Here is a 144,179-nt window from a genome sequence, read left to right as displayed (position 1 = left end):
TGCACTGTATACTGCTATGCTATATCAGCTATGAACCGGAAATTCACTTATCGCGGTGATCGATGGGATACAAGTTCCCGTAGTTTGCTTTCAGATTGCCAAAATACCCACAACCTTGGAAAAATCCCCCGCAAAAGTTCTCGTAATTTCGCCAAGTACCTACTATTTAGCCGGTATTTTCTTTCGGGGATATTACGCATAGTTTGCTTTCACATTACCAAAATACCTGGTATTTTCTGATCGGGGTAAATTTCCCGATCAGAGAATACCTGGAACTGATGAACTTCAAGGCGGTCTGAAACCACCTATTTTGAACTCATAATGAGAGGCATTACACCTCATGAGAGGGATGCACAAAAACCACATGACTGGAGTGAAGGACGCACACCACTAATGGGATTCGGCAATTTCTGGAATCCCCTTTTGACCCATACCTAAAATGACGTAATGGTTGGAAAAATATTCATATAAAATTGAACAATTTTTTTCATATGGGCATAGAGAGGGATTACTATTGGATCTGTTCAGTCCCATGGGAGAGCAGTAATTTGTCAATGCTGGATTTTATGGGAACTTAATTAGTTGCCCAAGAAACCCTGTGAGCACCGTGACTGCAACCAAGTTAACATGTAGTCTTGGTTTGAGCCCCTGTGTAGCGAAAAAATGCTGAAAAACACCTTTTCATATTTTTAGCATTTGAAGGATATTGGATGAACTACCAAATGATAAAGGTGTGGATGATGTCATTATTAAAACTTATTTTTGGCGATTTTTTCCAATCTCATTTTTAACACATGAGTCTATGGGGAAATAGTTAGTGGTATGTGCCCTCCACAGTCTCATCTGAACTCCTGTCTGTACTAAAGAGGGCGCTATAACATTTCAATATATCAATATCATTGAATTCATTTATTTGTCAGTGTTCTTTCAGTAGGGTGACCAGGGGAACGTTTCATGAAAGTTGTCAGCACTGACAAGTTTTCTTTCTCTGACAGTTACCATAGTTACAGTCAGAGGACAGTTGCCTCTCAGCCAAACAAAACTAAGGATTTCACTGAAATTCTCAGCACTGACAATTTAGTCAGTGCTGACAATTTCATGAAACAACACCAGGGGAGATTTTCATCAACATGTTTGTCTGATAAGTTGTGAGATCTGACATCTCTCCTTGATTCTGATTGGCTAAGAAGCACTGTTATATGCTTTTCACACTGTACTTTTTTTCCTTAACCCCGGGAAATTGGTGGGGCTAAGGGGGGGCCTTAGCCCCACCAATTTCCCGGGGTTAAGCTTAGCCCACTTCGTTTTCACACTACGTTTTAGCAAAGTGGGCTAGCACGGTAAATAGTACGGTACTATCTGGCCCTGCAAAAAAGCAGGGTTAGCCGGCTTATTGTGGTGCTAGCACCACAATTGCGGTGCTAAGAGATGCAGTGTGAAACGAAACTGGGCTAAGGAAAAGTGGGGCTAAGCAATAGCCAATCACAGAAGTCGAAATTGCACGTTAATCACGCTCTGTATGGTAAAATCATCAATATTCATGAGCTGTGGGATAGTCAGGGGTTAAGGCGTTAACCCCGGCTAAGCAGATAGTATGGGGTTAAGAAAGACAGTGTGAATTCAAAAAAAAGATAGTATGGGGTTAAGGATAGTCAGGAGTTAAGGATAGTATGGGGTTAAGGATAGTATGGGGTTAAGGAAATGCAATGTGAAAAGCATATTAGTGTTACTATGGTAACTGTCAAATAAAACGGGATTTGCCAGATAAAACATTTGACATTCCTATCATGAAACATTCCCCAGGTACATGTAGGTGTTTCATAATTTGTTCACAAGTTACGACTGAATTAACGAAAGATTGGTGACCATTTTTTAGGAACCAAATCAACACACATGGAAATCTTGTGAATATCATTGACAACAAGATAGGATCGCCAGTCACTCTTAACTTACGAAAAGTTTTTCGAAACACCCACCAGATCAAGACAGTCAAAATCCGGGACACTTGGAGATAAGATATACATGTACAAGGCCCTATGAATTAGAAGTTAACCTTATTCCTAGGATGTTATCCCCATTTTCAAGTGATACAAACATTTATGATTGAATTAAATTGTCTATTACAATATGGTACATGTGGAGCGTTGTGGCCCAGTGGATTAGTCTTCTGACTTTGAAACAGAGAGTCGTGGGTTCCAATCCTAGCCATGGCGTAATTTCCTTCAGCAAGAAATTCATCCACATTGTGCTGCACTCAACCCAGGTGAGATAAATGGGTACCTGGCAGGAATTTATTCCTTGAAATTGCAACCGTGCTATAAAGGCTGCGGGGTTAAAGCCAGGGTAATAATATTCAAGTCCTTTGGAAGCGCATAGGGACGTTATGACATGTGATATGCGCTATACAAGAACTGCATTATTATTATTATTATTAGTTAACAAAGATGTAAACAGTAGAGACAAGCATCAGATTATTTTATTCATCATCAAAATACAATCTTCATACTAGAACTTATAATCAGTGGCATCAGTGCAGCTGGGTGATGATGGAAGACCCCTCCCCCCCATACATGTAGGTTAATTTTCAATTCGTCTTATTCCAATTCGTCTTATGCCAATTCGTCCAATTGCCAACTCGTCTACTATCATTTGGTCTACCATCAGATCGTCCACTCACCACATGGTCTACTTTCAGTTTGTCTAATGCCATTCCGTCTAATAACCAGTTGGTCTAATAGCCATATAAATGTTTGGTCTAATTGGATTTAGCATTAAATTGTGCAAGATGAATGAAAAATAAATGGATATTAGACCAATTGTACCATAAAAGGTGAGCTACGTCCGTCTTTTTTTTTTCTGTAATACATGTGCGCGTGTGCTTCCGGTAGCGGTTTTTACATACTTCACCATGTGCAATTTCTAATGCACACATTTCCAGTTGGGATATCACAATTCTGCGATATAGTAATTCTAATTGCACAGGAGATAAATCCCTGTTCACATACCTTTGTGGTATCTGTGAGAAAACAGATCCTCCGAGAATACCTTTCATAATTCATGTGAAATATACGAAAGTGGAATTCTAGGTTGATTTTGGTACGAGGTGACAGAGTATTGCAAACAGATCCTCCGAGAATACCTTTCATAATTCATGTGAAATATACGAAAGTGGAATTCTAGGTTGATTTTGGTACGAGGTGACAGAGTATTGCAAACTTGTTACGATGGAATACTGCGTGGGGCATGGGAGGCTTGCACTGCGCATGCTCACTATATTTTCATTCATAAATTGGCTTGCGGCGCAGTGGCTAGATGACGTCACCTATGGGGTCTTTCCACCAGTCATATTTTATGCGACATGATTTTCGGGTACCCGGGTACCTGGTCGAAAATTACCACAGGTACCTGAAGACAAAAATACCAGAAAGTCCCAGGCCTAATCGTAAGGTACATGTGTAATGTACTTACATATTTATTTTTGACCCAATAAATGTAATGATAACATTTCTATAACACAATAATTGCCTTTTGACTGCTTACTGAATAAACCGTGTTCTAATACATTTTTCCATTTTATAGGTAGATTTGGATTTCACTCTGTAATGATTATTGAAGTTCTTCCTCGAGTTCAACCCAAAATGCTTAACTTAATTGAACCTCCTGATCTATATTGAAAGAGGAGTCTGCTATGAATCAGTTGTTTAATAATAAACTACTTGGCTTTCACTGTGAAAAATCTGTGTAAATCTCTTAGATATATGTTAGATAATTATTGATAAACCATCTCCATATTTTTTTGGGGCAATTTTAGTGGAGGGGACATATGGAATATGTCATAAATTTTTTGAAAATGTCCGCTCTTGCTTGGAATGGCCCATGGGCATAATGACTTATCGACCTCGAAATGTGACTGAGATTTGCAAACAATTACTGATGGTGAGGTATGCTGGTAATCGGCCGGCACAAAACTGCAATAGCTCCTAGAATTTTATGCATTATATATTATTACATAACATAAAGGGTAGCTGCTAGTAATTGTATGATATCACATAGATCTAGAGTATCTTAACTTTCTTAATCTAGCTCTAGTAATAGGCCTAGTGGATTATACTCAAACCTTCACCATTATTTTCAATCAGTTTTTTTTCCAGTATTTTAATTTTACAACAAACTTTTCATCAGGGTGAACTTCCCCTTTAGTTTAAAGTGAATTAATAATAATAGAAGGCAAATCTAGAATTTCTAGTTTAGACCTCTATATCTATACTAGACCAAAAGCTTCGGTCTCTGTTATATCGGTTGTTCCGCTGAACTCCGTTGGCTCCACTCACCAATTAGAGACCAAAGTTCTAACTCTATCTGTACAGGGACTCAATGGCCATATGTTTATGTATCAAGTTTGGATAAACCAGGGAAGTGGGAGTTGTGCGACAGCCGAAGTCACTGTTTTTTGTCCTTTCAGCTGATTTTTTCCTGTTTTGGCGCGTTTCAGGCCAAACAGAATAATCCTTATTTTGGTCCAGTTCTTTTTTTATACTTTATGAATTAAAGACAAAAATCAATGAGCCCAGTCGGGGGGGGGGATATTGCATTGTTAACCCCCTCATGGCGGCTGCACGATCACTGGCCGTCGTGTACGATGAGAAATTTTTACAAAAATTAAAATGTTAAACAAGTGGAACGCCTCTGGCAGTCTCGCCTGCATTATGCGATTTAATATAGCAGCAGTGCTAACTTTGAAAACTACTATAAAATAATCATTCACAAAAACACCATTCATATAATGACATACTGGTAATATAGTTAATACCACATTCATTGACCATATATGACATTTGAACGGTGACTTAAGACTTGTCAACTACACCCATGTCCACATTTCATTCACTCTATCCATAAACTTTCAAAGTTATGATGGCAATTCAACAATTACCCCAACATGGCCTAAGTTTATTGACCTTAACTGACCTTTGACCTTGGTTTTGTGACCTGAAACTCACAGGGGATGTTCAGTGATACTTGATTACTCTTGTATCCGAAGTTTTATGAACTAGATCCATAAACTTTCATAGTTAGGATGGTAATTTAACAAATACCCCCAACACGGCCAAAAATCATTGACCTTAAATGACCATTGACCATGGTCATGTGACCTGAAACTCGCACAGGATATTCAGTGTTACTTGATTAACTGAATGTCCAAGTTTCATGAACTAGATCCATAAATTTTCAAAGTTATGATGGTAATTCAACAAATACCCCCAACTTGGCCAAAGTTCCTTGACCCTAAATGACTTTTGACCTTGGTCATGTGACCTGAAATTCAGGCAGGATGTTCACTAATACTTGATTAACCTTATGTCCAAGTTTCATGAACTAGATCCCTAAATTTTTTAAGTTATGATGTCATTTCAAAAACTTAACCTTAGGTTAAGATTTGATGTTGACGCCGCCGCCGTCGGAAAAAGCGGCACCTATAGTCTCGCTCTGCTATGCAGGCGAGACAAAAACTCCTCGAAACAGCTGCCAGCTGTCTAGATCTAGGCCTATATAGAGACAGTGATTTTCCATTTAAAAAATGGTCTTTTCCATTTCTAAAAATCTGTAATTCAGTTTCAACTTGATCTGAAAATGGAATTTGCGTTTTATCACTGAAAATGTATACAACAAAAACCTGAATTCCGTTTTGCAAAAGGTTTTGCAAAAAAAGTTGTAACTGTGAAAAATTAGAGGTTTTTTACCAGACCGATCTCAGGTAGATCCCTTGATCCTTTCGTATGAACCGCTTCAATATGACGTAGCTTCGATAAGCGATGTTACAAAATGCCGTTTTGAAAAACAATTTATAGATAAAATAAAATTATTATTGAACAAATAATAAAATTTGAAACTTGATTATAAATACTCATTATTGTAATAATCTGTCAGGTAAGAAACCTCTAATTTTTCACAGGTGTAATAACTGGTTTTTTTTGCACCTTCATACGCATTAGGCATATGAAGGTGTATAGATAAATAAAATCAAACAAATTTACGTGATTTCTAAGTTAAAAGATGGATTTCCTAGGGAAATCCATCTTGTTGACAAGTCTCGCTTATAATGCCTGTAGCGGGACAGCTTTGCGAGACGGCCGGTGGCCGCCCACCGTCTTGCGCTGCCCCTGTACAAAGATATATACCGAGTTGAAAAATGACAAGTTCGAACAAAGAGATGAAGTAAAGTTGTGCATCGAGTTTATTATGAATCAGCGTCAATCAATTTATATGTTGGTACAATCAATAATACGTCGAATCTCTGGGCTGGATGACCGACAATTAAGAAAATTAAGCCGACATGGCCCACGGCAGCAAAACAAAATCGTAAATCAAAAGAACTACCCCGCCCGACCTAGCACACACCCTTTTTATACTTCTTGGCTCAAACACCACATGGCGAGAAGACCCTTCCCTAAATCGGTCCTATCACTTTTGGTGCAATGCGCCAAATTAATCCGCCTGTAATATCAGTTAAAAAGTCAAAAAGGGGCCTAAGCTTTCGATCCTAGTAATATCAGTGTATAAAATGGAACTAATTAATGTGCGTAGTCTGATTCCAAATTCAAGTTCTTCTGCTTTCCATTATTCTTCCCTCTTACATGTCTTACATAACTCTCTCTTCACCACTGCCCCAACTGCTCTCTCGATTAACCTTTTTCCCTCTGTGACTCTCACACTTTAACGACTCCCACTACAGCTCTCTCATGCACTCTCTCACTCAAATTCTCTCGTTCTACGACTCTAGTGTCTTACAGCAACAACATCTTTCAGCTCAGTTATCTCTCTCTCTCACTAGTCGCTGGAGAATGCAAGCGAGCCGGAGAACAAGAAATCAGAAGCAGAATAGAAAAATATTTAAATTCAGCTGGACGGTCCATAAATTCTATTCAGTATTCAATTCAACTCTTCCAAATCCATCGAGTCCCAAAAAATACTATTCCTAAATCCAAGACAGCCCAAACGCCTGGCAACCATTCAGTTTGCATTCTTTTACCTTTCACTCCTACATTCCAAACGCCAGCTTGACCCAGAAAGTTGACAACTGAAATTTACACATTATGGAATGTAAACAGTGCAAGAAGGCAAACAAACTTTTTACCATCATCATCATCATCATCTGCTGTAATCTTCAAAGGGCTCTGCAGCCTATCTCGAAGATGAAATTAAACTTGGACACACGTTATGAGGAGTGAGGGATATTTTCAAGGTGATTTTGCAGCTTTTGGAAGCTGTCAAGCGAAACTGCATTAACTATTTGAAGAGGGAGTTTATTCCATTCAGGTACAGATCGTTGGGCAAAGGCAAATTTGTCAATATTGCTTCTTGGACGATATGTCTGAAAACACTTGTGATTTTTCCTAGTGACAGTGGTGCTTAAAGTTAAGGAAAAGAATTTGTTTTGGGGTATTGCAGCAAGGTCATTCACAATCCTATACACTATGCTGAGTCTGCTTACAATGCGTCAAGAAGACAGACTAGGCCACTTGAGCTTGGTGAGCATGCTGGTTATGCTGCTGGTTCTACTCACTTGTTCACTGCAACCATCCTGCCTGTGGGGAATCTACAGGTAGGACTATGGTATGCCAATGTTGGACAGAGCACACACTTTAAAAAATCATTAAACTATCACTTTTGTGACCAAAATTACTAATTTCCATAGTTGCAATTTATATTTCATTAGTAACTTGGGAATAATTTTTGTATTCACCAGAGCGCTCAAAAACTTGATTTTGGGGCATATTTTTGTGTACGCCCTCTATCGGTGGAAAGTAATATGGCAAGAAAATTTTAATTTTTTGATCTCTATTTTTAATTAAGAAAAAAATAATTTAAAGAATCAAATTTACTTAAGAGCCAAGTTGTATGACGAATAGGTGTAATGGAAACTGTCAGTGTAAAAAAAATCAAGCATTTGTCCCAAAGAAAAAGAGAAAATAAGCCAAACATTGCCACCCTTATTTTGCCACATATGGAGATATAACTGAGAACAAGGTTATATCATAACCTTGTTCATTGAATGAGTGATTCTACTGTAATCAGCTAAAAACATAGCGAGCCGCTTGCCTTTGGATTCTTTCCAAATTCTGTGTATCCATGATAGAGGATCCCAAACACTGCAGCAGTACTCTAAGTGAGGGCGTATAAGGGACTTGTAAAGTTGTATGCTGCCTCTCTTACCTTACCTTACCGCAAATACTGGAAGAATGCTGAATAAGCAGTCGAGCTTCCAGGTCTATCTTCTAATTTTGTCTCTAAATGATAGGGGAAGAAATCTTGTATTACGCCTGACAAAGCCTACCAAAACAAACAAATCTCTATTTTCCACCCCGCTATATGAAATATATATATGCCTTTGCTATGGCAAGGCCAAGGGAATTCAAGGCTTCGACTCGTGATGAATAAGTATCACAGACCTCTAATTATGTCAAAATATTAAAAAATATCATCACGAAGTCCTCAAGCCAAGGCTAGTCGACATATTATTACAACTGGGTTAGGTATGATGTAGATCTAGGCTGGTTAAAAAACAAACTCACCCGCTTGATTCTCCGGAACTTTTCAAATGCAGCCTGGAGACTGGATTTCTTCGTTTTTGTTCCTTCACCATCATCAGCTAATTTGCTAGCTCGTAAGCCGTTCAAGTCTGCTTCAAGTTCAAAACGCGAGTCTGTCTTAGTAGTAGATCTACCCTCTTCATTTTGGAGTTTGTGGCTATGACCTAACTTTACAACAGCTGCACTGCCTCCACCAGCATTAACATGATGAACCATGTGAACTTTGGACTCATCCTCAAAATCCAAGACAAATGCTTCACACTTTTTGTTTGTTTCAGTGTTTTGTTTAGACATTTCTACGGCATGCAATGCTCACAAGTTAAACTTAAACTTAAAGACAAAACTCAAAAGGCCGCTTTCATTTTCCAATCATCTCAAGTTCAAATATTATTGAAATATTATTGAATGTCCTACCCTAGGGGTAGGACCTACATATAAATCTACCTAACTTGTTCTTTTCCAGGCTTTAACGTTAATAGATTTTTTATCTACGACTACGTTACTCGTTACTCGTTAGGCCTCGTCACTCCCGGATCCTGGTCACGAAACGAAGTCACAAAGAAACGCACACGTGGGGCAAGGTAAACGTAGCTCGCACTTCGCAGTAAATGTAGATTCTCCAGAATCTTTCAGATTGTCAATCAAATCAAATTCACATCCCTCGTACATGTCGTATGTTTTATGTAATCAACAAGACATTCATAGTATGATCAAATCTGAAGAAAAATACTGAAAACCAATGTGACTCCAAAGCGAATATTTTTTTCTGAAACCGGCGCTACATGAACTTGTCTCGCCGCGCGGTGTTGTAAACGTGATGTAGCGGCAATAGTACCGTATTTCACTCTCTATGATCTGATCTGGGGGAGATGGAAGACCGTTTCATATTTTGTCTGACAATTAAGTTGTCAGATCTAACATCTTTCCTTGATTCTGATTGGCTGAGAGGCACTGTTACTATATAGTAATTGTCAGATAAAATGTCAAATTTCAGTCCTTCCTTTTATGAAACGCTCGGGAGCGTTTAATTCAGCCCCGTTTAATTCATGGCAGACGTTTTATCCGACAGTTACCATAGTAACAGTCCTTCTGAACCAATCAGAATCAAGGATTTTAGATGTCATATCTGACAACATGTCGGACAAAAATGTTGATAAAACGTCCGTCAAGTCCTTCAGTCATGAAACGCTCCTGTGGTCCCCCCCCCCCCCGGGCAGTTCCACCGGCGGATACTTGATGTTTCGTATAGTAATGTTATATGATCCGTTCATTTCAAATATTTTTTTTTTGGGGGGGGGGGGGGCTTCAGGGGGCTTGAGAAATTTTCAACGTTTGTTATTATTCATGTCATTTATTGGTTTTTGCAACATTTTTCATAACAGAATTCTGGACAAGAAAATACATATCTCAAATTTGACATCAAGATAATGAACAATAGTTTTGAATATAAATCATCAAATATCATACATAAATGAAAAATATTAAGAGGTATTTTCTGTTACACAATAAATAGGATGGTTGCAAGGGTCGTCACAAAGGCAAAGCTTGAACCCTGGAAAATAGCCAAAATAATTAATATCTACTGTCATAATAAAACGTGCAAGTGCATGAGGGACTGGGAGGGGGGTAAGGGAGATGCTTGGTCCTTAGCATGAAATTTTTAGAAAATAACACGTTTTGTTGTTTGATTTTAAATTTATACATGTTCTAGATAAAAGCCCGATAAAAGTCAATGTCCAATTGAAATAATCATAACAATGATGATGATTTTCTTTTTTTTAATATGTTAGGTATTGGTTTAATTGCAATTCTTTTATAGTTCGTTTAAAGGAATAAAATGATCTTGTCAGCTTGAGTGAATCTGGCAATGCATTCCAAATATCAAGTCCATGATGTCTTAGTATTTATGCGCAAATATTGTCCTGGGATTGTTTAAGTGAATGTTATTGCATGTTCTTGTTGGATATGAGTGTAAATTGTTATTATATGAAAATAAATCCGTGAATACTGGAGGAAGCATGTCATAACTATATCTATGTATAAACAGTGCTAGTTGTAAAGTATTAATATCATTTATCTTAAATATTTTCAGACGATAAAAAAAGAGGGTCTGTTTGTGAAAGATATGCAGATTTGAAACAAATTCTAACCGCTTTCTTTTGCAATAAAAGTATATGATCAAAAGCCTTGTCTTGCAGCTATTCCCCCAAATGAGGTTACAGTAGTGAATATATGGTAAAATCAATGTATTATATATCATAACAAGAGATTTCTCTGGTAAGATTTTTTTTATTTACATAGTATTCCAATTCCTTTAGCTACAAAGGAAGACACGTTGCTTATGTGCGGAGTCCATGATAAATGCTTAATAAATTTTACGTATTCTTTTTTTATCTAAAGGCACATTATCAATTGTCAGTTATATCTTGTGTAAAATTTTCATTTCTATGAGATGATTGAAAATGCATGATATGAGTTTTACTTATGTTAAGAGATAACATTTAAATCATGATGAAACTTTATTTAATTCTAAATTCATTATATTTATCGATTCTGGTAAATTCTTGTGAGATAACAAAATATTAGTATCATCGGCGAATAAGATGAAAGAAAGAATGGGAGATGAATTTATTATATCATTAATGTATACTAAACATATCAAAGGTCCCAGAATAGAACCTGATCCCGTAGTTACACAACTCATGAAGTAAAATACCATGGTCAATGGTATCAATAGCTTTACTTAGGTCCATAAATAAAGCAATGGTGTGATTTTTTTTTTAAGTGAGTTTACAACTTTGTCCAGCAAATCGGTTATTGCGAAATCAGTAGAGGATTTTTTTCTGAATCCAAACTGGGCTGGTGTAATAAATCTTATCAAATGACAAAAAGGAATCCAATCTTTTGTAAACAATTATTTTCTAGTAGTTTTGATGTGCATGGTAAGAGGGAAGTAGGCCGATAATTTGTAACTTGAGTAGGATCATCTTTTTATAAATCGGGATTACTTTGGCTATTTTTAATAGATCAGGAAAGCATCCAATGGAGAGTGATAAGTTATAAATATGTTCCAATGGAGAAACAGTACATGTTACAATTTGCTTTAACAATAGATAGATAGATAAATGGTTTATTTGATAAAAATCATACATCATGGCGGCCAAGCCGAATTGTGATGCATTTACATATCAATTAAAATGAATCAATACATTAAAAATGGAATACATAATTATCATTGAAATGAATAATAATTGATAAGCGCAAATATTGTGGAATAGAAATATCTAATAGTAATGATTAAAATGCAAATTCATTAATAATTGCAAAGGTAAGTATAATCATACATGCATTAATAATTGCAATTGGATAATTGTTAACTAGCAGAAATTGAATTGAATTGAAACTGAATTAAAGTGAAGTTTAAATTAAAGTGAAGTTTAAATTAAAGTGAAGTTTAAATATAAACATTGATTTTGAAATGTATACAACAAAATGTGAAATAGCGGCAATAATGAAATACTATTAACTAGGAATGATTTTAATGAGAAGTTGAGAAACTATTGCAAATTTGTCAATAACTACGATTAGCTACTAAATAATGCATCGATCAGTTAGTGAATTGAGCTGTTTAAGATTGATACAACTATTAAATAGATATATAGTACAAGAATGAGATTGCAAAAACATAATCTTAATTGTGAAGGCATTCCATTGATTTAAGTTACTTTGTCATAATGGAAAGTCATTTTTAATTTCATGACTTATCTTAGAGCCAAATTACAAAATGCAAATTAATTGAATGTTGTAGTTTAGTTTATAGTTTGTATTCTTTATTAAAAAATCACTCCCGTCAAAACCGACGGCCGGCCTAAGAAAGCCTATGAGTGATGACATCAAAATGTATAACAGTCACATACAATTACAGGAAAAATGAAATCATAAGGTATCAGGAATAAAAAAATTAAAAAATGGTGGAATTCAAATATATTATTTCTTTACGAAGAGTGAGAATTTCATTTGCATATCTGGCTATTGAACAGCAGAGTGTATCAGAAGACATAATAAAAATGAATTGTTTGTAAGTGGTTAAATCATTGAACTCAGGGTAAATGTGTGAGATAGTATTGAGTAGTGGCAATCTGTAAATTTCATAGGCAGGACAAATCATAAAACAATGGAACTCATCTTCAAAAAAATCTCATGTCACACAATTTGCATTGCAGGACAAAGTTTTACGACCATGACGACGGGCCCAAAAGTCACTTCCAAAATCTACTAACGTCGTAAATAAGCGTTCGCGTTCTTCCAACGAAAGGTCGGGATTGAATTGAATTGAATTGAATTTATTTTCATACTTCACAAGATAGCAAAATAATAACATAATACAATTGAGAAATACATTTGATTGTCTATCTTAAGACTGTCGCTGTTGCTATGTGGTTTGTTTTTGTTAATCAATTTGTTTATAACTTTCCACGTGGCACTTAAATTCCCTTCTGCATCTTTTTGATTCCTTAGAATAATAATCTTTTTTGGATGAGCGGATTACGCTGTTAAGAGTATTGCGATATTTTTTTATACTTCTTGAAACTTTGTTCAGATGGTTTAGAAATATACGATTTATAATCTTTATTGCGTTTTTTAATTGAATGTATAATTCCTCGAATGATCCATGGATTTCTTTTATCATTTTTGTGTTGTTTTCTTTGAACATGTCATCCTTAAACGTCGCAATCGTGAACAGCAATATACTGGACGGGTCTTCTTTCCTTCTTTCTTTCTCTTATGTTTTGTCTTGTCTTCCTTGTCTTGTCTATACCTGTGTGTCCATGTTCTTTGTAACGTTCTCTGTTTTCGTCCTTGTCCATTTATGTAACTTTCTCCGAGCTCAACTCTATTTTTTCTGTAACTATTTTTAGCTATCAATGATTACACATTAATTATTTGTTAAGGGCCTATCCACAACAAGCTTTTGCTTTACTTTAGGTCCATCCACTTTGAATCTGCATTTATATTGTAATTATGCATACTATTTTGGAATGAGTTATATGTTTTTGTATTTTGATTGATTTGTGGAAAATAAATGAAATGAATGAATGAATGAATTTTTTATTATAACAATGAGTTAGTTTGTCAATAAAATATTTTGTCACTACAGCAGTGTGTAGTGATGTTATATTCTTTCATACAATCTTCATCAAGAGTCTGATTATCAAGACCATAGGCGGATCCAGGGGGCCCGCCCCCCCCCCCCCCCAGGGTTGTTTGATTTAAATCACTTGATTTTTTTCAAAAAAATCACTGATTTAAATCAACTATTTTCTCTTCTTCTTAACAGATACTTTCAATGTAATCATTTTCATTTCTGTTCCACATGCTTTAGAGATACTTTAAAAGAATGATACACCCTCATGGAGTCTGATTTAACACCACTGTTTTATTTTCAAATTGTAAAACAAGCAAAACTGATGAAAACAACAAGTTTCTAACGAAGTAATGATAAATAACTCTCTGTATGTACACCAAACTGTCAAATCTTCAATAAAATAATATATAAAATCTACAAAGGTGCTCAAAGTCCACAACTTGGATACTTTTACAAAACAGCTGAACTACTTGTATGTACCTCCTTCTTGTTACTATTAATACCCATTCTTTCAATTACTTAAGTTGCAAAACCCTTTGTTTATTAGCTATTACCAGCTGTTAGTTGGGAAGTCCCCCATGTGATAGTTCTAGGAAATATTCCTAGCTAAAATCCCCCATGTGATAATTCTAGGAAATATTCCCAGCTAGAATTCCCAAGGGCAGTATAGGAACCCTAACAGGCCTTTAATAATGCCAATTTTGCTGGAAATTCCCAAGTTCTTTGAGTACTTCATGCATTGGAGTAACACTTCGGATGTTTTGAACTGACTGATATAAAAAATTCAAGAGTTTAAATGTATACATAATACATAACATTACTTGGGCTTCCATAAAATGTCCCTCTCTATAATGCAAATAAATAAAAAAAAAATTAAAAAAATTACCTGTATATAAGTGGATTATTGTGTCAAATAGTACAATACACAGTGTTCAAAAGACTACTTGACCACTATATTATTGGTGTAAAACAGTTTAAATATAGTTTAAAACTTGTTAAGTGTGACCATTATTTTTCGTTGGGAAAAAAAAAATCTGATTTAAATCATAAAAATCCGATTTAAATTTAAAAAATCCGATTTTTTTATTTAAAAAAAAAAAATTAAAAAAAATCAACAACCCTGCGCCCCCCCCCCCCTATTGGCGGAGCAAAAAAAGAAAATAAAGAAAATAAAGAAAAAAGAAGAAGGGAAAAGAGACGAGAAAAAAGAAGGGGAAACATAAAAGGAGGAAGACGAGTGAATACCCCTGTCTGATGGAAAAAAACACAGTTTATGTAAGAAAGCACTAAACTGTGATTGGTCAGAAAGAGTTTTTCTTTACTAGAGAAAGAGTTTCTCTTTACTAGTTCATTTCGAGACATATATGGTCATGATGGTACCATTGGCCAAAAGTGGTTATTCTTTGTAACTCTTTATATCCTTCTCCAGACAAGGAACAACTCAACTTATGTAAGGAACTCCTATGATGTGATTGGTCCAAAGAAGTTTCGTTATGTATTTCTTTAAATACACCTCACAACGCTTATGGAAGGTGGTCCTGCGAGATGATTGGTTCCAAGTACTATAGTAGTTTCTCTATGTATCCCTTTATATCCATCCCAAGATAAGGAATAATATAACTTATATAAGTCAGTCCTGAGCCTTGATTGGCTATATATAGTAGTTTATGTAATTTCGGACAAGGAGAAACATAGGGAAAAGAATTCTCTATATATTCCTTTATATATTTTTATGTAACAGTGGGTCATATTTATGTAACGGTACGTTATAAATAGTGAAAGGAAAGTGAATTCTAGTCATCAGATAGTATAGCTACGAAAGAGAGGGAGACATATATGTCTCGGAGCTGGTATTTTATTGCGCTTGTGTTGAAATATATACACAATGTGTTGAAGATTCATCTTGAGGTCTTGAACCTGTAATAAAATCAACTTCTTCTCGCGAGCTTTTAGTCACGGGTATTTCTTTGCGTCGAAGCGAGAATATACTTCAGCTTAGTTTCGTGACAGATATATAATACCGAACAATCTTTCTTTTTTTCAATCATATCAAACCTTTTCTTAAAATTCATCAAACTTCCACCATAAAGTAATCACAAATACCTACAAAATATTAAGATTAAAAAAATGGCTGTAATCAATATCAGTTTTTAAAAAACCATATCAGCTTCCGATCGCGCCCCTCTTCGCATGTGAAATGTTTTGTCACATATATGGTTCGTATACCAAACGAGTGTTTGAACTGCTGTCAATATAGAATTAACAAAAATCTATTATTAACTAATTTTCACCATATTCTGTTATTTTTAGAAAATAGATACTTCATAAATATTCTTTTTTTATCATCTTTTTCTTTAGAAGGATGTTGCAAAGTGCTAGATGTATAGTATATACTATGTAGACTTGTTAGGAGGTTGAACGCTGCATTTTAGTACAAATGTCCAACTTGGCACAAATGTTCCTTGAGTCAAAAGAAAAAGATTCATCCAAAGAGACACGCTGTGTCTATGCAAATAAGCAATTAATTTGCATTAATTTGCATATTATGTCGATATAGTGAAAACAAGTATTTAAGAGTATATATCTAACCAGAACTGCTCCAAAATTGGAAACAAAGACTTAGGGTAAGAAAGGGAAGAAAATTGTCATAAAATGATTGGGATATCCTTGTTTACTATTACCTAATTTACATGAATTATGCAAATTATAATTTAAAACAGAGTATTTGTTTCATGAATCCTGAAATGTTTTATGAATAACAGCAATTAATGCATAATGTCGACATTCTACATGAAAGAGAATATATTAGCGAAAACATTGATATGCTTCATGACCATATTAGTGTCTTAATTTTCTTAAAAAGAGGGAAAATATGTCAAAATGTATTAGTTTCAGTTTCAGTTTTGGTTTATTTTCATATCTCATAAAATATCAAATACAATGTAACGTCCATCTAAAGACAGTAAATCATTGATATTAAAATAATACAATACATCACCATAATTCATAATTAATCAGACAAATGACAGATATATCAATAAGATGAGAATATGAAGGGCAAACTATTTAAAAAAGCAAAGCTTGTAATTTTTAGTTTCCCTATTAATAAAATTATAAGTAATTGTCAACTTGTTTTGATATCAATATGTTTTACAAGATAAGAAAGAGTAAGAGAGAGAGAAAAAATATATATATTTCCTTAAAAAACGAGAGAAAGAAGGACAAAAAGAAAAAAACAAAACAAAGGGAAGTGGACTGACAATAGTTAAGAGGAACACTATAGGGAGCCGATGAATTGTCGTTTAGATATTTGTTTGAAATATAAATTTTCAATTTACGTTTAAAAGTATTAAAGGTATAGTGTATGATTGGTTGATCTCAGACAAGGGCAATGAATCAATTTTGAAATTATTACATTCATTAAATACCTATATTATTGCTCTATTTTATCACGGAAAAGAAACTTGCATAACTTTTATATTCTCATGATATTGAGGGGTGAAACATATATTATAACAAATCTCGGTTAAACGATAAAAGTTTGAACTTTCTTATTGACGCCCTCTCGGGTTAAAAAATAAATTGATATTAGAACACCGTTCGAATCATGCATATTCATTACGACTCATGCATATTGATGAAATACGTCATGGCGCATGCGCAGTATCAAGAAATCCCCGTATCAACAAAGTGCAGAGTAGAAAGCAATCATCGAACGGTGCGTGCAAGCTCAATGAGCCGATGCTAGGCGGCTAGCGACATGCTTGCGCTCTGCATTAGTTTCAGATATAATCCACTATTTGCGATAGCACACACAGGATAAGAATACTATATTGAGCTATATCCATAAATGTATCGTACGCGTGAAAAAGGATTCAGACACGTTGATTATCTGACGTGAATGACGAAGCAAAGGATTGCCCAATACGGCTTACTTTCGGACTCTTATGTCATGAATCTGAAAGTACTCCAAGACTAAAAGAGATACGAGAATCCCAGAGATGGGCAAGGGCCGAGTTCCGAGTTTGATCTTTATTCATGTGGATTGTAGCTCTTTTATGCACCTTTCCCTTCATGTATAGCTTGGCGTGATACATATACGGGAACTACAGCGAGGCGCTATAGCGCAGCTCACTGTATGTATACTCTGTATACTGACTCCTTGGCCCTCCCCAAAGGAAAGGGGGAGGGAGGAGAGAGAAGAAAGAAAGAAGTGGATTGGTGAAAGAGAATCAGGAGAGCCATCATAAAGGGATATGGATACAACATACCCTATTTTGATATTTTGGTGTTTTTTTATCTTTCCTGAATGTTTCAGTCAGTTTCAGATTATTTAGATCCACTCGTACAGAGGAGAAATTGGAAAAAAAAGTTAGACCAAAAATATTTAAAACTCTAAACAGACGGCCACCACCATTCTGTCTAAAGCCAAGCATGAAGGGAAAGGGCGAAGAGAAAAACGATTACTTTCAGAGCAGGTTCTACGATATAAAACAGGGTTTGTTTAATACGGGGTTAAATATAGGCCTATAGTAAAACATAACGAAGATGCAATCATATATGCCTATAGTAAAACATAACGAATATGCAACCCCAATGCGGGGTTAAATATAGGCCTAGAGTAAAACATAACGAAGATGCAACCCCAATGCGGGGTTAAATATAGGCCTGTAGTAAAACATAACGAAGATACAATCCCAATGCAACACTTGACTACTCTTCGTTTGTTTAGATTGAACTCGCGAGGTCAAAAGGTGAGCTGAGAAACCTGTTGATGCGAAGTACGTACGTGTAGTCTACATTGTGTAGACCGTGATAGCATGAATGTGACCAACGTACGCATCAAGTTGCTAATTTCTGTTATTTCTGTGCCGAGGTTTTTACCTGACTGCTAAGAAAGCACGAATGCCTGTGAGCAAGCAACCAGGGGACCAACGGCTCAAGGTCGAACAAGCAGAGTAAAGGCGTCATGAGTCAAAAAATGAGGGGGGCAGACATGACGTCAGGGACAAGATTTCTGGGAAAACTCTTATTTTTGCATCCACACAAGAAAGCTTGCATCGAGATATGGAAAAATGAGAAGTTGAGTATTGCGCGGTGCACGTGCTTCAGAGTTGTGATTTCCAGGGCCGACCAGCATGTAGAGTCTTACAATTAAGAGAACTTTACAAGGCACGCCGTGGGGCAAAGTGCAACAACGTATGTGAAAGAAGACTAAGCAAACCTGGAGAAGCAGCAAGGTGTAACATGTACAAGGGAATTGTGCATGTACATTACGTCTGCTTTGAAATGTGTACATGGGTCGCCGAGTTTTTATGTAGTATGGGGAGGGGGTGGGGGTAGCCTATAATGATATAGTAGGGCGCTTTATACTTTATACAATCATGGACCTATTAGGTCCATGCTATAATCAAACCATCAGCACGACCGGTGGATGGATGACTGAAAGAATGGATGGATAGGCATATATAAATGGATCATCCAATTGATGTATTTTCCCAAGAAATGGATGGTCAAAGAGAAATGGATACAAATGATGCAGCAATAGATAGGGGCACCCCATGGGAGATCAACTTGCTACCCCTTCATAGACAGTAAACAAGTAGAAAGAATTGATAAAAAGATGAAATTTTATAACAAATGAGAGGAAGAAAGGCCTCCGGGAAAGGCCTATACGCATACAGAGTGTGCACGAGCAGTTCAACCGTTGAAAAAATGTGAATGACTGCGACATGAGCAGGACAAAGACATTACTTGCATCCGGGACTTGCATCTTGATTGGCATAACATTTTAGACTTATTTATCAATGGAATTGTAACTCCCATTTCCTAGCTGCTATAACTATAGGAAAAACGAATGATAACTGTTGTTTTATAGACGTGGAAATTTATGCTTCATATTAGGACCAAAGAGATTCTGGCGTACGTGTCAATATTTCAAAACTCATGCGGGAAAATAATATAATCATTTTTTATGATTGAAAAAAAAGTGCCAAGTTCACACTGTCACGATTTTTTTTTTTGGTGGCGGTGCTGAGGAAAATTTGACAAAGCAAAAGAAAAACATTAAAAAAGGTTCCAATACAAAATGTTGGTAATTTTCCTACATTTATCCAATTCGACACCTATACCAGAATTCCAGGGGGAGCTGCCTACATGGAAAATAATGCACGCCGCACCCCATTGTAAAATCTTGGGCCACCCCCGGTTCCAAGGGCCTTAATTATAATCGCGGAATAATTAATCGTATCAGATCAGTCGAGGCGATCGTATTGATCGTATAAATAGTTGGAATGGTTCAACTATGTGGTGATGTGGCTTTTTTTGCAGGATTTTTTTGCATTTATTGGAATAATATACAAAACAAATTTACAATGCTTGAGACATGATCATAATACAAGTGACAATCGTATATGTAGTGACTGGAGAAATACAATATATAAAAAAATATATATATAATGAGTAAAATGCATAGGCAAACTATATACAGTAAGCAAATATGTGCTTGAAGCATATAGCAGCCAAAATAAAAATGAAATTTCGAAACGAGACAAAAATAAAATTTTTATTTTGGGACAAGCCCCATCTGGCGAGGTTTAATGGGTATACGCTTTTTCTGATCATGGACCCTGATGTACTTAATTTATGATGATGTAATTAATGCACATGTGCTGCCGATGAAAATATAATATTTTGCCTTTATGGGTTTTTTACAACTCCAGGGGGATCAATGAGAATACAGTAATAGTTCTGAATACGCACTGAGAGAAGTGAAGGCCGGGGGGGGGGGGGCACTTCCATTGACGAGTGGATACCATGCGCGACCATGGGGTCTCGAAAAGCACCCAAACACGTATTTTCCATATTCTCAAACTGCACCCCTTAACAAGTATTGGCGTCTCAAACCGACCCTTAACAAGTATTGGAAACAAAACGATACTCTTGGCAAGTATTCCCGAAATGAACCCCTAAACAAGTACAGCGATATTTTATTGTTATGTCGGGTCCGTCGGTCGTTGGTTTTACCTTTACACATCATTATTTTGGTTTAGTACGGCCCCATGCACCTTCCACAACTCGCGCAAGTCGGACTCTAAACACGTAGTGTTGGGGCAAAAAGGACATCCTTTATAAAACATTTTAATTTTGTTTCATCATCCCCGAAAATATTACCCTAAACACGTAGCTTTCCTAGCAACATAGATACCCTTTTAAAAATATTTTTGTGTTTTTGACAAAAAGACATCCTTTTTACGTGTTTTTGGGGTCGCGCATGGTATCCACTCGTCAATGTAAGTGCCCCCCCCCCCCCCGGAGTGAAGGCAAAGCGGTCATGGAGCATGCAAGCAAACGAGTAATTATAATTCCTTGAATAGTCATACCATAATAAAGTTGGAGAGGATAATATTGAAATAAATAGAAAAATAACATTAAAAAATGCGAACATAAGGAATACACACAACCCCCAACCCAAGGCTAGGAATTGTGTAAACATCGAAAAATACAGAAAGATGTTAGGAACCTTGCTTGAACTATTGGCGTAAATAATAAACGTAAAATATATGAATTAAGGGGCCAGATATATGTGTCGGGCACAAATCATTTTTTATCGGTGATAGATTTTGACATAATATTCAGATATTAGTTCCCCTTCTCGCTTTCTTTTTGTATTGGCCGTGACAAATTTGGGAATCCATATAGCCCCAATCCTTCCCCATTATTTTGAACGCCACTGATTTCAACTGGATATCGTCAAAAAATATTGATTGATTGATTTTATTTCGCAAGTCACCATAATATATATACAGTAGCATTAAAAACAACAGGCTTACACAGGATGACCCACGAAAGCTCTAAAGCTATTTTCCAGTGGGGAAATAGGCTTTACCTTGTAAATAAATATTACCTTGGAAATAAGCTTTACCTTGTAAATAAATATTTACAAGGTAGTCAAACTGACAGCAGATGCAGCGTGTAAACACAGTATGAATTTCATTACATGATAATAATAAAATGATAATTACGTAATGTCATGGGTGGTGAAACAAGGATGGGACGTTTTGTAATTCGCTACGCAGGCTTTTGATAGTAAAGCTGATGAAATACAGGGTTGAAAGTAAAATAATGTGAAAGACTGAAATGAAACGATCTATTCAAAATATAAATTCCATGAAAGAGAAGCGATTCAAACAGAGTATGATATTGCGTTTACATTCCCTTTGATTCATATTATTTTGATTCCCTTTCAACAATCTACTTCTTTCTTTATTTCTTCTCTCTCCTCCATGCCCCCCTTCCCTTTCTTGGGGCGGCGGGGATGGGGGGGGGGTATCGGATATGAGAAAGCCTGCAGTTTAGGTGTTATGGCACACTCGGACAAGTTCAATTTAGTGGCCTAGTAGGTCCATTGGTAAATTGCCAAGTCGTCGACTGCCAAGTGCCAACTTGCACTCACCACATGGTCTGATTTAATTTAGTCCATATCCATTCCGTCCATCAATATTTCGTCGAACAACTATTTGGTCCAGTATCCAATTCATTTTCATTCATTTTGCACAATAGCACGTTGTCCAATTAGACCAAATGGTATATGGACTGAATGGCTATTGGACCAACTGGTTACTAGACGATAGTGGATGAACATAATTATGGTAGACTTTAATGATAGTAGGCGAGTTGGCAATTTGACGATTTGGCATCAGACGAAATGGAAGTAAACTGATCCATGGACTTATATAGTATCACACCGGTATAGATAAAGAGGTACAAAAGTGGAAACGATGCCCGACGGACATGCGCATATCCAGGATTTTGCACCACGAGGGGGACACTATTTTTGCGCCCCTGTGAACTTTTCGGAAAATTGCACCCCGACCCGACCACTCAGGCAATCAAAGTGCCTAAATGCATTTTGAATTGTCTTATTCCACAACCACGTGAAAAAGGCAATCGAAGACCATTTTTTCAAATGTGTCCATAGTGTGTCCATGTAAAAAAAGATCAAAGTTGTATCCACTTCTTGAAAAGAATAAATGCGACCAGAAAGCATAGAATTTTAAGCGTTTTGGGGTTTCAATTTAGTTCAACTTTTCATCAGAGTGGTAGACCATACTAAAATTATGTGCGGGAGCTGTAATTTCTTAACCGGGGCTAGATCCAGCTTTCGCCAATAGGGGAGGGGGATATTTTCATCTGTTTTCCGATCAAACATTCTACGCTTTTTGCAACCGTGAACATGATATGTATATGAATTATTTAAACAATTATTATTGATACGAGCGCGAAACGTGGGCTGAATTTTTTTTTATATTCTGACCTAAAATTTGAGGGGAAAAAAATCTATGAGCACTTTTGGCAATCAAGAACAGGATGAGTATCTATCAACATTTTATGCGATCACGAAGTGCGAACTGACAATTTTTGAATTCCCAATCCAACACTGGACATCATAAGCACTTTTTATAACCATGAACAGGATGGGTATATAGCTAAATAATTAATGCGAGCGCTAAGCGCGAGTTCAAATTTTTTGATATTCTGACCTCGTAAATTTGTGCGAGTGCGAAGCGCGAGCTTAAAAAGTGATTGATATTTTGACCTAAAATGTGGACATTCTAAGCAATTTTGGTAATCATGAACAGGATTGTCATCTAACTAAACATTGATGCGTCCGCAAAGAGCGAGATGAAATTTTTTTCATATTCTTACCTAAAATTTGGACATTTGAGTAAGCATTTTCGGTTATCATGAAAAGGATGATCAGTAACAAAACATTTTATGCGATCACGAAGTGCGAACTGACAATTTTTGAATTCCCAATCCAACACTGGACATCATAAGCACTTTTTATAACCATGAACAGGATGGGTATATAGCTAAATAATTAATGCGAGCGCTAAGCGCGAGTTCAAATTTTTTGATATTCTGACCTCGTAAATTTGTGCGAGTGCGAAGTGCGAGCTTAAAAAGTGATTGATATTTTGACCTAAAATGTGGACATTCTAAGCAATTTTGGTAATCATGAACAGGATTGTCATCTAACTAAACATTGATGCGTCCGCAAAGAGCGAGATGAAATTTTTTTCATATTCTTACCTAAAATTTGGACATTTGAGTAAGCATTTTCGGTTATCATGAAAAGGATGATCAGTAACAAAACATTTTATGCGATCACGAAGTGCGAACTGACAATTTTTGAATTCCCAATCCAACACTGGACATCATAAGCACTTTTTATAACCATGAACAGGATGGGTATATAGCTAAATAATTAATGCGAGCGCTAAGCGCGAGTTCAAATTTTTTGATATTCTGACCTCGTAAATTTGTGCGAGTGCGAAGCGCGAGCTTAAAAAGTGATTGATATTTTGACCTAAAATGTGGACATTCTAAGCACTTTTGGTAATCATGAACAGGATTGTCATCTAACTAAACATTGATGCGTCCGCAAAGAGCGAGATGAAATTTTTTTCATATTCTTACCTAAAATTTGGACATTTGAGTAAGCATTTTCGGTTATCATGAAAAGGATGATCAGTAACAAAACAGTTTATGCGAGCGCGAAGCGCGAGCTGAATAAAAATCTATATATTTTGATACAAAGTCAGACATTCTAAGCACTTATCTTACCATGAACAGGATCGCCACCTTACTAAACAATTAATGCGAAGAGTAGGATGAATTTGTTTTTATATTCTGATCTAAAATTAGGACTTTCTAGGCACTTTTGGTAATCATGAACATGATTGGTAATTGATGGGAGCAAACATGAGTTTGGCACCCCCTCCCCTCCCTAGGTAAATTGAACCTGAATTTGATGCACCGAGACAAATATCAAATTGGCGTGTGGTGAATATCCATTCGGCACCCCCTAGGTTGAACATCAATTCGCGGCGCCCCTATATGTCAAACAGCAACTCGACAACCGTATATAGAAAAAAATTATTCGGCGCCCCATCCCCAAGGTTAAACATAATTTCGGTGCCCTTCGGTGCCCCTATGTCGAACATCTATACGGCGCCCCGAGGTAAAACATTAATTCGCCCCCCCCCCCTAGGATGAAGATCAATTTGGCACATCCTAGGTCGAACATCAATTCGGCGCCCCTAAGCAAAACATAAATTCGGCACCCGCTATATACATACTCTAGGTTGAACATCAATTCGGCGCATCCACCCCCCCCCCATGTCAAACAGCAATTCGTCAACCCCTTTTCTTTCCTTCCCTTTTCTCCCTATTTTGGCGCCCCCGAATACGCACATGGTAGAGCTACGGATATAGAGAAATAAGGACAAAGATGTAATGAAAATATAAAAACTCTTGAAATACTTTACGTTTTCTAGGCAAACAAGAATCCAAACTCCAAAGCGTATAATAACGTCCGGCTGAATAGACCTCCATTTGCATCATGTTTGATATGCTTTCCTGTAAGTTCCATTGTGGGCAAAATAAAGGGCAAAAGTAAGTCTGCTTTCTTTGAGAGGGTGTAAATGATGATATATTCAAATACCAGCGAGTGCCATAGGTGACGGAATCATAGGCGACGGAACGTATTTTCAATTTTTTTTTTTTTTTTTTTTTTTTTTTGGGGGGGGGGGGACAAAGCGAAAAAAGGCACTTATATGCAAAAAATTGCATTTTTTATGCAAACTTATATTTTCACCATGAGATTATCATCTGTGTTAAGTAGTTGTGCGTTTTGTAGTAATTAAATTGAGCAAATCCTTTTTAAAGTCTTTTCTGATTGATAAAATATCTATTTAGGCTTTATTTTTCCGGGAGCGAGCGTAGCAAGCAAACAGTTTGAACATTTTCAAATCTGAAGTTGTGAAACTCGCCGCTTTTTTGTCAAATCGCGCAAATTATTGTTAAAAGAGCATTCTTGCGAGGTGTTAAGAGCGCAAATCGCGAGCTATAAATTCTAGACATTGCTTGTACTAACATGACTAATAAGACATGAAAATCAAACATTCCGAGCAATTTTGTTATGAAAAAGATGTGCATCTAATTGAAGAATGGACGCGAGCGCGATATTCCAACCAGAAAACTGGACATTCTAAGCACTTTTTTAACCCAAGAACTTAATTGTGTGTCTTAATAAATAATAATTGATGCGAAGCGCGGCGAGCCGAAAATTTGTAATATTTCAACCTGAAAACTGGATATTCTAAGCAGTTTGAAACCAAGAACATAATGTGTACCTTTGATGCGAGCGGAAAGCGCGAGCTGAAGATTTGTGACATTTAAACCTGAAAATTGAACATTATAAGCACAAGTTGTAACCAAAACAAAGTGAGTACCTTCCTAAAAAATAAATGATGTGGGCGCGAAGCGCGAGCCAAAAATTTTGTGATTTCCAACCTAAAATGTATCGTTTGACTTCAAAAAGGGTATTTTATTTTGAAAAGGGACATTCATGTACATCATTTTGAAATAAGTGCACTCTCCATTTAAAAAAGGCATTTTTTCCTACTGGGATTTTTTTATGTAGGGGGTTAAGTGCCCCTGCCGCCCCCCGGTTCCGCCGCCCCTGCTGCTAATATAGCCTCGGGTTATAATTTTTATCTAAGTTCAAACTGGTATTAACAAAAATATGTTGGTATGACTGCATTTTATAACGATGGTTTTCTTTAAAATATATATTTTTTACCATTTCGATCCATCACATTTTTGCATTTTTTTGTCCGTCGATATGCCCAGCGCTGAGAGGTCATGCCAAAACGTGATTTTGCATGAAGTACATTCTCTGAACCATCATCGGAACTTCGGAATCACACAGAGATGGAAGACCCCTTCCCCCAAATAGTTCCGCCTAGCTGTATGTCCTCGAATATATATATATATATTTAATAAGACATCAGAAATGCGAAACACAAATTCACGAGTAATGCAGTTTTTGCAATAAAATTTGCAATTTTATTATATATATATCACCATGATAAGTACGTAATTTTATTATCCGAGCACATGCAGCGGACCGAGGAGGAGTGGGTGGAGGGAGAGGCACCTAGGAGACGTCATACTTGTTCTTGTTCAGTATACTACCATAACAAGTTGAAAAGAAAAATGCAAAGAGAAACTTGGAGGGGGATCGATGTTACATGGTTATAACATACAGACCTACGCACCGGTATCATAGGCGGATCCAGGAGGCCGACGTTACGCCCCCCCCCCCCCCGATATTGGCGGCGCAAAGTAATATGAACGAAAGCAGAGGGGGGGGGGGAATATAAGAGGAAGAATGAATAAAAAAAGGTGAGGGGAATTCAGACTTGGGGAGGGGTGGGAGCCAATCATGTCACTACACAAGTATAAAAACAATTTAGCCCGCGCTTTGTGTTCGCATTGCCTGTTCGATGGAACATATATTCATCTATACCAATTCATTTATTGATTTATTCATTCAGTCATGGTTAAACAGGTTCACAAGTTCAGAGTTATTAGTATATAAAATCATAGTAACAAGTACAATGACAAGGTATAATTCATATCGAAATAGTATGAGACATAAAGAAATATTAACTGATCAATGTAATACAAAACACGGAAACATTGTTGAAGGGCTTATAGTAAAACGAACAAGGGAACTAAATAGGCCTTTACTTATTCAAATTTTTGAGCACCTTATCCGTCAGTGTGCATCTTAATTGTTTAATGATCATATTGCTCAGATCAATTTTCAGGACACAATACACAGTCCGAAAATAATACCTCACGCTCGCATTTTTTATAGGGTTTAGTACTGTTACGACTATAGATTCCAACAAAAACTAGCTTTGAGCTGCCGATCGATCGGGAAAAATGTGGATGAAAATATTGTTCACCCCGGCCCCGTTATTAGTGAAAGCTGGATCCGCCCCAGAATATATTGTTTAAAAAAAAAGGCATAGGCCACGCGGTATTTGTCATTTTTTTGTGATAAATACATTGAGGCAGTATATTGACAAATAATCACTGGAAGAGAAAGAGCATCTTATAGGCCTATATAACGCACAAAGCAAAATAATGAAGAATGGCGGCAAAGCTAGTTCAATACAAAATGATTTCCTTTTCCTTTAAAAAAAATGTTACAACACGTTATAATAATGAACAAATCAAAATACAGAACCTGAAGAAATTGATAACGATTCAGTGAATCGGAATCGAAACAAAAATGCGTATGTAAATATAATTATAAAATAGAAATAAAAAACGGGAAAAAAATAAGAATAGCCCTTTCACAAGCAACCATAATTCTCCCTCCCTTCATACCCTGGACAAGTAAAGAAAAAAAAATACAGCTAGAGAAACGAAGCAAAGATGAAAAGCAAGGAAAGGGAAGGAAGCCGTCTCTCGGTACCTGGTACTCTGCCCAGATATCAAGATGTACGTAGGACCTATTCTCCGCGATTTGAAAAACAACGTGCATAACATCACAATTATTATGATGGTCATTTAAAAAAGTTCCTTGGTTGTTTCCAAGTTATTTAATTTGCCGTCGAGGGACTGCGCGAATGCACACGCTCCTACAGGATATGAATGAAAAAGTCGCAAACAGACTCCGCCGTTCAATCCGATACTGTACTGTATAGCCGGTATACAGATCGGCACGTGAGACAAGCGCAGAGGCGATGGATATGAATATTCATGAGCAGGTATTGATGTCATTTGGTCTCAAGGTGGCGCTCTTCATTTTTTATATCAATTTCAAAATCTGCATCAAAAGAAAGCTCACTTGGCAAAATTTCTCTTCTTTATATATTTTTTTGAGAATAAAAACAGTTCTTTTGGCCAATGCAATACATTTTATGGACTCAGAACTTGTTTATGAGTATTTTGAAAAGCGAAGAGTGAAATCTAAAAGAAAGTTTTGAAATAAACCAATGTCACAATTTACCTTTAAGTAAAAGTATTACGTGATATTGTAACCGAAATCACCTTTGAACTTTGCTCACCAGGTTCTTCCACAAAAATATATTGCGATTCAACACATTCTCACGTGCACTCATTCCTCAGTCTACTCACGTTTTCACAATCTCTGCTCCCGGTCATCTGACTAACTTAATTAGAAATAAAATAAGAATCAACTCAATTTGAAATTACCTTCTAGTCTTGGTCTTGGCCTTTATTAACACTAAACTGGAGCAGTGGTTACACAAATATCTGCTCCCAATCGATTATCTTCTGACTTCAGAGCTAGAGCGAAACAATACACATGATACAGGAGCCAAACTACAACCACTCCTCACAGTACGAGAGCTACACAACAACTGCACCCATCGAGGGCCAAACTTCAACTAACTAACCCCCTCCTTCAAGTGTAAGTGTAGGGGAGTCCCTAAACACATGAGTGCACAAGGCACTCTTACATAAAGATACACACATGTAGTGTACACAGAGAGACTGCACTACTGTGCATAGGGAAGATGGGGATAGTAGGAGAGAGATAGACAGAGAGAGAGAGAGAGAGAAGAATAACAGAGGTAGTCTACTACCAGACTCTAAATAGGCAGTTTTGTTACATTACCCCCTGCTTAGATTGAAACGTCCTCGTTTCCTAGTTAACAAAAATAACAAAACTGTAGATTGAAGGTATAACAAACTTTGAAAATAAAACAAAGAGGCTAACAATTGCCTAACACATGTACAACATACAATGGAATGTAGAAATCTATCAAGTCCTATCTCTGAACTTACTTCAAAACATTATTAAGCAAAACATTAGCATAGAAATCAAATAAGACTGTCATCAAGCATCATTTAAACGAACGAACTGTAAAAGCGAAGTAAAATTTGGCAAAAGAATCAATCACATAAAACAGTACTCTTAGTAAAGATCAAACTCTTCATGAAGTAACTCCTTCAGTATAACACTATCTTCTAGAAAAAACACACACAGTATAAAATACATAAATATATCTGAACATAAGTATAAACACTAGTACTGGCAGTACTGAGGTATAAGGAATACCGTTTCTTCAAGGCACTCTCTTGGAATGTAAACTCCAAGCAAAAGACATGATTTCAAATATGAGATATTGCTTAATAAATGCATTAAAAAAAATCATCACATACATATAAAAATAAAAACATATAAGATAAATGCATAACATAACGAGATATTATCATATATCAGCCAATAAATTCAAATCTTTCAAGAGGAAAATGTAAACAAATTTAAAGATAACATAACATAAAATAGTATACTTAGAGAAAACGCTAGTCGAATAGTAAAGGAAAGAGAAGTATACAGAATGAAACAAAAGAGAAAGAAGATAATTAAAAGAATGAGAGTAAGGATGAAGAAGGGCATAGGGAGAATCAGAGAGATAGGAAAATAAGAAAAAGCTGATAGAGAGACAACAATAAGCGGTGAATACATTTCATTAAATTTCAACAAACAACAATATCCTAGCACATCCAAGAATACGTTCAGTAATAATGTACCTTTATACATTTTGCTAAAATATAAACAGCATCTGAGGTTAATATTAAAAAGACATATCTTCCGCAAGATTGACTATCAGCTGGCAATGATGTATAAAACAAGGCAAAGTGAAATATAATTGCATTTTTCTTACAAAAACTAGTTAACAGTCGTACACAGATAAATGAGTTAAAATATCCAGTCCAATCGGACAAAACCAAGGCAAAGTGAATTGAGGTAACAAATACAAATGTCACATAGCAATGAATTTCGCAGAATAGAAAGAAGATAAAGAAAAAGTATCAGTTAGAGTTAAGAATAGACAAGAGCAGACTAGAAAATAGTTTAGAAAAGAGAGATAGAAGAAGGAAAGGAAGGAGAGAGAGAGAAAGGAAAGGAGAATTCCACACAAGAAATAACATATACCATATACTCAACTACAAAAACAAAATATAACTCAACAAATTAGTCTTTCTGCATTCCATAATTGCAGACAACGTCCTTATTCCATGAGGCTGGTATCGATACGGGGTAAGTGTTCGTAATATCAGTTTGTCGAATCACAATTCCATCAATATAATAACGTGTGGTCTTCTTCTCAACTACGGTGGCTAGTATAGTGTCTTCTGTTGGGGCAGTCTTGGGGGGTACTTCTGTGTCCGAGGTTGGAAACGATAGTGATGTTTGCGCTAATGGCGCAACTGGGTCCGGGGCATCTGGGATAGTGTCATCATCGGTGTCAATAGAACTGGAGCTGTTGTCCTCCATCTCCTCGTAGGATCTCTTTAGCATCGCTAAAGGCTTACCAGAGATTCTTATGGTGGGTAATACTTCTCCATCGAAGGTCGGAGAGCACGATAGGGATAGGGCAGGGCTTGACGTTAGTTGGGTGGCTGGAGCCTCGGTTATGGGCATCCGCTCTGGTAGCTTGCATTTTATTTTCGGAATAGGTGTGGCATTTGGAGATGGGGAACGGTTCCTTTTGGTGTGAACCAGTTCCATGTGTCGCTTGAGATTGTGTCCTCTTGTTGACTGGTATGAGCATCTCTGGCACTTATGTAGGTGTTTTGGATGAAAATGCTCTTCCTCCAAATGTTGGAATAATTCTTTCCTGTTCTTGCATTCTTTGTCGCATTTGCGACAGATCAAGTCCTTATGCCGCCATTGTCTTCTCTCAGCCATCTGTATAAATGACAAAAGAAAGAACATCGTTGTAATATCAGCATTTTGATATCAGTTTTCAATCAAATTGAACTTGATACTGTTCTAAGTATTTTGGCATTCGCCTATTTCGTGTTGGTCTTTTCTGATTTGACTCATTATTGGAGGGTGATTGAGAAGAATTTTGATCATTTGACTGTGTAAGTACAAAGTCATCATTTTCTGGTTCTATTTCTGGGTCATTAGCTTCCAGCACTCTTTCAGTGTCATTCATTTCTTGAGACACTTTGGGATTATTGGTCTCATTGGGCTTTCCCCAGGTCCATTTTTGCAATTCTTCTCCCTCATAGGGTTTCAGTCGGTCAGCATGGACCACTGAGGGCTTAGATCGGGGGCTTGCCTGAATTCTGAAAATCACATCAGACAACTTTGTGACGATCAGGTATGGGCCTTTCCAGCGTAGCTGGAGTTTTGGAGAGATCCCTTTTCGTTTTGAAGGATCATGTAACCACACAAATTGTCCTTCGGACAACCCATGAGTGCTAGTCCTCCTGTCATAGTTGGCTTTTTGGTGTATGGCAGCTTTGCCAGTGCAAGCCTGTGCTCTTTGGTGTGCTTTTTGGATATTTTTCCTGATTTCTTGAGCATAGTCTTCAGGATCTTGTTGTTGTTCTTCTTCAATTGTCTGAGTTGTGAGGTCTATAGGGAGCTTGGTTTCTCTACCCAGCATGAGCATATTGGGAGTTTCACCTGTTGATTCATGTGGGCTGGAACGATAGGCACTTGTGGCAAATGCCAGATGTTCATCCCATGTCTTTTGAGTAGTATCATCCTCCAGTAAGATGGCGACCATATTGATGAGGGTCCTATTGAACCGCTCAATCATGCCATCTGACTTGGGATTGTATGGTGTTGTCCTAGTCTTGTTTATTCCAAGCAGTTCGCACATTTCTGCGAATAGATTGGACTCAAAGTTTGATCCTTGGTCGGAGTGGATTTCATTTGGGACACCAAACCGACTGATAAATTCCTCGACAAGTTTCCTTGCCACGGTCTTTGCCTTAGCATCAGGCAGAGCATAGGCTTCTACCCATTTGGTGTGGTAATCCCCTACCACCAGAATCCATCGATTTCCAGAATCTGTTTTGGGCAACGGTCCCATCAAGTCAAGTGCTATTCTTTCCATTGGCACTCCCACTCTACTTTGCTGTAATGGAGCTCGCCGGTGCCGTGGAGGATTCTTCCTTCTTGCACACAAATCACACTTTCTTAGAAAAGAACGTGCATCGGCAATCATGCCACACCAGTAAAAACGTAGCTTCAACTTAGCCAGTGTTTTTCTCAGCCCTAGGTGTGCACCTAGTGGGCCATCATGCACATCACTCACAGCGTCCTTACGGAGCTTCTCCGGCATGATTATTTGCTTTCTGATAGTCTTTCCATCATCTGATTCCCATCGACGACATAATATGCCATCAGCAACTTCTAGCTGATTCCACTTAGACCAATAGGTCTTAGCCGCTCCAGACTTCTGGGCAATATCTTTCCATTCCGGCCTTGGTTGATTGTCCTCTTTTGCGAGTAATACCCATTGGATAGTCTCGTCAGATAGTTGAGCCTCTCGTATGTTTTTGCTTGACATGGAAGGTTGAGAAGCAATGCCTCTGCTGGAGTGTTCTCCATCTGGGTCAGGGGTTGAACTGTCTCTATGATCAGTTTGAATTGCATCCCCTCTTCCGCATTGTTTGCATTTCATACGAGATAAACCATCGGCATTGCCGTGATTTCGGCCTGGTCTATGTTCGATGTGTAAGTCATACTCGGCAATTTGTTGCAACCAACGTGCAAGTTGGCCTTCTGGGTCCTTGAAGTTCAGTAGCCATTTGAGCGATGCATGGTCAGTTCTGACCTTCACTTTCCTGCCGTACAGATATTGCCTGAACTGTTTCAAAGCAGTTACTAGTGCTAACAATTCTTGCCTAGTTACGCAATAATTCTTCTCGGCTTTGTGAAGTTTCCTGCTGTAGTATGCAACTACTTTTTCTTGACCACCCTGTACTTGAGAAAGTACTGCTCCAACTGCCTCTGAGCTGGCATCAGTGTCCAGTACAAATTCATCATCTGGCGTTGGAAACGTGAGGATAGGTGCAGATTGTAGTCTTAGTTTGAGTTCTTGGAATGAGCGTTCACAGCTCTCATCCCATTCAAACTTTGCTGATTTGGCCGTGAGTTTGTGCAGGGGACTTGCAATTTCTGCAAACCCTTTCACAAATCGCCTATAGTAAGATGCTATGCCAAGGAAGCTTCGAACCTCCTTTTTGCATCTTGGCTGAGGCCAGTCTACTATTGCTTGCACCTTGGCTGGATCAGTCAACACTCCCTCATCTGATACCACATGCCCTAAGTAGGTCACTGATTTGCAAAACAAATTACACTTACTTGGCTTTAACTTCAAGTTAGCATCTCTCAGTCTCGAGAATGTCAGCCTCAGTCTATGTATCTCTTCCTCCACAGAGCGTCCATAGACGATGATGTCATCAAGGTACACCAAAAGTACCTCCCACTGGAGACCTTTGAGTACCTTTTCCATTAGGCGTTCAAATGTTGCTGGAGCATTTGTTAACCCAAATGGCATCACCTTCCACTTGTAGAGACCATTTCGTACAATGAATGATGTCTTGTCCTGTGCATCTTCATCAAGACTGACTTGCCAGTAACCTGAAGAAAGATCAAGTGTTGAAAACCATTTCGCAGAGTTAAGTGCGTCAAGGGTTTCATCTATCCTTGGAATAGGATAGGCATCCTTTATTGTCACTTCATTGAGATTGCGATAATCAACACATAGTCTTTGGGTACCATCTTTCTTTTTAACAAGAACAATATTTGCCGCCCATGGGCTCTCTGATGGTTCAATCACCCCTCTGTCAAGTAGATCTTGTACCTGTCTATCTATTTCCTGTTGATTACATTGTGGATGTCTCCTAGATTTCTGCCTTATGGGCTTTGCATCCCCAGTCTTGATGCTATGTTGCACAATATTTGTGCATCCAATATCCTGGCTGTTCTTGGAAAATATGTCTGCGTAGTCTATCAGACACATTTTTATTTGCTCATGATACTGGGAATCCACATTAATTATTGCACGGTTGTACAGATCCTCTAAATGTGGTTGGAGATCATTAGGCTTTGAACCTTCATTTGCTACAGGGTTAAGTTCTGCAGTAGATATCATTCCAAGCGTTACACCTGCTTCGACATCACATGGTGAGTCACTCGAGTTAAATACTCGGACCGGAATGATATCCTCCTCTGCATTAACCAGAGTCCTAGCAACCATTAGTCCCTGTGTTGTGACCTTGCCTTCGGGTTCTAAGCCTTCAACAATCGCAGTTCCTTTCATGTTATCGCTCCTGTTGGATATTCTACCCGGAATGATAGCTTCATGTCCGGCGGGCACCATTGTAGCACATGCTACTTCAACCCGACCAACAAAAGGTTCTCCACTCTGTGTAGTACAGGTTATCTCTTCACCATGTATGTGGAGACTGCGACGCTGAAAGTTCAAGACACTATGTGTTGGGAGCAAAAAATCCATACCAAGTATCCCTTGGCATTTGATGTCTGCAAAAATGACCTTGACAGAATGAACGGTTCGACCAATACAAAGGTCCACCCATGCTGTACCTAGCACACTCAATGGACTTCCATCGACCTGTTGGATTCTCTCCATGAAAGATTCTAGGTCAGGCCTTGATTCTCTAGTCATTCTGTAGTAAGTGGTGGCACTAATGATAGTGTCAGTCGAACCTGTATCGATCAGAAACCGACAGGTTGTGGAGCGAAGTGTCCCAGTAACATATAGGCCTTGTTTGGCATTGGATAGCCTATTAGGGATCATGAAGGAATAATTTGGAGCTAGTAGTTCATTCCTGTTTGAGTTGGATGAAATTGTTGACCCTCGTCTTCCAGCCTGCCTGCGGGTCTCATGGCCGACTGTCTGTCGTTTCCCAACTGTGTATTGCTCCTTCTTGGGTGCGGGCATTGGCGACATAAATGGCCAACTTCTCCACACCTATAGCAGGCTCTATCTTCTGCCCTTTGTCGACGACCCGAATTGGCAGGGCTAGGAGGGGGAGGTGATGGGGTCTGAGAGTTGCTTGCCTCTGCTCGACTCCCTTCCATTCTCTGGAGTATTTCTGTGAGAGTCTGCATGTGCTGCATTTGATTATTTAGCATGCTTTCTACTTGTTGTAGACGGGCATCATTGTCAACACCCCTTGCATGTCGTCCTGACCTCAGCCTGTCATTTGTCCGCTGCATTTCGACTCTTTCAAAATTTTCAGTTTCAAGTGCAGCTTGAACCGCTTCATCCAATGTAGATGGTCGAGCTCGGTGAATGCCCTCTCTAATGGATTGACTTTCTACTGCGTCTATGAAGTGATTCTTTTCAAGCCTTACACGGGGCACTGATGGAATTTCAGGGTAGGCCTTTAGTGCCAGTTCGTGTATAGCTTGACCAAGCTCTTGCAAAGACTCTCTAGGTCCTTGCTTTCTGTATCTCAATTCCATGAGATAATTCTCAGCCTGTTGGCTGGAGTCAAATCTTCGTCTCAGTACCTGAGACAGCTGCTGGTAGGAGCTTCTAACAGTGCTGCTCAAACCGCTTACACACCGTAGTGCTTCATTCTGCAAGCTTGCCATCAAATAGGAGGCTGCTTCTTCATCCTCCCACCCATTCACATCTTTACATGCTTCAAAGTGGTGATGGTAGTCTCTCCATGAAGTTTTACCATTATACCTGTCGGGTACAAGGAGAGGTCTCTGTCTTTTCATTTTTGGTGATGTCAAATTATGTGACATCATGACAGGTGTCAGTCCTGATCCTGAATTTCTTGGTATTTGTTTATTTACATCACTGTGAATGTCATGGGGGCAAATGGGTGTAGACGAGAAGGGATTTGTTGTAGGCAACTTCGGAGTATGAGGAGCAAAAGCAGTATTCCTCCTAATTGGAATAGTTTCTGTCTCGGAAACATAGCCAGTTGTTTCCTCATGAAACCTATTTCTCGGTGCTTTGAATCTAACCTCTGATTCAATGTCCTGATATTGCGACCGCATCGCCTCTTCAGGTCTTCTCGGGGTTTCTGTGAATTCCCCCACATTTCTGAGGTTTTCCCTAGCACCTTCCATTTTCTCAGAGTTTTCTTTTGCCTTTGTCTTCTCCCACTCCAACAACTCTTTTTCTAGTCTACACTGACTGATTTTCTCATTTATTTGATCTAATTCTTTCTCAATATCCCTCCTTTGACTTATGTTCTTTGCCATTTCTATATGAAATGAGGTATGTATCAAATAGCAAAGTTTACTTAAGTTCACACATCCAGAATGTGCTTATGGATGATTGAATTTGGAAATGATCTCCTTTTAATAGAATTTATACTAAATTGATCAAATACAACTGAACAATATTCATTCAACAAAAGTTGAAAATCTTTATCTATTTTCAATGCATTCTATTTCCAAACTATCACGAGCATTGATTGAGCAAGCCTTATGCAACCACTACAGTGTATTTATGAGCACATACGCTCGCTATTATTCTATATATTGATCTACGGCTCGTGAGCACGATTTTATGAGCATGGTTTCATTGCTCGTGAGATTTGCTCATGTGGGCAGTGGCTCATTAATTTTGCTCACGAGTCTTGCTCACGAGTACGCTCATGTGGGTTTGGCTCATAAATTTTGCTCATGAGTCTTGCTCACGAGTACGCTCATGTGGGTTTTGCTCATGTGGGTTTGGCTCATAAATTTTGCTCATGAGTCTTGCTCACGAGTATGCTCATGTGGGTTTTGCTCATGTGGGTTTGGCTCATAAATTTTGCTCATGAGTCTTGCTCATGAGTAGGCTATTGCTCACAAGTTAATACTTGCTCATGTAGTAATATCTGCACTGCTCACTGTGTGTGACACGTCCAGCCTGCTCTATTGTTTACTTTCCTCATTCATGCAGAGCCACATAGGCATCTATTTGAATGGACATGTGTGCGGGTAGCAGGACAAATTTTGCTTCAATATCTGAGCTTATAGAAAACTGAATAAACTGACAGAATTCAATTCATGCTGGAAAATGTGTTGAAATCCCACCGCTGCCACCAATTGTAACCGAAATCACCTTTGAACTTTGCTCACCAGGTTCTTCCACAAAAATATATTGCGATTCAACACATTCTCACGTGCACTCATTCCTCAGTCTACTCACGTTTTCACAATCTCTGCTCCCGGTCATCTGACTAACTTAATTAGAAATAAAATAAGAATCAACTCAATTTGAAATTACCTTCTAGTCTTGGTCTTGGCCTTTATTAACACTAAACTGGAGCAGTGGTTACACAAATATCTGCTCCCAATCGATTATCTTCTGACTTCAGAGCTAGAGCGAAACAATACACATGATACAGGAGCCAAACTACAACCACTCCTCACAGTACGAGAGCTACACAACAACTGCACCCATCGAGGGCCAAACTTCAACTAACTAACCCCCTCCTTCAAGTGTAAGTGTAGGGGAGTCCCTAAACACATGAGTGCACAAGGCACTCTTACATAAAGATACACACATGTAGTGTACACAGAGAGACTGCACTACTGTGCATAGGGAAGATGGGGATAGTAGGAGAGAGATAGACAGAGAGAGAGAGAGAGAGAAGAATAACAGAGGTAGTCTACTACCAGACTCTAAATAGGCAGTTTTGTTACAATATTGCGCTAAAACGAGTCCAAAACAAACCTCTATGTCACAGTCACACTCACGAATCCGCTAGAAAGCGATCAATGGTATATGTCATTCGAGATAACACAATAGCTTCCATCGGCTTCTCGTATCGCTTTTGTTGGTGTGTCTGCCGCAACGTAGATACGGGCAAAATGCATTTCGGTATCGGTAAAACACCATTTGTTTCATTTGTTTCTAATTTGTTTCTCTTGGAAAATTTAGAGGAGACATTACTTTGCAGGTTACTTTAATGAAGCTCTGGCACATCAAAAATATAAACACATGAATCATGACGAATGTCATGATTCATATTGATATCTTGTTTTGATATCAATATGTTTTACAAGATAAGAAAGAGTAAGAGAGAGAGAAAAAATATATATCTTTCCTTAAAAAACGAGAGAAAGAAGGACAAAAAGAAAAAACAAAACAAAGGGAAGTGGACTGACAATAGTTAAGAGGAACACTATAGGGAGCCGATGAATTGTCGTTTAGATATTTGTTTGAAATAAAAATTTTCAATTTACGTTTAAAAGTATTAAGTAAAAGTATTACGTGATATTGCGCTAAAACGAGTCCAAAACAAACCTCTATGTCACAGTCACACTCACGAATCCGCTATAAAGCGATCAATGGTATATGTCATTCGAGATAACACAATAGCTTCCATCGGCTTCTCGTATCGCTTTTGTTGGTGTGTCTGCCGCAACGTATATACGGGCAAAATGCATTTCGGTATCGGTAAAACACCATTTGTTTCATTTGTTTCTAATTTGTTTCTCTTGGAAAATTTAGAGGAGACATTACTTTGCAGGTTACTTTAATGAAGCTCTGGCACATCAAAAATATAAACACATGAATCATGACGAATGTACCCCACCTCAATCCATATTTTAACTTTATTAAAATATATATCTTTTGGAGACCCCGAAGTGGCAAATCTGCATTCCCGCTACTTTACACAGTCAGTTTGAGATGTATTATCGACTTGGAAAAGACAGATGTATGAGACATCAGTCAACATGTTTCCTGAAGAAAGTTTTTGGTTTATTTAAGCCTACGCCCACGGGAGCCCTCCGAATATACCCCCACCCCTCTCCGTATTTCGACACCATATAAAAATATCGTGTTTTAAAGCCACCGGTAAAAAAATTGCGTTTTTGGTAAAGCAACTTTTATATTTAGGGAACCTCTTTTATTTAGAGGGGATATTCTTCTGCAGTTTGTAATAATGCTCTAGCACAGTAGAGGCTATAACCCAACAGGAGCATGCCTAGGGTACCCTTTCCCCTTTTGGTTTTATGTATTCAAAATAATTTATTGTCTTTAGAACTCCAAAAAGATTACTTTTGTTTGTATTGATATCTTGGAATAGATTGAGGAGAAAATACTCTACAAGTAACATGTAGAGGAGCTGTGGTACATTGAAGAACAGCCACACGTAAGCCCTAAACTACCCAAACCTCTTTATTGATTCCACTCTATATGTTGAAATAAAATATTGTTAGTGCCCCATCGGAAGAAAGATGCATTTCTACTACACAGTAAAGCCGCTTTACATTCTCCTCTAGTGGTAAAAAAAAACAGAGAAGGCATCACTTTATATCGCATGAAAATAAGTACTTGTACATGCATGACGGGGCCTGTCAAAGTTGCCCCACCCTTTATTTTGTTTTGACAATATATATTGAAAATATCGTCTAAATGAAGCCCTCATCTGGAAAAGGGCACTTATTAACAGCAACATCTACATTATAGGAGGCCCTGGCACTGGGAAGCGTGGGCTGAAGCACCCGCAAGATTTTCGGGGGGGGGGGGTGCTGCGTGAATTATTCTCCATAGACAGCACCCCCTGGAATTCCGGCAGATGTGACAAAACGAAAACAAAAAGTTACCAAAATAACATTCATTTTGTATTGCAATCCTTTTTGTTTCTTTGCTTGTTAAATTTCTTGGGACCAAAATGACCTTCATTTTATATTGAACCTTTTTGCTTTTCAAATTTACATCAGCAACCCCTGTAAAATCGTTCACAGTGCCCAGGTGGAGGCATTGTTCTTGTGCACAGGCTATATAAATAAGAAATCAGGTAAATTAAAGCCTACTTCTAAGGGAGCTATTTCCCCATCCCTTTCCATATTTTGACAATATTGAAATATTTCATGTGTTTGTAGCCCCCACGGTGGCAAAAAGGCGTCTTTAACACTTAGTAAAGCAAAGTTTAGTTTTATGGAACCTCTGTTTTATAGACAGAGGAGACGTTGCTCTGTCGATTTCATGTTATAAGTTCCTTAGATCCTATTCCACAAAGGATACCTTTTCCAAGTTCTTTGTATTACATTACAAGAAGATAGTGGAGAATGTATCAATACCCATCTAAATGAAAGAATACTACATGTTACGAACAATAATATATTTTGATGCGTGCTCGTGTACTAGAAATGCCATGGGGGCTCCCATTGGGAAAGGCTTTGGTGTTCCAAATGCTAATGTAACCACTGGTTACTAACCAGTAGAGTAGGGTCTTCTATTTCTTATCCAAGAGAACATTATGTATTGAAGTGGTTTTACAGTGTAGCAGAAATTGCAGAAATGTAATTAATAAGATAATTAGTCGTGCAACTTCTTATAGGTTTCGATGGGGAGAGGATTTAATTTGTCAGGATTTTTCTTCACTTAATCCTTATGCCTCCTTTATCTTTTAATTGGGAATCAGGTATATAAACTGCGAAATTTAGCCATTTTATCAGTGTTCGAATTTTCATAATGTATGATAATTTATGCATAATCTATACATAATTTATGCAAATTAGACGACAATATGGATGGATAAACGGCTCGTTGGTAAATGTTTTCTTTTCCTCCATCCATAGAACGTTAGTATACTGATAAAAATGCCTCATTTTTGTTGATTGAATTTTTTTACACTACTCATGGAATTAGTATAGGTAAACTCATTGATATGTATTTATGGTATAATAAGTGGTCATTTTGCATAGATGTAGTGAATTCTTTGTGCCCGAATACTTTATAATAACCTTATTTAACACATATATCATTATTTATTAAGTTTAGATCATTCAAACTCACACAAAAGTTTAATATACATGTAGTACTAATTTGCATAATTTATGCAAATTATGCACTGAATATCACAAACAAATGAATTTAACGCAAATATTGAAAATTACAAAGATATAGTTTCTTTTCCTTTCATCATCATTAGATTGTCACGAGTAAGACATGTTTTACTATTAAAGCGGTTTTTCTAATGTTCAGAGCATTTTGCAGGTTTATGCATAAATTATGATAATTAGGGATATTTGCATATTTTAAAAAAGTTCGTTTGTCCAATGTCTTTCCCAGACTCTAAGACACATTTCTACCATTCATTATTTACATACCACATTTATTGATACTTTTATTCAATTCAGGTTATCCAGAATCATTTGAAAAGGGGCACTTTTTATTGAAAATGTGTACAAATTTTGCAATATAGGTAAAGAAATGTATGGTTACTGCATTTTTGTTCATTAGTTTTCTTTTGCTACTTCACAAATGCTTTACATCAAATTTGACATTTCTATGAAGTAGCTTTACATTTTTACAAGTGTTTTAGTAAATTACTCATTCTAAGGGGCTAATTTACATAATTTATGCTAATTAGGGCTAATTTGCATAGATACAGAGTGTCTCTTTGGATAAAAAATTTCCAATGTTGGGTTTAAGGAATAAACGTGTGTGTGTGTGTATTTGAGTTTTTGTCAGACGTGTATCAATCAGATATGATTATTTACGTCTGGGACCGACCTTTATCGTCACCATCCGAAAGACGTGACCGGGGCTCGAACCTCGAACCACTTGGCATAAACATGCCAAGAGGCACATTTGTAGTAAAAAATGCAGCGTTCACCCCTTTTTTGCAGTTAACAAGTCTACTAGTATGCAATTATACGATGCGCTAATGATTGGTAAACATGCAAGTCCGGGCGGTAATACAATCACTCACTGTATTATTTTCTTTATCTTCTTGCCCCCCCCCCCCCTTTACGGTCATTGTGTTTTCTCTCTGTATGACTTAGAATAATAACAGTGACCCCCTCCCCGCACCATTGTGCCACCCTAGCAGAACTACAATAGCTATCGAGCAAAGTTACAACCGGGGTGGGGGGCAAAAGATGGATAATAGAACCAGAAACTGAAAATGTGGTACTTAGAAAAGATATATCATAGAGAGAGAGAGAGAGAGAGAGAGGGGATGGGCGGGGAGTGGTCATAGCAATGTAGACATACTGCTGAAACCGGAAGAGAAATATTCTGATTTTCCTCTAACTCTAAGACGTGTATGTTTGAGCAATGTATGATTATTTCAATAATTCAATTGGCTGCCTTTTAAAAATGTATTTGATTGGGCGTTTTTTTTATAATTCAGAAATTAATATATAGGGGAGTAGCGTCACACAGTCAATAAGATTAGCGGCCAAGTAAACGCTTGAATGCGCTAAATTCAAATATCTAGTACCAGCCATGATGATTGACGTAGGTCTTTACTTCATCCTTTCATCATTCGTCATCTGCTGATCAGGTTCTCGGCTCTGGCTTGGGAGCTCGAGCTGAACAAGGAATCAATCCGTCTTTAGGGATTCATCTGTCATTATGTGGGCGCGTCGTGGTCTATTAGTTCTGACTCTCGCCTTTCAAACAGAGGGTCGTGGGTTCGAATCCTAGCCATGGCGTGTTTCCTTCAGCAAGAAATTTTTCCACACTATGCTGCACTCGACCCAGGTGAGGTAAATGGGTACCGGCAGGAAGTAATTCCTCAAAAAGCTGTGCGCACCAGAATCGGTAGACTAGCTTAGCCGGGATAATATAGGAGCGCCTTGAGCACCTAGCAAGGTGGATACGTGCGCTATACAAGTCCTATATTATTTATTATATGAGGGGAGGGTGTTCTGAGAATTTCTATACATGCAAACATGAACACTTTATCGAAGTATAACCATTAATTTAAGAATACTGCTAATAATTGATATTGAGTAACATAATAGTGATGATGATGATAATTATTTATAAATGATAATAATTATGCATTTATGATGAATGATGATGACGGTGGTAATATTGATTTTATTTAGTAATTAAGGACGGCGACAGGACATTTTCATAGGGGAAAGGCTACATTTTAATTCGTTATGAGGACAAAATAATATGCTTTGTCTTCATCCAATGTTCATTAAAACAATTACGAGAATAAATTTTGACAATGACCATGTTAACCATGATATTAGTGATAATCATAGTGATGATTATTAACAGTGATTTAAGATGATGATAATGATCAATGGCGGCGAAAGCCCAAAAAATTAGGGGGGACCAGCAAATTTTGACAAGCAAAAAAAAAAAAAAAGGTTATCAACTAAAATTTTAGATGGGGGTTGTCCCCCCACCTCAAATTTAGGGGGGACATGTCCCCCCGCTTCCGCCGCCTATGATAATGATGGTGATGGTGATTATAATGATAATTCTAAGGATGAGAGGGATAGTGATGATTGTGATTATAATGATGACGGTATTATTATTATTAACGTTATAGTGATGATGATAGTGATAATTACTACAATTATGAATTTATGATGATGATGACGGTAATGTTATTTTTATTTAGTAATCATTAGGCGACAGGTTATTTTCATGAGGGGCAAGAAGAGATTTAATTCGTCATTAGGACAAATAATGTGCATTAATGTCGCCAGTTTTCATTCAATCTTCATCAAAATAATCATTAGAATAAATTTTGACCATGACAGAATTGACTATTTTTTTATGATAATAGTGATGATTTTTAATGATGATGATAATTATTATGGTGGTGCCATATGATGTTAATGATTACGATGATTATGATAGGGATGGTGATATGGCGATGATGGGGAATGATATGTTTTGTTTTCTTGAGATTAATGTAGTATTTACCAAAAGGATGCCAAAGAGAGCATTGGAATTAGAGGTAGGTCTATACCGAACGGTTTCACTGAGAGTACAAGGCGAACTACAACTTACAAGCGATCGAAGACTTCAATACAAAGGTACAAGTTGCAACCGAGTTAACTTTGCGCGAGGTTCGACCCCTAAACGTCAGATTATATATAGGCCTACTGAGTGAACAGTGAACTCCAGGTATTGTACGTCCACCATGCCAATCTCCCCTTATCTTGGTTGCCAAAATTTGATCGGTGACCCTGCATGGCCATGGTAACCCTCTTTCAATGCTGGTCTATCCTGTGCTATTTTAGCATACATATTTTTCTCTAGGATATGCCATCTCTATTAAACTTTTGGTTCCAATCCATACACTTAAACCTAACAATGTTTTAGTTAATAGATAAGGGTTTCTCAAAATACTGATATATCGATTGACCTATCCCTTCATAATCCACATCCGGCATCTGCACATTTCCTTTGAATTTGAAACCAAATTTTGAACTCGATATTGTCTTGACCACTAGAATTGTCGAAAATGGCTATTGTCCGTCTATAAAGGTCGAAGGGGGGGGGGTTGGGGGAGGGGGTGGCTATAAAATCCTTTTGTCCTACCTTCCTTTTGAAAACTTGCTCCTTCATTATTATCACAGTCATCAGTGGCCGAAACGAAACGAATTGCATCTCTTTTTTTGTGTGTGATTTCATGCATGTTCAATTTTCATCTAACAATTTTGGCTCAGCAACCCCCCCCCCCCCCAGCAAAAACCAAACAAAATGCCGTGATGTTAGCCTGGCTATCTGAGAGTAAGAGGTAGACCAACTGCCCGTATCTGAATAACAATATTAACCAAGCATTAATATAATTCAAAAATATAATCACTACTCCATTCGCAGGGGCTAAATGAAAAAAAAAATCACTGCAATGTTAAAACTTATCACATGTTGCAGATTTACACACAGTAGATCGTTTAAGGTAGTATTACGACTATATTAGTGACTGCATATATATATAAATTATGACCAAAAACTTGGACATTTTAAGCACGTTTGATTATTATGAAAAGGATGGATATCAAACTAAAAATTCATGCGAGCGCGAAGCGCGAGCTAAACATCTTTATATTCTGACATTTGGTAATCATGAAAACGATGGGTATCTAACTAAACATTTCATACGAGCGCGAAGGGCGAGCTAAAAACTTTTGATATTGTGACCTAAAATGTATACATTCTAAGCACTATTGGTAATCATAAAAAAGATAAATATCCAACTGATTATTTAATGCAAGTTTGAGGAGCGAGATGAAAATAAGTGATATAATACATTGAAAAGGGAACACTTAATTTAATTTTTTGTTTGCTATAATTAATGAAGAGAATACGTATTTTTTTTTTATTCAGTAATTTTTGGTAAGCAAGAACAAAATGCAATAAAACTCGAGTCGCAAGCAAAATGATTTGTGCATATTGACTTTAAATTGGGATATTCAAAGCTTCATGCTATCCTCGTGAACAGATTGTCTCCTTGTACAGGGAATGCGAGCCCGAAGCGCGAGCAAAATTTTCATTTTTATTGACCCGTTTTTTTTCATTTTCCGATTATTCCCCTCCCCATATTTAATTCACACTTCTTTTTTTTTTATCTTGCTCTAATTTCTCTTCTTCCTTTTTTTATATTTCGAGGTTCTTTATTCCGAAGGTTCGTAATTCCGAAGGTTCTTTATTCCGAAGGTTCGTAATTCCGAAACACGTAAATTCCCTATACCTCGATGTTCGTTAATCCGAAAACGTAAAAGGGTTCGTTAATCCGAACATTTGTGGCGTTATTCCGAAGGTTCGTTTTTCCGAAGGTTCGATAATCCGAAAACGAAATAAGGTTCGATGTTCCGAAGGTTCGTTAATCCGAAAACGAAATAAGGTTCGTTGTTCCGAAGGTTCGTTAATCCGAAAACGAAATAAGGTTCGTTGTTCCGAAGGCTCGTGAGTCCGAAAACGAAATAAGGTTCATTAATCATTTCGTTTTCGGACTAACGAACCTTCGGAATTACGAACCCCGTTTCGTTTTCGGACTAACGAACCTTCGGAATTACGAACCTTATTTCGTTTTCGGATTAACAAACCTTCGGAATTACGAACCTTTGGAATTACGAGCCTTCGGAAATACGAACCTTCGGAATAACCGAACCTTCGGAATAACGAAGCTTCGGAATTACGAATGTATGCGTATATATATATATACATATATATATATATATATATATATATATATATATATATATATATATATATATACTCACACCTCAAGAGCGTTTGGTACAAGTAAACTTGTCATCACATTATATATATATATATATATATATATATATATATATATATATATATGTAAACAGGCATCCACTCTTTAACATGACTACTGTGTCTTGTACCAAATACTTAGGCGAAAAAATGACAAGACGATTTGACGTTGCTGATAGACCACAATTTAATCCGAGCTTTCGGCCTTAGGCCTTCTTCATGGGTTCTATGTTAACAAAAACGAACGAAACATAATCAATAGTACAGAGGGAGGAACAGATGGACATATACATGTACATATAATACTGATATAATAACATATGTAACAATGACGTCGTACGTATACAATATATGCAAATACATATACATACATATACAAAATACATGCACATATATACATAAATACACATATACATATATATATATATATATACATACATAGGTGCATATACTATTGATTATGATTATGCAGGTACTATTGATTATGTTTCGTTCGTTTTTGTTAACATAGAACCCATGAAGAAGGCCTAAGGCCGAAAGCTCGGATTAAATTGTGGTCTATCAGCAACGTCAAATCGTCTTGTCATTTTTTCGCCTATACATATATTTTCGCCACTGTTAACCATAATGTTTTGTTGAATTCTCTTCAAACTCTCGGAGTAAAAGGTAGAGCCTTAGAGTGGTTCAGGTCATATTTGTCATGTCATTCACAAGCAGTCATGATCAATGGCTGTTCTTCTGAGTTTTTACCTCTGACCTGTGGTGTTCCGCAAGGCTCTGTGGGCGGGCCGGTCCTCTTCTCATTATACCTGATAGGACTGAAAAACGTTTTCCGGAATTACTCTCTGCATTATCATATTTACGCAGATGATATCCAGATTTTTGTATCCTTCAAGCCCCATTCAGCCGCTGGCGCGATTTACAATCTTGAAAGATGGGTAAGAGATGTTCATACTTGGTTAAGTTCACATTCTTTGAAGTTAAACTTTGCTAAATGTGAATTCTTATTGTTCGGTTCGAAGAGTCAGTTGTCTAAAATAACTGTTACATCTATTAACATTGCAGGTCAAAATATTGCCGTATCTCAAGCTTGTCGTAATCTTGGCGTGTTCCTCGATTCAAGCATGACTATGTCTTCTCATATTCAACATGTTTGCAAATCTGTCCGTTACCAGTTACGTAACATTGGTTTCATACGTAAATACCTGACCCGTAGTGCCACAGAGAAGATTGTACATGCTTTAATATCATCTAGACTTGATTTTGGCAATGCCCTACTGTTCAACCTTCCCAAATCTCAATTAACATGTTTACAGAAACTTCAGAATGCTGCTGCTCGTATAATATCATTGAGTATACCAAATCTAGCCACATCACCCCCGTACTTAAAGATCTGCACTGGTTGCAAATTAGTGATCGTGTAATATTCAAAATTCTTTTGCTTGTTTATCACTGTGTTCACGGCACCGCTCCACAGTACAATATCACTCTCATTAATAGATATACCCCTTCTCGATCTTTACGGTCCCAAAACTCAGGATTTCTGTTTGTTCCCAAATGTACATCAAAATGGGGGGATAGGGCTTTCATACATGCGGGTCCTTTACTCAGGAACTCTCTTCCTCGTGTTATCCGTGACACCAAGTCTGTAGAATTATTTAAAAAAAAACTGAAAACATACTTGTACAATGCTGCATACACATGATTATCCAATATTATTTTTCAGCTCTATATATGCTATTTTTTCTCACTCTTTTCACTTTTTCACCTGTGCGCCTTGAGCATTATATTTTTAATGGATTTGGCGCCTTATAAATTGCATCTATTATTATTATATATATATATATATATATATATATATGTATATATATTTATGTATGTATATATATATATATATATATATATATATATATATATATATATATGTATATATATATTAAGTATATTAAATCAACATTCTAAAATTGTCAAGTTAATCTCATTTTTTGTTTAAAGATATAAGACCAGGCAACAATCAATAACCATGTTTTTTTTTCTTTTAGATATATATAAAATTGAAATAAAAAATGTTTATCACCGATGATGTACTATATATAAACCTAAAGTGCAATAATTATTCGTGCTCTATAATGATTTTGATAGTTCCTATTCGATTATATTTTATCAATTCGCAAGTAGGCCTATCTATTCATTTCATGTATTTTCTATATTCTGTGAAATTTGTATGCAATTAACCGAATTGAATTTGAATGTGGGAATTGAGGGGGGGGGGGTTAGAAAAAGTGAGGAAATGCAAGCTTAGCTTATAGCGCAGAGAGTGAGCTTGGAAAATTGCGCGCATTTTCAAATGCAAATCTATTTCTTTGAATATTTATGTGTTATCAGTCTTTTCACTACTATTCGTTATATTTCTAATAACATTGCATTATGAAGGGTAATAATCAATTTCCGAATTATATAATGGAGGGATTTGATCTAAGCCTTCATTTTGGCGCAAAAAAATGTCAATGATAATTTTTTTTCTAAACAAAATCGTATAAGAAACGAGTTTAAAATTTGTGTATTTTTCCATTGTTAAAATTGTAAATTTGAGCTATTCTATATAATTACGTTTCAATTTTTCTTCTTTCAGATGTTAAGTAGGCCTACACTTGTTATCGTTTATCCTTTTCATTTTCTCTTCTTTTTTCTTTCTCTATTCCTTTCTTTTTCATTTCTTTCTTTCTTCCTTTCTTTCCCTTTTTTCTACCTCTATTTCTTTTTTAGGGGGGGGGGGGGACTGTCACGCACTACTGCTGTCACCCCCACCTGAAATTTATGGGGGACGTGTCCCCCCCCCCCCCGTTTCCGCCGCATATGGTTCCAGCATGGAACCTATACCAGGTTAAAGGTATATATATCTATAGGCTTTCAGAAAACACCAAGCGTTATTCCTAACATATGTCATTCGATATATTTTATTTCGATTAAAGAAAAAGTTTGATTTTGGTGGGATTTTACGATTTCCGCCCATTTCCAGGATTTGGTCGTAGATTCTAATTATTCACTATTTAAAACATCTGACGAGGTAATAATGATTCACATAGTTCCGAGAGCATATACCTGTATTTTTCATTGTTTTACAAATTTAATTAAAATGAATGCCCATCCTTTTGAATCACTGTCAATTGCCGATTCATATGGATGCATTTTGTCAATTTGGTATATTAAATCAATAAAACTGGGGGTTGGGTCGAATGAATATCCTTCGCATTCCTCTTGTAATGAGTCTTGTCTTATTCTGCCACTATGCTATTGTGCATCTGTCTTTTTTTTTTTTTACAGCTGTTAACCCAGATAGCAAAGTATCTGGGGCCCATATGGGAATTATGTGGGCCTACTGGGGCCCATATGTACCATGTAAAACCCATATGTGGCCCATATGGTCTGTCCCACCTAGAACCAAATAATAAAAACCATATGGGCCCCATGTGGTATCTATATGGGCGATGTGGTCTTATTTCAGGGTCGACTGAGCCCAGATAGAAACATATAAAACCCATATGTTGCCCATATGGGTTTTCCCACCTAGAACCCACATAATAAAACCATATGGGCCCCATGTGGTATCTATATGGGCGAAGTGGCATAATTATGGATCGACTGAGCCCATATAGAAAAATACGTATATAGAACCCACATAATAAAACCATATGGGCCCCATGTGGGTTTTTACAAATTTAATTAAAATGAATGCCCATCCTTTTGAATCACTGTCAATTGCCGATTCATATGGATGCATTTTGTCAATTTGGTATATTAAATCAATAAAACTGGGGGTTGGGTCGAATGAATATCCTTCGCATTCCTCTTGTAATGAGTCTTGTCTTATTCTGCCACTATGCTATTGTGCATCTGTCTTTTTTTTTTTTACAGCTGTTAACCCAGATAGCAAAGTATCTGGGGCCCATATGGGAATTATGTGGGCCTACTGGGGCCCATATGTACCATGTAAAACCCATATGTGGCCCATATGGTCTGTCCCACCTAGAACCAAATAATAAAAACCATATGGGCCCCATGTGGTATCTATATGGGCGATGTGGTCTTATTTCAGGGTCGACTGAGCCCAGATAGAAACATATAAAACCCATATGTTGCCCATATGGGTTTTCCCACCTAGAACCCACATAATAAAACCATATGGGCCCCATGTGGTATCTATATGGGCGAAGTGGCATAATTATGGATCGACTGAGCCCATATGGGAACATATAAAACCCATATGGGGCCCATATGGTTTTCCCACCTAGAACCCACATAATAAAACCATATGGGCCCCATGTGGTATCTATATGGGCGAAGTGGCATAATTATGGATCGACTGAGCCCAGATAGAAACATATACAACCCATATGGGGCCCATATGGGTTTTCCCACCTAGAACCCACATAATAAAACCATATGGGCCCCATGTGGTATCTATATGGGTGAAGTGGCAAAATTATGGATCGACTGAGCCCAGATAGAAACATATTAAACCCATATGGGGCCTATATGGGTTTTCCCACCTAGAACCCACATAATAAAACCATATGGGCCCCATGTGGTATCTATATGGGCGAAGTGGCATAATTATGGATCGCCTGAGCCCATATAGGAACATATAAAACCCATATGGGGCCTATATGGGTTTTCCCACCTAGAACCCACATAATAAAACCATATGGGCCCCCATGTAGTATCTATATGGGCGAAGTGGCATAATTATAGATCGCCTGAGCCCATATAGGAACATATAAAACCCATATGGGCCCATATGGGTTTTCACACCTAGAACCCACATAATAAAACCATATAGGCCCCATGTGGTATCTATATGGGCGAAGTGGCATAATTATGGATCGACTGAGCCCAGATAGAAACATATAAAACCCATATGGGCCCCAAGTGGTATCTATATGGGCGAAGTGGCATAATTATGGATCGACTGAACCCAGATAGAAACATATAAAACCCATATGGGTTTTCCCACCTAGAACCCACATAATAAAACCATATGGGCCCCATGTGGTATCTATATGGGCGAAGTGGCATAATTATGGATCGACTGAGCCCAGATAGAAACATATACAACCCATATGGGGCCCATATGGGTTTTCCCACCTAGAACCCACATAATAAAACCATATGGGCCCCATGTGGTATCTATATGGGTGAAGTGGCAAAGTTATGGATCGACTGAGCCCAGATAGAAACATATTAAACCCATATGGGGCCTATATGGCTTTTCCTACCTAGAACCCACATAATAAAACCATATGGGCCCCATGTGGTATCTATATGGGCGAAGTGGCATAATTATGGATCGCCTGAGCCCAGATAGGAACATATAAAACCCATATGGGGCATATATGGCTTTTCCCACCTAGAACCCACATAATAAAACCATATGGGCCCCATGTGGTATCTATATGGGCGAAGTGGCATAATTATGGATCGCCTGAGCCCATATAGGAACATATAAAACCCATATGGGGCCTATATGGGTTTTCCCACCTAGAACCCACATAATAAAACCATATGGGCCCCCATGTAGTATCTATATGGGCGAAGTGGCATAATTATAGATCGCCTGAGCCCATATAGGAACATATAAAACCCATATGGGGCCTATATGGGTTTTCCCACCTAGAACCCACATAATAAAACCATATGGGCCCCATGTGGTATCTATATGGGCGAAGTGGCATAATTATGGATCGCCTGAGCCCATATAGGAACATATAAAACCCATATGGGGCCTATATGGGTTTTCCCACCTAGAACCCACATAATAAAACCATATGGGCCCCCATGTAGTATCTATATGGGCGAAGTGGCATAATTATAGATCGCCTGAGCCCATATAGGAACATATAAAACCCATATGGGCCCATATGGGTTTTCACACCTAGAACCCACATAATAAAACCATATAGGCCCCATGTGGTATCTATATGGGCGAAGTGGCATAATTATGGATCGACTGAGCCCAGATAGAAACATATAAAACCCATATGGGCCCACGTGGTATGTATATGGGCGAAGTGGCATAATTATGGATCGACTGAGCCCAGATAGAAACATATAAAACCCAAATGGGTTTTCCCACCTAGAACCCACATAATAAAAACATATGGGCCCCATGTGGTATCTATATGGGCGAAGTGGCATAATTATGGATCGACTGAGCCCAGATAGAAACATATACAACCCATATGGGGCCCATATGGGTTTTCCCACCTAGAACCCACATAATAAAACCATATGGGCCCCATGTGGTATCTATATGGGTGAAGTGGCAAAATTATGGATCGACTGAGCCCAGATAGAAACATATTAAACCCATATGGGGCCCATATGGGTTTTCCCACCTAGAACCCACATAATAAAACCATATGGGCCCCATGTGGTATCTATATGGGCGAAGTGGCATAATTATGGATCGACTGAGCCCAGATAGAAACATATAAAACCCATATGGGGCCCATGTGGGTTTTCCCACCTAGAACCCACATAATAAAACCATATGGGCCCCATGTGGTATCTATATGGGCGAAGTGGCATATTTCTGGGTCGACTGAGCCCAGACAGAAAAATATAAAACCCATTTGGGGCCCATATGGGTCCTCCCACGAATCCATATAATAAATCCATATGGGCGGTGTGGCTTATCGCCTGATCCCAGATAGAGACATATCTAACCCATATGGGGCCTATATGGGTCTTCCCACCTAGAACCTACGAAGTAAAACCATATGGGCCCCACTTTGTATGTATATGGGATCGCTTGAGCCCAGAAAGAAACGCATCAAACCTATATGGGCCCTATATATTGGTCCTACCTGAAACCAAAAAATAAGTAAACCATATGGGCCCCATGCACCATCTATAGGGGCGATGTGGTTTATCGCCTGAGCCCAGATAGAGACATATATCAAACCCATATGGGGCCCATATGGGTCCTCCCACGAACCCACATTATAAAACCATATGGGCCCCATGTGGTATCTATATGGGCGATGTGTCTCATCGCCTGAGCCCAGATAGAAACATATCAAACCCATATTGGCCCCATCTGGAACCCATAAAATAAAACCATATAGGCTCCATGTGGTATCTATATGGGCGGTGTGGCTTATCGCCTAAGCCAAGATTGTGACATATTAAACCCATATGGGGCCAAATGAATCCTCCAAACTACAACCCACATAAAATAGTAGAACTAATAATTGGCCGTATTTTATCTCTGTAGGCGATGTGGTCTGATATAAATCTATTAATCTACTGATAGACACATAATAAATCCATAGGTAGCACACACATTTGGGTATCGAATGGGTCTGTATGTATACATTGGCGATACAGGGGCCGAAGGGACCGCCCCCCCCCCCCACCCCCATATTGGTGGTCTAAAAATCAGGGGGGAAAGGAAAAAGAGAGGAAAACAAAAAGGAGAGGAAATGGAAAAAAATAAGAGTGGACAGGAGAAGAGAAAAGATAAAGTGGGAGAGAGAGAGACCGGACTTTGCATGTAACCGAAAGGGAATGGCGCTTTATAAATGCCCAACTATTATTATTATTACATTAAAGAAAAAGACGAAGGGGGGGGGGGGGGGCTAGGAACAATATAGGCCGTTATATCGTGGAAAAAATCTGCTCACGCTTATTTGCACTCGCCTTTTTTAGATATTGTGCAGGGGAATGGTTAACTCATCACTTCACGGGGAATTATTTCATAAAAAGAAGAAAAACTATCAAAATGTGTGTATGTTTTTGTTTTGTTTTGTTTAATTTGTTTGTTTGTGGTTCGTTTGTTTGTTTGTTGTTGTTGTTTTTTTTTGGGGGGGGGGTAAATCACTATATTAGGAGGATTTCAAAACAAAATAACACTGTTGGTCAAAAAAATTTTTTTGAAGAACATTGAAATTTCAAATCAAATCAAATCAATTTATTCAAATAAAATCCACAGTTTAGGATTGTCATCAAATATGATAAATAATGAACGTGGCAAAACAGATATATATATATATACAAGTAAATATAAGCAATCGCCAAAATATGTGTTCATTCGAAAAGAAAATACATTATTAAACATTTTGCCAAACTCTTACTGATTTCAAGATATTACAATTAAGTCATTACAACACGTCCATGGCGTCATCTATTAACACGAGTGTATCATAGTCCGTCATTATAATTACTCATATTATTTAGTTACATAAATTTTACTTATATCGTAATCATTACTTTTATTTGCATGATGTACAAGAAGTAACCTGATTCGCTCAGTTCTCTAAATGACGGCACTATTGTATAGGCCTATTATCATAATTTTTCTCGTTGCGGGTTAAGGATGGGCGCGAGTACGTTGATTGATTTCTAGTTGTTTTTGTCGCCCTTGTTCATTCATAAATTTACTATTGCTAATTCTTATCTCCAAATAATTCCTAACTTATAGATTATCAATGTCTAGTTGTAAATATTTCTCTATGTAGGGCCTACGTTTAAGGTCTTTATATACGTTCTCAGTTTACTACAATAATTCTCTTCCGGTATCTATCTTCCTGAAACTGTACCCACTGATTTAACTTGATGTCGTTTAGAAAATGTATTTAGGTTTTCCCAAATATGAGAATAACCTATATCTTTCATAAATAATTCTAGCTTTTGACAAAATCCGTTCTTTATTTTCATGTTTGATTGATAAATGTTAATTAGTATGTTAGCCTTTGCATTTGTTACTTGACACTAAAATCCGATCATGTATTTTAAAGCTCGACATAGATAGTAATCAAGGTATATTTCACATTGTTGGTAAATCTCGAAGGGGTAAAAAAGGGGGGAAAAAGAAGAAGAAAAAAAAGATTTTCTTCATTTTCACATTTTGTGATACACTTATGATGAGAACTCAACCCCATAAAAGTTCGCTTTGGAATGCCTGCCTTTTCTAGAAATCACATGTTTAGTGTTGATTTTAGGGATTTATCGGGTACCCTATGTATACGGCTAATTCGATTGATGATAAATAGCTTACGGATAAAAAAAATGTTTGTGATCTTACAATTCACAGGTTAGGTTCTAATCGTGTTAATGCATCTTGAAATAAAGAAAAATTTTGAATTTTCAAAGGAGAACACGCCCAGATAGCAAAATATCTGGGACCCATATGGGTCCAATGTGGGTTATCTGGGACCCATATGGCCCATATGGAAACCATATGGGCTAGAAGTGGGTAGGTCCACATGGGGCCCAGATATATGGGGCCCACTTGGGGCCCATCTGGGTTATATCTGGGCCCATATGTACCAGATGAATATCATCTGGGCTGGAGATGGGCATTTCCAAGTGGGACCCAGATGGGCTAAAATATGTGGGACCCATCTGGGTTATATCTGGGCCCATATGTACCAGATAAGCCTTCTGGGACCCAGATGGGTCACATCTGAGCTCAATATCACTGGATGATCGATCTGGACTGCACTCATGAATATTCATTACAACAGTAAATGACCAAAATTTTAGCTAATACGGCTACAACAATTAATATGTTTATGTTTATGCAAGGATTCCACCATGAAAAGTTTCAGAAAAATATGTAATTTATTACCATAAAATTAAAAATCAAAACATTTAATTTCAGGAGAAAATTTTCAAGGTTAAATATTGAAAATTGTTATTAACCATAGCCTGTCAAGTCTCGCAAACTCGCTCTATATATAGAAGTCAATAACAAGATTCAGTGGTTAGGTGTAGGATAGGATTAGGATAGGATTAGGATTTAGGGTTAGAATGTAGGATTATAGGATATGATAAAATGATAAGGATTAGAGTATTGGGTTGTATATAAAGTCACCTTAATGATACAAATTAATATATTTTTTTAATTGATTAAAACATCGTGGACCCACATGGCCCACATGGGACCCATATAAAAACACAGTATTGTTTTCATATGGGGCCCATATGGGAGCAATGTGGGCCTGCCCATATTCAACCCACACTAAACCCACTTGGCCCAAATGGGCCCCACATAGGGTGTACATATGGGTCCCAGATTGGCCAAGTGGGGCCATATGGGCCCATACATAGCCCAAATGGGCCCCATATGGTTTACCTGGGTACGATGTGGGCCTGCCCATATTTACTCCACGCGAAACCCTGGCCCATATGGGCCCCAGACGGGGTATACGGTGCAAAAAACACATGGGTCCCAGATGGGCCAAGTGGGGCCATACATAGCCCACATGGGCAATCCATATGGGGCCCATATGGAAGCAATGTGGGCCTGCCATATTCAACCCACACTAAACCCACTTGGCCCAAATGGGACCCACATAGGGTGTACATATGGGTCTCAGATTGGCCAGGTGGGGCCCATATGGGCCCATACATAGCCCAAATGGGCCCCATATGGTTTACATGGGTACGATGTGGGCCTGCCCATATTTACATAGGGTGTACATATGGGTCTCAGATTGGCCAGGTGGGGCCCATATGGGCCCATACATAGCCCAAATGGGCCCCATATGGTTTACATGGGTACGATGTGGGCCTGCCCATATTTACCCCACGCGAAACCCTGGCCCATATGGGCCCCAGACGGGGTGTACGGTGCAAAAAACACAAGGGGCCCATATGGGCCCATACATAGCCCACATGGGCAACCCATATGGGGCCCACATTTTTAGCCCTGATAAGCCCACAAGTAACCCATATGGGCCCCATATATTTTGCTCACTGGGAAGATAATTGGACGTTTACATCGGGCGTTGACACTGTCATAATCGCTCTATTTTTCTTTTAATTTCCTTTATATTTTCGAATTAGAAAATAATGATGCAATGATGAAGAAATATATTTTTTTCAAAGTTTCATCCAATTCCAGTCTTTGTATTATGTTCGACGTTGAGGGGGTGGGGGTGGTGATCGAGGCCATTTAACCACATGAATAGAATTCAAATATTCACCTCTCGGGCGTGTTTTGAAACCAAAATCAGGATTCATAAGATTAGGCTAAAAATAAAATAATTATATTGAAAAACCATAGAGATGTCAATTAGTACGTAAACTAAGCATGCTCATTCTCCCCTCTCTAGCTCTCCCTCTTTGTCATGTTTAATAATTACAAAATCCTCATATGCTGTAAAAACACATTTCATTTCATAGCCTCCTCATAGTTACACATCCATAATAATTAAGATTAACTTTAATAATTCGGGGAGTTAAATAATGTTAAGAAAGTTGTGCTTTATTTCAATTCTATACCCAATTAACTTATACCATATCCTGTCCTATCCTACAATTCTACATCCTATATATCCTGAGGGAGAAATACAATTTCCCTTTTTTTTTGCACCTTTTCGGAGACGCAATACTCATTTTTCCAGTCGCTAATCCCCGCTAATATACGGTATCTCCTAAGCCTAATAGTCGACAGTTTCAACGAGCGTGTTGTGGACGATGCGAAATATGGCTGTTTATCAGAAGATAATCAAGCACGAATTCCCTTCTATTGATTTAGAGCTTCTGGATTACGTATCTGGTAAAACACATATCTTGCCATCTTTTTAATCATGTTAATAGTAACGTACATGCACTAGGTTTAACGTTAGACTTAGATCTCATTGTCACCCCTAACCCACCCAAAGGGTTCATTACATGCCGCCACGCACAGAAAAATCAAGCCACAGAAGTCGTGTGTTGTGGACCCAAGAAGTGAGATCCCAGCACGCGCGACCCACTAGGCACTAGTTAGAAATCCACTGCCAAACGCGGTTCGTGGTGCGAGGTTAGTAATAGTATACTAAGTAATACTAACCTCGCAATACGTGTGAGTGCCCCTAACCTACCTCAGGCGATGTTCGTGCAGGCTCCACTCCACTTCACTACCGCTACACTACGTCTACGCTCCACCTACCCGAACATCGGGACAGTGAACTAGATCGGATATTACGCGTCATAAAAGGTGGGATGGCAATCATGGTTATCGTAAAAATTAAAGAAAAAAAATATAAAGAGGGATATGATTGACTTAATATCTTACTTTACACCCGTATTTCACTCCGTGTCCATCCTCCGGTTATCCTCAAAATTGGTGATTTTGGGCCAGTATCTTTTTCCTCACACGTGTATATTATTCACGGCCGATTTCAAAACATCGCATGCGATCGGTCGCTGATCGATCGTTTTGAAATCGGCCGTGAATAATACGTGTGAGGAAAAAGGGCCTAGTATGATTTTTCATCACATAACATGATTTAGAACAAAAATCAATAGACGGGTCAATATATGGTTTGACCCGGAACAAATTGCAACAAATGATTTTTCAACGGTATTTTGTACTATTTGACCTCAGGAATAACATACTAAAAATCTACCAAAATCCGCATCCGGGAAAGTGGTTATTTTCAAGATGGCGTCCAAGATGGCTGTCATTCACTAAAAATGGATATAACTCACTCATTATCCACCCTAGAATCCTATTTGGATTCATATTCCATGATCCAATGGGTAAAATAATTTATTTATACAAGTTAGAGTGAATATTAGCACTCCAGGGTACCAGGAAAATCCAAGATGGCGCCCAAAATGGTTGCCGTAGTCTAAAAAATCCACAATTCATCTATTACTTACTTAAGTGTCTTTAATTTGGTTTCCATTCGATTGTTTTAATGATGAAGTAGTACGTTGGGACAAGTTACAAGGGCAGCCAGTGGTCTGGTGTGCCGGAAAATACAAGATGGCTTCCAAAAATTGAGTTTAAAATGGCTGTTAATCCTTAAAATGGACATAGCTCATAATCATATCACATCCACCTGAGAGATAAGATTTTGATGTCTAGACCATGGTTCCAATGGTCAAATAATACATTGTGACAAGTTACAAGGACAGTCAGTGGTCCGGTATGTTAAAAAATCCAAGATGGCTTCCAAAAATGGAGTAAAAAAGGCTGTTGCTACTTTAAAAAAAAACCAACATAGTTTGTTAAATATCCGGGAATATGATTTTTTGTGCCTATACCATGGTTAAATGGGTCAAATAATAAATTGGGATAGGTTACAAGGACGTTTGGTGGTCAAGTATGTCCAAAAGTCCACGGTGGCTTAAAAAATAGTATCAATTAGCCGCGATGGTATTTAAAAACGGACATAGTTATGTTTTATTCGTCAAGGGCATATGATTTTGTTGCCTATATCATGGTTTCAAAAGGCAGAAAATTAGTTACAAGGACAGTCAGTGGTCCAGTATGTCGAAAATCTAAGAAAGCTTCCAAAAATCGGAGTCTAAAATGACTGTTGTTTCTTTAAAAATGGACATAGTTCCTTTAAAATCCACCTAGGAGATATGATTTCGGTGTCCACACTATGGTTTCATGATTAAAATAATACGTTTGGACTGGTTACATTGATATGCAGTTGTCCAGTTTGCCTAAAACACAAGAGGGTTTTTAAAAAAGGAATCTAAAACGACTCATATCATTCAATAGTGGTCAGAGTTCTCCAATATTCATCTGCAAGAAATAATGTTGGTGTCCAAATTGTGGTATGAAGGGTCAAATAATACATTCGGAAAAGTAACAAGGATGGTTAGTACCCCATTTTGTCAAAGAATCCATGATGAATTCTAAAATTTCATCAAAATGGGTGCTGTTACCAACTCATGAAACAATATGATAACTTGTCCCCATGCATTTAAGTGTAGGCACCAAGATTATTTCTAACAGGTAGATATTATTTTTATGTAACAGTAGTCACTTTAGAACCCATTCTTAAGCCAACTTGGATTTCAAGGCAAAATGGATTGCTGCATATCATGGTAACCAGTCCCAAAGTATTGTTTGGCCCTTGAAACCCTAGTGTAGACACCAAAATAATATCCCCAAGGTGTATTGATAATGTTCTACATCCACTTTTAAGTAACAGCAGTCTTTAAGACCCCCCTTTTTAAAGCCATCTTTGATTTTTAGACATACCTGACACCTGACTGTCCTTTGAACTTATCCCAATGTATTGCTTGACCCTGTAAACTCTAGTATAGACAGCAAAATCATACCTCCAAGGTGTATTTATAATAAACTATGCATACTTTTAAACAGCAACAGTCAATTTACACCCCATTTTTTGAAGTAATCTTGGATTTTTTAACATACAGACAACTGACTGGTCTTGTAACTTACCCTAGTGTATTACTTGACCCTTTTAAACCATGCTTTTAACACCAAACTCATATTCCCCAGACAGATGTTAAACAAACTATGTCCTTATGTAAGTAACATCAGACATTTTCTTACTCCATTTTTGGAAGCCATCTTGTAATTTTGGACATACTAAGCCACTGACTGCCATTGTCTTGTCCTAATGTATTATTTGACCCTTGAAACCATAGTTTAGACACTGAAATCATATCTCACAGGCTGATTTAAAACGAGCTATGCCACTTTTAAGTATCAACCGCCATTTTAGAATCAAGTTTTGGAAGCAAACTTAGGTTTTTTGACCGACCAGGCCACTGACTGTCCTTGTAACTTGCCCTAATGTATTAATTGATCCTTGAAACTAGTGGTTTAGACACCAAAATCACCTTTCCAGGCCGATATGAAATGAGCTTTGTCCGTTTTAAGTATCAGCAGCATATTTTTAAGACCAATTTTTGGACACCATCTTCGATTTTTGGACATACCAGACCATTGACTGTCCTTGTAACTTATCCTAATATATTTTTTGACCCTTGAAACCAGTGGTTTAGACATCAAAATCACATATCCCAGTCCAAAATGAAATGAGCTATGTCCACTTTAAGTATAAGCAGCCATTTCAGAATCAATTTTTAGAATCCATCGAGGATTTTTGCACATACCAGCCCACTGACTTTCCTTGTAACTTGTCCCAATGTATTATTTGACCCATTGAACCATGGTATAGACAAAAAAAAAAATCATATTTCTGGATATAAAGCAAACTATGTCGGGTTTTTTAAGTAGCAACAGCAGTTTTCGACTCCATTTTTTGGAAGCCATCTTGGATTTTTGAACATACTGGACCACTGACTGTCCTTGTAACTTGTCCCAATGTCTTATTTGACCATTGAAATCGTGGTCTAGACACCAAAATCATTATGTCCCAGGCGGATATGAAATGAACTATGTCCATTTTAATTATCAACAGCCATTTTAAACTCCGTTTTTGGAAGCAATCTTGGATTTTTGGACACACCAGACCACTGGCTGTCCTTGTAACTTGTTTCAATGTACTATTTCACTCTTAAAACCATTGAATGAAAAACAAATTTAGATGAATTGTGGATTTTCAGCTTACGGCAGCCATTTTGGGCGCCATCTTGGATTTGCCTGGTACACTGGAGGGCTTATAATTCTTTCTAGCCTAAATCAACTTTTGTACCCCAGACCATGGAATATAGAACGAAATAGGATTCTAGGGTGGATAATGTGTCAGTTGTATCAATTTTCAGTGAATGGCGGCTATCTTGGACGCCATCTTGAAAATAACCACTTTCCCGGATGCGGATTTTGGTAGATTTTTAGTATGTTATTCCTGAGGTCAAATAGTACAAAATACCGTTGAAAAATCATTTGTTGCAATTTGTTCCGGGTAAGGCTATTTTTGGTCGTATATTGACCCGTCTACAAGCCATATGTGAAGTTTTGGGTTATCATTTGGGACGGAATCTACATGACGGCATTCGTCTGACGGATTTTTCTTCTTAAATCTATCTCTGCCGGCTTTTCACCTTATCATCCCCATCCCTCCCCATCATCCTCATCCCTATCATCATCCTCGTCCCTATCATCATCCCCATGGGCGGAAATCTGTCCCCAAAGGTAGGGGGGATCAGGGGCTGGAAAATTTGACAATTAAGCATTAAAAAAAAAAGGTTATTGCCCAAAATATAGCTTTATAGGGTCATTTTTTAACCCCAAAATAATTGACAAGAAAAAAAAAGGGTTTTCAAAAATATAAGGTCATTTAGTCCTAGATACATGTATTATTTCGATTGTGAATGATGTATTTGTTCTCCATTATTCAAGAAGAAAAATAGGGTGGACATTTGATATTGTCCCCCTTAATATTTTTGGTAAGGGGACACGTCCCCCCTGGGATTTCCTCCCATGATCATCCCCATCCCTCACATCCTCGTCCCTCTCACCATCTCCATGCACCCCTCTCATCAAAGATCCTCATCATCGCCATCCCTCACCTCCTCGTCCCTCTCGTCATCTCCAAAACTCAGCTCTCTACACCAGGGAAACTCAATATAAAAATGAAATTTATATAAAAATTAAATAGGCCTAAAAATAATTAGGCCTATAGTTCCATTAAAAAAGTAAGCCCCAATGAAACATGTTTTAATTGATGGCTACCCTCAGCCCGGCATGCCCACACAGCTACACCCCAAATATTTTTTCACATTTTGGGGGCAGGAGTGAATCGCCCCGAGCCCCCACCCACGTAAAAGTATTTTTTGTGCGACTCAAACATCCACACCACAGTCACACTCAGTCAAAGAAATTAAAGCATATTAAATTATTACAATCTTAAAGCTCTACACTAGGGAAAATCAATATAGAAAAATAAAAATATATATATATATATTTACACAAAAAAAGGCAGAGCCTTCAAGCTGTAGTTCACTCTCTCACTCAGTCAAGCTCAGCTCTTTGACTGTGCACGCCCACTTCCATTGGGGATTCGGGCTGAATCCCACCCCACCAGTTTAGGCGGCCGAGCTACGTAGAATTGCGATGAAGAGCAGCGGACCGTTCATCGGTTGTTCGCTTCTTACGACCAGAGAGAAAAGGTGAAAAACTTTAAGAAAATCGTGCAAATACTCCAAATTTTATCCTTTTGATGAGAAAGTGGAGTTAATGGAATACAAGAAAGTCCATCTTCTGCGATAAAAGTGGTAACTTGAGGAGAAATGATCACAAAATCAAGTCAGTTGTTGAGCGGGGCCGAGCCGAGCACCTACACAGTTAATACACGCGCGCCTATGGGAATCGCGAGCTGTCGAAAAACGCCTAAAATTACACTTTTTTATTTATTTCAGCGAAAAAAAAGTAATAGAAAGTGAAGAACATTACCATCAGACCATATCTCTAGAAAATCTTTACAAGAAATTTCGAAATGACGGAAAAATAGACGCAAATTTTTGAGAAAAAAAATCTCATAATGGGTGGGACAACTCGGCCCGCGGTCCGAGATGTCCCGTGGTCCGAGTTGTCCCGACCCCGTGTGAGTGCCCCTAACCCACCCAATAACATCGTTCGTATCGTAGCCTGACGTAGGATGAGTGCCCAAGGCCACTCACACAACATGCGAGGTTAGTATACTAACCTCGCACAACGCATGTGATTTCATAGTGCATTTTGACGTTTTCATTCATCACACGAATGTGAGGGACTAAAACACGCCAAACCTTTCAATATTTTTCCACTATGTTAATCTTGATCGTATGATTTAAGTTCATTGTAAAAAGTAATTGGAAATTATTTATAAAAGTGTTTTTATCGCTTACCTCCAAATCTCAACCACGATACACTTGACTTGTTCACTGCTACCATCCACTTGTTCACTGCAACCACCCTGCCTGTGGGGAATCTACAGGTAGGACTATGGTATGCCAATGCAGTACAGAGAACACACTTTAAAAATCATTAAAATATCACTTTTGTGACCAAAATTACTAATTTCCATACAGTTGCTATTTATTTTTCATTAGTAACTTGGGAATAATTTTTGTATTCACCAGAGTGCTCAAAAACTTGATTTTGGGCATATTTTTGTGTACACCCTCTATTGGTGGAAAGTAATATGGCAAGAAAATTTTCATTTTTTATCTCTATTTTTAATTAAGAAAAAAAAAATTTTAAGAATCAAATTTACTTAAGAGCCAAGTTGTATGACGAATAGGTGTACTGGAAACTGTCAGTGTAAAAAAATCTAGCATTTGTCCCATAGAAAAAGAGAAAATAAGCCAAACATTGCCACCCTTATTTTGCCACACATGGAGATATAACTAGCCTGGAGGCGTCTGGGGAGTAAAAATCATGGTACTATCGTACTCTTACTCTCCAAACGCCTGGGCCGGGAACGTATGCCTCGCTGTAGAGGCTAGGATTACCCATGGTGATTAAGGTCTTGTTTCACCAATTGTTATTTTTTGTAAAGCGCCCAAACTAAAGCACATGGGCAAGTTTTATGTTTACCCCCATTTTTTATAAAATTTTCTAATTTTACTAGAATAAATACTTTTCAAATCGAAGAAAATTAAGAGCAAGAGCATTCACTTACCCCGTCTGTTTACGTCGCCATTTTCCATTCTTTTGTTATCGATACCTAGATACCACACGCGTGCAGAGCTGCAACTTAGATTTTAAAAATACTTGCATTTGCCGATTAATATCACGATTCATAAAATATTTGTTTCGGTTGATAAATATCATAAAGTAATTTATATGATATTTATTGATTAAAACAAATATTTTACGATTCCTGATATCTATCGGCAGATGAAAGTAATTTTTTAATCCAAGTTGGCAGCTCTACAGTGTAGATTTAAAGGAGAAATATATTGAAAATCGTAAAAATGGAGAATCATATATCAAATCAAAGGAGAAAATAAGGAGAACACGATGGTGTACATCATTTATCATGGAGACCGATGGAACTCAGTTAATTGATAGTTTAAAGTTCTCTCTCTGAATGCTTCAAACACGCAGAATTACGTCCGCGAAATTGGGGATTTTTTATGACGTCACTTTCTGTACGAGAGGCGTGATTGGCTCTCCCACGTGAAGCTCCACTTGCATGCAAAACCTGTTGCGAGGGTACGTTTTCTCCACATTGTCACTGAATACTTCGATCACGAAATGAAAGAAAACCCAGAATTTTATCTAGATTTTGATTTTCAAATTGATGATTTTGAAGATGAAGAGAATGATGATGAAGTGAACAACAAAGTGACGTAGTTGGGGGTAAATTGGGGGAATCGATGATGAGGAGTCGGACAATTCAACTTGCAACACGATCACATGCCGATTCGCTACCAACTCATGCAGCTGCTAAGTGCTAGCTACACCGCGCGGGCCAAATCGAATTCATGAAAATGAATTACCACACTGTCCAGACAGAGTCTCTTACCTCTGTGACTATGAAGAAGGAAAATAATGATAAAACTGTACTTACAAACAAGTGAATGTAATCCGAACCTGAAGGCAAATCAACTCAACGAATAGCAGCAGACGATATGCACCGATGATAAACTTCATGTGGCTGGGATAGATTGTCACTCGTTCTGTTAGATGTAATTTTCATCTCATTAATTTGACAAAATTACGAAACTCAGGGAATTATTTATCTATATAAAAATATAGTAACATCTCGTATAATTTTTAAATTACGATAAAACGTTTTTTGAAGGAAAACATTGAGGTAAATTAAAATTAGATACAAGATCCCCAACATGCGTAGCTTGATTGAGAGCTGTGTAACACGTGCATAGATCTACTCTCTCAGCCAAGGCGAGCGAGCAATACGGCATGTTTGTGATTTTGATTACGATCACATATACGAGCTTTTAAAAGGTTTGATTGTAATTTAAAAAATAATACGAGATGTTACTATATTTTTATATAGATAAATAATTCCCTGAGTTTCGTAATTTTGTCAAATTAATGAGATAAAAATTACATCTAACAGAACGAATGACAATCTATCCCAGCCACATGAAGTTTATCGTCGGTGCTTATCGTCTGCTGCTATTCGTTGAGTTGCCTTCAGGTTCGGATTACATTCATTGTTTGTAAGTACAGTTTTATCATTATTTTCCTTAGGCCTGTCCAACGAATTACCAGTACAACTCTTCTGCATGTCTCCCCCTCTCTTGTATTTTTCTCTTGTGGAAAAAAAACACTTTACACCTTATACCAATTCTTTCTCCCTTTTCATTCCCTCTCTTTCCCTCCGTATTCTGCTCTCCTCTTATCTTAAATAGAAAGCAATAGCACTTCATCATCTTTATTTTGTTGTCTGACAATGATATCCATCAGTTGAGAAGTACTGTTACATGTAGATCTAGTTTTGAATCAACTTTATCAACACACAGCCCCACACACAAATGCATATATGGGACTGTAATGTACTACTTTAGTGCGTGTTGATGCAGACGATGTCACTGGAAACCCGATTGTTTGGGGCCAAGAAAGGAGTGATAATTTCTTTTTTTGATTACTCACAAATGACAGAGTTACACCATTTTTTAGGAAATATGGACATAATAAGAGCATTTCATTGGTGTAAAATGTGAAATTTTATAATTCTTTGGGAGAATTTACAGTCTAACCGTACTTTGTAGCTGGGGTGTGTAGAACAAAGCATGTGCTAAGCAGTGATATATGTTTCAGGCTGTATGGTGATTTTTGTGTGTGTCTGTGTGAAGGAAAATAGTGCAAAAAATATGCTACATGTACGTCTATCGGCCAAAACGGCGAGGTCAACTGGGCATTTTTGCCCAATACAAACAAAACGTGTGTCCTGCAAAATCATGCCAAGTTTCTTGTTGTCTGTATTATTAATTAAGCCGTACCATTTTCTTGTAATTTTGCACAAAACATTTGAACCCACTTTAATAGAGCATTTCCATATAGATTTGGAAACTGGTTCAGGAGGAATGTATTAATGGGAATGCTTAAGAAGCTATCTTCTAAACTGGTCTCCTGAACTGGTTTAGGGAACTTAGTTCAAGAAAGAAGATGAGAACATGGTCACCACATCACATCTTGAAGAACAAAAATTTGCTATGCATGAGAAACATTTTGATGGGAAATACAGAATGCCATTTTGCTTTTCCACAGATTAGCAGCCTCAGTGGCTGTCCTGCCAAATGTATTAGCTGAGCAGAAGATGATAAATGTGTTATTTTCTACATTTGTTTGTAGGAGTGCTTGATGGAGGAGAAGAGTTCAATAATGTAGATGATGTTTATGAGGCTATAGGAGGTGTTCTTCATGAAGTCAATCTAGACAAAGATGAAGATTGTATAAGGACCATTTGTAGGAAACTCTACAAGACTCTACAGTTGTGAGTATTAAAGCTAGAAATCTACTTCTTACAAATACAGTAGAGCAATTTTGTAAAAAGAAATGTGTTGAACCCTGAATAAATCCCAATCTATGCAACCTCTGTATGTTACTCTTCAGTGCGTATGAAAAAAATTTACACTTGGAAATAATCCTGTAAAATTATATATTTGTAATATCTTGAAGCCTTTTCTGCATTTAAACATTGGTACAGTTTTTTTTTATATTCGTACGATATAAAATCTTTCCGCTTTTGAGTACCACCTTCTTTTGAGCAGGTATTTGGGCTCAATTACTTTCTTCACTTACAATTATAATTACAATTCGTAATTGAAGAAATGTTCAATTATAATTACTTTTCAATTAAATTACATTTTTTCAATTACAATTATCAATTACTTTTGTCAATTACAATTACAATTTCAATTACTTTTTATAAAGTCATCAATGAAATAAATTTATATTTTGTATGTAGTGCCACCCATTTCAACACAATTCTAAGTTGGAGAGAAACTTACAACATGAAGGTTTATTAGTTTCAAGAGCATTGATCCTGCCTATTGCTTCATTTAATGCTATAGTCAATTGACATTCTCAATAAAATGTAGATTTGCATGCTTTCTTCCTTTGTAGAAATCATGTAAACTTGACTTCTGAGTCGTGACATTGCTCATCATGGGCGGATCCAGCTTTCACCTATAGGGGAGGGGGCAGGGAAAAAAGTATTTTCATCTACATCTTCCCTGATCACCCACTTAAAGCTGATTTTTTTTTTGAGGGGGGTATTCCAAATTTAAGAATAAAGATTTTAATAAAGATCTTACATTTATTGGTACAAACAAATGAGGCCACTGCATGAGTTTATAAGAAATGTACATTTAACTTTGCTAGTATAAAAAATTACATAGTTTGATTTCTTGTTGGAACCTACCTTTAGCAAAATTTCTCAAATACTAGTAATTCAAATGGTCAGTTTGTGCACTACTTTATAGCAATAGTGACTCCTCTTTCCTCCACATTATGGGAAAGGATAGAGTTGCATGCAAGAGATATATAACTATGGGAAAAGAGAAATAAGCAATCCATAAAGTAAGTAATAAAGTAATGTAATTGAATGTAATTAAAAGTACTTGACAGAAATTGAAGTCAATCACAATTTTTCAATTACAATTACAATTACTTTACCTTTAAAAATTTCAATAACAAATTATAATTACAATTACTCGAAAAAAATGTTATTAATTATGTAATTGATCAATTACTTTGTAATTGAGCCCAACCCTGGCGCAGAACTTGGAAATCGTTATGTGAATAAAAGTAGATGTTAATCATGAAGAACACATGAACTTTAGCTAGGTAGATTGATTTGAAGATACATGTATCTTTCAGCTTGTAAGTTTGTTCCTTGCCCAAAGACTAATTTGGATTTGAATTTAGGGCATGAAGATGGCATTTTGAAGGGCAGGTTACATGTCGCAGATGAAAAAACAACTCTTATATAATCTACAGCAATTTGTTAAAAGTCTGTAGCATGCAGAATAAGGGAGATATGAAAGAATAAAGAATGGTATGAAAATGGCTCTGAAATTGACAAAATGGCACCTGGATGGTCATGCATGAGTGATTTTGGAAAACGGAGTATCAGGTGCAAAATTAGGGATTCTGGACAATATTCCTACCAAAGTTGGAAAAATTTGGATGAGCGACATGGCCTTGGCAAGGCAAACAAAAACCATGTGTTAAATGAATGGGATTTTGGGAGAAGAAAAAGAAGATTGCTGAGTAGGAATATGGAACAAGGCATTGTCGCCATTAGGCGTCAATGCAGCTATTGACAATACCAATTACCAGTTATGCTGTTTCCTCTTTTCCCCCCATTTTGGTTGGAAGGGGGAGGGGTTGTTCTTTCAGCTGAAAATATTGCAACTTCGTTCATGGAAACCACATTTCTGTGTAACTTTGTTAAGACCATGTATGTGACCAGCCACCCCAAGACTATTAAACAATAAATTATCAGGGAAGGTTTTCTGTAAATAGCCAAAGTAACAATTTGGTCTTCAAAAGGTAAACATGAGGAAAGAATGCTTTATATCTGAAAGAGTAATTCCTTTCTTTATAGTCTTAAGATTTGAAAATGTAAAATCAAATAAATGACAACACAAAAGAGTTTCTTTGACACCATTTTGTGTACGTTTACTGGCTTGAAAGTTTCATTGAGATTGCACAGTGGGCACATCTCATTCTTGAGTGAACCCTGAACTTCAAACCTTGTTTTCTCCTTTTTTTTTTATAGCTGTCACTAAATTTCTTATATACTTAATGAAATCAAGTACTTGTGTGGTTTATTGGTGATCAATTTTGGCAAGTTATCATTTTAAAGCATAGGACATGCTTTTGCCAGCTCAAAAGAAACCAAAAAAAAAAATCAAAATTCTTTTTGAGCAACTTTCTGTAGGGTTTGGTGTGTTAAGATACAAAACCATGTTATATCTTGTATAATCTGCTTATTTTTAAGGAATGGAGGAGAAAACCAACAGAATGCTATTTTATTGGATGCTCCAGTGCAGCTGAGTGAACAAGGATTGGAAGATGGTTTGTATATAATGCTTTAATTGTAATGATAATAAAGATTGGTTTTTTATGCCCTTGTGCGTGGTTGCAGAAGGCATGGTAATCTGTCCGTCCCATTTTGTTGCAGAAGGCATGGTAGTCTGTTCATCTCATTTTGTTGCAGAAGGCATGGTAGTCTGTTCATCCCATTTTGTTGCAGAAGGCATAGTAGTCTGTTCATCCCATTTTGTTGCAGAAGGCATAGTAGTCTGGCCATCCCATTTGGTTGCAGAAGGCATAGTAGTCTGTCCATCCAATTTGGTTGCAGAAGGCATGGTAGTCTTGCAGAAGGCATGTTAGTCTGTCCATCCAATTTGGTTGCAGAAGGCATGGTAGTCTTGCAGAAGGCATGGTAGTCTGTCCATCCAATTTGGTTGCAGAAGGCATAGTAGTCTGGCCATCCCATTTGGTTGCAGAAGGCATAGTAGTCTGTCCATCCAATTTGGTTGCAGAAGGCATGGTAGTCTTGCAGAAGGCATGGTAGTCTGTCCATCCAATTTGGTTGCAGAAGGCATAGTAGTCTGGCCATCCCATTTGGTTGCAGAAGGCATATTAGTCTGTCCATCCCATTTGGTTGCAGAAGGCATAGTAGTCTGTCCATTTCATTTAGTTGCAGAAGGCATAGTAGTCTATCCATCCCATTTGGTTGCAGAAGGCATAGTAGTCTGTCCATTTCATTTTGTTGCAGAAGGCATAGTAGTCTGGCCATCTCATTTGGTTGCAGAAGGCATAGTATTCTGTCCATTTCATTTGGTTGCAGATGGCATAGTAGTCTGTCCAATTCATTTGGTTACAGAAGGCATAGTAGTCTGTCCATTTAATTTGGTTCCAGAAGGCATAGTAGTCTGGCCATCCCATTTAGTTGCAGAAGGCATAGTAGTCTGTCCATCCCATTTAGTTACAGAAGGCATGGTAGTCTGTCCATCCCATTTGGTTGCAGAAGGCATAGTAGTCTGTCCATTTCATTTGGTTACAGAAGGCATAGTATTCTGTCCATTTCATTTGGTTGCAGAAGGCATAGTAGTCTGTCCATTTCATTTGGTTACAGAAGGCATAGTATTCTGTCCATCTCATTTTGTTGTCTATCAAGGCCAAAGGTAAAAAAGTAAATTTTATATCGCATTCTTGTGATAACGAGATAGTCATTTGATGTGTTCATGATCTGATAAGTGTTGGGGTATTCCAAGGTTAAAGAGATTATTTATTGTCTTCTTATTTATTGTGTAACTTGTTCTTATTTCTTAATTTCTCCCATCAGTTTTGTTCACATTTGGTACAAATGATCCTTGGATAATACCACATGTGTGTTGTTGAGGATGATGGGGTCAAAGGTGATCTAGGGGTCAGAAGGTTAAGTTTTTGTACAAATTGCTCTTTCTTTTTATTTCTGCTTCAATTTCGATCACACTTGGTTCAAATGATCATTCTGTAATGCCACATGTGTGTTGAGGATGATGGGTCAAAGGTCATCTAAGGGTCAAAATGTCAAGTTTTGTTCAAATTGTTTTCATTTCTTTATTTCTGCATCAGTTATGTTCACACGTGGTGCAAAGATCTTTGGGTAATACCACATGTGTGTTCTTGAGGATGATAAGGCCGTAGGTCATCTAGGGGTCAAAAGATCATATTGCATCTTTTATTGATCGCGAAATCAGGTGAGACCCGTGGTTCGTGAACCACCTTGTTTAAAAGAATAGTTATAAAAACTGTTGCTTCAATTTCTTGTATTTATTCTCTTTTTTTTAAAGCAAAAAAAAAATGTTCTTGCTATTTCCATTTTCAAATGATATAAAATTAGTATTGAAAATGACAGAGTGTGGACAGAAACAGAAATTCAAAGAACAGAATATTTTTTTCAGGACTACATGTATAATAAAATACAATGTCATAGGAAACGGAGTTACCCCGATCAGAAAGTGTTGATCAGGAATGTTGAAACACGAAACAAACAACCTCCAATCAACTACTATTATACTGGTAAAATGCATATTCCAAAGAATGCGAATTGTTTGACAAAGTCCATATTTTCTTAAAAGTGGTTTAATCTGGGCAATTAATCAATTTAAAAAGATAATTTATCAGTCCATTCTTGTTCCTGAAAGATCGATGCTAAGTGACTTCAAACACATTTCCAACACTGAAATGAAGACATGGGACTGTACTCTGTATTTTAGTGTTGTGAAATCACACGTCATCGATCTTTCAGGACCAAGAAGGAACCAATAACGTATCTTTTTATTTTAAAAAATTGACCAGATTAAACCACTTTTTAGAAAATATTGACATTGGAAGAACATTTCATATTCAGAATGTAAATTTAACCAGTATAATAGCAGCTGAGAGCAGGTTGTTTGTCTCCTGTTTCAACTCTCCAGATCAACTTTCCCCCGAACACGTTCAGGGTACATGCGTTGCTTTGCTTTGAATTTTTTAATCTTTTTTGTATAGAATTTTATTTTTATCGTCATTCCTTCATTTCTGATTTTTTTCTTATAAATATTATTATTTTTCTTATAAATATTAATATTAACTTCACACACCCACACAAAGATTACAATGCATGTGCACAACAAAACATGCAAGTCTGAAAGTCTCACCCTTTAAATTAACTTTCCTGTATTGATTTCATTTTTGCAAAGTGGTAACCTATGAAGCAGTTTAATCTCCGATCACAACCTGCCATTTGTTTTTTGGTAAATTTTTTAATTTCGTAAAACGAGAAATTCCAGTGGTGTTCCGCAGAACCATTGTGGATTTCGATTCACAAAAGAATCTATGCCTGGTGGGTGGCCGTACACCGTACGAGGGCGTAAGTCTGCTCTCAATGGCATTTACTTTATTTTGTAATATTTATTTTGTTAACGTTACGTGATGATTCCTATTTTGCTTGTAGCATTTCACCGAATTGTTATCTTGATGACATGATCACATGACATGGTCACATAATCCATCACTTGAATGTACGCAAAACATGATAGCGCACCATGACATGATTATGTGACTGAACGTTGCAAACCATAAACCACAATTTAAATAATACAGTAAGATTACAGTTATCTCTTTTCACCCCTGCCCATACAGTGCTTCCCACAAAAATTGTAAAGCTTAGAATCTCCTCTTCACCTGAACTCACATTCACACATGAGTGAGCTAAAAAGAGAGGGCTCCAAAAAGTCACTTGGCAGGCGGTATCTGAGTGTCAAACAGAAAATTACCTGTCCAATATCTGCTCTAATTTAATACCTCAATCACAGAAAATGGTCAAGAAATAAATTTCATTTATTTGGATTAGGCTTGAATTGCAATAATTTCATAAAATGAATAGGTTTTACAGGCTAGATATCAGCCTTACTCAACTCTCCGTTTGTTGTCAATCAACCATGCATTAAGTCTTTTGTTAACCCTGCAAAGCAATGTTTGGAATTCCGTGAAAACACATTTGTTTAATGAAATTGAAATATAAGCATGATTTCAAAAAAACAGAACTTTGTTATTTCTCGACCAATTTCTGTGATTGAGGTATCAAATTAAAGACCAGATTTTGAACTTCTTTAATATATGATTTTCGTTTTAAAATTCGGTTAGTCCCCGCCAAGTGACTTTTTTGTAACCTTGTTTTTACTCTTGCATGAATGTGGAATCTCCTAAGTTGCCTTTGGCAATGTTTTTCTTCTCATTCATGTTATTCTGAAATCTCTCATTGCACAGAATCTACCAATGATGACAAGTCTATATGGATGGCTACTAGAGAAAATGTTTCTGTGAGTAGGATTCTCTTCAGAATTAGTACACCCAATAATTATTCAAGATATTTATTGATAATGTTGGGTATTGGAGATACTGAAATATTTTATTGTGCTAAAATGTATTACATAAGGACATAAGGGTAACCAAGTATTACTGAACATTTTAGCTGAGTTTCAGGTCACATGATCAAGGTCAAAGGTCATTTATGGTCAATGAACTTAGACCAGGTTGGGGGAATCTCTATCGAAATCTTAACCAAAGTTAAGTTTTTGAAATGTTGTCATAACTTCGAAATTACATGGACATAGTTCATAAAGCTTAGACATAAGGTTAATAGTGTATCACTGTAGATCCTGCCTGAGTTTCAGGGCACATAATTCAGGTCAAAGGTCAATAGGGTCAACGAACTTTGGCCAGGTTGGGGTTATTTGAGGAATTGTCATAACTTTAAAAGTTTATGGATCTAGTTCATGACATTTGGACATAAGAGCAACCATTGTATCCCTTAATATCATGTGCGAGTTTCAGGTCACATGACCAAGGTCAAAGGTCACTTAGGTCAGTAAACTTTGGCCATGTTGGGGATATTTGAGGAATTGTCATCATAACTTTGAAATTTTATGGATCTAGTTAAAAAAACTTGGACAGAAGAGCAATCAAGTATCCTTGAAAATCCTGTGCAGGTTTCAGGTCACATGCCCAAGGTCAAAGGTCATTTAGGGTCAACAAACTTTGGTAATGTTGGGGCTATTTGTGGAACTGTCATCATAACTTTAAAAGTTTATGGATTTAGTTCATGAAATATAAGAGCAGCAATGTATCCCTGAATACCCTGTGCGCGTTTCAGGAACATGGCCAAGACCAAAGGTCATTTAAAGGTCAATGAACTCTGGCAATGTTGGGAGTATGTGTTGAATTTGCATCATAAAAAGTTTATGGATCTAGCTCATTAAACTTCGACATAAGGGTAATCAAGTATGAATGATTGTTTTGTGCATGTCTTAGGTCACATGATCATGGTCAAAGGTCATTTTGGGTCATTGGACATATTTTATTATCATATTAGTGTTTTCTTCTGTGAATAATTTTTCATCAGCTCTTTTCAAAGGCATCACTGCTGCTATATGGAATTGCGTAATGCAGGCGAGACTGCCAGAGGCGTTCCACTTGTTCAGTCTTAAGACTATAAATTATTCGACTAAGCTTTTAACTTGGTCCAAGTATGGATATGGGAGTGACAATAATCTGATAGATCAAAGGTCACAGAGGTCATTCTTAAAATGAACAAAGGTTTGAGGTATCAAATTGATGTCCTGTATGAATATAACAGTGAACATTGTGATTGCATATTTGGGGTAACAAGTTCAAAGTTCATAGATGTCATTCTTTGAAAATTTAGTGTAAGGTGTAAAATATATTTCTGGGGAGTGTTTCATCAATATTTTTGTCCGACAAGTTTCTTGATTCGGCTTAGGAGCACTGTTACTATGGTAACTGTCAGAAAAAACGGGACTTGTTAGATAAAACGTCCGACAAGTACTTTCAAGAAACGCTCCCCTGGGAAGTGTTTCATGAAATGACTTTATCCAACAAGTCCTGTTTTATCTGACAATTACCATAGTAACAGTACCTCTCAGCCAATCAGAATCAGGGAAAGTTGTCAGATCTGACAACTTGTCGGACAAAACTGTTGATGGGAGCGTTTCATCAAGATTTTTGTCCGACAAGTCGTCAGATCTGACAACTTTCCTTGATTCTGATTGGCTGTGAGGCAGTGTTACTATGGTAACTGTCGTATAAAATAAGACTTGTCGGATAAAACGTCTGACAAGTCCTTCATGAAACACTCCCCAGGTCTAACAATGTCAAGGATGAATCCATATTTTATTTTTCATAAAATCTATCATTTATAGCAAGTCAACAAGAAGAAATTAGAAAAAGCAGAAGCTAAACTGAAAGCCAAGCAAGAAAGAAGATTATTACAACCCGATCAACCAGTTAAACAAAATGGGTAAGCAAAACCTAAATTATGCTGTACAGGATTTGATATAATTATTTATATTAATTCTATCTATAGAGTCATTATAACACTTCAACCAATGAGCAATGAAATATGCCACAATAAATATTATGTATTTAATTAATTTCAGTATTTTCATTTTTCATCTTGCACTCTGAACTCATTATACCATAAAGAATGATAAAAAATCCTGAGAAACTACTGTTTGTTTATGTACATGTATATGGCATGGCCTTTTGAACTATCCATTGAGCTTTGACTTCACAGATCCAGTAAATCATTACTTCAGTTTAATATCTTCAAGAACTATTTATAAAAATTTGCTAAAACTTCTATTGTTAAAAGTATCCTCGTTTATCCAGTATCCTCATTTATCCTCTAAAGGCACTGAAATAGTTCTATACCTGATTATAGATAGAACAATGAAAATCACTATATACAGTTGAGGTCAGAAGTTTACATACACCCAGGAAATTCAAAGAAAAGTTGACACTTGCCAAACATCATAAAATTTACTGTATCTTATAAAATATTTGTGCTATTATGACATATTTGATATCAAACAAATGAGTATGGCATGCCTCTTCATCACATTGCTTTGTCATCAGGAGCTGAAAAATATTCAGGTGTCATTTTTTTCCCCAAAAATCTTCATATTTTATACAAATTGAAAATAAAAAATATTTGTGCTACTTACTTCTCAACACAAACATTGTTTATTTCACTTTTTTGTTCAGTGGTGACATATGATAAAAAGTATAATACAAATCATAAATTTGACATTTTTATATTTCTATGAAACGATGTTTGAAAATATAATAACAAACAATAGAACACATTTTGCACGAATATTACTTTTTTATTCAAAGAAAATTCCACCTGAAATATACTATAATCCCAATGGCATCCCAATTATGTGAAAGAGCTTAAAATGCTCTTTGATTTGATACCGAATTCGTCATGGTAGTATTTATATTTTTGAAGGAAAGCGAACAAATTTCACTAAATTCCACGGGTGTATGTAAACTTTTGGCCTCAACTGAGAACATAATCAGACTACATATCAATGTCAAGAAGGTTTTTATCTGTAAACTCTTTGACATGTAGATTATTGCATAAATCCTAGAAGTCATATAACTACATTGATCAAAAATTGTATGTCTACTTCCAACATCAAGGGCTAATAATAACATCAGGTAAACATAATGTTTACCTGATACAAGCTTCTTATGGTGAGAAAAATGTATTTGAATATGAAATATACGAACAAAGTCCTATCCAATCTAAATTTTGCCAATTGAACAAAGAATAGTGATCTCACTTTTTGTCTTGCTTGCATAGCAGAAGGGAGACGTAGGCCCTGCTTTTAGGACAGTGCTGCCAACATTGAAATCATAATTAAGATTACATGTATTACTGTGAAAGTATATGGATCCACAGGGACGCCAACCGTTCCAGTCTCGCTGTATTTTCTGTGATTTTACACATATCACTCTGCAAATACGGTGTACAAACAAATAGTTCCGGTCAATGAAAATTCCAATATGTAGTAATGCTAAAAGTGTGAATATTCCCTATGCAATAGATTGGCACTTCCGCAAACTCACATGCCAATCTCCCACTCATTTACTGACGCCACGAATAGATGGTCTGCCACCACCTTGCGTCGTACAAAAACATGTGGCTGCCGTAATTGTTATTCCAACATTATACACACGGCTATGCATTTCGGGGATAGCAAGATGGCTGATAATCGTGTTCGAGATGCGCACAATATCCATTCAAGCAAGTAAGACTTAGTTGGTTAAAGTGGGCAGAATGTGAGCACTGTATAGGCCTAGGGTCCGTTCCAGTCATAGACGCTTGGCGTAGTGGCCTAGACCTTGGCTTTAGTGTGCTGGCTGCGTGTTTGTGGTTCATGTGTTTGGTGCATTTCATGGCAGTGTTTGCTTGAAAACTTGATCGTGTTATATTTTCTTTTGGATTTACAAAGGATTAATGCACAAAAAAAGGCAAGCAACAGAGGTGATTCTTATTCTAGTAAAAAATTGAGAATGTTCAGGGTTGATGACAAGTATTTTTGTAGTTTAGGAAAATGCAAGTGCCCTGGCCTAGCTAGCGGGTTGAGGATGTGCCTGGGGCCTGCATGACCACGCTGGTGGAGCTGGCTAGCTGGCTCTGTGCGGTGTTGAGCATTATAATAATTAGTCCACGCCAGTTCATTTTGTTCTGATTTAAAGAATAAACCCAAATGGGAGTGAAGATTGATGGAGCACTCTGATGATGTGAAGCCCAATTTCTATGAAGGCAGTAGGTCTACTGGGTATTTGATTGAGATCTGTGTTATCTGAACTATTTTCACAAATCTTAATTACATGTACAGTCTAGATCTCGATCTACATGTAATTCTTTGAAATGTCATCATATTCATAACTATCATGTTCATGAAAGTTCATGGATTAAGTTCATGAAACTTGGACATAAGAGTAATCAAGTATCACTGATCAACTTGCGTGAGTTTTAGGTCACATTATCAAGGTCAATTCAATCAATCATCAATCAATCATAAAAATACAGGTATATACAAATTAGATAAAAACATGGGATTGGGAGCCCCTGGAAGTTTTCATATTAAAAAAAACTTGTGGGTGGGGCACCACCATGATACATTTAAATACAAATAAAAATAAGACATACATAAAGAGTGAACAACAAATAACATTGAAATACAATTAAAAAAAAAGAGAAAAAAGAAACAATGGGCTAATATAGGGGAAATAAACAAACAAGCAAACTAGAAGTAATAATTATAAATCATAGTGACCTACAGTGTGCTATTGGCAGGAGTTTTTATACTGAGAGAAAAATTGAACTTTCAAAAGTTTTTTTAACTTATTTAGGGTTTTACTTTGTTTAATATCATTATTTAAATCATTCCAGAGCTTGATTCCTCTACAACGTAGAGAATTTTGGGTAATTTTAGTTTTTGGAAGATATTGTTGAAGATCTGCTGAATGATGCGTAAAGTATGAATGGTAAGAGGCATTTGTGTTGAAGAGATTATTAAAAATATTTGGCAAGAGATTTGAATGGTAATTGTACATAAATATATAAGTATACATAAGAGCCAAGTCACAAATTTTCAATATTTTACAATCAAGAAATAACTTGTTTGTGTGACTATTGAAGTGTGCATTACAAACTGTTCTTATTAACCTTTTTGTCTCGCCTGCATAGCAGAGCGAGACTATAGGCGCCGCTTTTCCGACGGCGGCGGCGTCAACATCAAATCTTAACCTAAGGTTAAGTTTTTTAAATGACATCATAACTTAGAAAGTTTATGGACCTAGTTCATGAAACTTAAACATAAGGTTAATCAAGTATTACTAAACATCCTGCCTGAGTTTCAGGTCACATGACTAAGGTCAAAGGTTATTTAGGGTCAATGAACTTAGACCATGTTGGGAGAATTATTTTCAAAATCTTAACCGAAGGTTAAGTTTTTGAAATGACATCATAACTTAGAAAGTATATGGACCTAGTTCATGAAACTTGGGCATAAGGTTAATCATGTATTAGTGAACATCCTGGGGAGTGTTTCATCAACATTTTCATCCGACAAGTTGTCAGATCTGACATCTTTCTCTGATGTTGATTGGCTGAGAGGTACTGTTACTATGGTAACTGTCGGATAAAATGGGACTTGTCGGATAAAACGTCCGACAAGTCCTTTCATGAAACGCCCCCCAGCTTGAGTTTCAGGTCACATGACCAAGGTCAAAGGTCATTTAGGGTCAATAAACTTTGGTCAAGTTGGGGGTATTTGTTGAATTACTATCATAACTTTGAAAATTTATGGATCTAGTTCCGTGAAACTTGGACATAAGGTTAATCAAGTATTAGTGAACACCCTTCCTGAGTTTCAGGTCACATGACTAAGGTCAAAGGTCATTTAGGGTCAATGAACTTTGGCCAAGTTGGGGGTATTTGTTGAATTACCTTCATAACTTTGAAAATTTATGGATCTAGTTCATGAAACTTGGACATTAGGTTAATCAAGTACCACTGAATATCCTGTGCGAGTTTCAGGTCACATGACCATGGTCAATGGTCATTAAGGTCAATGAACTTTTGCCGTGTTGGGGGTCTTTGTTAAATTACCATTCTAACTCTGAAGGTTTATGAATCTAGTTCATAAAACTTGGACATAAGAGTAATCGAGTATCACTGAACATCCTGTACGAGTTTCAGGTCACATGACCATGGTCAAAGGTCATTTAAGGTCAATGAACTTTGGCCGTGTTGGGGGTATTTGTTGAATTACCATCCTAACTCTGAAGTTTATGGATCTATTTCATAAAACTTGGGATATAAGAGTAATCAAGTATCTCTGAACATCCCCTGTGAGTTTCAGGTCACATAACCAAGGTCAAAGGTCAGTTAAGGTCAATAAACTTAGGCCATGTTGGGGTAATTGTTGAATTGCCATCATAACTTTGGAAGTTTATGGATAGAGTGAATGAAATGTGGACATGGGTGTAGTTCTGTTGACAAGTCTTAAGTCACCGTTCAAATGTCATCTATGGTCAATGAACGTGGTATTATGTTATTATATGAATGGTGTTTTTGTGAATGATTATCTTCTAGTAGTTTTCAAAGTTAGCACTGCTGCTATATTAAATCGCGTAATGCAGGCGAGACTGCCAGAGGCGTTCCACTTGTTTAAATAAGAAATAATCTACAGGGGGTGTATGTAAATGTTTTTTTAATCCATTCCCCCATAACATACAGCAATAAGTGAGATGGGGTAAAACCAAAGTACATGTATTATAAAGTGAAATTAATACATGTCTGGGTAAAATAAACTTCAGTTTGCGGAGGACACCAGTACTTTTTGATAAACGAGTGAATAAATCATCAATATGAGGTTTCCAGGATAGAAATTCATTTATCTTGATACCTTAAAATTGTAAAGTATGAAATTAAGAATTGAGGAACAATTTACAAGGTCATTGATATACAAAAGGAAAAGCAAGGGGCCGAGGACGGACCCTTGCGGAACGCCGTGTGATACATGACTGAAAGTTGACTTGACACCGTTGACCACAACATACTGCATGCGATTCGATAAATAATTATCAAACCAATCAAGAGGTTATTAGGGGTCAAAGGTTATTAGGGGTCAATGAACTTTGACCATATTGGGGGTATCAACCTTAATAACCAATGTTATGTCTTTGAAGTATAATTTTTCCTTCTGCAAGAAATTTATCCACACTGCGCTGCACTCAACCCAGGTGAGGTGAATGGGTACTCGGTAGGATTAATTCCTTGCATGCACTGAACGCCAGTGATGGTACATGTAGCTCGAGCTAAAGCCGGGGTAATGATAGCAAGCACTTTGTATCCTCAGGCAAAAAACACTATATAAATCCAACTATTATTTTTATTATAATCTATGGATCTATTTCTTAAAACTTGGAATTATCACTGATAATGTTGCATAAGTTTCAAGTCACCTGATTAAAGTTAAAGGCGATTTAAGGTCAATGAACTTATTATTTTCATCATATGATTTTTTTTTTTTTTTTCAGAGTCATTACTGATGCTATATTGAATCACACAATGCAGGCCATAGGTGTTCCACTTGTAATGGAGATATGTTTGAGTGTGTTTGTGTGTATTTTTGCCCATTTTCATGCGATAATTTGCTGCGTTGCTGTGTGTTACTGAGAACACCTTATTTGTTACTGACAAATGAGGTAAATGTTACTGACAACCATTCTGTAGGGTTGGCATCTCTGGAACTAATTTTTTCATTCATTATTTTAAAAAGCTAAATCAACTGGAATGATACTTCCATGTTTATGCAATGGGCATTTAGTATCACAAATATGAAATAAAAAACAAGTTTTCCAGTTAGGTATTTTGAGCGCAATGATATCAGTATTTCATTCTCATATGAATGGATTTTGTTTTCTCCCTTTGTGAAAAATTATTCATCTTTAAAGGACAAGTCTACTCCAACAAAAATTTGATTTGAATAGGAAGAGAAATATCCAACAAGCAAAATACTGAAAATTTCATGAAAATTGGATGTAAAATAAGAAAGTTACAACATTTTAAATTTTCGCTTAATTTCACAAAAACAGTTATATGCACATCCTGGTCGGTATGCAAATGGGGGGTCTGATGATATCATCCACTCACTATTTATTTTTTTATTTCATTATATGAAATATTCTAATTTTCTCATTGTCAAGTGAAATAAATGTTTATTCCTCCCTGATCATGTGGAATTACTTAAATATTTTGTGGTTCAGTCAAGTTAGTCATTTGTAAAAACCTGTATAAATTGAAATATTGTATAATTCAATGAAAAAAAAAGAAGAAATAATGAGTGAGGGACACCGCCAATTCTCATTTGCATATCACTAAGTTGTACATATAACTGTTTTATGAAATATAGGTGAAACTTCAAAATGTCATTTCTTTCTTATTGTACTTCAGATTTTGAATAATTTTTTAGCGTTAGGCTTGTTTGATTTTTCTCTATTGATTAAAATCAATATTATGGGGTGGACTTGACCTTTAACTTAATTTTTTAATTTAAGCATTACTGTTACATACGTAATACTGGCAAGGCTGCCAGAGGCATTCCACTAATCTTGATTAAATAATAATGAGAAAAAATGAAGACATTGTTGATATATTTTGTTTTTCTTTATCAGTATGGTTAGTGCATCAGCCAGTCAAGCAGTTAGCAGAAAAGATGTCAAAGCAGAGGCAGCTGGAACATCAAGAGCAACAGACATTAGGATAGAAAACTTTGACATAGCCTTTGGTGAAAAGTAAGTTCTTACTAAGTTAGTAAGTTTTCACTGTCATCTTTTTGTACAAGTACAGGTGTCTTCACTGCTTTGCAATTGACTTTTAAATGTATATTAGTAGCATTTGATTTTTGTCTCGCCTGCATAGCAGAGCGAGACTATAGTCGCTGCTTTAAATCTTATTAAACCTAAGGTTAAGTTTTTGAAATGTCATCATAACTTAAAAAGTATATAGACCTAGTTCATAAAAATTGGATATAAGGGTTATCAAGTATTAGTTAACATCTTGCCTGAATTTGGTCACATGACCAAAATCAAAGGTCATTTAGGGTCATTGAACTTAGACCAGGTTTGGAGATCAACATCAAAATCTTAACCGAAGGTTTAGTTTTGGAAATATAACTTAGAAAGTATCTAGTTAATGAAACTTGGACATAAAAGTATTCATCAGTGAAGCATCAGTGAACATCCTGTGTGAGTTTAAGGTCACATGACAAAGGTCAATGAACTTTCGTTGTGTTGGGGATATTTGTTGAATTGCCATCATAACTTTGAAAGTTTTTGGATCTAGTTCATGAAATGTGGACATAAGGGTAATCAAGTATCACTGATCGTCTTCCACAAGTCTTCTGTCACACGATCAAGGTCAAATGTCATATGAATGGTGTTTTTGTGAATAATTATTCTGTAGTCGTTTTCAAAGTCAGCACTGCTGCTTTGTTGAATTGCGTAGTGCAGGCAAGACTGCCAGAAGCACTCCACTTGTTTAAAGTTATGATAAGATATAATAAATTTCAATTAACTTCATTTTAGAAGCATTTTTAATGTGTGCTGCTTTATTGAATCGCGTAATGATGGCGAGACTGCCAGAGGCGCTCCACTTGTTTAAAGTTATGATAAGATATAATAAATTTCAATTAACTATATCTTAGAAGCATTTTTAATGTCTGTGTTCTAGCATTAAGAAAGTAAAATTGAAATGAGGAATATATTACCAAATCAAAGATAATTAAGCAGGAGATGTGACAGAAAGTTTACATTGGGATTTTCATCCAAACCCTTACTAGGCCGGGCTTTTTTTACTGTTCTGTGGCCGGGGGGGTTGATTCAACCCCCCCCCCCCCCGCCGATATCGTGAGCGCCGCAAAAATTTGCACGCTGGTAGTGTGCGATGTAATCTACAAGGCTGTATGGTAAAATTTTCCAAAATAATGAGATTTTATTTTATATGAATTAATTATGCTAATTTATGCATAAATCATACTTTTTGCTCTAATTCACTAAATAAAGATCCTAGAATGCTAATTTGTTGTAAAAATATTCTTTGTAGCATTCTTAACAATCGCAATTGAAAAAAGTTTCGGTTTGGAAATCAATTTCTTATGTATTTTATTGTTTTATGAATTTCTTATGTATTTCTTTGTTTTTCAACCTTTTGTTTTTCTTTGTTTTTTTCACCAGATTTATTGCGCAACCTTTTTGAAGCATAATTATGCTAAAATCAATTGATTTCAGCCGTTTAAAGCAAAAATAATAATATCTTTATGAATAAGATGAGAAAACTCAATTTGCATTGACTTTGTACACAAAATCACGTTTTTTAAACAATTTTTGGTCTGACATGCACTTACGAAATGTTGCGTAATTTCGTAACCGTGTACCCGGGCGTCGCAAATTTGGTCTCAAAAGATGCGCGAGACTTGAAAGTATAAACTCTGTGAGTGGCGCGGTCAAAAAATTTCGCGCAGCGGAATGATCGCAGAAAATGTTGAGGGGGGGGGTTGACACCCCCCCCCCCCCGGTTAGTTTAGGGTTAACCAGATATAACAATAGAAAAATAAATCTATCGATCTTGAGTCTAGATTTATGAAACACATAAATGTCCGATCTGGGATGCTTCAGCTCATCTGAATTGTTGGGAAATCGTTGTTGCCACTTTTCACAATTGATGTTTTTTTTGTTGAGACGATTATTTTTTTGTTGAGACGATGATTAATAGATTATTTTTCTATCTTACTTTGACTTTCTTACTGGATGAATCATAACATACATCACCTTAATAAGTACTTTTTAAACAGATATTGATTTTGAGAGTTTGTGACTGTATTTCCAATGAAGCAAAGTATCTCTTCCATGAAGGGCTGATTCTGTTTTAGTTACTGTTAGACTCACCTCCGGTTTCATGTGATTTTCAGATGGAGAAAATATTTTTCATTTTCCTTACTTTAAGTTGGTTGTGTTTTGGGATTTTTTCTGTCCATCTTTTTGTTCTCCCTTTTTTCAAGCCCATCAAACAGACAGATCAAAGGTTCCCAGCAGAAGTTAATATGCCTTTTTTAAGCCCAATATAAAGTTATTTTTAGCAAGTTTCTATGCTTGTAAACTTTGCCCCCATTTTTCCAGTTGTAGAAACATCTCATGGCCAGAGGTGTCTGATAGGGCTCAAATTTTGAGCACATTTTATTTTGGAATTTGCGTGGGTGTGTGGTCTCTATAACCAATCAGAGCGCAGTATTCTTGTTTTTGAGCTGCTAAATGTACTTGGCCTATGAAAAGCTGAACCATCTAAAATACCTCTTCTTATAAAAATTATATCATATTAAAGCTTAGATTTTCAGCTTTATCATAATCTAAAAATCATTTGGGCTCAAACAGAAATTAAGTGGAAAAACAACAACTCTTGTTGCATGAAAATAATTATTTTCTTTCATGTTTTAGATCAAAAGTTTCACCGACATGTATGTTACACAATCTTTTTAAATATCCAGACACATGACCTAAAAGAATGACTTTTCTTCTTTATAAAGATACCAAAACATGAAATTTTGTCAATATTTAGAGCAGCAATGGCCGAATAAAAAGAGGTGTTTACATCCGCACCAAGCTTATTAACAATGCAAAAACCCTCTTGTCATAGATATCACTCGGATAAAAGAAGCTTCTTTTTGAGGGCTTGCTGACTGACTGTGTATATTTTTACTATATATATACATATATATGCACACATATGTAGGCCTATATATTTTTTTATTTAAAAAAGAAATCATTCTTGATAAATCATGAGGCATCTTCATTTCTTATTTTCTCTACACACCCCCAAAATTTTGTAAATATCTTAACTTTGATTTAGTTATGATTGCAATATTTTTCCTGATTTCACTTTTCAACAGGGTACTTCTCAAAGAAGCTAGTTTCACTTTAGCTTTTGGAAGACGGTATGGACTTGTAGGACGAAATGGAGCTGGAAAAAGTACACTTCTGAAAATGATTGCCAGGTGAATTACAAGGTTGATGTTATTCTTTATAATAATAACATTCATATAGTGCTTCATACTTACTGATTCTGCTCTTACTGCTGCACACTCAAAGTGCACCTTCTCCACTCCCTAGGGAGCAGGGAGCCTGTAGTGTGCGAGTAAAAAAAGCACACCCCTTTTTTTGTCTCACCTGAACGAAGTTTGGCGGAGACCTAGTAATCACTTTTCCTTTTGGGCCGCTGGTCTGTTCATAAATGTTTTTGTAATTGTTAAAATGATCCTTAGGTAATACCCACAGGTGATATTCCTCCGATTAGAATTGAAATTCTGATTTTTTTTTTATTTTCCTAACAAGGCATACCTTTACTTTTTACCTTCATTTTTACCAAATTTTGAAAATCCATGCTTTTTCCCGATTTTTTTTCTGATTTGGTATTTTTAGCGCGACCATATATATTGCACCACGTGGCTCTCATTGTGAGCAATTTCAGCACCGCAGAGCTTCCGGCCCTGTAAAGCATGATTGTACTGGCGCTTTTACCGTATCCCTGAGCTGCCCGGGCCGGCGCAGGCGAGCTAGCATCTTGGAACGTGTGTGCGATTGTTCGTTCGCAGGTCGCGATACGAATCATCTATTCTTACCATGTGAAATTTTTTTCAAGGGGAATTTCTTGCAGGCATCAAAGTTTTTGTGGAACAACTTTGTCTAATTCGCCAAGTAATCATTATTGTGATCTTGGTCATGGATATGGACATGCAAATGAATCGTTTTCTTGTTTACAACTACTGAGCTTCGACCTTCGTGAGTTTTTTTCAGCATCGTCTTTGTATATTCACGAAACATTTAGTATTTTATTACAACGGAGGATCACGCAAACTGTTGCACGCTATGTACTATTGTGACGGAATTTACCTCATAAGACCATGTCAGTATATTACATTGTCACAAAAGCCACGAAAGGAGGCATATTGTTAGTTTAGCTTCCCTTTAATATCCTTCAATACTTGGAAGTATATCAGTTGTGGTCGCCCTGAAAAGGGCCATTGGTACATGTAGCTCCTGAAAAGGGCTGTTGGATTAAACCTTCTTGAAGAAGTCAAACATAGTTGTCTGCTTAGCCTCTTGATGTTGTTGCTGGGAGCGGCACTGGACTGTCTCTTCCATCTCTTCACAATGGCTCAGCAGGTCCGCCATGCCCTTGCTGATAGCAAAAGCCTTGATGTCTGCCACATTGTTGGCCACTTCCCGAAGATTGGAAATCCTGGGGTGTTGGGTTAGCAGACTCTCCCTCATCACTGTCTTCTCCCTCATCCTGGCTGTTTTGAAGACGACGCTGGAAGTCCTTGACTTCCAAGACTTCTTAAAGCCTGCTCAGTGTCGGCTGTAGCAAGGTTCTCGTCAACGGCCACCAACTCGTTGAGGGAAATTTGGAGCTCTTGCTGACATTCATCGTTCATACCATCAACCACCTCTTCAACTTGCTCTTCAACATCACCAGCTTGCAGACCTATACTACAGTTCCTGAAGCACTTCTGGATGGTTTCAGGGCTGGTTTCCTTCCATGAATGAACGACCCAGTTGATAGCCTGTAGAACGTCTGTCTTCAGTAATTTAGGTGCTGTCAGCCCAGGCTCTTGCTCCATATGCTGCAGGATACCTCTCAGCTGCCTATTCCTGAACTTCAGCTTCGTTGCATGTATTATGCCTTGGTCCATGGGATGGGTGATGGAAGTCGTGTTTGGCGGCAAGAAGACCAGTTTGATGTTGGAGAGCTGCAGTTGGGGATGACAGGGGGCGTTATCAAGAAGCATTAAGATGTGCCTGCACTGTCTAGACATCTTGGTGTTGAGAGACTTCATGTATAGCTCGAACAAGTTGCTAGTCATCCAAGCCTTCTTGTTAGCATGGTAGTCTACTGCAAGGCTTTTCCTGTTGTTTGGGTCTCTTTAATCAAATGATGATCAAACTGTTGAAAACTTATTCCACTTGAGTGAGCACCACTTACTTTTGAAAAGCTCATATAAAATGATGTGCGCAGAAATTGCAAAATTATATGGATAAAGTAAACTTTAATGATGAAGAGCACATGGACCTTAGCTAAGAAAAATGATTTGAAGATATCATCTATCTTTTAACTCGTTTCTGTGCCTTGAACACTTCATTGAACGCCAATGCACCCTCCATCAAACACACCAAGGCCATCGTGATGATATCTGATTTACAAAGAGCAGTGATTCACATGAAGTGGCTTAGGTTTGATTTTCTTTCTGTTAATCATTGTCATGCTTGTTAAAAGTGTGGAGAAACAAGTATTAAAATGAAATATGAAATGTAAACCCACTTTAAATGATAAAAAACTTAGTAAAAAATGCTGGAAATGTCTCAATAAACATTTGTTTACATTCAGTTGTGTCATCTGACCTAGCTGGCACAAAAAAGGTAAAGGTTGTGCTTACATAGGGTAAAAATATCAATGTGGGTGGCACATTTGTATAGCGCACGTATCCACCTTGCTAGGTGCTCAAGGCGCTCCTATATTACCCCGGCTAAGCTAGTCTACCGATTCTGGTGCGCACAGCACAGAATGTTTAAATGTATCTGATTTATTTCAATTGGCTGAAAGTGCAAAAGACAAAATATGAAAAATGAAGTGCACAGTCAGTTAGTTTTCATTTTTTTTCATTGACACACTGTGAAAAGGAGCATTTCTGCAAGCTTTACCAAAATGGACAGTACTCACTCAAGTGTAACATTATGTCAACATTTTTACTGTCATTTGATAGATGAGACCCAAACCCAAGAATATGTGTGAAAAAAATCCCAATGTTGTATCTTTTTAAATTCCAGGACATTTTCAATGTGTAAACTTTTTATTGATATGCAAGACTGCCAGAGGTGATCTACTTGTTTATCTCAATAAACCATTTTGAATGAATGGATCTTCTCCCATAGTCCCTCCATTGTTTCAGTCATAAAAACCAAGTTGTTTCAATCTTCTACTTTAATCTTGTTTTATCTTTACAGTCGGGAGCTTCAATTTCAATCTCACATTTCAATTCTTCATGTAGAGCAGGAAGTAATAGGAGATGATACATTGGCTATTGACAGTGTCTTAGAATGTGATGAACTACGGACAAAGTTACTCAAGGATGAAAAGGAACTACACATGAAAATACATGACAGGTAAAGTCATAACATTATAAAGCTGGGGATAGCAAGGAAGGGAAATGAGTAGAACAGGGAGTGGAAAAGACATTTAGAATCAAGAATTTGACCAATTCATTGGTCAGCTACCAAATGAATTTTTACTTTTTATCTCGCCTTCAGCAGAGACATATTGATCACTTTTCCTGTATGTCCGTTGGTCTGTTATAAAAATGTTTTGTTCAACTTGCTCTCATTTCTTTATTTCTGCATCAATTATGTTCACGCTTAGTACATATGATCCTTGGATAATACCACATGTGTGTCTTTGAGGATGAGGGGTTCAAAGGTCATCTAGGGGTCAAAAGGTCAAATTATATAAGGTAATTTCCTTCCTTTTTTGAAGTTTTTGTTCAACTTACTCTCATTTCTTTATCTATGCCTCAATTTTGATCACACTTGGTTCAAATGATCATTTGGTAATACCACATTTGTATTGCTTAGGATGATTGGGTCAAAGGTCATCTAGGGGTCGAAAGGTCAAGTATTTCATTCAACTTGCTCTTATTTCTTTATTTATGCCTCAATTTTGATCACACTTGGTTCATATGATCCTTCGGTAATACCACATGTGTATTGTTGAGGATGATTGGGTCAAAGGTCATCTATGCATCAATAGATTGTATTACTTATCTTTAATATTGATTAAGCGAGACTTATGGTTAACGAACCATCTTGTTTTTTTTTAAATATTATGACCAGCATCAGAATGTAAACATAATTATATTACTATTGATTATCACTGATATAATATTATGTGTTTTCCAGTAGTGGGTGTACTGACCCAAGTCTTGGTGCTAAACTCTCAGATGTATATGCCAAGTTAGCTGAGATAGAAGCAGATAAAGCCCCTTCAAGGTAAGTAATATATCAAACTTTGCTCTAAAAGATTCATCATAATATTGGTGTGCCATTATTGGTTAATTTAAAGCCAAATGCTATCGACCCTGATATGTGATAAGGTATACAAAAACCAAATCCCTGAATTTCTCCAATCTGTTTTACATGTAATAGACAATTTCTTTTTAACAAACTTCTGCCATTGGGCCTTGTCAAGTTATGACAAATTTATTTTGCGTGAAAACAACTTGTCTCAAGCGCTATCTTTATAATGCATCAATTCACACATCCAAAATGGTGAGCAAAAGCGCACAAAGATCAAAAGATCAAAACAAAGACAATCAAAAAGGGAAAGGATGCACGCATTGTTGCTATATTTACAAAATAGTGCTGAAAGTTGATGTGATATTTGCCAATAAATTATTTATTGTACTCAAAATTTTGATATCTTACATCTTTGTCAGGAGTTCATTACAGTGAGGTAACATGTCAGTCGTAATAAGAGAGTGCATGCAAAGAAAATTAAGATAGTCACAAGTGACAGGTGAAACTGAAAATCTTTTTAATTTTACATTTTATTTTATATTTCTAACAGGGCAGCAATGATCCTGAATGGCTTGGGATTCTCTTCTAATATGCAGAGTCAAACAACCAAGTAGGTTTACTTTATCAATGACAGGGTTCAAACTTTTGAAGACATTGATTAACATTTCACAGGTCCTCTTTTTTAATCCTGAATTTTGATATTTGTTGTATATATTATTTTTCAAATAGATTTTTAGAAAAAACATTGGAAGGAAAATCATTTATTTTCTCTGCCAATGATAATTCTAAAACATGAAGTTGTGATGACATTTCTGGTTGGATTTGTACATTTTTACAACATATCACAGATACAAGTAACAATTGGGATCTTACAGCTTAGATTTCTAGAAGGAATGCATAGTCTTTAAAATCCTTCTTGTGATTTTTCATATAGTCTATGGAACTTCCCCTAGTTCAATAAGTCTTTGATGCATAGTTACCAACCCTCAAGAAATTTACGATCCTCATCATCTAATCTCTTACAAATTCCAGTTGCTAAGAAATCATGCGGGAAACGGGCCTTTGCTCATGCAGGGCCTAACCTGTGTAATTCTCTTCCACAGAGTTTGAAACCCAGACTTCAGTGACCACCTTCAAGGGCAACCTGAAAACATACCTGTTTAAGAATGCTTTTTGATAGACATTGACTTATTGTTCAGACATGTATCATATGTAAATAGTTTTTTTTGTTCTGCTCTGAAGCGCCATGAGCATCTCATCAAGATGGAAAGTGCGCTATACAAATCTCATGTATTATTATTATTATTATCATAAGAGTAACCATATTTCCCTGAATATTCTGTGCGCGTTTCAGGTCACATGACCAATATCAAAGGTCATTTAAGGTCAATGAACTTTGGCCGTGTTGGGTATTAAGAATTGGCATCATGTAGATCATGAGAACATAGGCATACATGTAAGGGTAATCAATTATGTTTTGCACATGTCAAAGGTCATGTTGGGTCAATGGACATAGTATTTTATTGTCATATGAGTGTTTCTTTTGTGAATAATTTAATATTCAAAAGCTGTTTTCAAAGTGAGCACTGCTGCTATATCGAATCGCGTAATGCATGCGAGACTGCCTGAGGCGTTTCAATTGTTTTATCATATGAATGGTGCTATTTGTGAATAATCATTTATCTTTTCAAATACAGCACTATCATTGTATTAAATGGCATAATACAGACAAGACTGCCAGAGGCGTTGCACTTATCTCCTTGTTTTCTTGGTCGTGACTTTTTCATTGTTGTGGGTCTTGAGGCCAGCCTCGGCCTCGGATGCAATCTTCGGGTCAAGGCCGGTAGAATTTTAGGGTGTGCAAATGCTGAATGTTGTCAGTTTGTCTAAAATATTATGATATATTCAAAAGCAAATTGCATTAATTGAAAGATAAAATGTCATATTTTATAGCTATATGTAACAATATTTCAAAGTGATAACCCTTCCATTTTTTCATCAAACTAGAGTGAAAATTCCGACTTTGCCTCAGGTTTTTGACTTGTTTTGAAATCAAATTGTCTCCCAAACAATTTGATTTCAAGAGAATCTGAAAACCTGAGGCAAAGTAAAAAAATCTAGTAATAATATGGTTAATTGGGTAAGAGGTTATGTATGAGTGGGTGTGTATATATTGACTATATGAGTATACTATATGCAATGTATACCGGTATGTATATGAGCATCAGTGTATGTTTTTTATGGAAGTGTGGAAAAATAATACATAACCAAAGCAAAGAGCATCACTGGGCAAAGAAATGACAGGGAAACTGGGTCCCTATGAACTCTGTGGCTGTTGCACCTAATTATATCACAATATTTGGCCATGGCTGGCTTTTTCCTGGCTCTCAGGCCTCGGCCGGCCTTGTATTGGAATGTTTAGCCTTGGTCTGGCCTCGACCCTTCCGGCCTTGTCCTTGTCCACGAGTGGGTCAGCCTTGGCCTTGGTCTCGGACAAGCCGGCCTCAGCCTTGTCCTTGTCCTTGGGCGATCTGGCCTTGGCCTCTGACACAACACTGGACTTTTTTGGGGGTCCAAGGTTCCCCCTACAATGTATTCCAGTGTCAGTATGCCCTCTCATTGTAAATTTCACCTTAAGGCCCTCTCATTGTAAATTTCACTGTATGCCCTCTCTTATTGTAAATTTCACCTTAAGGCCCTCTCATTGTAAATTTCACTGTAGGCCCTCTCTTATTGTAAATTTCACCTTAAGGCCCTCTCATTGTAAATTTCACTGTAGGCCCTCTCTTATTGTAAATTTCACTGTATGCCCTTTCTTATTGTAAATTTCACTGTAGGCCCTCATTGTAAATTTCACTGTAGGCCCTCATTGTAAATTTCACTGTAGGCCCTCTCTCATTGTAAATTTCACTGTATGCCCTCTCTCATTGTAAATTTCACTTTAAGGCCCTCTCTCATTGTAAATTTCACTGTAGGCCCTCTCTCATTGTAAATTTCACTTTAAGGCCCTCTCTCATTGTAAATTTCATCTTAGGCACTCATTGTAAAATTCACTGTAGGCCCTCTCTCATTGTAAATTTCACTGTAGGCCCTCTCTCATTATAAATTTCACTGTAGGCCCTCTCTTATTGTACATTTCACTGTGTGCCCTCTCTTATTGTAAATTTCGCTGTAGGCCCTCTCTCATTGTAAATTTCACTGCAGGCCCTCTCTTATTGTAAATTTCACTGTAGGCCCTCTCTCATTGTAAATTTCACTGCAGGCCCTCTCTTATTGTAAATTTCACTGTAGGCCCTCTCTCATTGTAAATTTCACTGTAGGCCCTCTCATTGTAAATTTCACTGTAGGCCCTATCCCATGCCTGTTGCATAAAACTTTTTACCTGAGAAAACTAAGGTTAGTCTGATTTCTGCCATTGACTTTAACACAGGGCAAAAACTCTGGTAAAAACAACCTGAGTTTTCTCAGGTAAAAAGTTTTATGCAACAGGCCCAAGGTACAAACTTTTCCCCTACCCAAAGGTGCCAGTTGCGAATGAAACTGGAAAGGTGATTAATATCCCCTATCCTATGCCGTTACCATGGGAATGCAGTTTCCTTAATGTTAATAAAATGAATCTTGCATGTCTTTACCCCAAGATAAACATGTGTGCCAACTTCCATGAGCACTGGCAAAAAACTTGGGAAGTATTTTGATTCACAATGAGTTTTCCTGACTTGTTGGTCATAGAATGTGGTAACCATGGTAACACAATTTTTGACAAAATGTGAAAAGTGTGCCTTTCATCTCTAGCTCTAGACCTATGTGTGTACAAAATTATTACGAGCATAGGTGACAAAAGAAGAAGTTCAATCCACAAGATGTTTCCAGATTAATTGTTGTAATATGCTTTTACCATTGCAACGCAGTTTAAAAAATAGTTTTTTAATAGGAGATTTGAAGTTTTAAATGCTATATTGTATCATAATCATTTAATATCATTGGTATAGCCATCCTAAGTACTGGTTGCCAATGAAAATACATTTTCTAGCAAGCGTTGCTATACTAATTAGAGTCCATTTTGGCACCGACCCTTTAAATGTTTAGAATGTTATTTTGATCATGTATGCCAAGTTTCATGCTTTTATCACAATCTGAAAATTTTTCACCAATCGCCTAGACTGCATAATCTTAACTGTAAAAGCTAATTTTACTGAGAGTTTGCTGTCTGTTCGTGGGCTTCAAAACATCAACACCATTACCAAACTTGAAGTCACGATTTTCCCAATCCCTGGGGGTTGATGTCGGTGAATGGGGAAATTACATGTACATGTTGATCGTCAAATATAGATGTAATGCTGGATTCAGCGGTCGACATTCAATGCCAGCAACAACATGATCTGCCTGAAATGTGTCATATTTTTTTATATTAACCCCAACACCAGCCTGATTTTAAGTGCCGCTTGTGTTGTCATTTTCATTTATACACCAACACCAGATTTCAACACTACTTGAAATCACCCATTATTAAAGTAGAATATGATAATGATGAATATTACTTTTAGTATTATGATTGTTATTATTACTGAATAGTAAATTTTGTTTTCACCTTTTTTTTTCAGAGAATTTTCAGGCGGCTGGAGGATGAGGATAGCATTGGCAAGAGCGCTTTTCTCAAAGCCAGATCTTTTATTACTTGATGAACCAACAAACATGTTGGATATCAAAGCCATTCTTTGGCTTGAAAACTACCTTCAGGTATGCTATTTAGAAGAATTAGATAATCATATTGAACTCAGTAGATAGTTAACATGGTTCCTAGTTTTAAGCTGTTTGTTCTTAAAGGGGAAGTCCTCCCCTACAACAAGTTGATCTGAATAGAAAGAGAAAAATCTTGAATTAGCTTAACACTGAGAATTTCTTTACAGTAGGATGTAAAATAAAGTTAATGACATTTTTATAATTTTGCTTAATTTTACAAAACAATTATCTGTACAAACTGGATGGTATTTAATTGAGGGAACCAATGATAGTGAATATATTAATATCTTGCTTTATACTACATAATTGTACAGCAGCCTTTCCATCTTAATTAGATGCTGAAGGTGCTTCAGAGCAAATAACAAAAAGAATAACAAATACATTGTAGGTTTGAACTATACAACAACAGCCTTCAATACATTGAAGGTTGTTTGTTATAAAGCACCATAAAGCATGTCTTCAGGTTGTCCATGTAAGTAGTCGCTGATGTCTGGGGTTTCAAACTCAGTTGAAGAGAAATCTAAATCCTACATGAGCAAAAAACCTCTTCTATGTTTTTGAAACCAGAACTTGTACATTTCTTGAGGGTTGGTAGTTGTAAATCAAAGATTTATTGTAACTGGTGGAAGGTCCATTGACTGTGAAAGACCAAGAGAGGGTTAGGGTATTTCGAAAAAATGCATTCTGTCAGGGTCAACCAGCGAAGACTTTTCAAGATAGGGGTTATGTGACTGTGCTTGCTGAATAAAAGTTAAACTGTGCACAGCTGCATTTTGTAACTTCTGAATTTTCACATTTTGAGAGTCTTATAAGTTGTTTAGGAGGCCATTTCCAAATTGAGTCGCAAAGAAATAAGTGAATGTACCAGTGTCTCTGTTGCTGAGTGGGTAATCCAATGTTGCGCAATTGATAGCGAACTGAATTGCAAATGCTTGAAATCTGATTGAACATGGACATATCGTCAGTGATTTTACGAACCGGCTCATACCTAATTTTTGGTCAAATCTTTGAATTTATTTTTGTGCATATTCTGAAAGCCTGTGATTCACTTTATTGATTTGCCAAATTTCTGATAAAAATTTATATTATTTGAAGAATAAGAGCATATTTAAATTTCTTACGAACCTTTGATTTTACGAACTGACTCAAACCATACTTTGTGTACTGTAAAGTCTCTTGAATGGCGAGCGCAGGTCAAACATCTGACCTAGATGCTGCGCGTATGTGGTTTGAGCAAGGTTTGTGCCTCTAAAAATCATGTGTGTGGCATGAATGATTTTACGAACTGGCTCAATCCGTGGTTTGTGCCGCCAAAAAACAGTTGGCATGGTGCGCATGATTTTACAAAGTGACTCAAACCCCCTGTTTTGGGTAAAACTTTGCAGCTTCTTAAATGCATACATGAGTTTCATTTCAAATATTGAGAATACAAATAGCGGACATAATTTTGTATATTATAAAAGAATAGAATGTATGCTTTAAAGTGGTATAATGATTGATCTGGTTTTTTGCAAAGCGCGAAGTTATGAGGGTCTGAAAAACATTCAAACTTTGAATGCTATTGTCTCAAAATTATGTTATGGATACCAGCCGAGGTTTGAGCCAGTTCGTAAAATCACTGACGATATAGGCATGTGGATATAGGAGTAAAAAACACCAAGATTGCGACATGATTTAGTGCTGTATACGTGTAAATTTTTAATGCTGTTTCTAAGCACTTAAAAGATATATTGTTACCCCTTTTATTGGATCCTGGCATGCCTGCAAACAAATGTATGCAATTATGACTTCCAGCATTCCAGCAAGAGTTCTAAGACTCAGTTGCAAGGCATACCACATAAGCTTTTGCATCCTACCAGATACCAATTTAATACCTGGGTTGAGACTGTGTGGATTGATGCCTTACCAAAGGATGCTAGACCGGGTTGGAATTCGAGCATGTGACCCTCTGAATACAAGGCCAGAGTAAAAACTGCTACACCACAACGCTTCCATGTGATTTCACCCCTTTACTATTTTCTCTAAATGTTATTATATCCCTTATTTAAGATTGTTGTATTGAGAGTGTACACAAGGAGAAAAAGAATAGTTTTACTACGAAAAACGTTTGCCATGAAATAGTTCATTTTCCTTGCTGACGTCACGCATAGTCCATTTTTTCCCTAGGGAAAAAGTGAACTATACGTTTTTTTACCCCGCCCCCTACTCGATTCGCGAGCTGTGCGGCGCGATGCGAGCAGAGCGCTGCTCAGCCCAACGGTACTCTCTACTGCATGCCACGGGAAACTTTCGGCGAGCTGCACTAACCAGGTGCGCTCGCTGAACAGACGATCAATACGGCAAGGCTTATTGTTTTCTCAACGATTGTTCCATCATCGACTTATTAAAAATCGTTTTGCTGTAAAAGTCGGGTATCAACGAAGAATATCGTATGAAGAATATATATGAGTGGAAGGGATATAAAACAAATATACAATGACCCATTTTCGGAACTGGCTAAAACTATTTGCACTCAGGAACATCACGTAGTACTATTCTCCCTCGGGCCGATGGCCCTCGGGAGAATAGTACTATATGATGTTCCTTCGATGCGAATAGTTTTAGCCAGATCCTCGAGTGTCATTGTATATTTGTATACTATATCCATTTTATGATATGAAATATGAAGTACAGTAGTTTAATTTTCTATATGTTAAGTTTGATTCCTCATTGAACATGTTGAAATTGGAATTTTGTAATGGTATTGTGATTCAACCAATATTGTCCTTATTGTCAATTCTGTAAAAAAAAAATTATTCAACAATTAATACAATAGATTATGAAAGAAATAGGGATTGACTGATATCATCGACTCTCTCACTTGCAGGTCACTTTGGTATGCATATAGTGGTAGCTGTTTTGTGAAAAATAAGTAGAATTCACCTTTACTTTGGACAATATCTCTTTTATGGAAACAAAATAGATGAAACCAAAACAAATCAAACTGAACTTATGTCCCATTTTGTAACATCGTCAATTGTTGAAACAAATCAATAGGTATACATGTATATAAACTTTAAGTGTTTTTTTTTAAATTAAGTTGTTCCATTTTGATATGGAATATTGAGTATGTGATTTATGATTTTTTTAAAATAAATGTTATAATAAAGCATGTTAATCACTAATATAGTATTCAATAATCTCAATTCATGTAAAAACAAGAGTTATAAATCATTTTATTGATTTCCCTTTTCATTCCACTCACTAAGGACTGGCCTACAACATTGCTCATAGTCTCTCATGACAAGAAGTTCTTAAATGAGGTAGCCACAGATATGATACATCAGCATTCAAAGAGGTTAGATGCGTATAAGGGAAACTATGAGCAGTTCTTTAAGACTAAGACAGAAAAACACAAAAATCAGCAGAGGGAATATGAAGCTCAGATGCAATTCAGAGCCCATGTACAGGTAAGTAATCAATATACCATTTAATACTTGCAATAACTTCATTGTTTATACAGTGTTTACAGTAGCTTATACAGATCTCTCAACCATTATCATTTTGGAGGAAATTCTGTGCTCTTACTTCAATATGATTTTCCTATTTTCTTGATAACTTTGCTGTACAATCCTGTGGGAAAAACTATTTTTTTCCTATGTTTTAGCAAAATCATCCCTATATGGGTGTCGAGGTCTGCTTCTGGTCTAGTGGAGGCTGCAGCTATAGTCTTTGCCTTTTATACGCCCGTCCTAGACGAGACATATTATGGTATCACACTGGGTGTCCGTCCATCAACTTTTCCTTGTAAACGTGATGACTTCAGTTTAACTCAACCTAGGCTCATACAATTTGGTGTGTATGATACTAGCATAGATCCCAGGAAGCCTAGTGATTTTGAGGTCAAAAGGTCAAGGTCACAGTGACATCATCTTACCCTTCTGTAGTCCTTGTAAACGTGATAACTTCAGTTTAGCTTAACCTAGGCTCATATTATTTGGTGTGTATGAAATCAGCATGGATCCCAGGAAGCCTATTGATTTTGAGGTCAAAAGGTCAAAGGTCAAGGTCACAGTGACATGTTTTCATCTTACCCTTCTGTAGTCCTTGTAAACGCGATAACTTCAGTTTAACTCAACCTAGGCTCATATAATTTGGTGTGTATGATACCAGCATGGATCCCAGGAAGCCAACTGATTTTTGTTTCGCCTGCATAGCAGACTAACGGCGTCGACGGCAGCGTCGTCAACATTGAAATCTTAACCAAGGTTAAGTTTTTGAAATGTCATCCTAATTTAGAAAGTATATGGACCTTGTTCATAAAACTTAGACAAAAGGGTAATCAAGTATTACTGAACATCCTGCCTGAGTTTCAGGTCACATGATCAAGGTCAAAGGTCATTTAGGGTCAATGAACTTTCATGTTGGGGGAATCAATATCGAAATCTTAACTAAGGTTAAGTTTTTGAAATGTCATAACTTCGAAAGTATTTGGACCTAATTCATAAAACTTAGACATACGGGTAATAGTGTATCACTGAAGATTTTGCATGAGTTTCAGGTCACATGATTAAGGTCAAAGGTCACTTAGGGTCAACAAACTTTGGCCATGTTGGTTTTTTTTTAGGAATTGTCATCAGCACTTAAAAAGTTTATGGATCTAGTTCATGAAACTTGGACATAAGAGCAACCACGTATCCCTGAATACCATGTGCAAGTTTCAGGTCACATGACTGAGGTCAAAGGTCACTTAGGGTCAATGAACTTTGACCATGTTGGGGGTATTTGTTGAATTACCATCATAACTTTAAAAGTTTATGGATCTGATTCATGAAACTTGGAAATAAGAGTAATTAAGTATCACTGAACATCATGTGCGAATTTCAGGTCACATGACCAAGGTCAAAGGTCAATGAACTTGGGCCATATTGGGGGTATCTGTTGAATTACCAATTCGACTTTGACAGTTTATGGATCTGATTCATGAAACTTGGACATGAGTATTCAGGTATCACTGAACATCCTGTGCAAATTTTTGGTCACATCACCAAGGTCAAAGGTCATTGAACTTTGGCCATTTTGGAGGTACATGTAATTACTAGATTGATGTCACAGCTTTCAAAGTTTATAGATATAGTTTATAAAATGTGGATATAGGGGTAATCAAGTATTACTGACAAGTCGTAGGTCGCATGATCAAGGACAAATGTCATTTATTGTCAATGAACGTAGTATTGTATCATTATATGAATGGTGGTTTTTTTTTTAATAATTATTTTATAGTAGTTTTCAAAGTCAGCACTGCTGCTATATTGAATCGCGCAATGCAGGTGAGACTGCCAGAGGCGCTCCACTCGTCCTGTTTTGCCCCTTCTTTTCGCTCGTCACACTTTTTCTTCCTCCTATCTCTCTTCATCCAGTTCATTCTTTCTATCTCCCCTCTTATCCTCTCTCCACTTCAGTTGTAAGGGTGTGTGCTTGATCTATTACAGTTTTCTCTTCTGCAATCACCAATGTATAATCGTTTTATGTAAATTTGATTGTGATATGTTATATATTGTGTATCTGTAATTCTTTTATTAGTCCTGTACTTCGTCCTTAAAAAAACGAGTAACCTGGACTTATTTTCATTTGTAACTTCCCTTTGTTTTGTTTAGAATAAAGGTGATATTAAAAAAAATATATATATATATATTACTATACATAAAAAAGGATGCTCGCATATTTATTCCATTTTATTGAAACAATGAAAAACTGAAAATATAAGCTTTCTTAAATGGAAGACTGCAAATTTGATCTCAACGATCAAAGGTGGGAATCTTTTCTCGTTGGGATTTCAGTGTGCTATTGATGTAACATTGCGTTGGTTTAAATATAAGGTTGTGCAACGTAAAAATGATTTGCTTTTCAAATTGAAATTAGTTTCATTAAACAAATATACCTTATGTCGGGAAGAAATCTAAACAGTTTTGCATCTATACTCGGAGTTCAGGCATATTAATCACAATTGGAAAAAGGTTGAGGACTGGATTAGGACCAAAACCAGCGTGATTCTAGATTTTTCAGCTGAAAATAAAATATTCAGATTTATTTGAAAAAACGATTATGCACTTAATTGCATTTTAATTTTATTATGGTAAGAAAAATTGTAAGCCTGTATGATTGTAGAATAAAGAATACAATTCCTCTTTTCAGTATCATTAATTCCTGAATAATTATTCATTACCAAAATGAGAAATACATTGCCTAACTTAATTTCAAACAATGCAGAATTGACAAAAGATGGTTATGATTGAAACATCTCTTTATTGTTTGAGTTCTGCATGTAAAATTATTTTGTTATACTTGTCAGTTCATTGTTTTTTATCAGTGACTGTATTATTCATTGTATTCCAATCCAATGGTCATTTGATATAGTACCTTTTCCTTTCAGTTACAAAGTGCTGTGCACACACAACTCCATGTTTTGGCCACTAAAACAATAATTAAACACCTCAGAATGGTCAGCTTAGTCAATTCATTGTCCTTTTTAGCAAAATAGATGTGATCGATGTATTCTGTACCGATTGCCAATAATATCTCTGTGGAGGGGAAAAAGATTTTTTAAAAACATTTTGAAGAGACAGAACTGTGCTATTTCCTGACCATTTTCTTTGATTGAGCTATAAAATTAGAGAGCAGATACTGAACTTTTCATACAAGTTATTTTCTTTTTAAAATTTTGATATTCCCTTACTAGTGACTTTTCGTATCCTTTCCACAAATTCTTTTTATTTATGTATGAGTGAGAAATCCACTGAGTTATAACCACTGATCTCTCCCTTATCTGGATGGGAACAATAACGCTGATTGGCCTATTCCGTGTTGAAGCACTGGAAGTTGGTACCTCCGCACGCCGAGTTCCCCCCAAAAAACCAAAATCGAAGTAGAGTCTGGTTCACGGCAATAGTGTCAATTCTTAATTATACTTACCAGATCAACTCTTATTACAGCACTTTTCAATGTGAATTTATACCTGATACAGAGTTAAAGATGCCGTCCTGTGCCGCGTATGATTGCACTAATCGGGACGACCGTGGAAACAGAGAAAAGGGGATTACTTTTCACAGCTAAGACAAGCTGGTGAACTGCATAGTTGTAGACTTTATGTAGTCCCATGTGCTCAAATACGTGTGTGGTAATTCTAAATTACCAGAGCAAGTTTCCAAAACTTTAAAGGAGAAATATATTGATTATTAATGTGGTCTTATTATATATCAATGGAAAGGTAATGATGTGGGGATTATCAGTGGGTCATTCAAAAATAACGAAAATAATACATAAGGTGAAAATCGCCGATTAAAAAACGCTAAAATGCCTCTCCGAAATATACCTCGCATCGGTCTCTGAATTGACTCGAATTTGATGACGTCACTTTCTGTACGAGATGCGTGATTGGCTCTCCCACGTGAAGCTCCACTTGCATGCAAAACCTGTTGCGAGGGTACGTTTTCTCCACACTGTCACTGAATACTTCGATCACGAAATGAAAGAAAACCCAGAATTTTATCTAGATTTGGATTTTGAAATTGATGATTTTGAAGATGAAGAGAATGATGATGATATGAACAACAAAGTGACATAGTTGTAGGTAAATAGGGGGATTTACGCCGATGATGATGAGTCGGACAATTCAACTTGCAACACGATCACAATCACATGCCGATTCGCTACCAACTCATGTAGCTGCTCCAATGCTAACTACACTGCGCGGGCCAAATTGAATTCATGAAAATGAATAACCACACTGTCCAGACAGAGTCTCTTACCTCTGTGACTATGAAGAAGGAAAATAATGATATAACTGTACTTACAAACAAGTGAATATAATCCGAACCTGAAGGCAAATCAACTCAACGAATAGCAGCAGGCGATATGCACCGACGATAAACTTCATGTGGCTGGGATAGATTGTCACTCGTTCTGTTAGATGTAATTTTTATCTCATTAATTTGACAAAGTTACAAAACTCGGGGAATTATTTATCTATATAAAAATATAGTAACATCTCGTATTATTTTTTTAATTACGATAAAACCTTTTTTGAAGGAAAACGTTGAGGTAAATTAAACAGAACGAGTGACAATCTATCCCAGCCACATGAAGTCTATCGTCGGTGCATATCGTCTGCTGCTATTCGTTGAGTTGATTTGCCTTCAGGTTTGGATTATATTCACTTGTTTGTAAGTACAGTTATATCATTATTTTCCTTCTTCATAGTCACAGAGGTAAGAGACTGTCTGGACAGTGTGGTAATTCATTTTCATGAATTCAATTTGGCCCGCGCAGTGTAGCTAGCATTGGAGCAGCTACATGAGTTGGTAGCGAATCGGCATGTGATTGTGAATGTGTTGCAAGTTGAATTGTCCGACTCATCATCATCAGCGTAATTCCCCCCAATTTACCTCCAACTACATCATTTTGTTGTTCACTTCATCATCATTCTCTTCATCTTCAAAATCATCAATTTGAAAATCCAAATCTAGATAAAATTCTGGGTTTTCTTTCATTTCGTGATCGAAGTATTCAGTGACAATGTGGAGAAAACGTACCCTCGCAACAGGTTTTGCATGCAAGTGGAGCTTCACGTGGGAGAGCCAATCACGCCTCTCGTACAGAAAGTGACGTCATAAAAAATCCCCAATTTCGCGGACGTAATTCTGCGTGTTTGAAGCATTCAGAGAGAGAACTTTAAACTATTAATTAACTGAGTTTTATCGGTCTCCATGATAAATGATGTACATCATCGTGTTCTCCTTATTATTTCCTTTAATTTGATATATGATTCTCCATTTTTACGATTTTCAATATATTTCTCCTTTAAAACTCCAGGGGGGGGGGGTTATCGCCCGGGGGTTATCGATTGTTGTGATTTCTCTGGAAGCGTGATGAATTTAAACCATGATTCAAATAAATATTCAGTTTATTAATATTCATAACTGTCACCAAGTTTTATGTGTTTATCAGTCATGTTTGGACAGAAGAATATCCCGAGACACGAAAATACTGACCGTGTAGCCTGTATTCTGAAACTTGACTTAAGTTAAGTGAAGACTGGAAATCTGCCGTTTCGGAGGAGTTTAAAAAAAAAAGATTTTTTGCGAAGCACAGATCCTGACCGAAATAGACTGATTTTTCGGTCAAGGACTAGATCTACAAGGTATTCTGAAAATTATTTTATCTTTTATTTGTGTTAATTTCCTTGGAAAAGACAATAAAATTTACAAGCTAGAGGTACATGTACGGTAGGACTAGGACTTTAGGAGGCTAATGTAACTTGTGGCATGTGAATTTGTGATATTTCTCTGTCAACAATTTTTATTTAAGTACGTAAAAAAGACATTAGGCTACAGAGACGGATTTACAGACTTCAGAAATTTCACAGAACTTATTTTGAGATGATGAATGTCTTCAAAGAAAAAAAATGTCTCTGTGAAGCAAAAAAAAGGGGGGTTATCAATCAAAAATTTAGGGGGGTGACGCAAGAAAAATAATCTGACAAGCAAAAAAAAGGTTATCAACCCAAATTTAGGGAGGGATGCAAAACAAAAGAAATAATCTGCCAAGCAAAAAAAAGGTTATCAACCAGAAATTTAGGGCGGACCACAACAATTTTAGGGGGGTCCACCTGAATTTAGGGGGGATGCAGGAAACAAAATTGACAAGCAAAAAGAACAAAAAAGGTTATCAACATAAATTTTGGGGGGTCTGTCTCCCAACCTAAAATTTAGGGGGGACAGGACCCCCCCCCCCCCCCCCCCCCCGCTGCCTATATGAACAAACTGGGGAGAGGATAATTGAAGAGGGTCGATCGATGTGACGGAGGGAGAGAGAGAGAGACACTCTTAAAGGGCGAGACCACCTCATGGAAAAGATTATTTGAATAGAGAGAAAAACCACACAATATGCTGAAAATTTAATCAAAATCAGAAGTAAAATATGAAAGTTATGATATTTCAAAGTTTTACTTAAGCGATGAATTTTTCGGTGTTATGCTTGTTTGATTTTTTTTTTGGGGTGGACTTAAATAAAAGGGGGTTTCAAGCCCAGTGTTATAAGCCTGCATAACCTAGAAAGTCCTCGCCCTATCCCTAAGATGTTATTTGGCAAACCTCCAAAATACCCCTAGACAAGTCAAGGATTTCATCCATTCTTCCTTAGGTGAGAAAAACACCAACCCCTTCAAAATTATGTTTCCGAAATGTACTGGGAAAGTACCATGGTTTCAAGAAAATTGCGAATTCTGGCACCTTAAATATATGAAGTTTTGTATGCAAAGCAATGAGAGCTTCAGTGTGCAGACAGCTAGCGTATCGCTCACAATGCACATGCTAGTGGAGCGATCGCGTTCCTTTTGGGGGAACTGGTATGGCGGACAATAGAACTCGCGGGCTTCAAACAAAGGACCCTTCCCGCATATCCAGTTTATAGTGGAGAGATCAGTGGTTATAACCCAATGAAAAAGAAGATTCTAAGCTCTACAATGATAGGTAATTTGTCTATTGTATACTACACCAATCAGTGGGCTATTTTATCAGAAGAAAAAGATTGTATACAAGTGATGATAAATCATTTCTTTGTTTCCATTTTTTCTGGGACACACTGTATATATTCTAATATCATTACGCACGTATGTGTGCATGCACACATTTTTTTAATGCTTAAAATGACCAAAAAACATACTCTGATTTGTTCATTAGGATATTTTGAGCATTTTAAAATTTTGATAGGTGCAAGTAACGCTCTTATTGTGACCTTTGCATGACCTTTGATGATATGATCTGATGACCCTCAACTTGAAGTTATGTTAATATGAATGATTTCTAATGATCGGTTACGATGACATGGTCAATGATAGTATTTTACAAAATGGGCCTGGATGATGTCAGTCATTATATCCTGATGACCTAGAAAAGTTTCACTTTGCATGTGAATTCCATGTCATGGAATTCACATGCAAATGTCTGCTTTTAAGATATTGTGACATCAATGGTATTTGAAAGAAATAAGTATATGAATTATCAAGAAAACTCTGACGTGATTTATTATAGACAGGCAACATTATAATGAGTTCAGGGTTTGCAGCTCAAGAGATTGATTTATTATAGACAGGCAACATTATAATGAGTTTAATTTCAGGGTTTGCAGCTCAAGAGATTGATTATGATGTCTATGGTTGAAACTAAACTTTTATGAAACAGGCAGAACATTGTTATAAAAAAAACATTGTAAATGGGTTTTACTACATTATTTGTATCAGACTTTCATTGATAGATTCAGGTACAATGCTAACCGAGCTGCCCTTGTACAGAGCAAAATTAAACAACTGGAAAAACTGTAAGTACATAAATTCTTTCTATATGCTTGTTTGGATGTGAAGATCTAGATTGTCATACTCATAAAGTAAAAGAGAGATTTTAATATTTTGATGGTTTTGGGGTGGTAATACTCACAAAGTAAAAAAAGAGATAGTAATATTTTGATGGTTTTGGGGTGGTAATACTCACAAAGTAAAAAAGAGATTGTAATATTTTGATGGTTTTGGGTTGGTAATACTCAAAGTAAAAAAGATATTGTAATATTTTGATGGATTTGGGGTGGAAATACTCATAAAGTAAAAAAGAGATTTGTAATATTTTGATGGTTTTGGGTTGGTAATACTCAAAGTAAAAAAGAGATTGTAATATTTTGATGGTTTTGGGTTGGTAATACACAAAGTAAAAAAGAAATTGTAATATTTTGATGGTTTTGGGTTGATAATACTCATAAAATAAAAAAGAAATTGTAATATTTTGATGGTTTGTGGGTGGTATTACTCATAAAGTAAAAAAGAGATTGTAATATTTTGATGGTTTTGGGTGGCTGGTCACAGATTATCTGGTTAATCATTAATCTCAGTGTTTGATGGAAAGGAATTTCCTTAATAAAACAGCAAATTGGTCAAACCTGTAGACGTATTTAGATAAGTGCATTTATATGAAATGACAATTATCCTTGCCAGTTTGTATAAGTGAATATTGATGATAACAGTTGATAAACATAACCTTTACTTTTGTATATTAAAAAATTGTATTGTGAATGGTTTGATGATGTATTTTGCTTTATTGCCTTTTCATAACATCACCAGCAGCATTATTTTTCTTTTCTTTTTTGTCAGGCCTAAACTAATTCCAGTGGAGAAGGAAAGTGAAGTTATACTAAGGTAAGTGGCAAGAGTCATAATTCTTAAATTATGTAATTTGATGTTATGGGCTAAATTTAACCCCAAAGAAGTTAAGGGTCTGATTCAATGAAGCATTGCAGAGCTGCCAACTATTCAAAAAGTACTATAGTAATACTACTACTGAGTACTTTCCGTTTTCATGCTGAATTGCACTATTATGCTTGCAACCTGGGTTATATAATATAATATGATAGCTTGGTTATTTGGACCCATCTCACAGCCCCCCCCCCCCCCCCCCCCGAGACCGCAAGAGCGCCGCAAAAATGTTTAGAATTTTAGTGTGGGATGAAATGTTTTCATCTTACCCTTTTGAAGTCTTTGTAAATATGATAAATTCAGTTAAACTTACATGTAACCTAGGCTCATGTAATTTGGTATGTATTTTTATTTCTCTTGTATTCTTTTTAAATGTTCTGTTCATTACTTCTCACCCATTCAGTTATTTAAATGTACCTTTTATTTTTACTCCTGAAAGGTTTCCAGCAGAGTTACAGAAGCTTTCCCCACCCATCCTTCAGTTAGATGAAGTCAGTTTCAGCTATGGTCCTGACGTACCCATCTTTGGTTCTGTAGACCTCTCAGCTAACATGGAATCAAGAATATGTATCGTGAGTCTGTCAAAGAGTTATGATCATCAATCTATATTATAGAAATGCATAATGTTATAATTCTTCATCGAGGAATGTCCCTTTGGAAACAAGAGGAGCCCATTGATTGGTCAAGACAATAATGCATACATGTATCATTGTATGATGTATGATTTCTCAATGTTGGTGCTGGGTTGCATAATTTTTATTGATCAATGAAATGAAGTTGACTTCCGGTACCCATCTTACTCACTGTAGAATGCTAATTTTTGGTGAACATATAATTTTTTACATTTCTATCAAAAAATCTACAAAAAAATTGCTGAAAAATAATTAATTTTCTATGTATAGTATTGTTTGTTTAAATTCTTATGTATTTCTTCGTTTTACAAACCTTTGTTTTTTATTGTTTTTTTCAATGAACATTGTTGGGGACCCTTTTCCCAGGGGAGTCACTCTCCACATGACCTGCTACGCACCCGCGTCCAGAAAAAGCGTCGAAAAGGGTCCCATTTCAGGCACTCGGGCGGCGTCAACGTCTTTGGCAAAAAGGGTTGCATTTCAGCACCATTCGCTGGTAAATCGCCTATAAGGGTAGCCTTTTCTTTCTCTCTTCACGCCATTTAGGGTTGCTAATTTGGTTATGAAAATTTGGGCAAATTTGAGGAGACCCGGGAGCAGACCTAAAGCCAATTTAAACACCATGAAGGGCAATTTTAAGGGATACAAAATAATCCTCGCACACGCCGGCGCGGCCAGTGCAGCACTTGATTTACCCCCGTACAATCCTATTAGTCTCTTACATCTGGCTCTATACTATGCAGCACGCGTTACCCACACACCCACAGGTATAACATAGATATAGATGTTAACGCCACTTAGGGTATCAAATTAGGGGATTTCCCTGTTCACGCCACTCTCATGGGTTACGCCATTTAGGGTTGCAAATTTACTTAATGTCATTACGCCATTTAGGGTGCATTTCTGAGGTTGTCGGACACGGGTGGGTAGCAGTCCATGTGGAGAGTGACCCCGGGACCCTTTTGAGATCATAAATAACAAAATAAATCCATCTAAACCAACAGAAGTATAAATAATCATACATTTATGATTTTTGGTTGAAAAACACAATTTGCATTGACATTGTACACGTAATCACGTTTTGGAGCAATTTTGGGACCGACATGCGCTTACAAAATATTGCGTAATTTTGGAATCCCGTACCCGGGCATCGCAAATTTGGTCTTAAAAGATGCGCAAGACTTGAAAGTAAAGTCAGTTAGCGGCGCGGTCAAAAAATTTGCGCTGCGGCATAGCAGCAGAATATGTCGAGGGGGGAGCCAAATTGACCTTGCCCCCCCCCCCCCTCCTGTTGAATAAGGGTTAAAATGCTCTGTTTGCCATAGCTAAAACCTCTTTGACTGATCAACTTCATTTTCCTTTCAAGATTAACCACATGGTCAATTATAAGCAACTTCTAATTCATGACCACCATGCAAATTTGCAAAGATTCTCATTTTTTCCCCTCTTTGTTGTTTAGGTTGGTGAGAATGGTTCAGGGAAGACAACTCTTCTCAAGATCTTGTTAGGTGAATTCAATCCTGTAGCTGGTATCAGACACTGTCATAGAAACCTAAGGATAGGCTACTTCAGTCAGCATCATATAGATACCATGAAATTTGATAAGAATGCTATAGAGGTCATGGCATCTAGGTTCCCAGGTATTAATATCTCATCTGAATTTTGTTAATTACTATATATTCCAAGTCCACCACAACAAAATGTTTATTTGAATAAAGAGAGAAAGGTCAACAAACTCAACACTGAAAGTTTCACCAAAATCAAATGGAAAATAAAAGACTTTCTTATTAAAGATTGATCTAATTACACAAAACAGTTCTGTGCTTATCCCGTTTGGTATGCAAATGAGAGAGCAGATTACATCACCCACTCACTTCCATATTTCTTTCATTTACTTATATCAAATATACATGTAGAATATGCTCATTTCTCTCTGAAATTAAGAATTACCTTTGTTGTATATTATTATTGTTATTTGTTGAAAAGCTTCTTAATTGTCAAATCTTCAAAAAATCAAATGTATAATTCGTACAAAAGAAATAGTGACATCCTTGAATCTCTCATCCTCGTATCATTGTATTACGCAAAATTTTAAAATGTCTTTATTTTACTCATGATTTTGATGACATTTTCAGTGTGATGCTTGTTTGATTTTTTTATGCCCCCGCAGACAAAGTCCGGAGGGGGCATTAAGCATTGCCCCTGTCCGTCCGTCTCCCCCCCCCCCCACTTGGTTTCCACGCAATAACTAAAAAAATATTTAACAGATTTTAAAAAATTTTGGTGTGTAGGCAGATGACACCAAAATACAGGCTAAGTTGAATTCGGAGTCCGCTGGTCAAAGGTCACAGCTCATCAAACATGCGAGTTGGTTTCCGCGCAAAAACTCGAAAAATATTTAATGGATTAAAAAAATTTTGGTGTGTAGGTAGATGACACCAAAATACAGGCTAAGTTCGAATTAGAGGTCCGCAGGTCAAAGGTCACAGCTCATTATACATGCAAGTTGGTTCAAAGGTCTAAATTTGTTCATTACATTTATGCATATTGGTTTCTACACGATATTAAGTTCAATCATCAGCATAATTTAAATCAGTCAAATTAATCCCTACTTGGAGACATAAATGTAGGTTTGAATGAAATAAAATGGAACACAATCACAAAAGAGCAAAATCCATTTATAAAAGTCGTCGTGAAAAACATGTCTGTTCATAGGCATACAGATTGTGAAATTCACCTTTCAAGAAATCAGTGCGCTGAAGATGGAAATGGCGCAAAATAAAAGACGCATCTAAAAATTGTTGCCGTGACTGCAAGATGACAATGGCAAATCTCCGGCTCCAAAACGGGATGTGAAAAGGACCTTAACAGTCGAGGTTTAGCAGTAATAAAAGTACCTGTTAAAAGTCAATTCCTTATGTTCTTACAAAATCCAATGAATATCTTAAGATGTAAATTACTACGGTTACAAATAGAATGGGTGCCAAAGTATCACCCTGAAGAATTCCAGAAGTTGTCACAAACTGTTAAGTACATGTAGGTCCATCTACACTTTGAACTAAGGAAAGTGGATCTGTATACATTTAATACACCAATTCCTTGTATTATCTTGTTTGGGATACCATAATGTGATAGAATTTTATTCATATTTTAATGCTTAAAGCTATCAAGGAAGATGATAGTACATGTACCTTGTTCCGTAGATACTTGTTGTTCTTTAATGATTTGCCTTATTGAAAGAATATTGGAGGAAGTGGATCTTTCTTTTCTGAAGCCATTTTGATTGATTCTCAAAGGTCAAGTCCACCCCAGAAAAATATTGATTTGATTAAATAGAGAAAAATCAAACTAGCATAATGCTTAAAATTTCATCAAAATCTGATGTAACATAAGAAAGTTATGACATTTAAAGTTTCGCTTATTTTTCACAAAACAGTTATATGCACAACTCAGTGACATACAAACTAGACAATCGATGATGTCTCTCACTCACTATTTCTTTTGTTTTTTATTGTTTGAATTATACAATATTTCATTTTTTTACAGATTTGGCAATAAGGACCAACTTGACTGAACCATATAGTATTAAAACAATGCTAATTCCACATGTTCAGGGAGGAATTAATCTTTGTTTCACTTGACAATACAGAGAAAATTAAAAAAATATCATACAGGTATTTCACGTAATGAAATACTAAAGAAATAGTGAGTGGATGATGTCATCAGTCTCCTCATTTGCATACCGACCAGGATGTGCATAATACTGTTTTGTGAAATTAAGCGAAACTTCAAAAGGTCATAACTTTCTTGTTTTACATCCGATTTTCATGAAATTGTCAGTGTTATGTTTGATGGATTTTTCTCTTTTTATTAAAATCAACTTTTTGTTGAGATAGACTTTTCCTTTAATATTGAATCAGTGTATGGAGTCAAACAATTAAGAAGCATTGCATTATATATCTTAGCTGCAATTGGGGATAATGTTTTACCTCTATAATTTGCTGGTGGTTAAAGATCCACTTTCTTTTGAATGGGTATAATGGATGACAGAGAGAAAGCTTTGGGTGTATTACTAATAACAGTTTAATTACAGAATTTGAGAAGAGGTTTGTGATATTATAAAGGACTCTACCGTATATTAATCAGCAGGAATGTTATCTGGGCCAGATGAATTTGAAATTTTCACCTTCTCTGGAACACAAAGAAGCTCAGGCTTAGAAAGTGGCACTATTTGAATACCATTTACGTTGATGATTAGCAAAATGAATATCATACTGAAATCAAGGGCTGTCATTATGTCTGTTATGTAATAATAATAACATAGTAATGATGATACAATATCCCTAAGCTCTTCCAATGGACTTCAGTATTATTACCCTGGCTTTAGCCCTGCAGCCTTTACAGCATGGTGGCATTTCAAGGAATAAATTCCTGCCAGATATCCATTTACATGTACCTCACCTGGGTTGAGTACAGCTGCACATTTTTCATCAATTTCTTTTGGAAAGAAATAACGCCATGGCTGGGATTAGAACCCATGACCCTCTGTTACAAATCCAGAAGACTAATCCACTGGACCACAATGCTCTACCTAATCTAAACTCTTAAAGTAATTTTTTTTTAACAGTCTATTGGCCAATGAGTCAGGGTCAGGTTACAGCCAGGGCAATGATGACAATAAGCTCCTTGGGCATTCTGCATTAATACATGTAGATTAGTTGGATTATTTCTCTATCTTTGTGCCCTTCCATGATAGGAAAACAAATAGAACAATACAGACAGCAGTTAGGATCATTTGGAGTGACGGGTGACCTTGCTACCAGACCAGTGTCCAGTCTATCTGGTGGTCAGAAGAGTAGAGTTGTATTTGCTCTAATGTGTGCTGGAAAGTAAGTGGTTTATTTTTAATTAAAGAATTTGCATCACTGTCATAGAATTGATCATTGAACCTATGGTTCATGGGAATTATCTATTATGACCCCCCATCTATCTATACCCATGATGTGAAGCTGAAAAGTTTCCAATACATGCAATGCAGTATAGACTCTGGCCTAAATATAAACATGGGGTGTTTCACAAAGATTTACATGTGACTAAGCATCCTTCCATTATATTGATGTAAACATGATATTTAACACATACATGTAATCTTGTTGATATACGTGGCATCACACAACCCCTGAGTGTGAATCTGACCAATGCTGTGATGTGGGATTTACTACATGCAACTGGGAATTATGTGATTATAGTCTTGCCTTGTAGCAAAGTGAGACTATAGGCACTGCTTTTCGACTGACGGTGGGGGCGGCAACGACAGCGTTGTCAGCATTGAAATCTTAATGTTACAGTTTTGAAATGGCATTATAACCTGTTTCATGATGGTAATCAAGTATCACAGTATCATTCCGAATGGCCATTTAGGATCAATGTCATAATTCAGGAAGTTTATGGACCTATGACATGGAACCTGGACACAAGAGCAACAAGTATCACTCATTTTGCACGAGTTTCAGGTCACATGATCAAGGTCAAGGTTATTAAGGATCAATGAACTAAGTATTTTTTATATGAATAGTATTTAGGGGTTAAACAATTATTCATCGTAGTGGTTTTCCAAGTCAGCACGGCTACTACATGTATGTTAAAAGGGGTAATGCAGGTGAGACTATCAGAGGCGTTTAACTTGTAAAAAAGTCAGACGTAAAGGGGATGTTCACACTGGTTTTAAGTCGGTTTTGATAAAAGCACAAAAATATTAGAAGAATAATAAAGACATTTTGATAATATCTGTCAAAGAATTAAAGACTTATGAATTTGTAAAGTTTTTATTTTGTGATGTCACAGACTATCAGCTGCACCATACATGTATGTTGTGTGTATTATAGAAATTCCCAAAATGCCATTTTCTCACAATTTTTTCTACAAAAGTAATGATGAAAATCTAGTCATTTTGGTTGGTTTCTTATACAATCTTATCAGAAATATACTGAAACAAATCAGAATTTTACTCATTTTGGCATGCAAAAATATTATGAATTTGAGATGTACATAAATGTATAAGTAGTTGATAGTGAATGGATGAATTACCTAAGTTTTATTTAATTTGAATTTCAGTCCTAACTTCTTCATTCTTGATGAACCAACAAATCATCTGGATATTGAGACAGTAGAGGCTTTGGGTAAAGCACTATCTTCATTCAAGGTAATAAAACAGTTGAAGCTTTGGGTAAAGCACTATCTTCATTCAAGGTAATAAAACAGTTGAAGCTTTGGGTAAAGCACTATCTTCATTCAAGGTAATAAAACAGTTGAAGCTTTGGGTAAAGAACTATCTTCATTCAAGGTAATAAAACAGTTGAAGCTTTGGGTAAAGAACTATCTTCATTCAAGGTAATAAAACAGTTGAGGCTTTGGGTAAAGCACTATCTTCATTCAAGGTAATAAAACAGTTGAAGCTTTGGGTAAAGCACTATCTTCATTCAAGGTAATAAAACAGTTGAAGCTTTGGGTAAAGAACTATCTTCATTCAAGGTAATAAAACAGTTGAAGCTTTGGGTAAAGCACTATCTTCATTCAAGGTAATAAAACAGTTGAAGCTTTGGGTAAAGAACTATCTTCATTCAAGGTAATAAAACAGTTGAAGCTTTGGGTAAAGCACTATCTTCATTCAAGGTAATAAAACAGTTGAAGCTTTGGGTAAAGCACTATCTTCATTCAAGGTAATAAAACAGTTGAAGCTTTGGGTAAAGCACTATCTTCATTAAAGGTACGATTTAGTCATGATTCTCTCTTTAACATCTTCGTTGATTTCCCTCACCGCAAATGCATAAATACATCTTACTGACTGATTTTATTTCCCTCCTTTTTCTTTGCTAATTGCCATGTGCAAAGAGGAGAGTTCTACATTATTGTATCCCCCGAACAGAGTTCGGAGGATACATGTACCTATGGATTTGGCCTCGTTGCGCCGCCGCGTCCGCCGCAGAGATTTCCTTGTGAGCGCTCTATCAGCTGCGTTTCTTCTCCGATCATCTTCAAATTTGGCATGAAGGTTGAGTATGGTATAGCAAAGAAGCCTATTGATTTTGGTGTGGGCGGAGACATTGTTGCCATAGTAACAAGAGTTTTTGTCTCGCCCACCAGAGGTGAAGGCGAGACTGAGGGATCCAAACGTCGTCCGTCCGTCACAAACCTTATGACACATAGCTCCACAACCGTAAGTCACTTTTCAACCAAACTTGGTTGGTAGATGGACTTGGGGGACCTGCATGTTATGCTGCAGTTGGAGGTCACATGGTAAGGTCAAAGGTCATTTTCAGGTCAACATTAAAGTTTACATGCAAGACTCTCTTATGACACCTAAATCTGCAACCGTAAGTCACTTTTTCAACCAAAATTGGATGGTAGATGTAATTGGGGGACCTGCATGTTATGCTGCAGTAGGAGGTCACATGGTAATGTCAAAGATCATTTTCAGGTCAACGTTAAAGTTTACGGGCAAGACTCTTATGACAAGTGTTATTCCATCCCAGTCATTTCACAAAGAAGTTTCGATACAGTTCTGTTGTGTGCCGTCGCAAATCACAATATTTCTGGTTATTTTCATAAGTAGGTGAGACACAAAATTGCTTATGCTTTGTTGTATAATTTTGGAATTCTTTTCCGGGAATAGAACAAAAAGGCTTGTATTGTGTCATACCTTGGAAGTTACCTTGAATCCCATCACATATTATAATGGGGAATCTCATGATAGAATGCACTAGATAACACCATTTTGATCCCCAAATCGAAAAAATGTCCACACATGTGAGAGAGGGATGTCGGGGGATGTCCCCCCTCCCGCAAAGTCAAATTCCATTTATTAGTCTATGATATACATAGAAACATTTCCTCCATTGGCTTTTACATTAACAGACATGACTCTAAACTATACATGTATAATATATTGAATTAAACATTAATGAAAATTGCGCGCGGAAAGATATGATTGTTTTTACTCTCATCTTCTGAAATTAATTGATTTTAGCATAATTATGCTTCAAAAGTTTTTGCAATGAATCTAGCCAAAAAAATTATTTAAAAAAAATAAATTAATTCTTAAAACAAAATTCATATTTGTTAGGCATGCTGCAAGGATATTTAGGCCTAAGCCTTATTTGGTAAATTTGAGCAAAAAGTATCATGATTTATCTGTAAATTACTTTTGAAAATTAACCATCCAGCCTTGTAGATTATATCATACACTCATACATGTATTATGCCAGTTTTCGTAGCACTCACACGACTGGTACACACTGCATTTTAAAGAGGCTGTCCAAATCTGCTTGCACCTCAATATCAGTAAAAATAGTGGCATTGACATCCCTGAAGATTAGCTGCTGACCATCCGCCAACATGAGCCCCCTTCCGCTACCCTCCGCCAGTAGTCACACCACTTGGGCAACACCACTTCTGATTAAAACTCCTTAACGTCACCATTTCACACGCTAGTAGCATTGAATGTCACCAACTGGATTTTCGTGACATCGGCCCAGCGATCGCATTGTCCATGTTTTCTAATTGGTCCGTTCAACGGACCAATAGCAGCAAGGCAGTTCCAGCACCCTTAAAACACATCTTGCACTATAAAAGATGTTTGCAGCGACAATGTCCACGCTATCGGGTGAAGACTAGCAGTCAGCAGATGAAATGTTATAACTTTCCTTTGTGCCTTTGTGTGGCATCAGATTATCTGATCAGCTAAAGCTCCTTTCACTATTGGTGGTGCGACTGCTTACAACCGTTGCGATTGTGTGCAACACATATTGTGACCAAATGATCGCAATGAATGCACTATTTCTATAATAAATTTACTATTAGCTAATCAAATCAAATTATTTCAGTAGCTTTCAACTGCTATCGCAAGTTTGCTATACGAAGTTTTATGAAACGGACCCCTGATCAGGCTATTGTGAAGACATAAATTTTAACTGAGAGCAGTCAATAATCCATCTATTTTTCAGATGCTATGAGAATACCGACAAGTCTTTTTTTCTCTTTCCTTTGTTTGTACTGCTGATTTATATTTTTGATTAATTTCTATGATTCGTCAATAATTTTATATTGCACATGTTCGGCAGGTTGTCTTGCATATTAATTCATAATAAAACTTTATTCCCTCTCATACTGATACAGGGTGGAGTCATTCTTGTTTCTCATGACGAGAGCTTGATCCGAGTAGTTTGCAAGGAATTATGGGTATGTGGTGAAGGAAGTGTCAGAGCAATGGAGGGAGGACTGGATGAATACAAGAAAATGGTTGAAAAGGAATTTGAGCAGCAGAGATAAACCTGGGACTGGATGAAGACAATAACTTAAAACAGTGTAGTCAACTCTTCAACAATTCAATGGAAACAATCGTTATGAGCCATCAACATTGTTTTATCTTTTGTCAAATTGAACAAGGAATAAGAAAGTTATTGCAGTTTTTAAATTGGCAATTGGTCGGGACAAATTTTCCATAGACTGTGTACTTAATGATCATAAGTACCGATTCAATTCGGGCAGTAGTTGAAATTTATCACAGGTAGCATATTTTATTATATACTCATGAATGAAAAATATTTTTTGGAGCAAAACTTATGGCATTTTAGTCATTGTGTGCATTGGAGCAAATGGTAAAGTAGTTCCTACCCAATACATCTTAATGACATTACAATGTGGTCCCTGTATCCATACATGTGATAGTATAGTGATTATAGCTTTATACAACTTTCAACCATTTATAACTTTCTTATCCCCACTTCCTTATTAAGGATTTTATTTACAAAACTCAAAACATAAAAAAAGATGTTTATAATTACAATCATGAATTGTTGAAGACAATTAGGTATAACATTATTGACCCATTGGGCATCCTGTTGGCTTTTCTTGTTTTATGCTATTTAAGTGTATCTTTTTCTCAATCTCTCTTTTATTAAAGAAAACAAGGCTGTCATTTCTTCTTTCAAAACCAAGTAAATCTCTCTCCAAACATTTACCCCCAAAATAAAATGAAAAGTAAGTTATTTAACTTCGAGCTAAATAAGGCATGATGTAAGTCATATTCACCGTTGTAATTTAAGCATGTATTGCTTCTCCATTTATGTAGATTTTTCCAAGTGTGAAATCAATTATAAAGAAATTTGAAACTGAACTCATCGTCAAACTCAATTAGAGATGCCTGAAAACATGTGACCAATCAATATCAACACCAAAATTGTTGACATAATGGTAACCTACTGCCTAGTATAATCAATCTATAATAATTCCTATGTAAAATCACAAATTTGATGCTGTATAACTCACTTTCATTTCACATCCTCCACATAACTGTTTTACCCACCATACATGTATAAGCTAGTAATGAATAGGAATAGCATTGGGGGGGATTTATCAAAACTAAAGACAGGCTTTAAGAGCTGTATTGCTACATGTAGGTCTAAGCTTCAAGGTCAGTAGTTTGCCATATATGTCATATATCAATGAACATAGAGATCAACAACACTTTGTAGCATTAAAGTGTTGCTGACCTTCGCATTCATTGTCATATATGAACACTATGTTTGTACCATTTTCAAGTATCAGATTATTTTAAATTGTTATGTCATTTAATTAATGTAAACATATATCAGATAGGATGGTAACAGTTACATGTACGTACATGTATCTCTGAATTATTATCTGCTGCAATTTATTTTAATTTCTTCATGTTAGGATGTTCCACAGTTACATGTATGTTTGTGCTAATCATGATCTGCACATATTTTACGTTACGTGCATTGACGTCACAATGAATGAACAAATGATAGGATGAGCTTACCTCAAGATAAATGTTGATTTGAATAAAAAGAGCATCTAACAACAATTAATATGTAAACATCTTATGGATTGAACTACTGTACCATGGCATGGTAACCACATATAATGGCAATCAACTACTTCCCCAATTTATGGCCAGTGCTTATGAAAGTTGGCACAAATATTCATCTTGGAGTAAAAACATGCAAGATGAATTTACTAACTGTTTTGAAGCTGCATTGCCATGGTAACGATATAGGTTACTAATCACCTTTAGTCATATTTATAGTTAAGATACAGTGTATGTTTTTTTTCACCTTTTACACCATTTTTTCAAATTGAAGGTGCTGCTAGCCTTACAAGAGCATACAAATAGCCATATGAATGAATTCTTCATCCTACTGGTCTGAACTATACAGTAAATTTGATGAAATCTACATGGATTTTAACTGAGTAATAGAGGATTAAACTCAATGTTGTGGCGGCAGATACAGTGGTGCTCAAAAGTTAGTGAACCTCACCAGAAAATGTACATATTTCTAGTGTTTAAGTTCTGCCATATATTAGATATTTAATTGTGAAGTCAGGTGATGAAATATTACATCCAATAAAGTTTGTTTGGGTTCGCCTAACAATCGTAGTGTTGTTGTTTCCATTCAACACTCAGCATGAAGGAGTGCATTTTGTGATAGGGTTCACTAATTTTTTTGCAGAACTGTGTATGCTTATTATTATTGCATACTATTTAGATGCTGAAGTAACTGCAAAATTTGGTAAAAATGATTTGGATTTCATATTAATTGTACATTGTAGAACATCCTTAAGTTTATAGTTTAATATAGCTTTAAACTGCACAAGCAGATGATGTGCAATACTACATGTACTTCCTACAGTCATCTTCCGTAAGTCCAAGGTGATTTCCCTGAGAAGAAAAAAATAGCTTTTGTTTAAGATGATCATGTTTGGCATCACTTTAACGAATAAAGGAAATCACGATAGTGCATATTCATACAAATTTCTACAACTTTGTTTCTATAATATGGTTACATATCATGGCTATTCACTAGCGTATCCAGCATCAAATATGACAAAGAAATGCCTGGGCCCATGCACATGTATAATAAAGTCACTATTGTCCGCAGACAATTGGGTTCCTCAAATGCTTTCTAGGATCTGATGCTGGATACGTGCCTGCTATGTGTAAAGATTTATGGCTCGGTCGACACTTGCACGCATTGCGGTTTCCGCATAGTTTGCGCATGGGCACGCAACTCATGCGGGCCAATGCACGAACTATGCGTGCAAGGTTGCGGATAGGTACATGTAGGTGGCAGTGCGTGAAATGCGTGCCAAAATTGTCAACATGGCACGCATTACAAATACGTTATCTGTTCGTGAACTATGCGCAACCTAGTCATGCCACTAGTAGGCACACCCCCGGGGTAGTGGCATGCAGTTCACGACAGGGTCACGCATACTTTGCGCGTAGGCTGAGCATACTTCAAGCATAGTTCGCGAATGATATGCGCAAAAATTGTGAGTGCAGACCATGTGATTAGTGTAAGTCGTTTTAATCAACGAACGTAGAGGGTGTCAACACCAATCATTGAAATATTTAAATTTGCGCTAGATACGTCACAGAATAGGGTGTCGAGAATATTGCTAAACGCACGTCGGGACAGTGCGTAAACACTGCATGAACTATGCGCAAACTATGTGTAAACATGTCGTGAACGTGTCGGGACAATGCGTGAACTGATATAGCCAAGTTGTGCCATAAAGTGTCCCGCACTGGCACGCATCAATGCGGGCACCACAATGTGGGCAAGTGTCAACCGGGCATAAGCCTGACAGGATTTTTTTTAAACCAAAATGTGCAGTTATAACGTGATGTGCCTGCACGTTTTGGTAACAACTTCATAACCACATTTGACGGTTATAGTGGAGTAAAGATTGATGATTATGGTATTGGGCTAGAGACAATGTCAGGGGTATTTGCCCCTACATCCAATGACCATGTCTAATGCAGTTTGGTCCACTATCATTTTGTCCGATGGCCAGTTAGTCTAAGAGCCATTTTGTCCAATAGCCCCTTCTTTTAAGAGCCTCTTTGCGCAAAGCCACTTTGTCTAAGATCAATGTCGTCCAATAGCCGCTTCCTCTAAAAGCCATTTCGTCATAATGTCACTTTGTTTAAAGGGGTACTCCGGGCTGAAATTTTTTTATCTGAATATATAGAGCAAAATTCACAGAGCAAAAAGCTGAAAATTTCATCAAATTTGGATAACAAAGAAGTTATTGAATTTTAAAGATTTGCTTTATTCCTGTGAAACAGTTCTAGGCATATCTTCATGAATATTCATTAGGTGGGCTGATGATGTCACATCCCCATTTTCCTTTTTCTTATGTTATTACATGAAATCATATTTGTTTCATTTTTCATGAATGTGTTTAAAAAAAATGATGTGTCTCCATTATGATGAAATAAGTTGCAGCAATACATAACCAATGCACTTAATCAGTTGTCAGTCTAATTGTTTTAGTATTTGATTGAAAATTTTTGAATAAACCTGATTTCATATAATAAAATACAAAAGAGCAAGTGGGGATATGACCTCATCAGCCCACCTAATGAATTGCCTACTGACTGTTTCACCGGAATAATGCAAATAACTTTGTTATTTGTTATTGAGATATAAATATCTTCAGCCCGGACCATCCCTTTGATAGACGGTTATTCTTATAGCCATTTCATCCAATAGCCAGTTCGTCGAACTTCATTGCCAGTTGGTCCAATTCCCACTTGGTCTAATGACCATTACTGGGGGCAGGCGCGAGTGGATCCAATGGTGAATGGGTCCCCCCAGTAAAAAAACTGTTAATTGGACTAAGTGGGTATTGAACCAAAATGGCAATTGGTCCAACTGGCATCCTAATGAAACACAATTATTTAGACACAAATGACAATTTTGTTAGCCTGATTTTGATAACCCTCAAATTTAATCACTTTTGGTGATGTAATTTATTCTCCACATGAGTATTAAATCATGTAAAATCAAGCCTAATGCTCTTGCGACTTTGACAGTTAAATTTGAGGCTTAACTCTTGTAATTTTTTCAAACAAAACAAAATAAATTTGCATGTATATCTTTGATTTCTCCTCCTTTTACGTTTTATGTGGTTTCATCTCACCTACATAGCAGAGTGAGACTATAGGCGCCGCTTTTCCGACGGCGGCGGCGGCATCAACATCAATCTTAACCGAAGTTTAAGTTTTTGAAATTACAGCATAACTTAGAAAGTATATGGAGTTCATGATTACTGAACATCCTGCCTGAGTTTCAAGTCACATGACCAAGGTCAAAGGTCATTTAGGGTCAATGAACTTTGGCCAACTTTGGCCAAGTTGGGGGTATATGTTGAATTTTTTAATAATTATTTTATAATAGTTTTCAAAGTTAGCACTGCTGCTATATTGAATCGCGTAATGCAGGTGAGACTGGTAGAGACGCTCCACTTGTTTTTTTTTTCAGAGTTGCCCATTATTTTTATATGTAATCAAATGTTGGAGATTCCATTTGTTGTTTTGCCTTATTTGATTTCTTTTTCTAGGGTGTGTATTTTATGACTCTGACAGTGGCGTAGCTACGGGGGGGGGGGCACGTGCCCCCCCCCCCCCTGAAACAAATGGCGGAGCAAAAAAAAAAAAAAAAAGGAGAAAGAAAAGAAAAAAAAGGAGAAAGACAGAAGGAAAAGAGAATAGGAAAATAAGAGGAAGACAAGTGAATAAAATAATGTGAGGGGAAGACTTGCAAAAAAAACCCAAATCTTTCATGTTACTATAAAAATTTTCGCTTGCGAAGTCAATATACAAAACATATTTCAGCTCCGACATCGAGCTTTCATTATTTTTTTTCATTTACAAATTTAAGTGCTCTGTAAAATGTCCGTTTTATGGTCTACAAATTAACATATTAAGCTCAACCTGCGTGGTCGCATTATTTGATTTGCCAAGTCCCTATTGTCTTCGTGTATTCCATAAAGTTCTCAAAATATCAATTTTCAGATGTGGTAGTCAAACATAGGCCTATAAGTTAGCGCTGCGCGCTCGCATTTCGATTTTACATATCAATTCTATAACCAAACAAGCTCCCCTTTTCATTACATTTTATTTTTTTTTAATTCAGCACGCGATTTGCGCTCGCATTGTTAAAAATGTACTAACCATTGTAATGCGTATTCATAATTACAAAATGCTTAAAATTTCCAGTTTTCAAGCCTTAAAAACAACTTTCACGCTGTCATTACGCATATTAGATTAACAAATAATAAACTAACATTTTCATGAATTTCTAATAACTAAATTGGGTCTTTTCAAATGGAATATCGACAAGCTTAGGAATAATAGGAAGATAATCATCATTTTCATGACAAAATGTCCTTAGAATGTAGCAGTCCTTTGTTAAAATAATTTTTTTTTTTAATATCGGCTCACGCTTCGCGCTTGCATCATTAATTAAGTGCTTGAAATAGTGTTTAAATTGACCCTTTTCAGATCGGAATATCAAATGTTTTAAGCTCGCACTTGCATTATTGGGCTTCATGATTAAACAAATGTATTCAGAATGCCCAGATTCTATTATAGGTCTAAATCTGCACGATACCCTGCATATTCTTTATTTAAAATGTGCATAAATTATCCAGTTTCAGATCAGAATATCGATAATTGTCTGCTCGCACTTCACGCTCACATTATTAATGATACTTAACCATATCCTATTCATGGTTTACTAAATATGAATAGAGTGTCCCGCTTTTACATGTAGTTCTAAAATCTCAATTTCCTTCCGCTCGCATCAATTGTTTAGTTACATACCTACATGTATCCCATTTATGATTCCAAAAAGTGCCTAGAATTACCATTTTTTAGGTCGGAATATCAACAATTTTTAGCACGTGCTTCGCGCTCCCATTATTGAAATATGTACCGTATTCGTGGGTATCTGTAAACAGTCCTTAACAGGTCCCTTTCCGATAATGCTAGAACACTTATTAAAAAATTCTGCTCGTGCTTGGCATTTGCAGTAATTATCTAGTTACATACGCATCTTGTTTAGGATCACAGTGCCTAGAATGTTAAATTTTTAGGACAAAATCATGAAAGTTCAAAAAAGAAAGAAAAAATTCGCTCGCGCTTCGCGCTCGCACTTTTTATATAGGGCCTATGAGATTATTTCATATTTATGTTATTTTATAAGAATAAAGCTAAGTAACTGATCGGGGAAAATTTAGGTGAAGATAATTTTGGGCCCCATCCCCTATTGGCGAAAGTCGGATCCACCCTTGTGACACGTACACACACACAACAAAAATGTTGCCACGCCTGAAATAGCAAGGACCCCCCAGTGCCCCCCCCCCCCAGGAAAAAAATCCTAGCTACGCCACTGGACTCTGATATAAAAATAAAAACCAATGAAACTGGGCAGAGTAATTCTTGATTTGTTTTGTGTTTTTACATTTAAACAAATGGCAAGCGAGAAATGAATATTATGAAAACAATTGAATTTTCAATTTTGACATCTAAAGAGAAAATAATGTACATTGTAAATCTGACATTGAAAAAGTCGATAGTTTTCACAAATAAGGGGTGAATGTGCGCATGTGTGTGTGGGGGGGGGGTGTGAAAGGCAAGAGCCGGGGGTGTTCACACCTATTATTACCACGCAATCGCGTAAAATTATACACTGTTAGGACAGTGAATTATCTCTACTTCAAACTCACTGTCCTGTTCCGGACCTTAAGCAGAGAAAAAGTGGTTCTCCAATTTACAACTTACCTCAATCATATCAATCTGAACAGGTTTGATAAGATTTTTGATTGAAATTCATTTTCACATTCTGGATGTGTATCCCAAAACATTCAACTTCTACATTGTAATTCAGTTATAAGTGGATATGAGCTCAATATTTTTAATATAATAGTTATGTAATTAAAAAACAAAACGTTGGGGCTCAGTGAGATTGAATTCATGCTGTATTGACGTGTCGGATGTTTGTGTATCATTGTAATCCAGTTCGTAGTTTACATAGTGAGTTCATGTTTGAGTTCATCCAAGCATGTTGATGGTGTTCCTTATGCAATCCACATTAGTTTGTGAAGAGTAATGTTTGTATAAGCACCAACAGTCCATTGAAATATGTTCAGAAACCCTTCACAACGTAGCTCCATATCTCATGTGCAGAAACCCTTCTCAACGTAGCTCCATATCTCATGTGCAGAAACCCTTCTCAACGTAGTTCCATATCTCATGTTCAGAAACCCTTCTCAACGTAGCTCCATATCTCATGTTCAGAAACCCTTCTCAACGTAGCTCCATATCTCATGTTCAGAAACCCTTCTCAACGTAGCTCCATATCTCATGTTCAGAAACCCTTCTCAACGTAGCTCCATATCTCATGTTCAGAAACCCTTCTCAACGTAGCTCCATATCTCATGTGCAGAAACTCTTCTCAACGTAGCTCCATATCTCATGTTCAGAAACCCTTCTCAACGTAGCTCCATATCTCGTGTTCAGAAACCCTTCTCAACGTAGCTCCATATCTCATGTTCAGAAACCCTTCTCAACGTAGCTCCATATCTCATGTTCAGAAACCCTTCTCAACGTAGCTCCATATCTCATGTTCAGAAACCCTTCTCAACGTAGCTCCATATCTCATGTTCAGAAACCCTTCTCAACGTAGCTCCATATCTCATGTTCAGAAACCCTTCTCAACGTAGCTCCATATCTCATGTTCAGAAACCCTTCTCAACGTAGCTCCATATCTCATGTTCAGAAACCCTTCTCAACGTAGCTCCATATCTCATGTTCAGAAACCCTTCTCAACGTAGCTCCATATCTCATGTTCAGAAACCCTTCTCAACTTAGTTCCATATCTCGTGTTCAGAAACCCTTCTCAACGAAGCTCCATATCTCATGTTCAGAAGCCCTTCTCAACGTAGCTCCATATCTCATGTTCAGAAACCCTTCTCAACGTAGCTCCATATCTCATGTTCAGAAACCCTTCTCAACGTAGCTCCATATCTCATGTGCAGAAACCCTTCTCAACGTAGCTCCATATCTCATGTTCAGAAACCCTTCTCAACGTAGCTCCATATCTCATGTTCAGAAACCCTTCTCAACGTAGCTCCATATCTCATGTTCAGAAACCCTTCTCAACGTAGCTCCATATCTCATGTTCAAAAACCCTTCTCAACGTAGCTCCATATCTCATGTTCAGAAACCCTTCTCAACGTAGCTCCATATCTCATGTTCAGAAACCCTTCTCAACGTAGCTCCATATCTCATGTTCAGAAACCCTTCTCAACGTAGTTCCATATCTCATGTTCAGAAACCCTTCTCAACGTAGCTCCATATCTCATGTGCAGAAACCCTTCTCAACGTAGCTCCATATCTCATGTGCAGAAACTCTTCTCAACGTAGCTCCATATCTCATGTTCAGAAACCCTTCTCAACGTAGCTCCATATCTCATGTTCAGAAACCCTTCTCAACGTAGCTCCATATCTCATGTTCAGAAACCCTTCTCAACGTAGCTCCATATCTCATGTTCAGAAACCCTTCTCAACGTAGCTCCATATCTCATGTTCAGAAACCCTTCTCAACGTAGCTCCATATCTCATGTTCAGAAACCCTTCTCAACGTAGCTCCATATCTCATGTTCAGAAACAATTCTCAACGTAGCTCCATATCTCATGTTCAGAAACCCTTCTCAACGTAGCTCCATATCTCATGTTCAGAAACCCTTCTCAACGTAGCTCCATATCTCATGTTCAGAAACCCTTCTCAACGTAGCTCCATATCTCGTGTTCAGAAACCCTTCTCAACGTAGCTCCATATCTCGTGTTCAGAAACCCTTCTCAACGTAGCTCCATATCTCGTGTTCAGAAACCCTTCTCAACGTAGCTCCATATCTCATGTTCAGAAGCCCTTCTCAACGTAGCTCCATATCTCATGTTCAGAAACCCTTCTCAACGTAGCTCCATATCTCGTGTTCAGAAACCCTTCTCAACGTAGCTCCATATCTCGTGTTCAGAAACCCTTCTCAACGTAGCTCCATATCTCATGTTCAGAAACCCTTCTCAACGTAGCTCCACATCTCATGTTCAGAAACCCTTCTCAACGTAGCTCCATATCTCATGTTCAGAAACCCTTCTCAACGTAGCTCCATATCTCATGTTCAGAAACCCTTCTCAACGTAGCTCCATATCTCATGTTCAGAAACCCTTCTCAACGTAGCTCCATATCTCATGTTCAGAAACACTTCTCAACGTAGCTCCATATCTCATGTTCAGAAACCCTTCTCAACGTAGCTCCATATCTCATGTTCAGAAGCCCTTCTCAACGTAGCTCCATATCTCATGTTCAGAAACCCTTCTCAACGTAGCTCCATATCTCATGTTCAGAAACCCTTCTCAACGTAGCTCCATATCTCATGTTCAGAAACCCTTCTCAACGTAGCTCCATATCTCGTGTTCAGAAACCCTTCTCAACGTAGTTCCATATCTCGTGTTCAGAAACCCTTCTCAACGAAGCTCCATATCTCATGTTCAGAAACCCTTCTCAACGAAGCTCCATATCTCATGTTCAGAAGCCCTTCTCAACGTAGCTCCATATCTCATGTTCAGAAACCCTTCTCAACGTAGCTCCATATCTCATGTTCAGAAACCCTTCTCAACGTAGCTCCATATCTCATGTGCAGAAACCCTTCTCAACGTAGCTCCATATCTCATGTTCAGAAACCCTTCTCAACGTAGCTCCATATCTCATGTTCAGAAACCCTTCTCAACGTAGCTCCATATCTCATGTTCAGAAACCCTTCTCAACGTAGCTCCATATCTCATGTTCAGAAACCCTTCTCAACGTAGCTCCATATCTCATGTTCAGAAACCCTTCTCAACGTAGCTCCATATCTCATGTTCAGAAACCCTTCTCAACGTAGCTCCATATCTCATGTTCAGAAACCCTTCTCAACGTAGCTCCATATCTCATGTTCAGAAACCCTTCTCAACGTAGCTCCATATCTCATGTTCAGAAACCCTTCTCAACGTAGCTCCATATCTCGTGTTCAGAAACCCTTCTCAACGTAGCTCCATATCTCGTGTTCAGAAACCCTTCTCAACGTAGCTCCATATCTCATGTTCAGAAACCCTTCTCAACGTAGCTCCATATCTCATGTTCAGAAACCCTTCTCAACGTAGCTCCATATCTCATGTTCAGAAACCCTTCTCAACGTAGCTCCATATCTCATGTTCAGAAACCCTTCTCAACGTAGCTCCATATCTCATGTTCAGAAACCCTTCTCAACGTAGCTCCATATCTCATGTTCAGAAACCCTTCTCAACGTAGCTCCATATCTCATGTTCAGAAACCCTTCTCAACGTAGCTCCATATCTCATGTTCAGAAACCCTTCTCAACGTAGCTCCATATCTCATGTTCAGAAACCCTTCTCAACGTAGCTCCATATCTCATGTTCAGAAACCCTTCTCAACGTAGCTCCATATCTCATGTTCAGAAACCCTTCTCAACGTAGCTCCATATCTCATGTTCAGAAACCCTTCTCAACGTAGCTCCATATCTCATGTTCAGAAACCCTTCTCAACGTAGCTCCATATCTCATGTTCAGAAACCCTTCTCAACGTAGCTCCATATCTCGTGTTCAGAAACCCTTCTCAACGTAGCTCCATATCTCGTGTTCAGAAACCCTTCTCAACGTAGCTCCATATCTCATGTTCAGAAACCCTTCTCAACGTAGTTCCATATCTCATGTTCAGAAGCCCTTCTCAACGTAGCTCCATATCTCGTGTTCAGAAACCCTTCTCAACGTAGCTCCATATCTCGTGTTCAGAAACCCTTCTCAACGTAGCTCCATATCTCATGTTCAGAAACCCTTCTCAACGTAGCTCCACATCTCATGTTCAGAAACCCTTCTCAACGTAGCTCCATAGCTCATGTTCAGAAACCCTTCTCAACGTAGCTCCATATCTCATGTTCAGAAACCCTTCTCAACGTAGCTCCATATCTCATGTGCAGAAACCCTTCTCAACGTAGCTCCATATCTCATGTTCAGAAACCCTTCTCAACGTAGCTCCATATCTCATGTTCAGAAACCCTTCTCAACGTAGCTCCATATCTCATGTTCAGAAACCCTTCTCAACGTAGCTCCATATCTCATGTTCAGAAACCCTTCTCAACGTAGCTCCATATCTCATGTTCAGAAACCCTTCTCAACGTAGCTCCATATCTCATGTTCAGAAACCCTTCTCAACGTAGCTCCATATCTCATGTTCAGAAACCCTTCTCAACGTAGCTCCATATCTCATGTTCAGAAACCCTTCTCAACGTAGCTCCATATCTCATGTTCAGAAACCCTTCTCAACGTAGCTCCATATCTCATGTTCAGAAACCCTTCTCAACGTAGTTCCATATCTCATGTTCAGAAACCCTTCTCAACGTAGCTCCATATCTCATGTTCAGAAACCCTTCTCAACGTAGCTCCATATCTCATGTTCAGAAACCCTTCTCAACGTAGCTCCATATCTCATGTTCAGAAACCCTTCTCAACGTAGCTCCATATCTCATGTTCAGAAACCCTTCTCAACGTAGCTCCATATCTCATGTGCAGAAACTCTTCTCAACGTAGCTCCATATCTCATGTTCAGAAACCCTTCTCAACGTAGCTCCATATCTCGTGTTCAGAAAACCTTCTCAACGTAGCTCCATATCTCATGTTCAGAAACCCTTCTCAACGTAGCTCCATATCTCATGTTCAGAAACCCTTCTCAACGTAGCTCCATATCTCATGTTCAGAAACCCTTCTCAACGTAGCTCCATATCTCATGTTCAGAAACCCTTCTCAACGTAGCTCCATATCTCATGTTCAGAAACCCTTCTCAACGTAGTTCCATATCTCGTGTTCAGAAACCCTTCTCAACGAAGCTCCATATCTCATGTTCAGAAGCCCTTCTCAACGTAGCTCCATATCTAATGTTCAGAAACCCTTCTCAACGTAGCTCCATATCTCATGTTCAGAAACCCTTCTCAACGTAGCTCCATATCTCATGTGCAGAAACCCTTCTCAACGTAGCTCCATATCTCATGTTCAGAAACCCTTCTCAACGTAGCTCCATATCTCATGTTCAGAAACCCTTCTCAACGTAGCTCCATATCTCATGTTCAGAAACCCTTCTCAACGTAGCTCCATATCTCATGTTCAGAAACCCTTCTCAACGTAGCTCCATATCTCATGTTCAGAAACCCTTCTCAACGTAGCTCCATATCTCATGTTCAGAAACCCTTCTCAACGTAGCTCCATATCTCATGTTCAGAAACCCTTCTCAACGTAGCTCCATATCTCATGTTCAGAAACCCTTCTCAACGTAGCTCCATATCTCATGTTCAGAAACCCTTCTCAACGTAGCTCCATATCTCATGTTCAGAAACCCTTCTCAACGTAGCTCCATATCTCGTGTTCAGAAACCCTTCTCAACGTAGCTCCATATCTCATGTTCAGAAACCCTTCTCAACGTAGCTCCACATCTCATGTTCAGAAACCCTTCTCAACGTAGCTCCATATCTCATGTTCAGAAACCCTTCTCAACGTAGCTCCATATCTCATGTTCAGAAACCCTTCTCAACGTAGCTCCATATCTCATGTTCAGAAACCCTTCTCAACGTAGCTCCATATCTCATGTTCAGAAACACTTCTCAACGTAGCTCCATATCTCATGTTCAGAAACCCTTCTCAACGTAGCTCCATATCTCATGTTCAGAAGCCCTTCTCAACGTAGCTCCATATCTCATGTTCAGAAACCCTTCTCAACGTAGCTCCATATCTCATGTTCAGAAACCCTTCTCAACGTAGCTCCATATCTCATGTTCAGAAACCCTTCTCAACGTAGCTCCATATCTCGTGTTCAGAAACCCTTCTCAACGTAGTTCCATATCTCGTGTTCAGAAACCCTTCTCAACGAAGCTCCATATCTCATGTTCAGAAACCCTTCTCAACGAAGCTCCATATCTCATGTTCAGAAGCCCTTCTCAACGTAGCTCCATATCTCATGTTCAGAAACCCTTCTCAACGTAGCTCCATATCTCATGTTCAGAAACCCTTCTCAACGTAGCTCCATATCTCATGTGCAGAAACCCTTCTCAACGTAGCTCCATATCTCATGTTCAGAAACCCTTCTCAACGTAGCTCCATATCTCATGTTCAGAAACCCTTCTCAACGTAGCTCCATATCTCATGTTCAGAAACCCTTCTCAACGTAGCTCCATATCTCATGTTCAGAAACCCTTCTCAACGTAGCTCCATATCTCATGTTCAGAAACCCTTCTCAACGTAGCTCCATATCTCATGTTCAGAAACCCTTCTCAACGTAGCTCCATATCTCATGTTCAGAAACCCTTCTCAACGTAGCTCCATATCTCATGTTCAGAAACCCTTCTCAACGTAGCTCCATATCTCATGTTCAGAAACCCTTCTCAACGAAGCTCCATATCTCATGTTCAGAAACCCTTCTCAACGAAGCTCCATATCTCATGTTCAGAAGCCCTTCTCAACGTAGCTCCATATCTCATGTTCAGAAACCCTTCTCAACGTAGCTCCATATCTCATGTTCAGAAACCCTTCTCAACGTAGCTCCATATCTCATGTGCAGAAACCCTTCTCAACGTAGCTCCATATCTCATGTTCAGAAACCCTTCTCAACGTAGCTCCATATCTCATGTTCAGAAACCCTTCTCAACGTAGCTCCATATCTCATGTTCAGAAACCCTTCTCAACGTAGCTCCATATCTCATGTTCAGAAACCCTTCTCAACGTAGCTCCATATCTCATGTTCAGAAACCCTTCTCAACGTAGCTCCATATCTCATGTTCAGAAACCCTTCTCAACGTAGCTCCATATCTCATGTTCAGAAACCCTTCTCAACGTAGCTCCATATCTCATGTTCAGAAACCCTTCTCAACGTAGCTCCATATCTCATGTTCAGAAACCCTTCTCAACGTAGCTCCATATCTCGTGTTCAGAAACCCTTCTCAACGTAGCTCCATATCTCGTGTTCAGAAACCCTTCTCAACGTAGCTCCATATCTCATGTTCAGAAACCCTTCTCAACGTAGCTCCATATCTCATGTTCAGAAACCCTTCTCAACGTAGCTCCATATCTCATGTTCAGAAACCCTTCTCAACGTAGCTCCATATCTCATGTTCAGAAACCCTTCTCAACGTAGCTCCATATCTCATGTTCAGAAACCCTTCTCAACGTAGCTCCATATCTCATGTTCAGAAACCCTTCTCAACGTAGCTCCATATCTCATGTTCAGAAACCCTTCTCAACGTAGCTCCATATCTCATGTTCAGAAACCCTTCTCAACGTAGCTCCATATCTCATGTTCAGAAACCCTTCTCAACGTAGCTCCATATCTCATGTTCAGAAACCCTTCTCAACGTAGCTCCATATCTCATGTTCAGAAACCCTTCTCAACGTAGCTCCATATCTCATGTTCAGAAACCCTTCTCAACGTAGCTCCATATCTCATGTTCAGAAACCCTTCTCAACGTAGCTCCATATCTCATGTTCAGAAACCCTTCTCAACGTAGCTCCATATCTCATGTTCAGAAACCCTTCTCAACGTAGCTCCATATCTCGTGTTCAGAAACCCTTCTCAACGTAGCTCCATATCTCGTGTTCAGAAACCCTTCTCAACGTAGCTCCATATCTCATGTTCAGAAACCCTTCTCAACGTAGTTCCATATCTCATGTTCAGAAGCCCTTCTCAACGTAGCTCCATATCTCGTGTTCAGAAACCCTTCTCAACGTAGCTCCATATCTCGTGTTCAGAAACCCTTCTCAACGTAGCTCCATATCTCATGTTCAGAAACCCTTCTCAACGTAGCTCCACATCTCATGTTCAGAAACCCTTCTCAACGTAGCTCCATATCTCATGTTCAGAAACCCTTCTCAACGTAGCTCCATATCTCATGTTCAGAAACCCTTCTCAACGTAGCTCCATATCTCATGTGCAGAAACCCTTCTCAACGTAGCTCCATATCTCATGTTCAGAAACCCTTCTCAACGTAGCTCCATATCTCATGTTCAGAAACCCTTCTCAACGTAGCTCCATATCTCATGTTCAGAAACCCTTCTCAACGTAGCTCCATATCTCATGTTCAGAAACCCTTCTCAACGTAGCTCCATATCTCATGTTCAGAAACCCTTCTCAACGTAGCTCCATATCTCATGTTCAGAAACCCTTCTCAACGTAGCTCCATATCTCATGTTCAGAAACCCTTCTCAACGTAGCTCCATATCTCATGTTCAGAAACCCTTCTCAACGTAGCTCCATATCTCATGTTCAGAAACCCTTCTCAACGTAGCTCCATATCTCATGTTCAGAAACCCTTCTCAACGTAGTTCCATATCTCATGTTCAGAAACCCTTCTCAACGTAGCTCCATATCTCATGTTCAGAAACCCTTCTCAACGTAGCTCCATATCTCATGTTCAGAAACCCTTCTCAACGTAGCTCCATATCTCATGTTCAGAAACCCTTCTCAACGTAGCTCCATATCTCATGTTCAGAAACCCTTCTCAACGTAGCTCCATATCTCATGTGCAGAAACTCTTCTCAACGTAGCTCCATATCTCATGTTCAGAAACCCTTCTCAACGTAGCTCCATATCTCGTGTTCAGAAAACCTTCTCAACGTAGCTCCATATCTCATGTTCAGAAACCCTTCTCAACGTAGCTCCATATCTCATGTTCAGAAACCCTTCTCAACGTAGCTCCATATCTCATGTTCAGAAACCCTTCTCAACGTAGCTCCATATCTCATGTTCAGAAACCCTTCTCAACGTAGCTCCATATCTCATGTTCAGAAACCCTTCTCAACGTAGTTCCATATCTCGTGTTCAGAAACCCTTCTCAACGAAGCTCCATATCTCATGTTCAGAAGCCCTTCTCAACGTAGCTCCATATCTAATGTTCAGAAACCCTTCTCAACGTAGCTCCATATCTCATGTTCAGAAACCCTTCTCAACGTAGCTCCATATCTCATGTGCAGAAACCCTTCTCAACGTAGCTCCATATCTCATGTTCAGAAACCCTTCTCAACGTAGCTCCATATCTCATGTTCAGAAACCCTTCTCAACGTAGCTCCATATCTCATGTTCAGAAACCCTTCTCAACGTAGCTCCATATCTCATGTTCAGAAACCCTTCTCAACGTAGCTCCATATCTCATGTTCAGAAACCCTTCTCAACGTAGCTCCATATCTCATGTTCAGAAACCCTTCTCAACGTAGCTCCATATCTCATGTTCAGAAACCCTTCTCAACGTAGCTCCATATCTCATGTTCAGAAACCCTTCTCAACGTAGCTCCATATCTCGTGTTCAGAAACCCTTCTCAACGTAGCTCCATATCTCGTGTTCAGAAACCCTTCTCAACGTAGCTCCATATCTCATGTTCAGAAACCCTTCTCAACGTAGTTCCATATCTCATGTTCAGAAGCCCTTCTCAACGTAGCTCCATATCTCATGTTCAGAAACCCTTCTCAACGTAGCTCCATATCTCGTGTTCAGAAACCCTTCTCAACGTAGCTCCATATCTCATGTTCAGAAACCCTTCTCAACGTAGCTCCACATCTCATGTTCAGAAACCCTTCTCAACGTAGCTCCACATCTCATGTTCAGAAACCCTTCTCAACGTAGCTCCATATCTCATGTTCAGAAACCCTTCTCAACGTAGCTCCATATCTCATGTTCAGAAACCCTTCTCAACGTAGCTCCATATCTCATGTTCAGAAACCCTTCTCAACGAAGCTCCATATCTCATGTGCAGAAACTCTTCTCAACGTAGCTCCATATCTCATGTTCAGAAACCCTTCTCAACGTAGCTCCATATCTCATGTTCAGAAACCCTTCTCAACGTAGCTCCATATCTCATGTTCAGAAACCCTTCTCAACGTAGCTCCATATCTCATGTTCAGAAACCCTTCTCAACGTAGCTCCATATCTCATGTTCAGAAACCCTTCTCAACGTAGCTCCATATCTCATGTTCAGAAACCCTTCTCAACGTAGCTCCATATCTCATGTTCAGAAACCCTTCTCAACGAAGCTCCATATCTCATGTGCAGAAACTCTTCTCAACGTAGCTCCATATCTCATGTTCAGAAACCCTTCTCAACGTAGCTCCATATCTCATGTTCAGAAACCCTTCTCAACGTAGCTCCACATCTCATGTTCAGAAACCCTTCTCAACGTAGCTCCATATCTCATGTTCAGAAACCCTTCTCAACGTAGCTCCATATCTCATGTTCAGAAACCCTTCTCAACGTAGCTCCATATCTCATGTTCAGAAACCCTTCTCAACGTAGCTCCATATCTCATGTTCAGAAACCCTTCTCAACGTAGCTCCATATCTCATGTTCAGAAACCCTTCTCAACGTAGCTCCATATCTCATGTTCAGAAACCCTTCTCAACGTAGCTCCATATCTCATGTTCAGAAGCCCTTCTCAACGTAGCTCCATATCTCATGTTCAGAAGCCCTTCTCAACGTAGCTCCATATCTCATGTTCAGAAACCCTTCTCAACGTAGCTCCATATCTCATGTTCAGAAACCCTTCTCAACGTAGCTCCATATCTCATGTTCAGAAACCCTTCTCAACGTAGCTCCATATCTCATGTTTAGAAACCCTTCTCAACGTAGCTCCATATCTCATGTTCAGAAACCCTTCTCAACGTAGCTCCATATCTCATGTTCAGAAACCCTTCTCAACGTAGCTCCATATCTCATGTTCAGAAACCCTTCTCAACGTAGCTCCATATCTCATGTTCAGAAACCCTTCTCAACGTAGTTCCATATCTCATGTTCAGAAACCCTTCTCAACGAAGCTCCATATCTCATGTTCAGAAGCCCTTCTCAACGTAGCTCCATATCTAATGTTCAGAAACCCTTCTCAACGTAGCTCCATATCTAATGTTCAGAAACCCTTCTCAACGTAGCTCCATATCTCATGTTCAGAAACCCTTCTCAACGTAGCTCCATATCTCATGTGCAGAAACCCTTCTCAACGTAGCTCCATATCTCATGTTCAGAAACCCTTCTCAACGTAGCTCCATATCTCATGTTCAGAAACCCTTCTCAACGTAGCTTCATATCTCATGTTCAGAAACCCTTCTCAACGTAGCTCCATATCTCATGTTCAGAAACCCTTCTCAACGTAGCTCCATATCTCATGTTCAGAAACCCTTCTCAACGTAGCTCCATATCTCATGTTCAGAAACCCTTCTCAACGTAGCTCCATATCTCATGTTCAGAAACCCTTCTCAACGTAGCTCCATATCTCATGTTCAGAAACCCTTCTCAACGTAGCTCCATATCTCGTGTTCAGAAACCCTTCTCAACGTAGCTCCATATCTCGTGTTCAGAAACCCTTCTCAACGTAGCTCCATATCTCATGTTCAGAAACCCTTCTCAACGTAGTTCCATATCTCATGTTCAGAAGCCCTTCTCAACGTAGCTCCATATCTCATGTTCAGAAACCCTTCTCAACGTAGCTCCATATCTCGTGTTCAGAAACCCTTCTCAACGTAGCTCCATATCTCATGTTCAGAAACCCTTCTCAACGTAGCTCCACATCTCATGTTCAGAAACCCTTCTCAACGTAGCTCCATATCTCATGTTCAGAAACCCTTCTCAACGTAGCTCCATATCTCATGTTCAGAAACCCTTCTCAACGTAGCTCCATATCTCATGTTCAGAAACCCTTCTCAACGAAGCTCCATATCTCATGTGCAGAAACTCTTCTCAACGTAGCTCCATATCTCATGTTCAGAAACCCTTCTCAACGTAGCTCCATATCTCATGTTCAGAAACCCTTCTCAACGTAGCTCCATATCTCATGTTCAGAAACCCTTCTCAACGTAGCTCCATATCTCATGTTCAGAAACCCTTCTCAACGTAGCTCCATATCTCATGTTCAGAAACCCTTCTCAACGTAGCTCCATATCTCATGTTCAGAAACCCTTCTCAACGTAGCTCCATATCTCATGTTCAGAAACCCTTCTCAACGAAGCTCCATATCTCATGTGCAGAAACTCTTCTCAACGTAGCTCCATATCTCATGTTCAGAAACCCTTCTCAACGTAGCTCCATATCTCATGTTCAGAAACCCTTCTCAACGTAGCTCCACATCTCATGTTCAGAAACCCTTCTCAACGTAGCTCCACATCTCATGTTCAGAAACCCTTCTCAACGTAGCTCCATATCTCATGTTCAGAAACCCTTCTCAACGTAGCTCCATATCTCATGTTTAGAAACCCTTCTCAACGTAGCTCCATATCTCATGTTCAGAAACCCTTCTCAACGTAGCTCCATATCTCATGTTCAGAAACCCTTCTCAACGTAGCTCCATATCTCATGTTCAGAAACCCTTCTCAACGTAGCTCCATATCTCATGTTCAGAAACCCTTCTCAACGTAGCTCCATATCTCATGTTCAGAAGCCCTTCTCAACGTAGCTCCATATCTCATGTTCAGAAGCCCTTCTCAACGTAGCTCCATATCTCATGTTCAGAAACCCTTCTCAACGTAGCTCCATATCTCATGTTCAGAAACCCTTCTCAACGTAGCTCCATATCTCATGTTCAGAAACCCTTCTCAACGTAGCTCCATATCTCATGTTTAGAAACCCTTCTCAACGTAGCTCCATATCTCATGTTCAGAAACCCTTCTCAACGTAGCTCCATATCTCATGTTCAGAAACCCTTCTCAACGTAGCTCCATATCTCATGTTCAGAAACCCTTCTCAACGTAGCTCCATATCTCATGTTCAGAAACCCTTCTCAACGTAGCTCCATATCTCATGTTCAGAAACCCTTCTCAACGTAGCTCCATATCTCATGTTCAGAAACACTTCTCAACGTAGCTCCATATCTCATGTTCAGAAACACTTCTCAACGTAGCTCCATATCTCATGTTCAGAAACCCTTCTCAACGTAGCTCCATATCTCATGTTCAGAAGCCCTTCTCAACGTAGCTCCATATCTCATGTTCAGAAACCCTTCTCAACGTAGCTCCATATCTCATGTTCAGAAACCCTTCTCAACGTAGCTCCATATCTCATGTTCAGAAACCCTTCTCAACGTAGCTCCATATCTCGTGTTCAGAAACCCTTCTCAACGTAGCTCCATATCTCATGTTTAGAAACCCTTCTCAACGTAGCTCCATATCTCATGTTCAGAAACCCTTCTCAACGTAGCTCCATATCTCATGTTCAGAAACCCTTCTCAACGTAGCTCCATATCTCATGTTCAGAAACCCTTCTCAACGTAGTTCCATATCTCATGTTCAGAAACCCTTCTCAACGTAGCTCCATATCTCATGTTCAGAAACCCTTCTCAACGTAGCTCCATATCTCATGTTCAGAAACCCTTCTCAACGTAGCTCCATATCTCATGTTCAGAAACCCTTCTCAACGTAGCTCCATATCTCATGTTCAGAAACCCTTCTCAACGTAGCTCCATATCTCATGTTCAGAAACCCTTCTGAACGTAGCTCCATATCTCATGTTCAGAAACCCTTCTCAACGTAGCTCCATATCTCATGTGCAGAAACTCTTCTCAACGTAGCTCCATATCTCATGTTCAGAAACCCTTCTCAACGTAGCTCCATATCTCGTGTTCAGAAACCCTTCTCAACGTAGCTCCATATCTCATGTTCAGAAACCCTTCTCAACGTAGCTCCATATCTCATGTTCAGAAACCCTTCTCAACGTAGCTCCATATCTCATGTTCAGAAACCCTTCTCAACGTAGCTCCATATCTCATGTTCAGAAACCCTTCTCAACGTAGCTCCATATCTCATGTTCAGAAACCCTTCTCAACGTAGCTCCATATCTCATGTTCAGAAACCCTTCTCAACGTAGCTCCATATCTCATGTTCAGAAACCCTTCTCAACGTAGCTCCATATCTCATGTTCAGAAACCCTTCTCAACGTAGCTCCATATCTCGTGTTCAGAAACCCTTCTCAACGTAGCTCCATATCTCGTGTTCAGAAACCCTTCTCAACGTAGCTCCATATCTCATGTTCAGAAACCCTTCTCAACGTAGTTCCATATCTCATGTTCAGAAGCCCTTCTCAACGTAGCTCCATATCTCATGTTCAGAAACCCTTCTCAACGTAGCTCCATATCTCGTGTTCAGAAACCCTTCTCAACGTAGCTCCATATCTCATGTTCAGAAACCCTTCTCAACGTAGCTCCATATCTCATGTTCAGAAACCCTTCTCAACGTAGCTCCATATCTCATGTTCAGAAACCCTTCTCAACGTAGCTCCATATCTCATGTTCAGAAACCCTTCTCAACGTAGTTCGATATCTTATGTTCAGAAACCCTTCTCAACGTAGTTCCATATCTCATGTTCAGAAACCCTTCTCAACGTAGCTCCATATCTCATGTTCAGAAACCCTTCTCAACGAAGCTCCATATCTCATGTGCAGAAACTCTTCTCAACGTAGCTCCATATCTCATGTTCAGAAACCCTTCTCAACGTAGCTCCATATCTCATGTTCAGAAACCCTTCTCAACGTAGCTCCATATCTCATGTTCAGAAACCCTTCTCAACGTAGCTCCATATCTCATGTGCAGAAACTCTTCTCAACGTAGCTCCATATCTCATGTTCAGAAACCCTTCTCAACGTAGCTCCATATCTCGTGTTCAGAAACCCTTCTCAACGTAGCTCCATATCTCATGTTCAGAAACCCTTCTCAACGTAGCTCCATATCTCATGTTCAGAAACCCTTCTCAACGTAGCTCCATATCTCATGTTCAGAAACCCTTCTCAACGTAGCTCCATATCTCATGTTCAGAAACCCTTCTCAACGTAGCTCCATATCTCATGTTCAGAAACCCTTCTCAACGTAGCTCCATATCTCATGTTCAGAAACCCTTCTCAACGTAGCTCCATATCTCATGTTCAGAAACCCTTCTCAACGTAGCTCCATATCTCGTGTTCAGAAACCCTTCTCAACGTAGCTCCATATCTCGTGTTCAGAAACCCTTCTCAACGTAGTTCCATATCTCATGTTCAGAAACCCTTCTCAACGTAGTTCCATATCTCATGTTCAGAAGCCCTTCTCAACGTAGCTCCATATCTCATGTTCAGAAACCCTTCTCAACGTAGCTCCATATCTCGTGTTCAGAAACCCTTCTCAACGTAGCTCCATATCTCATGTTCAGAAACCCTTCTCAACGTAGCTCCACATCTCATGTTCAGAAACCCTTCTCAACGTAGCTCCATATCTCATGTTCAGAAACCCTTCTCAACGTAGCTCCATATCTCATGTTCAGAAACCCTTCTCAACGTAGTTCCATATCTCATGTTCAGAAACCCTTCTCAACGTAGCTCCATATCTCATGTTCAGAAACCCTTCTCAACGAAGCTCCATATCTCATGTGCAGAAACTCTTCTCAACGTAGCTCCATATCTCATGTTCAGAAACCCTTCTCAACGTAGCTCCATATCTCATGTTCAGAAACCCTTCTCAACGTAGCTCCATATCTCATGTTCAGAAACCCTTCTCAACGTAGCTCCATATCTCATGTTCAGAAACCCTTCTCAACGTAGCTCCATATCTCATGTTCAGAAACCCTTCTCAACGTAGCTCCATATCTCATGTTCAGAAACCCTTCTCAACGTAGCTCCATATCTCATGTTCAGAAACCCTTCTCAACGTAGCTCCATATCTCATGTTCAGAAACCCTTCTCAACGTAGCTCCATATCTCATGTTCAGAAACCCTTCTCAACGTAGCTCCATATCTCATGTTCAGAAACCCTTCTCAACGTAGTTCCATATCTCATGTTCAGAAACCCTTCTCAACGTAGCTCCATATCTCGTGTTCAGAAACCCTTCTCAACGTAGCTCCATATCTCGTGTTCAGAAACCCTTCTCAACGTAGCTCCACATCTCATGTTCAGAAACCCTTCTCAACGTAGCTCCATATCTCATGTTCAGAAACCCTTCTCAACGTAGCTCCATATCTCATGTTCAGAAACCCTTCTCAACGTAGCTCCATATCTCATGTTCAGAAACCCTTCTCAACGAAGCTCCATATCTCATGTGCAGAAACTCTTCTCAACGTAGCTCCATATCTCATGTTCAGAAACCCTTCTCAACGTAGCTCCATATCTCATGTTCAGAAACCCTTCTCAACGTAGCTCCATATCTCATGTTCAGAAACCCTTCTCAACGTAGCTCCATATCTCATGTGCAGAAACCCTTCTCAACGTAGTTCCATATCTCATGTTCAGAAGCCCTTCTCAACGTAGCTCCATATCTCATGTTCAGAAACCCTTCTCAACGTAGCTCCATATCTCGTGTTCAGAAACCCTTCTCAACGTAGCTCCATATCTCATGTTCAGAAACCCTTCTCAACGTAGCTCCATATCTCATGTTCAGAAACCCTTCTCAACGTAGCTCCATATCTCATGTTCAGAAACCCTTCTCAACGTAGCTCCATATCTCATGTTCAGAAACCCTTCTCAACGTAGTTCCATATCTCATGTTCAGAAACCCTTCTCAACGTAGTTCCATATCTCATGTTCAGAAACCCTTCTCAACGTAGCTCCATATCTCATGTTCAGAAACCCTTCTCAACGAAGCTCCATATCTCATGTGCAGAAACTCTTCTCAACGTAGCTCCATATCTCATGTTCAGAAACCCTTCTCAACGTAGCTCCATATCTCATGTTCAGAAACCCTTCTCAACGTAGCTCCATATCTCATGTTCAGAAACCCTTCTCAACGTAGCTCCATATCTCATGTGCAGAAACTCTTCTCAACGTAGCTCCATATCTCATGTTCAGAAACCCTTCTCAACGTAGCTCCATATCTCGTGTTCAGAAACCCTTCTCAACGTAGCTCCATATCTCATGTTCAGAAACCCTTCTCAACGTAGCTCCATATCTCATGTTCAGAAACCCTTCTCAACGTAGCTCCATATCTCATGTTCAGAAACCCTTCTCAACGTAGCTCCATATCTCATGTTCAGAAACCCTTCTCAACGTAGCTCCATATCTCATGTTCAGAAACCCTTCTCAACGTAGCTCCATATCTCATGTTCAGAAACCCTTCTCAACGTAGCTCCATATCTCATGTTCAGAAACCCTTCTCAACGTAGCTCCATATCTCGTGTTCAGAAACCCTTCTCAACGTAGCTCCATATCTCGTGTTCAGAAACCCTTCTCAACGTAGTTCCATATCTCATGTTCAGAAACCCTTCTCAACGTAGTTCCATATCTCATGTTCAGAAGCCCTTCTCAACGTAGCTCCATATCTCATGTTCAGAAACCCTTCTCAACGTAGCTCCATATCTCGTGTTCAGAAACCCTTCTCAACGTAGCTCCATATCTCATGTTCAGAAACCCTTCTCAACGTAGCTCCACATCTCATGTTCAGAAACCCTTCTCAACGTAGCTCCATATCTCATGTTCAGAAACCCTTCTCAACGTAGCTCCATATCTCATGTTCAGAAACCCTTCTCAACGTAGTTCCATATCTCATGTTCAGAAACCCTTCTCAACGTAGCTCCATATCTCATGTTCAGAAACCCTTCTCAACGAAGCTCCAAATCTCATGTGCAGAAACTCTTCTCAACGTAGCTCCATATCTCATGTTCAGAAACCCTTCTCAACGTAGCTCCATATCTCATGTTCAGAAACCCTTCTCAACGTAGCTCCATATCTCATGTTCAGAAACCCTTCTCAACGTAGCTCCATATCTCATGTTCAGAAACCCTTCTCAACGTAGCTCCATATCTCATGTTCAGAAACCCTTCTCAACGTAGCTCCATATCTCATGTTCAGAAACCCTTCTCAACGTAGCTCCATATCTCATGTTCAGAAACCCTTCTCAACGTAGCTCCATATCTCATGTTCAGAAACCCTTCTCAACGTAGCTCCATATCTCATGTTCAGAAACCCTTCTCAACGTAGTTCCATATCTCATGTTCAGAAACCCTTCTCAACGTAGCTCCATATCTCGTGTTCAGAAACCCTTCTCAACGTAGCTCCATATCTCGTGTTCAGAAACCCTTCTCAACGTAGCTCCACATCTCATGTTCAGAAACCCTTCTCAACGTAGCTCCATATCTCATGTTCAGAAACCCTTCTCAACGTAGCTCCATATCTCATGTTCAGAAACCCTTCTCAACGAAGCTCCATATCTCATGTGCAGAAACTCTTCTCAACGTAGCTCCATATCTCATGTTCAGAAACCCTTCTCAACGTAGCTCCATATCTCATGTTCAGAAACCCTTCTCAACGTAGCTCCATATCTCATGTTCAGAAACCCTTCTCAACGTAGCTCCATATCTCATGTTCAGAAACCCTTCTCAACGTAGCTCCATATCTCATGTTCAGAAACCCTTCTCAACGTAGCTCCATATCTCATGTTCAGAAACCCTTCTCAACGTAGCTCCATATCTCATGTTCAGAAACCCTTCTCAACGTAGCTCCATATCTCATGTTCAGAAACCCTTCTCAACGAAGCTCCATATCTCATGTGCAGAAACTCTTCTCAACGTAGCTCCATATCTCATGTTCAGAAACCCTTCTCAACGTAGCTCCATATCTCATGTTCAGAAACCCTTCTCAACGTAGCTCCACATCTCATGTTCAGAAACCCTTCTCAACGTAGCTCCACATCTCATGTTCAGAAACCCTTCTCAACGTAGCTCCATATCTCATGTTCAGAAACCCTTCTCAACGTAGCTCCATATCTCATGTTCAGAAACCCTTCTCAACGTAGCTCCATATCTCATGTTCAGAAACCCTTCTCAACGTAGCTCCATATCTCATGTTCAGAAACCCTTCTCAACGTAGCTCCATATCTCATGTTCAGAAACACTTCTGAACGTAGCTCCATATCTCATGTTCAGAAACCCTTCTCAACGTAGCTCCATATCTCATGTTCAGAAGCCCTTCTCAACGTAGCTCCATATCTCATGTTCAGAAACCCTTCTCAACGTAGCTCCATATCTCATGTTCAGAAACCCTTCTCAACGTAGCTCCATATCTCATGTTCAGAAACCCTTCTCAACGTAGCTCCATATCTCGTGTTCAGAAACCCTTCTCAACGTAGCTCCATATCTCATGTTTAGAAACCCTTCTCAACGTAGCTCCATATCTCATGTTCAGAAACCCTTCTCAACGTAGCTCCATATCTCATGTTCAGAAACCCTTCTCAACGTAGCTCCATATCTCATGTTCAGAAGCCCTTCTCAACGTAGCTCCATATCTCATGTTCAGAAACCCTTCTCAACGTAGCTCCATATCTCATGTTCAGAAACCCTTCTCAACGTAGCTCCATATCTCATGTTCAGAAACCCTTCTCAACGTAGCTCCATATCTCGTGTTCAGAAACCCTTCTCAACGTAGCTCCATATCTCATGTTTAGAAACCCTTCTCAACGTAGCTCCATATCTCATGTTCAGAAACCCTTCTCAACGTAGCTCCATATCTCATGTTCAGAAACCCTTCTCAACGTAGCTCCATATCTCATGTTCAGAAACCCTTCTCAACGTAGTTCCATATCTCATGTTCAGAAACCCTTCTCAACGTAGC

At 37.7% G+C, this 144,179-nt stretch overlaps 1 protein-coding gene across 2 annotated transcripts; it reads left to right on the top strand.

Annotated features, from left to right (window-relative positions):
* The first annotated feature begins 57,756 nt into the window (after nucleotides 1-57,756).
* On the top strand, nucleotides 57,757-119,501 carry LOC129276377 (ATP-binding cassette sub-family F member 3-like). Of its 2 annotated transcripts, none has more exons than XM_064109095.1 (19): nucleotides 57,757-57,921; nucleotides 67,333-67,474; nucleotides 69,989-70,065; nucleotides 73,792-73,844; nucleotides 75,744-75,841; nucleotides 82,582-82,701; nucleotides 85,851-85,955; nucleotides 88,963-89,121; nucleotides 89,914-90,000; nucleotides 90,578-90,637; nucleotides 94,629-94,764; nucleotides 98,016-98,216; nucleotides 106,046-106,122; nucleotides 106,943-106,987; nucleotides 107,484-107,616; nucleotides 109,136-109,316; nucleotides 112,433-112,565; nucleotides 113,791-113,878; nucleotides 116,851-119,501. In XM_064109095.1, exons 1-19 carry the CDS (start codon nucleotides 57,840-57,842, stop codon nucleotides 117,001-117,003), a joined length of 2,130 nt encoding a protein of 709 aa, XP_063965165.1. In that variant the 5' UTR covers nucleotides 57,757-57,839; the 3' UTR covers nucleotides 117,004-119,501. The 2 variants fall into 2 exon arrangements, with proteins under 2 accessions (XP_063965165.1, XP_063965164.1); XM_064109094.1 differs by having other exon boundaries at nucleotides 57,778-57,921; nucleotides 89,911-90,000.
* The last annotated feature ends 24,678 nt before the right edge of the window (nucleotides 119,502-144,179 follow it).

This window comes from Lytechinus pictus, chromosome 14, assembly GCF_037042905.1.
Source record: "Lytechinus pictus isolate F3 Inbred chromosome 14, Lp3.0, whole genome shotgun sequence".
Lineage (NCBI taxonomy): Eukaryota > Metazoa > Echinodermata > Echinoidea > Temnopleuroida > Toxopneustidae > Lytechinus > Lytechinus pictus.
Note: the sequence above shows the minus strand (reverse complement) of the source record. Positions and strands in the feature narration are given on the sequence as shown.

Bases quoted from the DNA above. Each gene is read 5' to 3' on its own strand.
- LOC129276377 (XM_064109094.1), top strand. From the start codon at position 57,840: ATGCGAAATATGGCTGTTTATCAGAAGATAATCAAGCACGAATTCCCT. The intron at 57,922-67,332 runs GTAAAACACATA...ATTTGTTTGTAG, and splicing joins GCTTCTGGATTACGTATCTG to GAGTGCTTGATGGAGGAGAA. The intron at 98,217-106,045 runs GTAAGTAATCAA...TATTTGTATCAG, and splicing joins AATTCAGAGCCCATGTACAG to ACTTTCATTGATAGATTCAG.